The following is a 116,436-nucleotide window of genomic DNA, read 5'->3' on the forward strand; positions in this document are numbered from 1 at the left end:
CGCGCCCCCGGCCCCGGGCTCGAAGCGCGGGGTCTGCGCGCGGCGGGGGCTGCGGAGGAGCCCGAGCGCCCGGCGGTGCGGGGACGTGCGGCGGCGGCGGCGAGACCCAGCCGCGCCGCGTGCGAGGAAAAGCCGTCCTTATACTGACACCAAATGTCTTCGGGGAAAGCTGCAGGCGCGGGACGCTGGAGGGGGGAGGCGCGGAGGCGACAGACAGACTGACAGCGGCGGCAGCTGAGCCCCCTCCCAGAGGGACGGAAGCCCTCAGCCTTGCTGCCACCTCCTTAAAATTCAGGGTTGTGCCTGGGGGAGGGTCCTGACCCCTCAGCATGGGGGCTGCGTCATGCGTAAAATGGGGGTTACCCCAGTACTGACCACCCCCGGGCTCCAGGTGCCTGATCGGCCACATCACACTCCGGATTCTCACTGAGATGCGGGGTCGGGATGTTGCCCCCACTGCCCCAGCTAAGGCCGCCGGCTCTTAAATGGTGCAGCTGAGCTAGAACCCGACTCCAAAGGTCGCTCCACCGCTCAGGCTGCCTCCCACCCCTCATTCACACCCCCTGCTTCTTCCTGCCCTTCGAGACTTGGCTGAAAGGCCACCTCCTCCAGGAAGGCCCCCAGGTGGAACAGATGCCTCTTTCTCCAGCCGCAAAGCCCTGAGCTTCACCACTTGCCCTGGGCAGCCGGGGACACAGGAGCCTGAGAGGTCAGCCTGGAAGCTGGAACCTCTCCTTGTGCTCCTGCAGCACCAGTTCCCCCAATTTCATGCCCCTCAACCCCATCTCCCTCCTTCTCTCCCCCGTGGGCTATGGGTTGAGGGGAGGGTAGTGGCCAAGGTTATAACCCACTTTTATTTGTTCATTTGTATTCAGCCAAACAAATTAAAGGCATCAAGACCCTCCCAAATGCAGGTCAAATTGTTGACTCTCCTGCAACTCAGGAAGCAATTAATGAGCTCCTACTGTGTGGTAGGCGCCTCGTTAAACCTCCTGGAGTTCCACCCTTTTGCCCCCATTTTACTGATGAAGAAACTGAGGTCAAGACTACTCAGCCAGAAAGCAACAGCCCCACGTGTGAGTCTAGCAATCCCCAATCCTGCCCAGGATGTCTTCTCCACACTGGGCCACAAAGCTCAACCCTCCCCACCTCCTGGGAGAATGTTCAGTGGTGGGCACCCCACTGGGCTGGGGTTGGGCTGGAGCTGGGGGGATGCTGAGGCCTGCCCTAGGGCCACCTGTCCTGGTAGACAGACATAGCTTTGGAAGAAGGCGCATTCAAGTTTAATCCGAGCTCTGCCACTTCCTGACTGAAGAGGTGGGCAAGCCCCTTAACATCTCTGAGCCTCAGGTCTCTCATCTGTGAAGTAGGGATAAAAGTTCACACTTTGCAGGATGCACACAGTCTATAAAGGACTTAGCACAGTGCAAGGCACATGGTGCAAACAAATATTCATTGCTTTCTACCTTTTAATCTATCCAGGGAGACAAGACAAACCTTTGTAACCAGTGTGTAATGCGGGGTTGTGTAAGCACACACTAGGCTAGGAGGTGTCTTATGAGTGTGCATGAGCAGGCCAGACAGTGTCCACAGGTGGGACAGACTCGGATCAGAGTGGGCTTCAGATCAGGAGCCTTCAGGGAAGGCCTCATCAAAAGTGAGAGACTTAAATCGGGCTTCGAAGGCTTGTGAAGGATGGAGATGAGGGGGCAGAAATGGCATTGAGGAGGGAGAGGCAGGTAGGCAGGAGCACAGTGGCCCTCCATGCCCTGCCCAGCTTGTGCGCAGCTGGAAAGCCCCAGACCTGGGCAGAACAACTCAGCAGCAAGGTGGGAGAAGACGCCAACCATTGCTTGCTTCCCCCCATTCTCCTCTGGCAACATTTTTGTAAAGTTCAGGGCTCCCTAGGACCTTGGCAAGCCACCAGATGGTAAATTCTCAGGCCTGGGTCCCTTCCTTTAGCTACAGCCTCCTGAAGTGGCTACCCTGCCCCCTGCTTGCATACCTGGGGCAACGCAGATCTCACCACCTTTGGGGGTAGCTCCTTTGCTCTCTGGGCCTCTATGATCATCCAAAGTTCTTTTTTATATTTAAGCAGAAATGTGCTCCCTTCCATGATCTGGGTCCCTTTCCTGTCCTAGCAGGACTATCACTCCCTCCCCAGCCTCCTCAAGAATCCACCCTGGCAGGAAGGCCTGCTTTATATCTAACCTAAAGCTTTATGCTTCAACTAAAGCCTTAGTTGTCCACTCTGGCACTATTCTGCCCAAATCTCCCCCCCCCCCCCACACACCCCAGGATAGAGAGCGGTTCTGTGGACCTGGATGCCAACAGACTAAAGGTCACGACAGAAGTGGGGGTGGGGGAAGACCCTCAGTCCTACTGGGGGATGGGAGTGTGACTCCAAGTCTCAGCAAGAAGCAAAGCTGGGGCAGGCCCTCCCTGAGGCCCTCACTGGCTACAGGAGCTTCATTTATTCATTATTGCTATTTATATTGTGCCTGGTATTTGCAGAAGGCTGCACCAGTCGCACATACTCATTACACCCTGCCAGGCCCCTGCCAGGAGGGAGGTGAGGTGGACCCCGGCCTGGAGCCTCCTAATGCACCCACCTGACAGCTGAGCCAGGCTCCCTATCACCTTCCCAGACCCCACCCACGCCCCACCCTCTCCCATGGACCAGGCCCTTGCTCAATAGTCCAGCAGGCGCTGGGCAGAGCAGCCTGGGCTCACTCCCGCCCTCGAGAAGAACCTTCTTGTGCTTGTAGTGGTTGGATAGGTAGGGTACATCCGTCAATGGGGATAAATAAAAAAGCTGGGGCTGAAGGAAGCTAGGGCAGGTTTCCTGCCCTAGGACACAAAATGAGGCCCCTTCAAGGCCTAAAGATCCTAAGAGCACAGAGACAAAGATTCCAATATCCTTGGAATCCACGCCAATTTATTTCTCAAATACTCACAGGTAATTTTTCTTTGCCAGGCCTGGTTCTAAGCTCTTGACAAATATTAACTCATTTAATCCTTACCACAATCTTAGAAAATTATTGCCACTATTTTACAGATGAGAAGCCATTGGCGCAGAGAGGTTAGGTGACTTGCTCAAGATCACACACCTAATAAATGGCACAGCTGGGATTCCAATTTGGGGTCTGTGTTCTTACCTAGGATTCTGGATTCTAAGACTCGAAAGCTCTAAGAGTCAAGGTTTTCAGGATTCCACACTGACAGAATGGCTCCATCTAATAAAGGGGGGAGAGGCCTGGCCCAAAATACCCTCCCATGGGCCACCCTGTCCCCTGTTAGAGCATGTTCCTCCAAGGCATGGAGAGCGACTGCTCTCAGCAGCCCTGCTCAGGCCCCAGGTCTCCAATCTTACTCCAAGCAGTGCCACACCCTGAGCACCTGAGAACCAGGCCCAGACAGCGGCACTGGTCCTAAAGCAGCCCTGCCCAGGGAGCAGCCCACCATGAAAAGAGCAGTGGCAGAAAGCAATCTTCAACATTCCAAAAGCATTTGCTAAGCTGGGTACCAAGCCTGTGCCAGGGCTGGAGGTTATTACCAGATGGAAAAGTCTGAAAGTGCTGACTGTGAGGGAAACAGGGGGGAGGTTCAGCATGAGGCACAGAGGGAGAGAGGGCCAGACGCTGGGCTTCCCATACGTGATGGGGCAGACTGAACCCCAACACATACAGGCACCTTGATGAGTTCAGAGAGGCCGAAGCAGCCCCAGAGCCCAGTCTAGAGACTAATGGCTGGACTGTTCTGCAGTGTAAAGGGAGGTGTGGAGAGCAGAGTGCAGAGGGAAGGGAGAGGGGAGAAGAGACAGAGGCAGCCAGGGAGGGTCACACGGAAGGGGATGCCCCTGGGGGAGTCCCCCAGAAGAGAACAAAGACTTCAATTTGAAGTTGTTTGCATGGCTGCAGTGTCAATCTTCCTCCCCACAAGTCCCCAGGAAAGTCTTCTAGACACAAAGGGGCCTATGTGAGAGGGGTTTTCAGTGTGTGGATGTCAAGAAAGGAGACGCGTTCCATCAGAGCTGACGTGGGCAAGAACAGCCCCGGGCAAGCCAGCCGTCCCATCCTCCAACTGGACTAAGCCAACAGAAGCAAAAGGTCAAAGCCCGAGGGGCCCAGGAGGACACTGGCCACCCCTCAAGGTTGCCGCAGGCACAGGAATGCTGTCCAGGTGGGAAGGGTGGGGGTGCAGTGGCTTACCTGGCTAAAGAGCAGGGAGCCCCTTGTCCTGGCTGACAGGTGTCCATGTCTCCGTTAGCCCACTTAACCCTCCCAACAGGCCTAGGTGAGAGGTGTCAGGGACCTCCTCTTACAGATAGGAGAACAAGAGTGCAGAGAAATTAAGTAAACTGCCCAGGGTCACATAGCTGATGAGTGGCACAAACAGGATTCTATACCAGAGTGAGCGCGCATGCGTGTGTGTGTGTGTGTGTGTGTGTGTGTGTGTGTGTGTGTGTGTGTGTGTGTGAGAGAGAGAGAGAGAGAGACAGAGAGAGAGAGAAGAGAGATCCTTCTCCCACCAGTCCAGGACAGAGGCTGGAGAGGGGGCAGAGGGCAGATGTGGACGGATCTCAGGAACCTCACATTCCTGCCAGGTGGGAGGTCCCTAACCCTCAGCCAAAAGAGGTAATTGATGCCGTAGAAGCTTCCTGTGTGGGGCTTGAAGAATCCTGCCTGGACGCATCTGCAAAGGACTGCTCAATGCCCCGACAGTCTGCAATTGGCAAGGGGATGGAGGAGTGAGTGTCACAGAGGAGAACCCCAGGGGACAACTGCCTAGACCCCCACGCCAGACAGAAGCACGAGAAGCCCCCCTCACGTCTGACTGGCACTTGACAGTTGACACATCATCCCCTTTGTGCCTTACAACACCCCAGGCTCCAGCATGCAGTCGGTGCTCAATATTTGCTGAGTGCATTTCTTGAATGCCAGCGCCCCATGTCAGTGCTTCCAGGCCCACTCTATTGATAAGGAAATTGAGGTTGAGAGAGGGGATGTGACATGTCAATGGTCACTCCAGGTGGTCACTCAGTGACATTTACTGACCACCTACTATGTGCTTGGAGTTGGATATACAGAGACGAATAAACCCCAGCTTAGTGGGGAGGTGGGAGGAGAGAGGTGAAGGAGAGATGAGGGGAGCCCAGCTCAGGAGTGATGGAGCCGATGGATGGAGCCGGAGGGGAGACAAAGGAAAGAAGAGAAATCACTGCAGGGGGTGCAATCCTCTGCCCCGCTCGCTTTCTTCTCTCTGCCTCTTCTCTAGGTCTCTCGCCTTCTTCCTGTTTCTCTTGCCCGTTGCGCTTCCTCATGGGCTGTTTCTCTGTCTGCTCCTTTCTCACTCTGTCCGTCCCCCTCTGTCTCTGCCTGCCTCTGCCTCTCTGGCTGCCTCCCTGGCTCGTCCTGTCCTCACACACTGTGTGTGCTGTGTGCCTCACGCACGTGTGCTCACTGTCACTCTCTTTCTCTCTGACGCTCCTGCTGCTTGGAGAAAGAATAATAGAGCAGGCAACTCTCCCTTTCATCCTCAGCTGGACAAAGGCTGGTGCCCCAGCAGTCAGGCCTCGGGAAGCCACCTTCAATGTCACCATCAAGGAGAGACGACAGGGCTGTGCAAGTGGGAGCAGACAGGTGGGACTCCCTGCCCCATGGCTGTCATCTGCAAGCTCCAGCTCCTTCCCTGGAGCCTTCTGACCTCTGGTTCTCAGGATGGGTATTTTAGGGAGCAGGCCAGCTTTGCCAGAGGCAGGGTGGGCAGCTTCTCAGCCCCCCAGAGTGCCTGAAATTCCACCATCAGGGCTGCAGTCCTTTTTTTTTTTTTTTTTTTTTTAAAATGATGACCGGTAAGGGGATCTTAACCCTTGACTTGGTGTTGTCAGCACCACGCTCACCTGGTGAGCAAACCGACCATCCCTATATGGGATCCGAACCCGTGGCCTTGGTGTTATCAGCACCACACTCTCCCGAGTGAGCCACGGGCTGGCCCCAGTCCTTTCTTTTAAAGCTTTTGATCTTTGTTAAAAAACTGGAACTTGCCCTCTGGAAAGGATCATTCAGTCCAGTCAGCCAGCTCTGAGGCCAGCTTTGTGCCTCTGACAACTCTGGGTTTTGGAGAATAAACCCTTGCCCTGCCCTCTATTTGGCTATGGTCTTATGAAGGGTAGAAAAGGCCCTCATCAAACATTTCCACCTAGAGAGTGTCTTCACATCCCTCAAGCCCAGCTCAGCAGTCACCCTCTCCAGGACCACACCAGGCAGAATCAGTAGTCCCTCACTCCATCACCCACCCTGTCTTGATGGCCTGCCTCTCTGCCCTGCCCCTGCCAGGCCAAGGGTCCTATGAAGAGGGCCTGTCTGTACAGACCAGAGCTGGGCATAAAGCGAGTACTGGAGGGTTTGCTGAACAAATGAATGAATGAATGAATGAATGAGTGAGCAATGACCATCACACAGGATGGTGTGATAGGGTAGTTTTGTCCCTTTGGCAGCTCCTCCCTGAGCCCCTACTGTGTGCCAGGCAAAGCTGAGGGCCTGGGGGCACAACAGTGAGCAATACAAAGTTCTTGTCTTCGTGGGGCTTATATTTTAGTTGGTTGGGGGAGGGGGAAAGAATCAGAAAATACGTAAGGTAAGGGCCAAGCCTGTGGCGCACTCGGTAGAGTGCTGTGCTGGGAGCGCAGCGACGCTCCCGCCGCGGGTTCGGATCCTATATAGGAATGACCGGTGCACTCACTGGCTGAGTGCCGGTCACGAAAAAACGACAAAAAAAAAAAAAAAAAAAAAAAAAAAGGACAAAAAAAAAAGAAAATACGTAAGGTAAATAAGTAAAATGTACAGTACATCAGATGATGAGGAGCCTATAGGGAAAAATAAAGCAGGGGAGACAGGAGGGGAGTGAAAATGGTAGGGCCTGTCATTTTAAATGAGGTGGTTGGGGACATGATCTGACTCAAATCCTAAGATCACCCTGGCTGCTGTGCAGAGAATAGACTGGGAGGGGCAGTGTCCATCAGTCTCCGCCACTCTAGGGTGAGAGGACTGTGCTTTCTCAGCAGGTTCCTTGGTCCCTACGCAGCTGAAGGCCCTGACGTTTCTCCATTCCTGGTTAGCAGAGCCTGGGGCTCAAGCTGCCCTGTGAACCACTGGGCCTTACCTTGCCCCTCCCATCCATCTCTCATCCTTTGCTTGCTTACACCATCCCCCCTGACACACACACTCTCTTTCGTAAAACCTTTCCAGGAATCCCTTCATCGAGGCCAGACACAGACCAGAGCACACGTGATGTAAGAGGGGCCGGCAGAGGGATCAGAGGAAGCGGGGGGAGGCAGGTGCGCACCCTCAGCAGGGATCTGGGGAGGCTTCCTGCAGGGAGGGGCCTTCCAGATGTGCCTGGAAGGTGCGAGTGGGCATCCACAGATTAAGATGGGGAGGACCCTTCCAGTGAGGGGGATCCAGCCTCCAATTCTGTTTGAAAGTCAGGGTAAATTGTAAATAAGCAGTGGGAGAAGCAGGATGAGCCCATTGAGGCAGAAAAGCAGACTTGACTGAGGGGTCTCAGCGTGTCCCTGGTGACTAGTGTGTCCTCACTACATCCACCTATGCTCCCCACACACCCATGAATTCTCTGACAATCCCCCAGCCCCATGCTGCAGGCTGGAGAGGGGAGCAGGGTCATCATGCTCCTCCAGCAGATGCAAAAGCAGGGACCAGAGAGGCCAGGAGACTGGCCCAAAGTCACACAGCAGAAAGTGGCAGGGCGGGGCCCGAAAGCCAAGCCTGTGTTCACTCCACTCTCCTCAGCCCAGCTAGGTCCAGATGGCCTGGAGCCTGCAACCACACTGCTTCCAGCCTGTAGAGATCTGGGGGTCCCCCTGTACCCTAATCCTCCAGAGAAAAGAGGATGCGGGGTCTCCAATGCTTAACCCAGAGCATTCACTTCCTGGGCACAGAGCTGCCCTCCCCCCAAAGGAGAAGAAACACAGAGACACTGACACACAATCCTCACACTCCCACGTGTGCACACCACACAGACACACAAACTGACACATTCACGCAGACCCACATATGGCACAAACACCCTCACACGTACACCCAAACAGATACCACTTTTATGAAATAAGCTCTCACGCCAAGACACAAATTCACACAGATACGTTCACACTCCCTCTCAAGTACACACAGACACATACACGTTATTATTAAGTTCACACTCACACAAATGCAAGCGCAAATATACCCTTTCCCGAGCACACTTGGGAAGAGGGAAAGACATCAGCAGTGTCAGAGAGACAGAGGGACAAAGAAGAAGGGAAACATCGGGAGAGAGAGAGTGGGTGATGGGGAGAAGCGAGTTGAGAGCATCAAAGAGGAGAGAGATTTGGGGAGAAAGATGGGAAAGGAGAGGGGAAAGATGAAGGAAGAAGATAGGGAGGTGAGGAGGGGACCTAGAATGAAGAAGAGGAGGGAGCGGGGAGCGGGAGCCTGTGATTGGAGCCTAACTTTAGCTGCAGCAGCAGCGATGACTCACACTTGGGGGGAGCATTGAGCCGGCTCCAGGTTTCTGTTTATATACCTCGATGAGCTAAATATACAGGCCAAGGGGTTCTTCTGTTCTGGTCCAGCAGCTCCTCTGCGTTTTTCCTCCCACCCTTGCCTTCCCCGTCCCCCCGCCCGACACACACACACACACACACGCACACACACACACTCTGAGCCTCCGCTTCCTCTCCCTCTCCCGTGCCCACAGGGCCCTGCCTGTGCCCTCCTGCAGCCAACAGCACACAGCCTGCCCTGGCCCACAGCTCTCCCCACCAGGGTACCGCCTGCCAGGAGCTGACCATGGGGTTTGGCTCCAGGCTCAGAAATAACATGGTCCAAACCACCCCTTTCTGAAGCCAGAAGGTCGGGTGGGAGGGGGTCATGCTCGTCCAAGGTCACACAGCATGCACGTGGATGAGCCGGCCCAGAGCATCCTGTGGCTGTCAGATCAGAAACTCCCCCTGGAGACAGGGGTGAGGGCCCGGAGAAGTGGAGCTGAGTACCCAGTGGCAGGCAGGCCGGGGGCTGGAGACAGGAAAGTGGGACGTGGAGGGATAGAGAACAAGAGCCAAGGCTTACAGACCAAAGAAGAAGTGGAATTGTGTGTGTGTGTGTGTGTGTGTGTGTGTGTGTGTGTGTGCGTGCGTGCGTGTGTGCGTGTGCGCGTGTGCGTGTGTGTCAGGGCGGTGGGGGGTACAGAGACCAGGAGACTCAGAAACAAAAGAAAGGATTCCCTTGGCAAATCGTCTCTGAACACAAAGAGTTCCTCCGACATCATCAGCCCCCCGACCTGTCCCAGCCCCCTGCACCCGACCTCCTGAGTCTGCCTTCAGGGCCCTTTGCCAGCCAACCGGCCCGGTTCCGATCCAGCGGAACAGCCTCTCGGGCCAGCCCTGCGCCGTGCCGCTGTCCGTGGTGCTGAATCTCCGCTCCACCCCTGCCCAGCCTGGACGCTGGCGATTCCTGCCCTAACCTCCCCCAGGAGTTCAGAAGGGTTGAGGGAAGAGGCTGTGGCGGGAAGGAAGGGGACAAGAGACAAAGGACAGGGACCGTGAGAAAGGCAGCCCAGCCGGATTTCGTCTTTGACATCGTTTTCAGGTAACCACAGTGACCAAAAGCAAAAATGGCTCACAAGTGCAGGGATCCCAGTGTGCCCGGCTACAAAGCTGGGGGTGCTGACACGCACACACGGGTCCAGGTGACACGCACGCACGGGTCCAGGTGACACGCACGCACGGGTCCAGGCCGGACGGTGGAGACTGGACGGGCTCGGAGTAACATCCTCAGCCAGCTGAACCACAGCACTCCCAGTCTTCCCGTTTTTGTTACCCATCTCGGCAGAAAGGTCGTGCGTTTTCACACTGTCACAGAACAAACAAAGCCGTGACTTCCGTTTCCCCGGGTACCTGGCTGTTTCGCGCACTCCTGACAGCTCCATCACATCGCTGACATTTTCAAAAATTTTGTTTTCCTCAAGGAACATAGAGGAGTGCTAACCCTTCCTCCCATCACACTGGGCTCAGGGGCCTCGTCCCCTGACACACTCCCACCTCCAATTACACTTTCCCCGCCCTTACGCTGTGTCATGCCTCCAGGCCTTTGCACACGCTGTTCCCCCCAATCTGGAGGGCCTTCACCCATTTTCCCTTTGAGGCCCAGCTCCTCTGTCTCTCCCACTGGACAGGAAGCTTCTGGAGGGCAGGAAATACAGTCATCATCTCAGTACCCCCAGCAGCTAGTACATAGCCTGTCACACCCATTCACCGAGTTTCCTTTCCTTCTATATGAGAAAAGGCCTTGGCTAAATAGCCTAGGACAGGGTTGGGGGGGCCACTCGGCTCTTTGAGCCAAGAGGACGTCACAGGTGTTCAAAAAAGAGGTCCAGATTCTTAGATAGAAACTTAGTGCTTAAAGCAACCTTAAAGACATTTAATAGAATCTTCCCTCCTCCTCCCCCCCACCCCATCTGATTTTGCAGATGAGAAAACCGAGGCTGAAAGAGGACTGGCCTTATGCAAGGTTGTCCAGGGGGATAGTGGGTATCACAAAGCTGCTCAAGACTGTGGGAAGAGCATGTCCTTCCGTGTAGGAGGAGGTGGGTTGGGGCCGGCTCTGTCCCAGGCCCCTGGGCCCCAAGCTATGCATACATGCCTGTCAGGAGAGAATCTTTAGGCCCAGGCAGGAAGACAGCCCTGCCTTACCTCCTCCACAGCCCTACCTGCCAGAGGAGCCCAGCCTCCAAATAATAAACGATTCCTAATTTAATTACATCTTTAATTCATCTGGTCTCTGAGGAGCTGTGAGCTGGAGTCTGAGGAAATGCTCAATAGTTCCCAAGAGGGAGGGAGGATTTCCTTTCCTTTTTCAGGGAAGGAAGAGGGAGAGGCCACAGGGTCCCATTTTCTTCCAGGACTGTGTGTACCCACTGCCTCCCTCACAAGGAATCCCTCTGTGGGCCGACCCCGTGGCGCACTAGGGAGAGTGTGGCGCTGGGAGCGCAGCAGTGCTCCCGCCGCGGGTTCGGATCCTATATAAGGATGGCCGGTGCACTCACTGGCTGAGCGCGGTGCAGCCGGTCACAAAAATGACAAAAAAAAAAAAAAAAAACCAAGGAATCCCTCTGTTATACTTGGGCTTTGGGACAAACGGGGTGCTGGGCAGAGAGTAGAGGAGGCAGCTGGTAGAGGAAACAAGGGGCAGAGGGGGAAGCCCGTGTCTGGTATTTCACGAGACACGTGGTTGTGGACCAAAGTGGGCTGGAGCGTCATGATCATTATGGTCATTTCTTGAGGGTCTTCTCTCCACAAGCACTTTGTCTAACTTAACTTTAAACCTCACAGTATGAGTATTATCATCCGCATTTTACAAATGAGGTAACTGAGGCTGAAAGGAGAGGAAGTGACTTGCCCAAGAACGTGGGCTTGCAGCCCCTGCTCACAAGTTCCACCTCCACAGGGGTCTCTCACACCCACCTAAGATGGACTCTCCGACAAGGGATTCCAGGAGACATCTAATCCAAGGACGCTGACACTTCAAGGATGAGCTTTTTTTTTTTTTTTGGCAGCTGATCAGTACAGAGATTGAACCCTGGACCTTGGTGTTATCAGGACCCTGCTCTAACCAACTGAGCTAACTGGCCAGCCCAGGATGAGCATCAACAGGCCCATGAGCCTCCGGGAAGTGTTTGCAAAATTTTGTGCATATGTGCAAATGTCATCAAATAATAATAATAATAGCAAACACCTGTACAGCATTTATTATGCTCCAGGTACTGTTCTAAGCACTTTTCACATATTAACTCTTTTCTTCTTCACAGCAGCCCTGGCAGGTAGGTGCTACTGTCACCATCCCATCATACAGATGAGGAGCCTGAAGCCCGGAGAGGTAGGTCACCTGGCTAACAGTCCCACAGCTGGGAAGCAGTGGGTTCTCAGAACCCAGTAAAGTAAGGCTTATGGTCCTGGTTCTGAAGATCAGAACCCAGGCTCAGAAAGGGGAGGGCATCCCCTGAAGACACACAGAAAATGGCTGAGCTGGAACTCACAGCTGGGTCTGCCTCCCAAGTTCCAGCCTCTCCACTGCATTGAGTGAGTGTGTATTAGGCCTCATGGCCAGCTTAAGGCTACTGGGCTGGGCTGGAAGGAATGCTTCAGAAGCCTATGCCCTAACTGACTAAATGTTATCAGACCACAAGGGCTGTGTCACCTTGCATACCACTGATTTCAAAATTGCCCATTACTCTGCCAGAGCTCTCCCTCAAAGTCTTATAAAACCCCTGCTTTCATTTGGTCAGGGGAGCTGATCTGACTCAGTCTCCCCTCCATGCTGGTGGAATAAAGCTTCTTGGCTGAAGTGGAACCTGGCTTGAGTCTCTCTCTCTTCTCCATCTTGCTGAAACTAACAGTATGGACCTCAATCTTCGCATCTGTCAAATGGGTCTGACACTGTGTCCCACGTTAAGTGTGAGGATGAGACTTTAACTGAGAAAGCACTTTGTAAATGGATGGGCACCAAAAACACAAAAGCTCCGTTCATAAAGCACTTAGAATGTGCTCATTTCATCCTTGCAACAACTTACAGGGTAGATATTACTGTTAAGCACAATTTATAAATGAGTAAATGAAGGCACAGAAATATAAATCATTTGCTGAAAGTCACACAGCCCATAGATGATATAGCCAGGATTTGAACCCAGAGGGCTGGCTGTAGAGTTCTCAACCACCATGCTCTGCTCCCTTCCTTAGGGAATCAACAACCAGGACTGGAAGAACACAAGGAAACAGCCATCTGGCAGAGAAGAAGAGAGGGTGAGGCTGAGGAGGGGATAATTTGGGGACCAGACCTGGGGCAGAGGCACAGCTGAGCCCTCCACCCCCCAGGACCAACCAGTACTGTCAGGCCATCTGTGTGGAAGCCATGGGGCTCCAGCCAAAAATGATTGTTTGGAGGATAGTGTTACCAACACAAGAGAAGGCAGATGAGACAGCTGAGGCCCTGAAGACCGCGTGGGCCACCAACTGGGCAGGTAACAGCTGCCCGCCACTGCCCACTGCCCAAAAGGGCCTCCCAGTAACTCTTGCCCCAGGAGGGGATCTGAAGGGGCCAGCCAGGGGACAGAGGGGAGTCAGTGTCAGGAGATGGGCTGGTGGCCTGGGCTGGGGGTGGAGAGAAGAGAGAGTCTGAAGATCATTTGGAAGGATGAATCGACAGGCTTAGGTGACTCCCTAGATGTAGGGTGGGGGAGAAGGGGAAATGGCACCCCTATTTCTGGCTCAGGTGAAGACAGAGGAGAAGAGAAGCAGGTTGGGAAAGGAGAGTAAGCTCCTTTTGGAACAAGTTGAGGTGAAGAGGTCTGTAGGACACATAGGAGCACACGTCCAGGAGCTGTGGAGACGTGAACCTGGGGACCCAGAGAGAGTTCCGAGCTTGCACAGAAGCCACACAGTCTTGGATGCCTCTGCCAAAGGGGCCATGCATTCCTCAGCCCTCCTAGTACCCATTTCCCAGGAGAGGAGTTGAGTGGAGCTGCTCAGGACCTTCTGGGACATCTCCTGCCAGTGTCCACCATTCAGGGCCCCAGCAAGGAGTGGCTAAGCCAGGATGCCCTCCTGGGCTGAGGCTGCCAAGGTACCATATCCTCAGGCCTCCCCTCTGGGCAATTCCAGAAATTTGACCTCCCCAAGCACAGAACCTGGCAGACACTGTGGGCACCAGGGGCTGACAATCCCAGCTTCAAGGAGATCATCCCAGGTCTTAAGGCCAGCCTGCTTAGGAATAGATTGCCCATGAAAGGGCGATCTCCCCATGACAGGTGACAGCTGCCCGAGTTTATTGACACCATCTGCACCACAAGCCCCCAGGTCTGCTGTCTCTCCTCCACACTGTTGCCCTGGTCTCCTCCCTCGGTTCCTGTCCCAACCTCGCTCATGCTGGATTCCTGCACCTCAGACAGCCCCTGGAACATAATAGGTGCTCAGTGCATTATTTTTTACCTAAACAAATGGTTTGACACTTGTTCATCTATTCAGCAATGGTGCCTGGCACATAGTAGGTGTCATGCGTCTACTGTTGGGGAACTGTCGGGGGCTCTGCTGCCACAGCAGACAGCACAGTCTGGCAGACAAGGAACAAGATTGAGTGAGTGACAACAAGGACAGTGAAGGTGCATGGCGGATGGGGGGTCAATGGCAGTTGAAGGTGCTGCACCTGTGGAGTGACTATGGCCCCTAGGCCAAGCTGAAGGCTTCACACCACCTAACCCTCAAGGCAACACTTTGAGGCAGATGTTACTATTCTTTGTATTTTGTAGATGAGGAAACTGAGGCAGAGGCAGAGTAAGTCTCTGGCACCTGGTCACAGTCAGGATCTGAACACAGTGATGAAAACCCCGATACTACCAGGGGGTGAGGTGTGGGGTGTGTTAGAAGATGCCCAAGCAGGGATGGATGGTTAGTCAGTAGGATAGAGTGCTGCTGTGTAACACTAAGGTCAAGGGTTCAGATCCCCTTACTGGCCAGCCATCAAAAAAAAAAAAAAAAAAGAAAGAAAGAGAAAATGCCCAAGCTGAAACCCTTGTGAGGCTCCCCATGCCCTCGTGCTTGCTTTAATGCCCTGCTGTTGCCATCTTGGAATGTTTAATTATTTTTTAACAAGGGGTCTCACATTGTTATTTTGCAATGGGCTCCACGAATATAATTCATAGCCAGGCCTGCCCTCACGGTGACAGTGCTTTACCTGGTTGGTTCAAGGCCCCAACTGATCCTCCTCTACAGCCTCTCCTAACTTCCTCTGGTGACCTCTCTCCACCAGCCCTTACCACACCAACTCAGGGGTCACTGTCGACGCTGTCTCCTGCACCAGACTCCTTCACAGCAGGACAGTGCGATTCTTCTCTGAGTCTCCAAGGCCCAGCGCGGGCGGGCACAAAGCAGAGACTTGGTGAGTATCTGCTGAGTAGGATGAGATGAGTGGGATGAAAGAACAGGCTCCGTATCGAGGGTCCTTGGTGGAGATTGCTGGTCCGATCTCTAACTCTCCTTCCTCCTCTGAGATCCTGCAATTCCCTCTGGCCATACCCTGACTACTTTCCAGGGCTCCTCACCAAGATGCAGCCCCTCAGGACACACCACAGGCCCAGCCCTTGTCCCCTGCCCTGACAGCTCCACCTGTGTGGACTCACACCTTTTTGCATCTTCTCTGCATTGGCAAAGGGGGCCCAGACAGGGCTGACTCTCTTGGGCTGCCAACAAAGACCTGGCAGGGGCCAGATGAAAGCCCCAGCCCCCGAACCTTGTCCCTGCTTAAGTCGCCTCTCTTAGCCACCTCAGGACCCTCAGATTGCTCCTCTGTGGTTGAGGAAGCCCCCAGGGGCCTGGTTGAAGGCTTAGGAGTTAGGTCTCAACTCCAGTTCCTGGCAAGGGAAGTGGAGAGGCTGAAACGCAGGTTTCTCTGTCCTGTGCAATCTTGAAGGCTGAGCCTTCAGGGGGACTAGAATTTTCACAAAGGACTCTAAAACCATAATAAAGCCTATTCCTCTTTATTCTGCCTCTGTGCCTCTCACACAACAGAGCCCCAGCCTGACCTCCTGAGGGGCTCGAGTGAGACTGTCAGGAAGGGAACTGGGAGGGGTATTAGTCAGGATGTGTTAGGCTATACTGCCATAACAAATAGACCCTGAAGTCTCAGAGATCTAATGCAACAATAATTTATTGCTTACATGCATCACGGTCCAGCTGGGCTGAGCAGCTCCCTGCCATTCACAACACTTGGTCCCAAGGTCACAGAAGCAAGGAAAATGTGCTGCAGTTGCAAGGGATGTTTTTAGGGGCCAGGCCAGGCCTAGGGTAGTGCCATCCCCCTGACTGACATTCCATCAGCCAAGACTCAGTTCCTGGCCCCTCCCAATTGCAGAGGAAGCTGAGGTGATAATAGAGATGTATAAACACTGACTATTGTCCTGCCATGATTGGTAAGGGAGTTAGATGCACATCCTCAGGCCCCTTCTGGGAACTGAGTCCCCATCTTGTTCAATAACAGGCTTCTCAAAGACTTCCCCATTCAGCCCCTCCCTTGTTCTTTCTGGAATGCGTTCTCACCAGCTTAGCATTAAGAACTCAAAATCAATCATCAGACACATTTTATAGCCATCACAGTCCGCCCCACGCCTCCCCTCCTGGCACTTAGTATAATGCCACAATCATGGAGGCTTAAGGGCTGAAAGGTTTGCATAGAATAGCCCATGCCTGCACTCTCTGTCTCTCTCTGTCATAATATATAATTTATAATTTATACTCAGCTATTTCTAAAGTGGATTTCTTAAAAAGTAAAATACAAGATCAGAAATCATTTAGGGAACAGGAGTGAGCTAGATGTACTAGAAAGTTAAAATGAACATTTATTACACTTGAACAATAAATTTTGATCTGAGCTTCCTAGCAGCAGAGGCAAAAAGGAAAACAACCACTTCCTCTATGTATGCATCCTTTCCTGCTTCTTTCACCAGCTCTCTTTTCCCTTCTTAAAGTTCCTTCTCTTTAGCTTCCCTTGTTTTTAGATCCACTGGGAGCAGAAAGAGACCCCTCTCCTGTTTTTTAGGTTTCTGTATCCCCCTTGCAAGGAAAGAACAGCCTGAAGGTAAATGGCTACAGGGTTAGTATGAGGGAAGCTTCAGCCTGAAGACTTAAGCCAATGTAGGCCTTGAAGGCCACCCCACACCATTCTTTGGCTCCTTGTCCACAGATGGAGCAGAAGCTAGAACTCCAGTGCAGCAGATGGCCTTGACATGCTTGGGGTCCAGGTTAAGGCTTATCGAGCATCTGAAACTGCATCTGAAGGGCAGACCCTTTCACCGATGGCTCATACATTTATGCGCTGAATCTCCAGTGTGACCCCGCAAGAGAGGCCTTGTTATCCCCAATTTGAAGATGGGGAAACTGAGGCCAAGAAGGGGAAATGATTTGTGCAAGCTCCCTTTCTTTGAAGACGCAGCCTCAGGGCAGGAGACTCCCAGGCTGAGGGTGAGTTGCTCAGAGTTCTGAGAGGGGGAGCATAGGGGCTTCCAAGTAGGTCCCAGCTTGGTCTGAAAGGACCGGTTCCCTTAGCCCCCCCTCCAGACTCGAGTTGCCATGACAACAGAGCCTCCATTCCGGTAGTTTCTTGAAAATTTGCATTTTAATGGAGACATAATTAGAACTAAAGGGCTGAAGCTGGAAGGGACAAAACCCTCCCCACTCCCACTCCACCCCCTTGAGAGCCAGAACCCCCCACACACCAGAGCCCACTGAGGCCCCAGAACCAACCCACTCCCCACCCTCCCTTCCCAATGCCCTACTGTGACACCTTCTCCACCACAACACTCCTACCCCACCCAGGGGGTAGTGTCTGTCTCCATTGCCCAGATGAGGACACTGAGGCCCAGAGCAGAGAACGGACTTGAAGATCTCACGGTGAGATCAAGTCCCCAGAGTCTGGGCTCTGCCTAAGGACCCCCCACCTGACCTCTGTTTACTGGTAAGTTCTTCAGGTACAAGTTGTTTGCTTGCTGAGCGCCCCCCAAATCCTGCCGAGTCCTTCAAGCTCACCCCTTCTTCACCCTGTAAACTCCCAACATTTCAGTGGCCCTGGGGGCCTGGCAGGGCCAGAGATCTCCACCCCTGAGAGGAGAAGGGATGTGCTCACAGCAACTTGGTGGCAGAGCTGTGTCTTTGGCTGCTCAGGGTGGAGCCACTAAAAAGACTTCACCTTTGACCCCATTGTTCAAAGTTTCCAGCAGCTTCTTCCTGTCTTTATTACATTCTTAAAATCCATCAAGCCAACCATTTCACCTTGTCAAATCACTGAAAAGAAGCCACTATGCCTCTGCCTGGACCCACTGGGGCTGCCATCCCTGGGGCCTGCTGCTGTCTGTGGGTGCCACCTTGAACCCCTCAAATCCTGGGGTCACACACAGGTCTTCACTGGGCAACAGAGGCTCACACTTGCTGAGAGTACAATGCGAGTGTGTGAGCTCGGCCAGGCCCCAGGGAGCAGCGTTCACCCCAAGTGCCCACCTCCCACACATGGCCCTGCTCCTAGTATGTGCTCAGCAAATATTTTTTGAATGAATAGATGATTAAGTGCCAGGCCTGGTGCTGAGCACACTCCACACAACCTCCTGTTGCTCCTTCCAACAGACACCTGAGGGAGGTGCCTCCAGACCCCCCACCCCAGCGCCCCCACAAAGCTCAGAGAGGTGGTGCAATCTCCCCAGGTCACACAGCGGATAAGTGGCAAAGGCCTCACTTGAACACAGACCTGCTGATTGCAGGCTCTCAGGCATTACTCTCTGGGACCTAATCTACCCATGTGCTGATCACAAAATTATGGAGATCCAGCAGCCACATACATGTGTAGGTCACGCCCACATGTCACATGGGCACCCTGCTGGCCCATGTAGCAATCATTTATTTACAAACATATAGCACTTACTCTGTGCCATGTGGTATTTCAAGCACTTTGCACTCAATCCTCCCAGCAACTCTAGGACACAGGGATTATTATTATGTGCAACTTACAAATGAGGAAACTGAGGCACAGAGAGGTTATGTGACTTGCCCAAAGTCACATAGCTCACTTGAGTGGAAAAGCCAGAATTTAAACTTGCACAGCCCCGCTCCCTCCACTCCGCAGGACCCAGGAGCCAGGTGCCCTGAGCCCCTACCGCCTTCAGCCCTGGGAGGGGGGCTGGACAGTACATCCAGAGCCCAATTCTCAGAGGAAAAAACAGACACAGAGAAGGAAGATGATGCGTGTGTAGGATGAGCTGATGCCCAGAGCATCTGTGTCAGCCCCAGACCGCTGGGGGCCCCGGCCCCCAGCACTGCCCATCTCCCAATGTCTCCCATGCTACCCTATGGTCCCCTCCCCCACCCTGGGGGGATGTTGACCCAGGACACTGGGGAGGAGTGATGTCCTGGTGACAGAGTGGTCAAGCATCAGGACACGGGACATGAGCAACATCTTTAGAAAAGAAAGCCCCAGGGGCTGGCCGGTGAGCTCAGTTGGTTAGAGTTCAGTGTTATAACACCAAAGTCAAGGATTCAGATTCCCATACTGGCCAGCCACCCAAAAAAAAGAAGAGAAAAGAAAGTCTGAGACAGATGGAAACCCGAGAGGGTGGAGATGAGACCTGAGGCCGGGAGGCGCCCACTCTCCATCAATTTAGAGCCAGTGCAGAAATGGATTTTCTCTTGCGCTCTCCTATAAACACACTTCAAAGCCACTGGTGGTGGGAGCAAGAGGGAGGGCTCAGCAACAACGCAGGGCCAGGTGGCAGAGAGAGGGGGGACGGCGACACAGGGAGGCTTGAAAAGGCAATTGGGAATTCCATTTCATTTCATTTCGTTTTCAATTTGGAGGTGGCAAGAGGCCAGGAGCTTGGAGACAAGTGTGCCTGTGAAAGAGACAGGAGAGAGGACTCAGAGAGACACAGAGACAGAGAGCAGGAGGGGATGGAGACACCGAGAGACAGGAGTGACAGATGAGGATGAGCAGAGGAGCAGACAGAGACAGAAAGAAAGATGGAGAGAAAAGCAAAGGCAAATTGTGAGACCCCAGCCCACAATTCAACTCACACACACTCTCGTGAGTCCTAGCTCTGGACTTGACTCTGCTCTTGAAGTGCTGTGTGATCTTGCAGAAGACCCTCTCCGAGCCTGGGGGACAGGTGAGATTACTCTGGCTCCACGGAGGCCGGAAAGGGGACAGGGACAGGGGACGGGGGCCGGGGGTCTAGGAGGGTGGCAACCTCACGGTGATGGTTCTGAGTAGGCACGCAGGGGCACCCAGGGAAAGGGCCAGGGGCAGTTGGGGACCCAGTGCAGAAACTGCGGTTCAGAGCAGGAAGGCGGCTGGCTCAGGGCCATGCAGCCAGGATGGGAACCAGCCCTTGAGACCTCATGACCACCCTCTCCCCAGCAGGAGGTAGCTGCCTGCCCCTCCCCCCGCCAGCCTGTCCCATCAGGGGCTCAGGACAAGCCCAGCAGGTCATAGGTGTGCAACTGTGGGCTGTGGAGGTTCCCACATGGGCCACACAGCGGTCCCTCTGCCCACCTTGTTCTTGCCCAGAGTGGGAGGACAAAGAGTGACAGCACAGTGGACATGTCTGTGACGTCGTCTGCAAACAGTATCTGGGCACCGACCCACCCAGGCCCTGTTCTTGGCACTTTATGGAAATAACTTACCGGCTCCTCACAGCCGTCCTTTAAGGGAGCCACTTCCAAGGCCTATTTAACAGAGGAGGAAACTGAGGCACTCTCTATTAGGGGATTGTCCTCTGCCTAGTTGTCATTTGCACACTCTTCAGGAAGGAGAGAGACCTCACCTCCTTTCTGGGCAGCCCAGCCTGGTGGCTCTGCCTCAGTTTCCCCACCCATTCGTCCGGGTCAGGCCGGGGAGGGGTGTCTGGCCTCGGGCACGGAAGGCCGCAAGGCAGGCACAACGGAGAGCCGGGGCCACGCGGTGCTGGCAGAAAAGAGCCAGCCGAGGCCCAGGGGCGGCGACCCCACACTCCCTCCCCCACGCCCCAGGCAGGGCGGCGGCGGACGAGGCTGCCGAGTTGCGCGGCGCGACAAAGCTGTCCTGCGGCGCCCTCTAGCGGCCCAAGCGGCGCCCAGCCCCGCCGGATGCGCCGATGCGTTCGCCCCAGGCTGGCTGGGGGTCCCGCTGAGGGCCTGGCTGAGCTGGGAACAATGCGGGGATCCGTCCAGCCAGCCCGAGGCGCCCCTGCTCCCGGAACCTTGAAATACAGAGAATCCCTCCACCCTGGGACCCTGTGCTGACCAGCCCGGATTGGGACGAGGATAAAACTCGGTCCTTTGCCCTCCTGAGGGGCAGATTTGCACATCCCACGACTTCCTGGACATCTCTATGCAGCTGCCCACTGCGTCCCAAACTCAACCTTCATCCATCCAATTCGTGCGCGTATGGAGCGCTTACTGTATGCCAAGCACTGTTCCCGGCGCTAGGGCTGTAACAATGAACAAAGCAAACGTCCCTACCCCTGTGGAGCTTACAGTGGGTGTTGATGGGGGAAATAGACAATAAACATAATGAAGAAGAAAACAATCTGGCTATTTTGGAGGCAAGAAAAAAGCACGAGTCTGACCTTGCCCCTGGGCTCCAGGGTCCCCCATGGCCCTTAGGTAAAAATCATAGAGTCAGCTCTTGAGACTGTTGGAGTGAGCAGGACTGAAGCTGTGTTGGGACCTAAAGCTGCCTGGGCTGCAGAGGGGGGGAGGATTTTTAAAAGGACAGTTTTTTTCTCTCCACTCTTGCTTCCCAGCCCCTGACTTTCTTATCTCACTCGCTAAGCAGGAAAACAAGGCCAAGAAACTAATTAGTACTTTCCAAAGCTGACAGTTCTTTGTCTGAGATTTGTAGAGTTTTGAGAAATGATCAAGGCCAAACGACTGGAGGCTGACCTTGGGCACTAGCCAAGTGCACTGGTGCAAGTCAAAATTTTGCAGGGTCCTGAGATAACAGCGAAGATGAGAACAGAAACCAGATGAGGACTTGGCGAGACCTTGTACCTGACCCATAGAAATGGACTCCTCGTAACTCACATCTCCGGCTCTCCTGCTCTCCTGCTTTTCACCTCCCACATTCTATTCTCTCAACCCTTCCTTTAAAAACCCCTCAGTAGGGCCGGCCTGTGGCTCACTTGGGAGAGTGTGGTGCTGATACCACCAAGGCCATGGGTTCGGATCCCATATAGGGATGGTGAGCTCACCTGGGAGAGCGTGGTGCTGACAACCAAGTCAAGGTATCCCCTTACTGGTCATCTTTAAAAAAATAAATAAATAAAAATAAAAACCCCTCAGTAAATGTAAATCTTTGAGATGGGAAAGCCTACCATCTCCTTCAGTTGAATACATCTGCTTTTCTAACACCAACCATTTGACTTCTGAATTTTTTTTCTTTCCTTTTCAAAGAGGCCGGCAGCTGGACCCAAGTCCAGTAACAAGACCATCCTGTCCTGCACGGCAAACCTCAACTCTCCTCTGGGCTACTCCTGTGTCACAGGGTGTAGGCTCTCACCAAAACATCCTCCTGCCTGGAACACAGCCCCCTCACTATGCATGATGAGCTCCTCATCCTCTAGAGGCCTATCTGACCCCGTGGCTTGACAGCCCCCACCCACACCACAGCACTGCTCTCCTGCGTGGCTGGGATGGGTCTGCCACACACATGCTCAGTGGTTCAGGCTGTCTGTCTTGATTCCTAGCCCTGACACCAGTTGTGTGACCTCCTCAGGTTCCTTGGCCTCTCTGGGCCTCTGTTTCTTCATCTATAAAATGGTGAAAACAGTTCCTACCTCTTAAGGATGGCAGGTAAATGAGTTAACAGATGTACAACACTTAGAACAGGACCTTGACCCTTGATGTAGTGTTTGCGGTTGTTAATATCTATTAGGTGTCTATCTCCCTCCTGGACTGGCTGATGGAGGTTAGACAGTGAGGTCTATCCAGGAAGGACCAGTTGAGTCATCTCTATGTCCCACACTCCACAGTGTCAGATATACTAAAGGCCCTCAGAACATATCTGCTCAGTGATGTCAGTCGTTTCTTCTCATTCATCATTCATTTATCGTCTCCTCCATGTCAGGTGCTGGGCTAGGAGCTGTAGATGAAGCAGTGAACAGCCGGGGCTCCTTCCCACTGCAAGAAGAGTCATTTCTAGGCCAGAAGTTCTCAAACTTTCTGGTCTGAGCAGCACTTTACACTCTTAAAAATTCAGGATCCTAAAGAACTTTTTCTTTTTATTTTGATTTATTATTATTTTTAAGGCTAGTCAACTGACGCTGTAGGAGTGGAGAAGGAACAAAGAAATCTGTAACTGGTTGTGATCAATTAGTTGTAAACATCACTGCACTTGGACTGCCCAAATGCCTGAAGGAACTTCTGCATGTGGGTAATATCTATTGATACCATATTAGAAACTAAAACTGAAAAAAACCCAGAAACCTAAAACTGAGAAATTTTAAAAATATGTATTAATTTGTTTAAAATAACAATAACAAACCCATTGCTTGGTAGCATAAATGACAAATTTTATGAAAAATAATTGCATTTTTCAAAAAAACATTGCTTTGCATTTTTCCTAATGACTTTTGGCTTAATGGAAGACAGCTGGATTCTCACGACGCCCTCGATCTATGCAATATGTTCCTTTGGTTGAACTTTTCGAAAAAGAATCCAGTCCTACCTTTTTTTTCTCTACGGTGAAAATTAGGAATACCAACCCTCCGCCCCGCCCCCGGCCTCGCCCACCACGAAGAAGCGACACCCGAGAGGATTGACCATCCAGGCTGAGTTAATTGTGGACAGCTTCCGGGAGAGGGCGTGGCCTGCCTCACCAGGTTGGCTACGATTGGACAACAAATGTGTCCTTCTGCGCCTTGGACCCGCCTCCAGTTTCACCCCTTTTTCCGCGCGAGGGTTAACCCTGACGCATGCGTCCTAAGAAAGGTGGGAACTTCCGCCCGCCTCCCCCGGAACCTTCTGTCCCGCTCGGGTTTCCGCAGAGACTACTAGGACGGCCAAGGCGGAAGTAGCGTGAGGCGCGTGGGCGGAGCTAAGCGCTGTCATGTCGGCGGCCTTGCTGCGGCGGGGCCTGGAGCTGCTGGCGGCGTCCGAGGGTGAGGAGCGCCTGCCTGGGGACTCCCGGCGTGGGCAGGAGGGCGGCGGGGGCTGCGGGCCGGAGCCCGAGGGTGGGGAATGATCCACGCTGGGCTTAGCCCCAGTGTAGTGGGAACCCTGCGCGCCTTCCGACTTGGGTCCGTCCCTCTCTGTTTCCCTACAGCCCCCCGGGACGCGCCAGGCCAGACCAAGCCGAGAGGGCTCGGTCCGGTGAAGCGGGCCCGGAAGGCGAAGGCGACCCAGGGCCCCAAATTGCGGAACTCGGCTAAGGGAAAGGTGCCCAAGTCGGCGCTGGGTGAGTTCGGGAAGGGGCTGGACGTGCTGTCCCCGGATTGGGGGCGGTGCTCTGTAGGAGGTGGCGCTTGAGGCGGGGCTTGAAGCGCTCTCCCGGTATTTCTAGAATGCCTACTGTGCTCCGGGCGCGAAGGGGCGTCCTGGGCATGCAAAGGTGAACGAAACACGTCATCCCGGCCTTCAGGGACTGCAGTCTTACTGGTGAGAGAAGCAACAAAGAGTCTCAAAACAAGCATAGAATTGCTAAGTGCATTGAGGCCTATGAAGGAAAAGACTACGGTGCTCTGATGGAAACAGACTTAAAATAAAAGGCCAAATCAGCCTTCCCTGAGGAAGTGACATTTAAGCCGACAGATGAAGGAAGAATGAGTGAGCCAGGTGAAAAGCAGGAGAAGGGTACTCTAAGAAGGATATAGCATGTTCAGAGGTCCTGGGTGAGAAGGGAGCTTGTTGCTTATGAGAATCTGAAAGAAAGAAGGCTGGTAAAGGCGACGTATAGTGAACAAGGGTCAGAGATGGAACATTTAACAGTTGAATACTCCATGTGCCAGGTGCTATTCTAAGCCCTGTACAAATGTTGACTTATTTAATTCTAACCACAACCCTGTGAGGTCGGTACTACTATCACCCCATTTTACAGATGCAGAAACAGGCACCAGCCCAGGAGGTACAGGTAGAAACCAGGCGGTGTATCTCCAGTCCTGTGCTTACCCGCTCCATTCAAGTGGGAAGTGCTGTAGCCTGGGCAGTGGTGATGGTAGCAGAGATAACACGAGAATTGTACAGGTGGAAGATACATTGAGGAAGGAGCATTGATGGGCTTCAGTGGTAAATTGGCTGTGAAGATGGAGCACAGTTTCTAGTAGGGCATCTTGGGGTATGTGGTGCCACTTTATGAGACGTGAAGACTTGGGGAGGAGCAGGAGTGGGCAGCATGGTGATATTTTGATATATGGCAGGACTTGGTGAGCTTCTAGTATGTCTTTGAATCCCTAGGGCATAATGCATAAAATGTGTTCAGGTATTTGTTAAAAGAAGTACAAATTCAATGGCGGAACCTAATCATGAGCAAAGGTGTGAAGGTAGGAAGGTGAGACACGTTGGAGCACCAGTGATACTTGCTGTGAAGCAGGAGTGTAGGATGCCAGCGGTCACTCCCATCCATCCCAGCCCTTGTCTCACCACCCTGTCACACTGGTGTTTACTTACTGCCTCCCCTTTGGACTGGGAGCTCCTCAAGGCACAGGCCTCCCTTGGGCTTGTCTGTGGCCCTGGCATCCAGCACCAGGCTTGGCACATAACAGATGTGTAGTGATAGGAACAGCAAGCCTCAGCAGCCAAGTATTGAAAGAATACTTATGTGGCTGCCACTGTGGTCGAAGCTACATTGTCTTCTGCCTGGGTTTTTGCAAAGGGTTTTTGCAAAAGCCTCCTTACTGGTCTTCCGCCTTCCATACACCCCTCTTCCAGTAATCAGTTCTCAACAGCAGCTGCAGTGGTCTTGTAAAATCGTAAGTCAGACCTTGTTTCTCCTCTGCCTACACTTCCTATGGCTCCCATGGTGCTCAGTAAAAGCCAGAGGTCTTGCACTGCCTGATGAGGCCCTACATGATTTACCCCCATCTCCCCCCTCCAGCCATTTACTGTTCTTCAAACACGTTTGCCACACTTCTGCTTCCGGGCCTTTGCACTGGCTGTTCCCTTCACCTAGACAGGTGCTCTTCCCCCAGATATCCACAACTCTGTCCTTTCAGTCTTTGCCCAAATGTCATTTCAGTCAGACCTTCTTAGACCCTCTTATTTAAAATTGCAACCCTTGGGAGGGGGGAGAGGGAATAGGAGGGAGGTTTCGGTAATTGGCCACAATAATCAACCACATTGTATATTAACAAAATAAAATAAAATATAAATAAATAAATATTTTATTTAATAAAATAAAATAAAATTGCAACCCTCCACCCCTGGCATTCCCCTTTTCCGTTTCCTATTCTCTTTTTCTCCATAAAATGTATCACCCTCTAAAATAAGGTTTACCTTGTTTACCATCTCTCCTCCCACCGGAACGTAAGCTCCATGAGGGCAGGGATTTTTGCCTGCTCTGTTTCCTGCTGTATGCCCAGCATCTAGAAGACTGCCTGACACATAGTAGTGCTCAGGACTTATTTGTTGAGTAAGTGAAGAAGTCACACGAGCAATTAGGAGCCGAGGGAGCTTACAGCAGGATCTGTGTGGAGGTTGGATTTGACAAAGAGCCCAGCCTATTGCAATAATCTCAGGAAGGGAACATGGGCAGGTGCATGGGCCAGGTACCCAGAAGGCTTCCAAGGAGTGAGTCTGAAATGATGCTCCCCACCTGCCATCCACAGCTGAGTATCGAAAGCGAGCATGTCGAGACCACCTCAGAATAAACCTGAAGTTTATGACCAGTGCAAGAAACACATTGGCTGAGTCTGTGACCCAGCAGGTTTGTCAGGGGGATGGACTACGGGAAGGGACCTGGGGGGTGATAGCTGAGGCTGTTCCCCTAAGATCCATGGGGGTCTCAGCCCTGAGCATAGGGTGGAAGTTGGGCCAACCATAAATGGCAGAGTAGGGGGTGGTGGGAGGCTAGTCCAGCCCTGCCCCATGCCATCCATTCTCCCCTGTGTCCTTTGTGGACCTCAGTTTACTCTTCTGTAAATGGAAATAATGTATCCTCATTCCTGCACCCCTCGCAGATTCTGTGTCAGAACCAAGGCCGCAAGGCCTGTGACCAGCCTGCAGCCAAGACTAAGAAGAAGAAGGCGGCCGAGGGCACCGTGTTCACTGAGGAGGACTTCCAGAGGTTCCAGCAGGAATACTTCGGTAGCTAGGCTCCCTGGAGGGCACAGTGGGAGGGGCACTCAGGCCCCACCTCCTGACTTCCCCACCTCTGCTGGCCCCAGGACCCCCGCATGCACCCATGCACTGGCCAGCAATTCCAGAACTGCCTGGCTCAAGGAAACCCCAGAACTGGTGAGCTGGAAACCCTGGGAAGGATTTTTACTCTGACTGGAGCTGACTTCTGCAGGCTTGGGAGTAGCCATTTGCACCTGCCAGAAAGGAACTTTTCTGTTTTGTTTGCCTTTGCTCGGGTAGTGCCTCTGTTATGGAACAAAGCGAGTTACTGGGCCCCCGGTACCACACCTCCAGGAGTAGGAAGGAGGCTGCCAGGTGGGCTTCTGGGTTTTAATAAATGTGGACTCAAGAGTTATATGTGTGTGCTGCTGATCTGACTTATGGGCATCTCCCATCTCCTCTGGCACTGAAGGTTGTGGTCCCCCCCTTCCCTCATCTCCCAACGTGGATCTTGGAGCTCGGGTCTGAAGTCTAGTCCAGCTCCAGTGCAGGTGCCGTCCTGAAAGCTGTTCACCCAGCATCTGCTGACATACCCCAAAGGTGCCTTCCTCCCCTGGGGGTGGCAGCTGCAGCTGAGCCAAAAATAGCAGTCACAGCTGCTAGGGCTTTGTTCCAGGGAAGCAGACCCCAAGGTCTGGGGAGAGTGGGCATAGTACTGCTTCAGCCCTCCGCCCAGGAAGCATGGGGTCTGCCAAGGTCACCAGCAGAGATTTTGACCAAGCCCTCCCCCAGTCCCCCCCCTCACTGTCACCCACGGTTTATGCAGCCAGGTCGGGTCAGATGCCTATGTCACATGGGGTCAGGGATTAGGAGAGTCTCAGGAGGAAACGGGAAGAAACAGTTTCACATTCAGGTCTGCTCCCGAGCAGAAAGGTGGTAGGGAGGGCTACAGCTGCACCACCATGGCAAAGTACAGTGCCAGGGACTGAGGAGGTGAAGGACGGGTGCGTGCTGAATGAATGAATGCACACCAAAGTTGGTCTTCAATGAAGAGTGAAGTCACAGAAGGCTGGGAGTCCTTGCAGTGGAAACAGATGGAGGAGGGAACCCAGAAGCCTTCAGGCAGTTCCATTTGTTTCCTGCATTCACCAGTCTCCTCACACCTCACCCCCAGCCTAAGGATTCTTTAAGTCATGGCAGCTCCCAGGGCTTCAGGTAGAGGGCATCACTTCGTCCTGAGACTGGGTCAGAACCTTGATGGGTTCCCTGATGACACAGTATTAGGGGCTGCCTGCTCTTATCAGTAAGGGAATCCCCTTCACCCACACTTCCCCATGGTCTGTTTCTGCTCTGTGCTCCAGTTTTCTATCCTAAGTAAAAACAGGGGCCACAGAACTTTCTAAAGCAGAGTTGGAGTCAGGGTCCTGTCTCCAGGTGGCCTCTATCTGAGTGACAGGAGGCATGCATGACCTTCCAGCCAGGAGGCCTGGGCAGGCAGGATGTGCTGTGGCTCTAAAGCACAGTATTGACCGAGACCTTCCTTGGATGGGCTGTTCTTGAGGGGAGAGGTGTGGGCTGTTCAAATTCTCCACACTCCTCTTCCCTGCTGCTGAGCTTTAATGACCTCACTGGAGAGAAACAAACTCATATCCTTACAGACTCATTCCCTTCTTTCAAGCAGCTTAGCAAGAAGCCAGATCAGCTACTTGCCCACAGGAGTTTGGACAGGGGAAGAACAGGCTGACATGGGCTCCAAGGCCCCTTCTAACAAGGACACGCCTGTTACATAACCACAGCATGTTCCCTGTCCACTCCCTGGGTGGGTGGGGCGTCATGGGCACCTGGTCCAGCCAAACCCATCAAGGTCTGCTCCTGGGGAAGAATGAAGGCAGGGGTCCTGCTACTTCTCTGGTCGTGAGTATTGCAATAAAATCTTATCTTACATCTATGCCAAGGAGCACTACAGGGTGCAAGTGCAGGCCCCTCTGCATGCTGGATATTGGCGTTCACCCCTGGGATTCTGGTCAGGGACAGGACTCAGAAATCTGTGTTTTAACAGTCACCTGGGCAATTCTGTGCAGGTGTCTGGAAAGCAGCAGGGATCCAGGCACTGGAGAGGCTGTGTATGTAATCGTGTGTTGGGGGAGGTGCTGGCCATGAACACCAGGACCTAGTGACTGACAGGGCCCAAGTAAGAGGATGTTGAGTTGTCACATCCAAGCCAAAGCTCAAAGGACACAGCAGGAGGAGGACTTCCCCAATTAAGACATCTTGGTGGATGTGAAAACACCTGGAAGCATCTCAAGTGGCTTGGAGCAGCTGACAGATTTGGGACCAGCTGAAGAGTTTGAGGAACCCACACCATGACAAAGAGGAGGGCCCCAGCCAAGCTTCCTGTGGTTTCCACAAACAATCCACACACCTTTGTCCTCTTCATGACTGGAAGGGCTGGCCAAGGAGACAGGACTGCCACATGGGACCCCACTATATTCCACCTACCAGGACCACCAGCCCTGCCCAGAGCTTGTGTGGCTAAGGGGCTTAATTCAAGTTCTGGCAGGAGCTGGGAAGCTCCCTGTCAGGTGACTTCCTCCAGCAGAGTAAATCCCTCTAGGACAGGCAGGTGGGACAGTACACTCAGTGTGTGCCCCATTCTTTCCTGCCTGGCTTTCTTGGGGCCTCGTCCCCACCCCAGCTCTCCATACCCCTTGATCTGTGCTGGGCTGATGCTTTGGCCAGCGTCCACCCCAGGCCAGGCTTGCACATGGGGCACTTGTGGCTGGGCCTCAGTTGTGTCAGGGAAGAGTAGAAACATACGCCCCTCCTCCCAGCTCCTAATGAGGATATAAGCTAATCACAGGAAGGCATTTAGGGCCCCAGAGCTCAGTACATATTAACTGCAGTTATCATCATCAGGTGCTGTGGTAAGCCCTGGAAATATGGGCATGACCAAGACAACAAGCTATCGGCTGACATAGAGTTTACTTACATTGTAGTTGGGGGATGGAAAATAGACGATAAATCTGTATACAAATAAGTTCAACTGGAGAAAGGGGTTATATTAAAAAAAAAGGGTAGAGTTTGGGACATTAGCAGGATCACCTCAGAAGGCCTCTCCGAAGTGACATCAGACCTGCATAGGAAGGAGGCAGCTGTGGGAAAATCTCTCAGGCAGAGAGAACAGCAAGTGCAAAGGCCTCAAGGTAGGAAGAGGCGTGGCAGAGGTGCAGGGAGGCCGTTGTGGCTAGAGAACAGTGGAGAGCAGGCCAGGTCAGGGAGAAGGGCAGAGGCCGAATGTGTTCTGTGATCTGAGCCCACAGCTTTGCTGGTGCCTCTGGGCCTGGGGTCAGGCACACTGGCTACAGACCGCCAGCCTGCATTGCACCGCTCAGCATCTCAGCAGACCATCTCCATAGGCCACCCCACTCTAGCACCGGATGACTCGGGTGTGACCCTCAGCAAGCAGGCCAGACCACTTACAGGGCTGCTGTCCCTCGCCCTCCTCTCAACTGTGTCCTCTTCATGCTGCCACCCCACCCATGTCCCACAGGCTGGGCCAGCTGCCCCTCAGCAAAAGTAGGCTACAATGTTGAAAGTGGACAGTGGGAATTCTAGTCACAAAACTGAAGTGATGTATAGAGCAGGGATTAAGAACGGCTCCCCACCCTCCCCCAGCCCCTCATTAAACCATCTGTCAGTGAACTGTTTTCCTTAACTTGAGGGCTCAAGATCCACATTTTTATTGATCTGTAGCACACCCAGCACAAACATGGGCTTCCACTGAACCCCCAGCTTTAAAGGCCCCCTTTCCAACTAGATGGCTGCCTTTGCGCCCTGCCTTAAGAAACCCTGGAGCCCTCACTGATGAAGTGTGCACCCTGGAGTCAGACTACCTAGGTTTGAACCTACTACCTACTAGAGCCTGTTACTTAACCTGCAAGCCTATTTCCTTATTTGCAAAATGCAGATTAAGGGAATGGTTCTTATAAAAAAGCTCTGTATAGATCAGATTTCCTGTCTACACACGTAGTTGAGTTCATGCTGTTTAAGCAGTAAATCCCTTCACTTGGTTGTTAAGTTTAGCTGCTTAGATGGGGTGATCAGTGAAGGCTTCCCTGTGACTTTGGGGAAAAAGATGAAACCAGTTTCCCCGAGATGAGGCAGAGAAAGGATAGCACAGCCATGAGGAAGTCTGGGATTGCAGTAAGACTGTATGGCTTCTAGGAGCTACTTGGCCCTGACATTCCCTGGGAACATCACACCTTTCAGGTGGCTGACAAGGAGCCTTCACATGAGCTCCAACCTGGGAACCTTTGGGGCCAGCACTGGCCTGAGTCCATGGCAGGATGTCACCCTTCCACTCCACTGCATGGGAAAAGTAAATGGAAATACAACCCTCAATTCTTATATCCTGCTATAGCCAAGTACCAAAAGGAGCCACTTTTTTCTGAATGGGTTTTCTTCTGGGAAGAAGCCTCTTACAAAACTGTAAAAGCTTATTAGTGAAACCTAATCGTCTTGTGTGCTAAGCTCAAGGACTGCGTGACCTTACCTGGGTACTTACAGATGTTGGCACAAAGCCACAACCATGAAGGAACAGGTGCAGCCCAGGCTGCTCCTCCCTCCCAGCAACCCACAGACCCTCAAGGCTCAACTCCCAGCTCCTCCCTACCCCCTACCCTACCACGCAGTGCCCAACTCCTCCTGCCCCAACACTCCACTGGAAGCATAAGCTTATCACCAACCCTGGGCAGGTCTGAATAAATCTCACCCCAGGTTCAAATTTTCAGTGTTGAAATCCCCCCTCTGATCTTACAGCAGGTTAAGAATCCAGCCTTTTGGGGGTTGGGGGGTATACTGGGTTTATTTATAAAAGGTGAGAAATAACATACACGGCAAATCTGCATAAGCACTTTCACTACAAAATAATTTATTACAACACACAGCTTTAGCGTGACTCCTATGTACAAGCACACAACAGTGACTACCCTAACTAAGGGACCCTTTTCTTCCCCCTTGCCTTGCGGACCTCTTCTATTAAATCTTTCAGATATTGGATCTCCTTGGCCAGGGAATCTGCCCTCTCTTTCAGAGCCTCGTTCTTCTTTTCTAGCTCCTTACACTCACCAGTGAGGGCCTCCTGCTCCGCCCTCTTCTTCTGGCGGTACCTGGTGGCTGCTGTCTTGTTTTGCTCCATTTTTTTCAGTTTCTTATCCAGTTTCTCACCCTTTACTTTTGCTGCTACCATCTTCTCTCCAGGAGGGTCATAAGGTTTGGGGCGGGTAGAGCCACAAAGGACACCTGGAGATGGTAAGCTCCTATTTGGAGAGGCCCTGGAGGTAGAGGGGCTATGCTGGGGAGAGCCCAGATAGGACTCAGGGCTCATACAGATGCCACTGTCATTATCTGAGGGGGTGTCTTCCTCTTTTACGCACTGAGGGATCATGGTGATGTAAGCAGTAGAGTCTGGCTTCCCATCTCCTTCAGAGATACTGCCTAGCTCTAAACTAAAGGAATGGTCTGGAGTGGAAGACAAAACCCCTGAGGAAAGGGGGAAGGGTTGCAGGAAAGTGAAGGGGGCGACCTGGTCAGTTTTTGTTAATCTTTCTGGAAGATGGCCAATTGGGTTCGCTGTCTGGGGGGGCTCCTTATTACTCTCCTGGACTGGGGGGGCAAATAGATCATCACATGCATCATAAAATGTGGCCAAAAGCTCATCTGGCATGGTTTCCAGGTCATCTACATCCAACAGGGTACCAAACTCTAACTCCTTCAGATCCACTTTCTCCAACATCCAATCTGTCCCGGAAAAGGCATCCTCTGCAAAAGATTTAAAACATAAAGCTCACTGAGTCAAATACATAAGGCAGCAAAGCTGGTAACACCAGACCCCACAGTGAATGAACCCACTCACCCTTGCTGTTGTCTGAGGCATTAACCAACCCATCCACAGCCAGCCATTCGGAGGAGCCCGCCTTAGCCTTGTCGCCGGAGAACCCATGAGGTTTGAAGTGCTCGGCCACCTCCAGGTAGTCATCTAAGAGACCTAGGCTTTCTTCAGCCCCCAAACCCGACTGGTCGAAGGGGGACATTAAGTCCCCCTCCAACACCTTGCTGCTCAGGAAGCTCAATTCGGTCATGTTGAAGGGCTTTGCTGGAATGGAGGAATGTGCTTAATTCGAAGATGTCCTTGTCGGTTACAGCAACGCTGCTGCTGAATGCCGTGAAAAGCCTGAAAAGGGATCAGAAGTCAGGTCCCATTAGAAATTAGCTGGTCTAGGAGTTTCACCTTTTCACCCATACGGTAGGATGGCCACATCAGAAATCTTAGTTGTCGAGGATCGGGGACACGAGGCCCCAAGGCCATTGTGTCAACCTTCCCCGCTTCCGGCTCAGGTTGCACAAAATGGACGCCCAGCGAGGCTGGGCCATTCGTCACTCGGCCACCAAGAAAGCCGCTTGGTCCTCATGCCCAAATACGGCGAAGGCCGCCGCGCCCCGCCCACCCGCGACTCCCGCCCTCGCCGCCTGCCGCCGCCATCTTGGCGCCTGCCACGTCTCGCCGGGCTACGGCCAGGACCCCCGGCGGGACAGGGACCGACAGCGGCGACATCACCGGGGAAGCTCCCGGAAAAGAAACCCCAAGCGCCGGACTGAGCTCTCCCGACCCGGGGGCCCGGCGTCTCGGGGGCACCCAAATAAAAGCCACGCGTCCCGGGCGCTCGTAAAACCGCTTCCTCCTCGGAGACGCCACATAGGCCGCAGGCCGCGCCCAACCAAGACGGCCCCCCGATCCCGATCCCGACCCCGGCCGGCCCGACCCCGGTACCCACGCCATGGCTTAAGCCGCTGAGGGTTGCCGCTGCAGAGCCTGGTGCTGCTGCCGCCGCTGCAAAGGCCAACGCTGCCGCAGGCACTGCTGCCTCTAGTGCGCCATGGCGGCCGCGGGCCCTGCGGGAGGGGAGGAGGGACGGCAGGAGGGACGGCGCGCAGTCGAGGACGACTCTACAACTACAGGCAGCCGTAGCAGAAATGGCCGCCGCGTTCCCTCCGCAGGTCCTTTATAGACTTCGCCGTCGTGGGGACGCTTCACAGCCCGCATCCTTCCGCCGCGGCCACTTTACCCTCGCCTCCCGCCCACGCGTTTTAATCTCCGACGCCCCAACCGTTTCCATCCCACGGCCTTTATGTCCGTGGCATAGCTGTGAAGAGAAAAAGAGTTTACATTCAAGGCCTCACTAAAGATAAAAGGCGCACTACTTTACAAATCTTCTAAGATCAAAGAGTCTCGCTCCTCCCCCTGCCTCCGGGGGCGCGGAGGGATCTTCCCGACAAGCCTCGCTTCCGGCGTTAGTAGAAGGGCGGGGAGAGAAGTCTTTCAGCCCAAGGAAGGTTTTTATTGTGAAGGCCGAGGCCGCCTAGTTGTCACGCGAGATGCTGGCGGGGAGCGTGCGTTGAGCTGATTGGGCCAGATTGGGTGCGTCATATATATCTCGAGCTCCTATTGGCTCAGGGTCCTAGGTGGGCGGGCTGGTTGGTAGGGAGCCCGAGGTCCGCGCGGGAATGGGCGAAGCCTCTAGCCGGGTTCCCGCCGCTGGGCTCTTGCTAATTGTCTGGGAGTGTCCCCGCTGCAGTGGCTTCTTCAGCCCCGTCCGCGTGCTGGCTGGACGCGACCACTTCGGCTCCTGCACCGGGCAGCTCTAACACCGCGCCCCGAATAGTGGCCTCAGGGCTCGGCCCCTCTGGTCCCTTCCTGCCGCCCTCAGGGCAGCTGGCTCTAGCGACCGGTAGCATCCCAGGCCCAGGTTCTTCCGCCTCTCCCACCCTGTGCTCTCCCTTCAGTGCGGATTGGGCTGACTTCCCACCTGGAAGGGCCCTCGGGAGTTACCTGGTCCAAGCCTTCATTTTCCAGGTCGAGCCCACAGCGAGCGGCTGACTTGGTCCCCAGAGCCCCCATTAATAGCGAACACAGCACCGCCCCCAGGAGGCTCGGGGACCATAAGTGGAAGGGGACGCCGGGAGAGCGCTCATCGTGGGCCCTTACTTGGGAAATCGGATCCCTGCCCGTTTGCTATCAAAGGCCAGCTCTGCATCCTTCCTCCGAACTCTGAGGTGAGGAAGATGTGTAGTCCTGTCATCCAACCTGTATTTTTACAATACCCATTCTGCTAAAATACAAGATTGCTATTAAAGTATGCAGTCTATCACAGGGGAACTTCTTTTGGTTTAATTTTGGTTCAGTTCTCCTAAGAACGAGATTTTATTCACACGGCATCTCTCACTCTACTCCCAATTCTGTAACTTCCTGGCAGAACCAACTTCCCAACAAGTCACACTCATAGCCCTGTCGGGAGAGAAGCTTGAGAAGCCGCGTCCACCTGCGGGGGTTGGTGTGTTTGGAGTGCTAGTTCTGGTCTCTGCAGGGGAGCTGTTTTACCAGTGCTGAGAAACCTCTCCACCACCCTCCATTCTCCTCCAGTCAGGCCCTGTAAAGGCAGAAACCTTGAGTTTCAGCCCCCACTCATTGAAGTGGGCCATACGAATATTTCTGTGAGGGCTGTGATATCAAGATTGGGAAAGCACTGTTGCAGAGTAACTACAGACCGTTCATTGGCTTGATTCAGTCCAGCCCAACAATTTCTTTACAAAGGTAAATATGGGATGAGGTGTCTTGCTCAATCACATAGCTCCCACTGAAGGCAGTATAAGGTAGGGACTAGAAGACAGATCTTGGGAGCAAACCCAAAAGAATCCTGGCTCTAGCATTTATTAGCTAGGACACTTTGGCTAAGTGACTTAACCTCTCAGCCTGTTTCCTCATCTGTAAAATGAGGCTAATGGTGAGTATCATTGTTCTAAGAATGAAGTGAGATCATATATGTAAAACACTTAGCACGTTGCCTGGTACATAAGTACTCAAGTGGTTGCTAGTATTACTGTTGGAACTCAGGTCTTCTAACCCTGAACTCCCGCCCTCCTACCCTTACCTCCATTACCTCATCCTGCTTCCTCACAGAACTCTTTACTAATAATAATTTATTGAGAAGAAACCGACAACTATAAAACTGGTATATGCAAGGCACACTAGATGCTGGGATCAGAGTGTTTTTTCTTTCCCCTTTGGGGGAAAATTTGGGAATTGTGAGGGTCGAGTATACAGAAGTTGTCTAGTTTTTCAGCACAAAGGCAGTAAGAATCCCTGAGCCATTATCCCTGTCTTCCAAAGAAGTAACTAAGGACCCACGGGGCATGTCCTCCTTTTGCTAAATTGAGAGACTTGTCAGTGCCTCCTGACAGATAACCATGCAGATGGTTGACAATTAAAGTAAGACTGCCCCAGTTCTGACATTGCAGAGTCATGGAAGAATGACTCCAGTGGCAGCTTGTTCCATCCATTCTATTATGGAAAACTTCAAAGTTTCTTCTAGCTGAAAATGGAGACCCAAAACCACTCCCATAGGAAGATGTTTCATACCACACACAAAAGTCAAAGCTGTTGGAAAGATTTTTATTTTCTTCTTCCCATGCTGTGGAAGGACATTGTGTTCCCCCGTTTTTATTTCTCCCACAAGGAGAAAAAGGATAGCAGTTCTCTGGGTCTCAGGGCTAAGCTGCTCCTATATGAACTTAGCCAAGATAGGACAGAAAGACTGGTGACTGATCCCAAATCTACCAGCTAACACATCAAACACCAGTGAAAGGGCAGGGAAGTGACTGGAAGGCAAGCTGAGGACTTGGCCTCAGGGACCAAGAATTTAGACTATGGGGTTATCAAAATGAAAAGGTAAACATCACCCAGTATGCAGCTGACCACAGAACTCACATCTGTGTTTTAGCCACTTACAATAAGCAGTGTCTAAAAGGGCTACAGCCTCCCAGCCTGGTACAGAGGTCAGCTCTAGTCCTACATGTCAGTTACCGTTCTCCTTGAGCTTCAGGCGAAAGGGCAGAGTTTGAACAAATCCTCAGCCAAGTCATAGTCCCAAGGAAGGTGTACCACGGCAGAGGGCTCTGGACACATGCAGGAATCTGTATATACGGAACCCCCTCAGGGTCTCTCCAGGGCCCTTTGATTCTGAAGCTGATTCCGCATCAAAACCATCTGAGCTCTCAACTTGGAGTACAAAAGAGCAAAATCAGCTAATTTGGAGTATGAAAAGATGGACTACCAGAGGCCAAGACCCAGGAGACTATAGGCCTCCTCAACATAGCTTTTCCAAACATGAGCTTCAACTGTTTTTTATTTAAAAAAAAAAAAAAAAGAAAGAAAAGAAGTCGCAACCAAGCATATAAAAAGTACTGCTGTCCTGAACTCATTTTTTAGGAAGGGGCAACAGGGAAAAACAAAATAAAATTTGTTATTTATTAGGTTTTCAAGGTAATGATGAGTGTATTTTCTAATCATTAGGCTAAGCATGTGGTTTGCTAACCTAGATAGTGGAAAAAATTCTCCAGACAGAGAAGTAGGAACAGATGCTATTATTTCAGGCAAAAGTGGGAGTTACTGAACAGAATGAGTGTTGGAGAAACACTGCTGCTTTCCCCAAAGATTAAGGTGGGTGGGCAGAATGTAACCCTCTTCCACCCAAGAATCTCAAAACACTTGGCTATCTTCCAAATTTTATGATGGGGAATATTGGCAGCAGAGAGAATGGCTTGCCCAGTCAGTCAGTAAACCCTCCAGGACCAGGGCTGAGAATTCCCACTGCTTCTAGTTCTGAGGACTTCTAAGAGGTTCTTGCTTGCAAAATGGCAAAGTTATGGTTCTGTGAAACATACTCTAAAGCCAGAGATGCACTTAGAGAAATGCTCTTTAAAAAAAAGAGATAAACTCATTTCCCTTCCTAAAATCACATTACATTTGGCTTTGATAACTTGAGATTCTTTAACATCTTGGGGGAAGGGTCTTTTGAGCTCTCCTTCCAATGTTATATATGGAATTTGGTCAGAGATGCCAGCTTGAGAAAATTGTAAGTTTTATAATACTGGAAAACCAAATCATTTATCTCGACGAAGAATAATCTATGCTTTTGCAACACTATCAATTTTCTCCTCTCCCTTCCAATGGATACCAGATGGATGAATTGGGACCCTCATATCAGGCTCCACCCCTACTCTCTATACCATTCACTCAGGGTAGTAATACACAGGCATATAGATTTTTTAAAACTCCCATTTGATTCTGATGAGCAGCCAAGATGAAGAATCTCTCAAGGTTCTCAGCTTTATCTTTTCCATTCTCTCTTAATATTATGCAAATGAAACAACTAAACCATCTTAATTAAGAAATCCTTGCATAGATATGGGAGAAAAGGCAGAAAGATTCTCTAAGTATAGTCAAGGTTAACCCTAGTTCTCAATCTAATCTATGACAAAAAGGGAGCAAGAATCTCTACCCTAAATTCAAAGGGTTGCTGAGGTGTCAATGCTATTTAGAGTCATTTTCTGTCAATGTCATTGGGAAGGAATGAGACAGCTGCAGAGAGCTTCACCAGATCTCACTGATGGAGAGGTAGTAAGAACAGAAAAAATAATAAGACTTGATGGGAGAACAAAATACTGGATGGGCAGATCACAAACAATTATCATCAACCTCTTGCCACATACAGGAAAAAAACACAAAACAAGACACACTGATAGTGTATTAAACATTCTTTCCCATCCTCCGGATACATTTACTCTGCAATAAATAGTGCAATTTTAGCAGGAGGAAACAAGAAGGAACATTGGAAGTACCCACCTCCCTCTCAAACACGTTTTATCCGTGTGCTCTCTCTTCCTAGGTAGCACAGATCTCCCCAGTGCTGGGTGAGAGACAGGACAAGGGGGAAGAGGTCTGTGCATGTTCACTTGCCCTTTGGCTTATGGAGTTGCCCGGAGAGCTCAGCAAAAAGCACTCTCACGCTCGTATGGCAGACACTGGGGGAGTAAGGGCTGGCTGTTGGGCCTATTCTTGCTCTAAGGCAACATCCTAGAAAGGCAGGGCCTGGCAGGGGAGAAAACATGGTCACTGAGCCCCAACTGCTGACTGCATTTTCCAGCTGACATCCAGCCTCCTGTCAACCTCCCTTAACCTCTACTGCTAAGGCTGTGTTCTTTTATTGCCTAATTGGCAATAAAGCAAGGAAAAGGATGAAAAACAGCATTTGTGGTGAGGGCTGCCCTTGCAGCCCCCACCCCTTGTCTGTCTGACTCCTGCAGCCGCAGATGAGGTGTAAACACTGGGTACACAGACCCTCCACCAGGCTCTCTTAACCAGCTCTGTCTCCCCCACTCTACATGCTTACTGATGGCCACTAAGAAACACTATCTCCAAATAACTTTGCATCCAATTTATCCTGTGTGAGTCAATAACAATGTTCCCATGAGAGACATTCTCAGCACTTATAAATATGGGTTGGTCAGGAGGTGTGGGGAATAGAAGGCTTCTTCAGGAACCAGGGTCAAAGGCCAGCTCTTCCACTTGCCTCACCCCTAGAAACCTTAAATACTGTCTCAGCACTCAATCTGCAGAGTTCGGCTTGGAAGCATGCAATCATAGCTCTTCAGCGACCTTCAACTAAAAGGCAACATCTTGATTAGGCAGATATGCTCCAGGGACAAGAGCAATACAGATGGTGTGAACAAGAGAAGAAAAGACAAAAAAGACACTGAAAAGGAATAGGCAAAAGGGTGGGGCAGGGCAGACCAGACAGAAGCAGGAAACCTGGGCCAAAGTGCAAAACACCAAGTGGTCTCAACAGCTCAGGCCAGCACTCCACCTTCTCAATTCATTCTCAAAAAATTTGCCTGGTGCAAGGGGATATTAGGCGGCACAGTGTTTGGTAACAAAAATAGAAGGGGTTAGGTAAGAAAACAGGAGACCAAAGAGATGTCATTCTTATCAGCATGAAGTGACCAGGACAATGACCAGCAAGACAGGATGCACCTGGGGACCCTGTGAGGCACCAACTATGTGGTCAAGTGTTTCTAATGGAGAATCCAGGGCCTGACCACCTGACATCTGCTTTGGCCTTCACCTGCCCTATGTCTGCAGCAGCACCTCTGGCTCGGACAATGAGCAATAGAGAGTGTATCCCAATTCGTCTATTTCTTCAGGGGTGAGCTCTGCAAATAAGTTCACCTTGGGGTTTAGGGCACTGGGCAGGACTCCAGCCTCTAAGTAGCTGATGAGTCCCCTCAGAGCCTGCAGGAAACGGTCGGCCAGCATATCTGGAGACCAGTCAGCCTCCTCCTGGGCCAAGTGTAGGATCACATTGGTTAGCTGGCTGGCAGTGAGGTGGCCCAGGGCCGGAGTAGACTTGCATATGGCCTTGAGGATCTTGAGGCACAGAGATCGGCAGCCGGAGTCAGCCTGGTCCAAAGCCCGCAGGCGTGCCGTCTCAGCAGGACGCAGGCTCAGCCGCCACAGGTTGTCATACTGGGCTAGCCGGTGTGGTTTGGCCACCAAGACAGTGTCACCAAGGGTCACTGATGGCAGGAAGTCAATGATGAGATGCTTGTCACGCTCATACTGCACCTCCAGTGTCAAGGCCTCTGGGGGTGGTGCTGGTCGGATCACATAGTCCAAGAGGGACCCTATGGCCGGCCAATTGATAGAGCCAGCCACTACCTTCTGAAATGCATCTGCCACAGTCTTTGGAGAGAGGTAGCCCCCTACTACGCAGCGGTCCCAGTAACTGCTACCACGAGGAAAGTACTCTGGGTTCTCACGACGAACCAGGAAGAAGCCAGGGACATTCATGATGGTGTCCTCGCCAGGGATACATGACCACAGATTCTGCTCCAGCACAAGGGGGACAATGAGTTGGATGTGATCTGCTGTCACTACCTGTCAAGCAGAATTTAAAATGTTTTGAGGGATTTACTCTGCTCAAGAGATGTGCTTCCCCAAAGACAGGTCCCATCTTGCATTCCCCCAAGAACAGAAACTAAGGATTCTTTCATGTCACTGTATCAATCTATATGGAGTGAGAAAATTAGAAAGTAGAGATTTGCACAAGAATATAAGAAGGAGGTGGCTTCTTAAAAGTTGTGAGTATGACTAAAAAATGAGAAAGGGTTAAAGAAGACACAAGAGCAAAAATTAAAAAACATGGATCTCCAAATGCTGCTGCAATTGCACAGGACTCAGAAGCAGTAAGATTGCAATCTTCCTGGCAAGTCTGGGACACTGATTTTCTGTACTAGTAACACTACTGAGAAGCTCCTGGTCAGTACCCAACCCCACTCTTTGTAAGAACCACCTTGTTACCTGCAGGTCATCATAAAGGCTGCCACTCAAGTACATGTCCCGAAGTGGCATGTCAGGCAACTTGGCCCGCAGGAAGCTCCGGAGCTCGGCACATATGTCCACAGCAGCTTGCTTGGCTCGAGCCTGCTCTCCAGCAGGGATGGCTGCCTGGTTCCGGTAGTAAGTAAGAAGTTTCTCCTGCAGGGACATGCGGAGTCGTGACTTCTTCAAGTCTACCTGCCCCTTCCTGGCCAATGGCTTGGGCCGGGGTGGGCAGAATGTATCTGCCAAGGCAAGAGAGAGAAGCACATGAGCTCTTCCCACGCTTGCTCAATCCACAGCTGCCTCAGCCCCAGAAAAGAAAAGGGCTTGGAACAAAGGGCAAGTGCTTGCATGGTGTCTGGCACATATGTGCTCAATGTTTGCTGAACACAGGAGTAGTACTGAAAGTCCAGAGGCAAACCTTAGAGGGCTGACGGCCTTTCTCACCTGTGTCAAAGGAGTTTGTGGGAAGGGTCTGCAGGGAGCGGCTCAGGCCTGTCTTCATGTCCTTGTTCAGCAGTCGGGAGGAGCCCATCCAGTTTGGTTCTTCCCAGCTCCTTTTCCCTGAATGGCTCAGGCGGGTGGGGCTGGTAGGAGCACTGATTGCCCGGTCATACATCTGGAATAGCAGAGAGGACACAGGACATACACCTGCCTTCTTTTCTCTATTTTTAAATAATTTTTATTCTAGATTATGGAATACTTTGTTCAATGCAGAAAATATCGAGAAATACTAAATGATATAAGAAAGAAATAGATTTACCTATGATGTCACAACCCAGAGAAAACTGTTGTTAATATCTGGTATATTTCTTTCCAGAAATATATATTTATGTAATTAGGATCATGCTCTCTATATACTTTTGAAACCCGATCTTTTAACATCATTTTGATCATTTCCTCCTGTCACTAAGAATGCTTGAACATTTTCTGACTACACAACCTTGTACCTTAAGAATATACCAACAAATAGCTATTGAGTGGCTACTACTCATATGTGTCGGGCATTGGTTGAGGTGCTAAGAATAAAGCAGCACACCAAAGAGATCCAAATCCCTGCCCTCATGGAGTTTTCAGTCCACTTGTTTATATATACTGCCTATATATATATATAATATATATATAGGCAGTATATAATAAACAAACTAAATGTGTGGTGGGGTGTTGTAGTTAAGGAAGGATACTTTGGTTATTTACAGTTTTTTACTTGCTAGAATAAACTGCTTTATTTGTATCTCCAATGATTTCTTTAGGGCAGAGTTCTAGAAGTAAACTTACTGAATTATCTTAAGGTCTTGTCTACTAATGCCAAATTACCAAGTTACACTCCCATTGGCAGTGTGAGTCTTGTTCCAGGTGAGCTCCACTTCGTAGATGCTGCCTCACCACAACGCATCACTGCTCCTGGCTGCACACACTTACCCGCTTAACTGCCAGCGTGGCGATGCCCAGCATGGCCGCTCCACCCACCCCCAGCACCAGCCGGGCATTGGAAAGCACAAAGTCAATGGCCGTGCCAATGCCATTGTCATCCTTCTTGCCTTTGCGCTCACCAGCGCCTGCCATTGCTCACCTGAGAATGAAGTTAGAACACAGCCATCAGCACCTGGGACCTCAAGAACTGTCCCCTTTCCCCCACCCGGCCAATCCCCAACAAATTTAGGGTACTCTGTAAGTTCCAGCAACCCAAATCTTCTTGCCTCTAGCACTGCATACTATAGGGTCTAGAGAGAGATACCATGTCCCATGATATTTCTGAATGTAAGGGGGAGAAACTGATCATGCATATTGTGGGAAAACCTTTCCACTAATCTATTAAGATTATAGAAACCATTAAACTCACTATCAGTCCTTTCTCATATTACAGTGAAGTTCCCCACCATGCAATTACAACCCTCTTTCTACGCCTTCACAATGTTATAATGCAGAATGTATTTTGACCCTCTGGCCACTGCTTTGTGAAAGGTGAGATCTGATAATGGCCCTGGGGCTCATCTAATCCTATTACATCACTACACATATAGGGAGGTGACTTACTAGAAGTCCCAGAGAAAAGAAAAGGCACAATTGTCTCCAGAACGCAGGAATCTCAACTCGTTCTATGATGCTTTTTCTGGTGTTTCATGCTTACCATTACCCAAATCAAACTGGCCCTTATTCTATCTACCTTCTGCAAACAAAACACAAAATAACATGGACCAAACACCTATACACTCCCAACCGGGCAAATGCTTTGTTCCTTGGTGAAGTATCCAGGGGGACTATAATAGCTCGGGTGAGGCTGGCATTGAGACTAAAAAAAACACAAAGGACTCTGTATAGTTGGCTGTTAACTGGAAAACAAGGCAAAAAACCCCCATCTGCTCAAATGCGCATGGAAGATGAACTAAAAATGTGGTCACCTAAAGGAGTACATGGGCACAAGACAGAAGAGGCTGGCCTCTTGTACAGTGCTCAAGCAAGGCGAGCACACACATGCTACCTGGCTATAAGCAGTCATCCTCACTCAAGTGGCCCTAGTCCCCAAATAAGCCCATTTCCCATTGAGTTGGAACCCTGGGCCTGACCAGATAAAGGTTGGCAGTGTGGTTCAGATCTCAATACTGCTCTTAATGCTGCTGCTCTCTTCTACTTCCCGTGTCCTTTACACCAGGAATTACATAAGGAAAAACAAAGCTGTATACCATTCAGGGTCCCAGAATAACAGGATACCAAGAGACAGGATCAAGAGGAATATCTTCCAGAAAGAAATAGCATTCTTTTTAATACCGTGTTACAACTAGGTATTGCTAGTTTCACAATTCGTGACCCCGGCCTATACCTCCCTGCCTCCCCAAAAAAGAGATATTTCTGACTCTACTTAATCCAGCAATTGAGTTAACCAAGAGTTGGTCAAGTCCAAAAATATTTTTTCACGACCTTGGTCGCATATCCTTTTGCCCACCTTTTACCGTCAATAGAAGCTTCAGATTTAGGGACATAATGAGAGACTATGTGGCCAAATGAAATCTATTCCTACTTCAAATGCAAGGAGCAAGGAAGACCAAGAACTCTGTATTTACAGGTGGGGTCAGGCAAGACCACTAGTCATCCTCCCTATGGTGGCCACTGAGAGAGATAGGACGTGTCTGAGGCACAGTCATCCAATCAGAAAAAAGTAGAACATTACACATTTCCCCACACTTAACAACGTCTCCTGTTTAATTTTTTAAAAACAAAAGAACCTTTACTGATGTATTTACAATAGGGAGAACCACTGGATACAAGCACCCTCTAAATCATCCTTGAATGTGATGCAGCAGGACTAGAGGGCACCTCCTCCCTCTGAGAACAAGCCAGAAGGGGCATCCCTGGACCATTTAGTCCTTGGTCCTTCTGATGACTGGTAAGAACAAGGTGGTGGTGCAGTATACCAGAAGAGAGCATAGGTTTTAGAGTTGGAAATCCTAAGATTGAATACTTGCCTTAAACCCTGACTTGTTAGCTGAGCGACCTCAAATGAGTTACTTAGTCCCTCAGCTATGAAGAGAGAATAATAATCCCTGCATTGCCCAAAGCATAGGGTTGTAGTGAAGAACAAACAGCTACTGCAATAGTGTATATGAACACTATAAACTGTAAACGTGCACCACAAATGTGGGCTAACATTAAATTTTTTTGTTTTGTTTTTTGGCAGCTGGCTGGTACAAGGATTGACTTCTAGATCCTGGTGTTATCAGCATCACACTCTAACCAATTTAACCAACGGAGCAAGTGGCCAGCCCCTCATTAAGTCTTTTAAGATTTCCATCTACAGGACAAAAGGTAAGTGCGGTGAGCTATCCACCCTGTCCTCTAAGTTACAATTCACCCTCTGGGACTGAGCTAAAATGGCCTGTAACTCACATTGATGCTATCCTGGGCTTGAGATGAAAACTGTTAAGTTGAACAGGCTTGTTAAAGGCTTTTCCTACTCTGGTGCAATACGGTCCCCCACCTCCATCCAAGGACCGGGTGACATAATAGACCTGGGGACCTGGAGGAGAGAGCACCCACAAACTCCAAGAGGGAGACGTAGTCTTTATTCTAAAACTTAATTCAACTTGTTCCAGTTGAAACTGATTCTCCACAGTGTACCTTCCATTCAGATTCTGCTACATTAGCTCGCAGCTTACAAGAACACCAACGGCAAGGAGAGAGGGGCCTGGCTTCTCAGGGCAATAAAAAGAAACACTGTTGTTTAATGGGCATAGGGTTTCAGACTTGTAAGATGAAAGAAGTAGTGGAGATCTGTTACACAACAATGAGAATATACTTAATACTACTGAACTGGACATTTAAAAATGGTTGTGGAGGGCTGGCCCATGGCTCACTTGGGAGAGTGTGGTGCTAATAACACCAAGGCCACAGGTTTGGATCCTATATAGGGATGGCCGGTTAGCTCACTGGTTGAGCTTGGTGCTGACACCAAGCCAAGGGTTAAGATCCCCTTACTGGTCATCTTTAAAAAAAAAAAAAGATAAAAATGGTTGTGGAATATACTAACATTTATAAAGAAAATGTATTTCACAGTGCCTAGTTTCCAAAGCCCTGTAGTTTCAGGTATAACCTAACTTTTTAAAATTACATATAGAAATGTTAAGCTTGCAAAAGACAGGAAACTTTCCCCAGGCTAAAGTCTCTGTTGTAGATAAAGAATTGTAACACAGCAAAATTGTTGGCTCAAGGACAGATGCACTTGGACAGGTTAACCTAAAGTTACTTGATTGTTATATAAACATACTGAGGAAACTGCTGTAGGAAAAGACAGTATTTGCTAAGAACAAGCTTTTGTTGGTGGATCTACTTTACCTTTTGCAAACTGCATTATGGAATGTCACTTTGTTATTTCACTGATGTTACCAGCTTCTATTGTTAAACTATACTTAGCCATAACTCCACCTATGTTCCTTTTCTGTAACTTTTTTTCTGGGCTGGAGAATAAATACTGAGACAGAACCCCAGTTCAGGGTTAATTTTCAGAAGGAGAAATGCCTCTCTCTTGAGAGTTCATGGAAAATTAACCCCTTCGGGGCTTCTCACTGCTCAGAAGAAATGGGCTTTGAGTAATCCCTTGTGTCTCAGTCACCCAGAGGGAAATAAGTGACAAAGAGAGTGCAATAATGGTTAAGATGGTTAAAAAACAGAAACAAAAAAGGAACACCAACCTGGTGGGCAGGGTTGGGGATTAAGAATTTGAGTTCTGGCAACCTCTCAGGCAAATTATTTAACCTGTCTCCCTAGATACAAAAATGGGAACAGAAATACTCATCACCCCAAAAGTAAAGATGACAAACAATGGAGACCCTGCTGCTTCCGAGGATGACCACACTGAACTATGAAAATTCCAACTTACTTTACTTGAAAAAGTCATGTTTTTTCATAAACATGTCTTGCTTGAGTACATATGAGAATAGTTAACATATGTTGAATGTGTATTTTGTGCTAGACATTTTACACATCGTAATTGCCTTAATTCTCACAACAATCCCATGAGATCATTAACTTTGTTATCTTTAATTTACAGATGAAGAAACTGAGGCAGAGATTAAGTAAATGGCCCAAGGTCACCATGGCAGTAAGTTGTGCAGACAGGATTTGAACCAGAGCTCACACTGCTGGGAAGAACTAATCTACAGGGGTCCCAAGTAGCTTGTGACCCCACCTTGTTCACATGTCCTCTCTATTAACCACTAAACCATAAGTTTCTTGGGGACATTTTGGCTCATTTACTGCTACATCCCTAGGGTATACAGTGTCTGACACATAGTAAATATCTGTTGCATGAATGAACTATTAACCCTATGGCATTTTGTTTGTTTTTGGTTTTTTAGAGGGGGTGGTAATAGCAATGTGTAACCCAATTCACAGTTAAAATAGGTTAGGAATACAAAGATTTCAAGTAACTCACTAATTCCCTCCCAGATCTGCTACCCCTCCCTGTGCAGCAGGCCCCCATGGGCATCATCCCAACCCTGGTCCTATACTGCCAAAGGCGGGTCTGCCAATCATAAGTAGCTAAGAACCAAAAGTAGCTAAGAACCACAAGGCTCCTCCTCCTGCTTCTCTCTCTGTTAAAAACACCACCCTCCACACAGCTGGCAAGCCTTACATACCCTTCATACTTCTCTCTCCTCCTGCCTCAGCCAACTGATCACCAAGTCCCACTGTTGTACACGTATTTACGTGTGGCCACCCCCACCACCTCAGTCCCTCAATATCATCTAGCTAGATTCACTGCTCTAGTCTCTCACCAATTTATTCTCCACACTGCCCCTGGCACACTCCAAGACAGAAATGTGGCCATGTTATTCCCCTGCCTACAAAGCTGTGATGGTACCCCCACAATCACCTATTAAAATCTCCTTAACTGGGATTCACCATTCTTCCAGACCTGGCCCAGTCTCAACTCTGGCCACTTGCCTTACAGATGTGCCATTTTAGCCATGCCAGACTCAAGTTTCCAGACTATAAAATGCAGTTTCTGCCTCCAGGCATTTGTTTGTACAAGGGTACTTTAATGTACATTTGAAAAGATTTGTATTATCTTTTTTTTTTTTTTTTTGGCGGCTGGCTGGTACAGGGATCGAACCCTGGACCTTGGTGTTATCAGCACCATGCTCTAACCAACTGAGCTAACTGGCCAACCCCAATTTGTATTATCCTATTCTATTTTTCTATGAACTTTTTGAAGTACCCTCACACTTGCCCCCCTGCCCAGAAAGCTTCTATTTCTCATTTAAGGGAGACCTCAAATGTCTTCATTTGGATTTTTTTTTTTCTTTTTTTTTGATGGCTGACCGGTATGGGGAACCAAACTTGTGACCTTGGGGTTATAAGGCTGTGCTCTAACCAACTGAGCTAACCAGCCAGCCCAAATGTCCTCATTTCTATAGCCACCTGTGATCCCATGCCATCACCCTACCCAAGGCAGAGTTATGTCTTCATCGCTCTTTATGCATAGAGCTCCTTACACTGTAATTACTTCCCATTGACCTTCGCATTAGGCCAAGTTCCTTGATGGACCATAACGTTCATCTCCATCCCCAGAGCCTATCAGAATGCCAGGACCATACAAAGCCCTCTGGGAAATTTGCTAAATTAAATATAATCATGATGTTAAAGTAGGACTTCTTGACACTGGCATTGAGAGTAAATAGAGCTGACATACCACTTGCCAAGTACCATTCCAAGTTCTGTGTGTGCACTGTCTTATTTAATTCCCATAATAACCTAAAAGGCAGGTACTATTATTTTCCTTTCACATATGAGGAAATGGTGCTCTGGAAAGGCTTAGTGACTCACCCTAAATCTCACAACTATTAGTTGCAGTGCCAGGATTTGAAGTCAGGCACTGTAACTGAAGTCTATACACTATGTTTGCTTTACAGAGCTGTAAAAGAATATAGTTATGTTTTGAGGAATGTGATCTGACCCACAGTATAACTGAATCCTCTGAATAATGAGTCGGCTTGGAACTGCTCTAGTGGTTTTAACCAATGTCTTTTCTAACATTTTCATATGTAAAAAGTTCTAAGATAAAATGGTGATAGCAATTCTGTTCTGGTGGGGTTTGAAACTCAGGGTCTACTTTTTCTCAATAAGAGAACCCACTTCTGTTAATATGTCTGTATCTCCTCGACTGATTTCTAATGACTAAAGGAACGACTTTGGTCACCTAAAGGACCCCTTTGCTGGTACCCTGAATCAGAAAAAACAAAACCTATAGGAAATAGGGCCTACCTACCTTAGGCTTCTTAATGCATCTGTGAGGTGGGGATGGGAGAAAGCAGGAGTGTCTACAGAAGGCACCTCTGTCCTCTTTCCTGTGGAATTAGAGTGGGAGGGGACAGGAGAGGGTCTTAAATAATCCCCCCCAGTTTGCTGTGGAGGAAGACCAGGCCCTTCTCCAGCTGTCTCTCCCTAGCCTCAGGATCCTCTAGCTTCTGATTCTTCCGGAATTCACGGCGGATGAAGGCAAGGTAGAAGTCTCGATCGGTGTAGCGAAGCTCTCGGCCCTGGCGCAGCAGAGCCCGGTAGAGACTCAGCACCGCCGCTCGGCTCCAAGGGGCCATGGGGGACTGGCGGGGGCTGGGCGTCACGCTATAAACAGAAGGTAAGACATAGAAGCTTAGTATCAGAATTAATGACAGAATGGCCAGTAGAGACTATGTAAGTCAGGAGTTCTTAATCCAAGTTTCAGAGACCCCCACGGTCACGCTATGACTTAGTGGCAGGGCTAGGACTAAATCCCAGCCTCTTGACTCCCACTCCTGAAAAGTACAGACTGTGGTTCACCAGAGCTCAGAAGCTCGACTGCCTGGGCTTGAATCCTGGCTCTGCTACTCACTTGCTACATGACTTTGGGCAAAGTACTTAACCCTTCTAAGTATCACCTTCTTCACCTGTAAAATGGAGATGATGATATTATGGCAACCGTTCCTATCCATAGGGTTATTCTGGGAGTCGTGCATGTAAAGCACCTGTATTAGAACTTCACAAGGTATGGACTAGAGTGGTTGTACAAAGACTCAGCCATACTTGAATGCTGGTACCACCAATTACAAGCTGCATTACCTTGGGCGAGTTTCCTAACTTTTCTGTACCTGCCTCAGTTCCTCACCTGTAAAATGAGGACAAAAATCTTATTTTGCCCATCTGATTGGTATGAGCATTAAATGAGTCAATGTATGTGAACATGTTTAGAACGGCACTTGGCACATACTAAGTACTCTATCAGGACTGGCTATTATTATTAGTGCTACCTAGCCAGGTTTATAAATGCTCAATAAGTATTACATTTAGTTATACAAAAACTGCCACTGCCTTCCTTCAGTAACAATAAGCCATTATACAACCACAGAGTGTTATCATCGGTAAAGTGCTTTGTCATCCATTGTTACAGTTAAACTAAGAACCTATGAGATGGTCAGGGTTTATAACAATAATAGTGCACACTTATTGAGGGCTTACTACACACCATGCACATTCTAAGCAAGTCCCACACAACTCATCTCCTTCTATCAACAACCCCAGTGTCATCACTACCCTCATTTTAAGTGGAAGAGACTGAACTTCCCAGAGGAAGTAACTTGACTACAGGCGCACAGCTGTAAAAGGGGGTGCTGCACTCCTGATCCCCACGCTGCCTCTTCTGTAATGGAGTCACCGTGTGCTAAGGCCTTACCATGTGTAACGGCACTTCTAGGCGCTCCACCAACTTTCCCAGCACAGTGCCCGGCACATACCAGGGGCTCAAAATTAACACTGAATATAAGAAGGAATCCTCACAACATCCCCATGTGGAAGATATGACCATCCCCGTTTCAGAAATAAAGAAATATGAATGAGTAGGGGACGTATCTGGCCGGAAAAAAGATCTGGACTTTGGCCCCAAAGTCAGCTAGCCATTAGCCTCCGGCCTGGCTAACTTCCTGCGCGAGCTTGAGCAAGCCACCGTCCCTGTCCCGGTTTCCTGCAGAAACGCTCCCTCCGGCCCTAAGGGCCTCCCGCAATGGGAGAGATGCACAAAATCAACCGAAGTGCTTGAGGAGGTAGAGCGCGACTGTCACCGCGAGGGCTGTTACTACAAGGTCGCTCGGCGAGTGGGCGGCTGAGCCCTGACCAGTCCAGTTCCTCCACCGACCTTGGGGGGCCAGGCCGAGCCGGGGTGCGGAGACCCCGCGGCTGGGACAGGCCGGCTTGGGGGGCCTGGGAGGACTCCGGAGGATGGGGCGGGGCGAGCTTTCGAGGGGGCCGTCCAGGGCGGGCTGTGGCGAGCTCCCCAGCGGCAGGCCGGTAGCCTGGGCCCGGGATGGATCGGGGCCGCCGGCAGCAGCCCTGGGGGGAGGTGCGGCGAGCTCCCGGCCGCCAGGCCTCCGCCGCTCCTCACTGCTTCCCTCACTCACCCGCGGGCCGCGCGCTCTACCACTCTTCAGGACTCGCCTCTTGCCCGACACCTGTCTCGGGGGTCACCCATCAACATGGCCCCTTCACTTCCGGGACACGACCTTGCGCACGGAGGCGGGCGGAGGCGGACGGACTTCCGGTCTTCGCCTCCACGCTCTCTTGAGGCGGGGCCAGAAGCCTCTCCGGCCCCGCCCCCCGTTCGGGGCTCCGCCCACAACCCTGAGCCCCACCTCCGTGCATGATGTCACTTAGGAACCGGCCTGCAGAGGCCATCCGCGTCCCACCCCCGGAGGGCGGACGTGCCAGCGCCGGCTGTGGGCACTGAGTGGGCAGAGGGGGGAAGACAGGGGGTGACTTCTGACGAGGCGGCTGCGCCGGGTGGGCCCCCCACCTGCTGTCAGCTCTGTAGCCTGTCGGGGGGCTGACAGCAGGTGTCAGACCCCTGTACTGTCCGCTGATCTCGGGTTGGGGCTGGGGGTCCCTGAGGGAATTTTTTTTTTTTTTTTTTTTTTTTTATAAGATGACCGGTAAGGGGATCTTAACCCTTGACTTGGTGTTGTCAGCACCACGCTCAGCCAGTGAGCGAACCGGCCATCCGTATATGGGATCCGAACCCGGGGCCTTGGCGCTATCAGCACCGCACTCTACCGAGTGAGCCACGGGCCGGCCCCCCTGAGGGAATTTTTAACGCTACTATTCCTTCATGGCTTTCAGAGCTCTTCCAAATCCGTATTCTCAGATTGCCTTCTTTTCAACCCGCCATGCTATTCCCGCTCCCCAGACCCCTTGGCTCCTACCCTTCCTTCAAGGTCTACCTCAAATGTCCCCTCCAGAAGTCTTTGCCAGCCCCTTCCTCGCCCCTCCTCCAACATACTCAACACACCTTCTTTGAGGCCCACAGAAATGTCTGCATACCGCCTCGATTGCTCTTAACCCGTTCAACAACAAGACATTTCTACCGGCGTCTCTTATTTGCCAGGCACTGTTCTTTAATTTATTCGTTTGCTTCTCTTTCACTAGATTTGAGGACAGGGGCAATGTCTCTGTGGAATCTGTGAGCCCCCTCCCCCAAGTGCCTCCCACAGTGCCTGGCTCAGTCAAACCAAGGAAGGAGGAATGCTCTGGAGTCAGGCCAAACTGGCTCCAGTTCTAGCTCCACTACTTAAAGAGAGCTGCCCTTTGGCAAGTTTCCTAACTTCTCTCAACACCGCAGTTGGGAGGATTAAAAGGAATCTAGCAGGAGGAGGGTTGGCACTTCACGGAGTAGTTGCCCATCCATTCATTCATTCCTGTAACATATCCTGGTTGAGGTCCTTTCATGAGCAAGGCACTGCTAGACCCCACGGGGGACAGGGAGACCAAGTGCTTGTCTTCCGGTGGGGGCTGATAAGAGGTGGTAAGAGCCTGACTTCCGTTTCAACGGTATCAGTCTGGCTTGAGAATAACTGAAGGGAAGGAAGGCTGAAGCTGGAAGACCAGTCAAGAGGCTGTTGCAAAACCCCGGGGGAGAGAGGATGGGGCACTGACCAGGGAGGTGAGAGTGGAGGAGGGAGAACTGGTCAGATCCTGGATGTATCTGGAGGTAAAGCCCACAGGATTTGCTAATGTGGGGTGTGAGAGAGAAGGGTCGAGGATGGCTTCTGGTTTCCACCTGAGCAGTTGCCCTGCTGACGACTCCCTGCTCCAACTTATTTAGGAGCATATTGCAGGTTTTCCAAATTGCTAGAAGAAGGCTGCTTTCCCGGGACTGAGTCTCCACTCAGTGGTGATGTGTGTGTGTGTGTGGGGGGGGGGTGTCCTAAGATTTCCTACACATGGGGAGCCCAAGCAGCAGTGGGGAGACTGTGAATCCCTGGAGCCTCTGAGGAAGGGTGGGGCCTGGATAGGGGCCTTAAGGAGGCTTAAGATTTAGGAGCAATAGTGGATGTGGAATCCAGGATCTTAGGAATTGTTCCCCCAGGGCTGGCTTGGCATGGAAAACAAGTTCAGCAATGATCTCCCTCCTACAGTCACCCTGAGACAGCACCAACACCAGAAGCCACCTTTATCATGCACCTACTGTGTGCCAGACATTGGATTCAGTACTTTACAAACGCATTATGTGTAATCCCAGCATCCCTGTTCGGTAGGCATCATTATCCCAACATTATAGATGAGAAAACCAAGGCCAAGAGAGGTTCAGTAATTTCTCCAAGACACTGAGCCAGGCAGCAGAGAAGCTTGCAGGGGAACCCAAGTCTATCTTACTCCAAAATGCCTGTTCTTTCCACACTCTCAGGCTGCCCTACTTTGCTTTTCAAAGAAATAATTTTGTGACCCAAATAAATCTAATTGGTAACATTTTCAGCTGGTAGACCAGGTGACCTTTCATATCCCTCCTGACCTTCCTGTTTGATAGAGTATTATTTTGGGGAGAGAACAAAGGAGGGAGATCCTTTGGCAGGGGTAGCAGATCTGCCATTCAGACCAGCTGTCCCAGACTACTCTTGCTTGTCAGGGTCTTTACTTCCAGACTCACAAGGCCCCTCCCTGCCCCCAATGCTCCCATGGCATCTGGCACCCAAATGTATCCATGATGCCTTCGTAGGGCAGAGAGCTGTGGCAGGGGCACCGACCTGAATCTCAGGGTTCTGCCAGGTTTCATGAGATAAGGGACATTCTGGGACCTCTTGGATTGATACTGCAGGTCTGACATAACCCCCTGGCCTTGCATCTGGATGATGGCAATGACCTCTTATGGGGAGCGGGGCTGGAGGGTGAGTGGGAAGCACTTGTTCACCCAGAGCAATGACTGTCACATAGTAGGCATTTAATTGTTGAATGAATGAATGAATGGATGTTTCCCAGAAAGATAGAGGTCCTGGGAGAGATGGGCCATTTCCCCTGGGTCAGAGTGGTCAAGTCTGTCTAATTCGAAAGGGTCATATGGGTTGGTGGTGAACATAGGGCAAGTGACTTAAGCTTCTTCTGCCTTGATTTCTGCATCTATGAGTTGGAGGTGGTGATATAAGGCTGTTGTTGAAGAGTAAATGAGAGAGGGCATGTAAGGTGTGACAGCACACAGTAAGCATCAGCTAGTATTATTACAAAATGTCATTGTCCTCTTTCATGCATGGATGGGCACATAAGAATATTGGTTCACAAGCAGATATTGGAAACCCAGGACACAAGTTCCAGGGAATAACCTCAGGGTTATCTCAAGCTGTGGTCTCCTGGCCCTGGAAAGCCTTGGTGGTCAAAGGTCTGGACCCCTGAGGACTAAGGCAAGATGCTGGGACAAAAATGAACAAAACATTTTTGGCAAATGACCCATGAGAACCAACACTATTGTTTCTAATGTGTTCATCAAGTAGTCAGTTGTTTCGCATTTACTGAGCACCTAGTATGAACCAGGACTAGAGGCAGGAATGTAGAAATAAAACAGACAATTGCTGTCCTCATGAAGGTCAGGGTCAAGGGGGGAGATAAACAAATACACAGACAAGTGCTGGGAGAGAAGCCTTCACAGGTGCGTGGGAACCTGTGACCCAGCGCAGAAGCAGAGTGTGGGCACCAACTCACTGGAGTGCAGGGCAGGAAGACGAAGAGACAGGAGGCTGGACAGGTGAGCATCCTGGGCTGAGGTTGCCCAGGGAGGAAGTGACAGCCAGCAAGGTGTGCTTCAGCTGTTCCACTTGCACCGCTGGCCTAGAGTCAGTCGTGGGTTTAAATTCTGCCACCTGACAGCCAGGTGACTTCAGCAAGGTTCTCAATGGCTCGGGCCTCAGTTTCCACACCTGTAAATGGGAATTAATTAAAGTACCTAAGAAATCAGACCTTGAAATTGACTCAGTTACTAAGAAATTGACTCCCTTGCTAAGATGGAGGGAGAGATAAGCAGGTCAAGTGGATTGTTTGCAGTGAGAATTATAACTGTTGCTGAGGTCTTAGGAAACTCCCCAGGTGATAGTGCAGGGGCAGGAGAGGTCTAGGCAGAAGACGGGGTTATGTTCTATTGGAGAAGCTCAAAGGACTGGAGCCCAGAGAATTCAGGAAAGAAAGGCCCAAGAGAGACAAGTGAGGAGGCAGGAGTCAGCCATGCAGGGTCCAGCAGACCACAGCTGCGAATTTGGCCCTGATCCTAACAGCAATGGGAAGTCTGTGCTGTGATCAGACTTGCGCCTGGGAAAAATCAGCCCGCCTGCTTTGTGGTTACTAGACTGGCGGACTGAGGCCTACAGGAGATCAGTCCCCAGACCACTGCAGAATCCACTTGAGGGGGGCTCCTCAAGAGTTAACACTTATTAAGCTCTTCCTGTGTACCAGCACTTACACGCGCCAGTTTCCCCAATCCTCAGCACAGATCTGGAAGGATAAGAACAGTCATTGCATCGCCCCAATTACATCCAAGGACATGGGATCTTAAAGGGCCCTAAGTGTCAGGACTAGAATCTGAACCCAGGTCTGGAGCTCTGAACCATCCACGGGACCAGGGTGGAGAAAGATGACTCTTATCAATCGAAATTAAGGCTGTTGAGGCAGAAATAGTTAAGTTTATTGGGAGGCAAATGTGAGGATTGACCCAAGAAACACTATCCGACAGAGTCAGAGAGTGCTCCAAAGTTTATTACAAATAACAAAGGCTCTATGGACAGAAAAGGCTGAAGAAAGCAGAAAAAAAGAACGAAAAGTGAATTGGTCATTTCAAAGTTACTTTCCTTGTAAGGTGGGAAAAGGGAGAGAACAATAGAAAAATAACTGATTAGTTAACATCTGGTTACTTCAGGCTGTCTCTTCTGTGTAAGGATTACAGCAGTGGAAACTTCATTACCATGCCTGTTGAAGATTTAACCTGGCCTGTTGTCAGTCATGGGGGGGACTATTATCTCTTTCTCCTGACTTCTAAGAAGATGGCACTACAACCTAAGTGATATGAGACTTAGCATGGGTGACTCCATTTTTGTTTTCGGTGGCTGGTTGGTAAGGGGATCTGAACCCTTGACCTTGGTGTTATAACATTGTGCCCTGACCAACTGAGCTAATTGGCCAGCTCCCATTTTGGTTTTTTAGTCCTGGGGACAGCAAAATCTAAGGACAAGGAAGCAGAGGACACTTGGGAGGAACCATCAGAAGACAGAGTGTCTGGGAGGCCTGGGAGGGAAGGAGGGTGTGGTTGCAAAGGCCAGGGCCCCTGCAAGTTTGGAATTGTTCTAACCCATTTACCTGGTCTGTGATGGATGGTTCAGCCAGAGGTGGGGGAGAAGCCCAGGGACTGAAAAGTAAACGGGAAATAGAAAGGGAGACAGTGATTTTGATGGAAAGGTAAAGAACAAGATGAAAGGACAGCTGGAGGGGGACAAAAGCCGATTGTATGTGTTGTGTGTGGTTTGGTTTAGTTTGGGGGTTGGATGGCACTTGTTCTAGCCTTGACAGTGGGGAGAGGACTGGGGGGAGCCAGAGAAAGAGAAATTGAAAAAGCCAGAAAGAGGGAGCCCTCAGTGGAGTGATGTCACAGAGGAGGCAGGGGAGAGTGAGGGAGCAGGCCCCGCAGGGATAGCGGTGACTGGCAGCCCAGGCTTCCCAACAGAAGGGCATTCATTCCCTCTACTTTGCCCAGTAGGATGCCTTCTAAAATTGAGACCCTCTATAAATGCCTGTTGCCCTTAATAGGAGGGAAATTGATACTGGATGATGACAAAGCTCAAAGCTCAGTCCAGCCTAACCCTCCTCCCCACCCCACCCCCGCCAAGGTAATGACCCAGGCTGGTGGAGTAATGGAGGTGTTGGCTGTAACTAGTGGAGCTCTGGGATGTGAGCCAGCCAGGGACCAGGAAATCGCTGTCACAGAGAAAGCTGCCTCCCTCCTAATGGGGTTTGCTGTCATCAGATGTCATCAATCCTGTATTCTCAGACTAAAACCTGATATCCCTGGACAGGAATGAGGGTCCTTCACTTGCCCACGAGATCTCTGCTGCCCACATTGTGCCAGGTGGTGTTGAAAAGGGCAAAGGTAACGTGAGCTTATTCACTGAACACCCTCCCTTTGCCACGCAGCAAGAGTTGGGAACCAGAGGCTGGTGGTGGCACAGGCTCTGAGCCCAAATCCCAGCTCCCCCATTTCCCACCTGTGGGACCTCTGGGAGTTTTGGGACTTAAGAGAAGGTGGGGAAGGCTGAGAACAGTGCCTGGCCCAGAGCAGTTACTCAATAAACGGCAGCTGATTTTCCTTTACATACTTTTTTCCCGTTGATCCCTACTACAGTCTTGTGAGGGCTCGGTATCAAGGTACCCATTTTACAGATGAGGCAGTATTACTCGGGCTGATTATAGCCTCTACCTTCTCAAAGGGCAAACTGAAGGCCTACATGCTGGACTGGGCCAAGTGTCCTGCTTGCTCTACAAAGAGCTTTATAAAACCCAGAAGATGACCAAAGACAGCTTTCCAGGTTCACTTAAATGACAGAACAATCTGGCAGCCCTGGGCTCCCCACCTATGCTGAGGAGCAGCTACCAACTTTGACAGAGTGTGAGTTCCCCAGCTCACCTCAACCCCCACCACTCCCTATCGTCTCATCTGTGACCACTCACTCACTCATTTACATCACCCACTGAGCTCCTGAAGTCTGCTGGACTCTGCTCTGCCAAGGCCTTGTTAGGATTTCCTTCCACACTGGAAGGAAAAGGAATCAGAGAGAGGCCTGACTGCCTAGCAGAGTCACGGTGAGTATGCTCTCAGACTTGTCTTCCCAGCTCCAGTCACAAAGCACTGAACCTTAAAATAAGGACTGGCTGAATTGTACTTTAAAAAAAAAAGCCATTTATATCTTTGGTGTATGCACCTGGAATTCACTTTGGTGTAAGGGGTGAGGTAGGGATTATAATTAGTTTTATTTCTTTGGGTTTTTTTTGGCAGCTGGCTGGTCCAGGGATCTGAACTCTTGACCTTAATGTTACAACACCACACTCTTAACCAACTGAGCCAATTGGCCTGCCCCTAATTAGTGTTTTTTCTAAATGGTTATCTGTGGAGAAAATAGGATAATTCAGTCAGGCTCCCTCCACTCAGGTCTGGGTGGGGGTCAAGCAGCACATTTCTTGTAAACAAGTCGTGTATGGGTGGAGTTAGTGCTCACTATTTGCCAATGTATCTTTTTAGTTAATTGCTATTGTGTGTTCTGCAGTTTGTGAAGGAGGCTGGCAGGCAGAGAGCTCCGGTCTAAAAATAGAGCATGTTTACTCTGCTGGCAGCTGTTCAATTTTTCTTTGGACTTTGGGGGTGGCAGTTGAATTTCTGAGTTTCTCTGTGGACTGCTTAGTTCATAGTGTTGTGCGTGCTGAATAAAGACTATTCCTTCTTCAACCAAGACTCCAAGGACTGTTTTGTCTGGTTACCTAGCTCATAGACCTGCCTGTGAAGGGTTTGTGAATGGGCTCAAGGGGTCTGTGAGCTCCAGATGCTAGCCCTAGCTCTACACTATCAGATATTTATAAAATAATCCTTTCCCCCACTGCCATGAATTGCCATCTTTATCATATAATAAATTCCTATATTTATTTGAGACCTGTTTTCAGGAAATTGTGACTACTTCAACTTTGCTAATTCCCAAGTTGCAGCTCTGATAGGGCTGAGTTCATGGATCAGAGCTCCACTCAGGCTGCTCAGGTCAGGTTTGTTCCAAGGACCCACCAGACCCAGACACTGGAGGTTGGTCTCTCTAGTGGCTGCTTCTCTTTGTACCTGTTCCATTTGCCGCCTCTCCAACCAGCTTCCTCTGCTTCCTCCAATTGGCCCAATTCACTTCTTCAAACCGGGCTCCATGTCCTGGGCAGTGCTGCCCCACCTGCAGGTGGCTGACTTTGAGTCAGCTGCCTACTTTGGTCAAAGGCAATGGGACAAGGTAGCATGAGTGGGAAGGAGGGACTCTCTGAAGTTATATCAGGAACTTTGACTTGGTGCTGTATGATGGGAAGCCATAGACATTTTAAAGTTGGAGGTGTGTGATAGGATCATATCTAGAATATACAGGCACGGCCGCTGGGTGTGGTTGTTCATGTTACATACTACAGAAGGACACTACATCCAAGGGACACCTTTCACACCATAGACCTTGTGGAGTTGTACATTTCTTACAATATTTCTTCAGCAGAAGGCAGTGTACACCTAATGTACGCTAATGGAGTCAGTACATTATGGCAATTTTTGAATGGATGGAAATAAAATGTTTTGAGAAAGGGATGCTCTTCCCAATTTGCACAGAGGCCCGTATGGGCTTGTGGCAGCCCTGGGTGGAGGATGGATTAATTGGTCGAGGCTGGAAGGGGGAGAAGGAAAAGCGGGGGATGGCTTCTGTGTTTCCGGGTCAGGATCTCGGGTGGGTGCAACACCAGGGATTAGGATGAGAAATATCCCAGAGGATGAACAGAGCTTGGGCAGACCCCAAGTGTGGTTCAGATGTGATGAGTTGTGATTGGACATGGTCCTGGTTCTTTCCCTGGTTCTTTGAGTCTCAGAACTTGACCCACTGATGCCCTCCTGCTTAGTCGCAGGCAAAACACCCTTTCCTTCCTGGGGTGTCTCGGCAATCCCACAGGCCCAGTGAAGGCTAGAAAATGGCAGGAACCCTGTCCAAATACCATTTGGCTCCACAGTAGGAAAGCCGTTCACACAACCTTCTCACATCAGAAGGTCAGAGCAAGAAAGTCTACCAGGTCGGAAGAGGAGCCAACAGGAAGCAGGCCCGAGGCCCTCTTATCAGATCAGTGAGGCAAAACCCGGAACCATCCCTGGCCTGTGTGCAGGAACTTCTACGGGTGTTGACACCGCCCGGCAAAGCCTCCCATTGACGCATGAGCAGGTGGGCCTCCATCTTTAGTGTGGTGGAGGGGGACAAGCCAACCTGACTAAGGAGGGTGGCTGCCCTGGGTTGGCTAGAGTGCCCAGGTCCTTGGGATCTGACTGCTTGGGGACAAACCTGTAGGGGCAGATATCAACACATACTGTTACTACTTCTAAGAACGCAAGTTAAAGGCTTGGGAGAGACAGGTCGCACAAGGAAGGGTGAGTTATGATGTGCACATCAGGTCAGTACAATTCAGCAAGGATTTTGTGAGCACTCTCAGGTCCTGAGCACAGTGGTGGGGGCACAGAGGTGAGGCAGACATGCCCACCCCCGCCGTGGAGGAAAGAGCTGGATGCTCTAGAGGTGGCCCCCCATTAATGATCATCCTAACATTTGGCCTCCTCTTGTGCAAGTTCTGGAAGCTTCACTTCCTCATCCTCAAAGGGAGAGAAAGCCTCCCATTGACTCATGAGGGTCAATATCCCCTTCCCTCTGCCTTCTTCATTTTGTGTTATTTCCTAGCTTGGTTTTTCCTTTTTTTCTTTTCTTTTCTTTTGTTTTAATGAAAAAAACGTATATTTAGAATTAGCCAGCTGGATTCAGTTCAGATGATCCCAATTTTGTTGGCAATATCCAAAGCATCACAATCAGAAGCCAGTCGAACAGTGCCTTCTTCTCTCTGTCAGGCCTGATCAGGGTGTTTACCTTGCCACACTGACGTTGTAGAGCTTCCTCATAGCCTGTTCAATCTGGCGCTTGTTGGCCTGGGCATGCACAATGAACACAGGTGTGCTGTTGTCTTCAATCTTCTTCACGGCAGACTCCGTGGTCGGGGGGAACTTGATGCTGGCACAGAGGTCAGGCTTGTTTCTCCTGGGGGCGCTCTTCCAAGGATATTTTGGTTGCCTCTGGAGCCACGGTGTCTTGGGCTGCTGGAAGGTGGGTGATGTGCAGATCCTTTTTTTGTAGCTTTAGATACTTTTCAGCCCTGCCTTCGTGGCCTTCAAAGCCTTTGCTTTGCTTTGCTTTGGCTTTGGCAGGGGCAAGAGCTTCCTTCTTCGTCTTCAGTGCCATCATGTGAAAGGCACTTGGTTTTCTTTTATCTGTATAATGTTCCATGATTCTAATTTTCATATATTTGCTTTTCCATTTTGTGCAATATATTTGTGTAAACAGCCTCAACTCCTGTGTGTGGTCGGCCGGCAGGGTGCCGGCTACTGACACGCCTCAGCATCCACTGGGAGGCAGCACAGCACAGCATGACAGTGTTGTAGTCCCCACTCCTAAAGCCCAGTTAGGAGCTGTGTGCCTTTGAGCAACTCATGCCCTTACTCTACCTAAATCCTCAGTTCCCCACCTCCCATCTCACAGGCTGGAAAGTGGAAGGAGCTCCCACCAAATACCACTCAGTTCCACAAGAGAAAAGCTGCTACCTCATAGGATTAAACAAGCTGATCTATGCAAAGTGCCTGGCATGTACACAATAGGTGCTCAACAGTTGTGTGCCCCTTACTCCAGTGGTTCCTAACCTGTGTGATTTTGCACCCCAGAGGATATTTAGCAATGTCTCGAGACGGTTAGTGTTGTCACACTTGCGGGGGGGGTGTTACTGGCATCTAGTGGTCACAAGCCAGGGATGCTGCTAAACACCCTACAAAGTACAAGACAGCCCCACAACAAAGAATGATCTGGCCCACAATGGCAGTACTGCTCAGGTCAATTCTTTTGTCTTGTTCATTTCTGTATCTTCCTTGGGGGCTGTTACACAGTAAGCAGCCAGAGATTGAGTGTAGGGTTGAGTTGAAAGGAGAGTAGTAGCAAAAGGGGTGGCACAAAATGATTGGTGGGAACTGTGGGTGTCAGACCAAAAAGACAGATTGCCAAGAAACAGGGGTCCTGTGCCTAACTGCATTAGTAAGAATGCTTCCTGAGAGCTGGAGCAATTTTCAGAAACAAAACTGCCTCCTAGGCATACTGATGAGATTGTTCTACATGCTAGAGATCAAGCTGACCCTTGAGATTTATATTTATTTGCTTATTTATTGGCAGCTGGCCAGTATGGGGATCTGAACCCTGGACCTTGGTGTTGTCAGCACCGTGCTCTAACCAACTGAGCTAACCAGCAGCCTTGAGGAGCTTTATAAAAGTGAGTGCCCCCTATGGAGCCTTCTGCCCCAGGAAGTGGACATGATAAACTAGAACAGCTGAATTAGAAAATTCTCTGCCTCAGGGCCGGCCCATGGCTCACTCGGGAGAGTGTGGTGCTGATAACACCAAGGCCACGGGTTCAGATCCTATATAGGGATGGCCGGTTTGCTCACTCGCTGAGTGTGGTGCTGACAACACCAAGCCAAGGGTTGAGATCCCCTTACTGGTCATCTTTAAAAAAAAAAAGAAAAGAAAAGAAAATTCTCTGCCTCCTGCGAATCTCAAGAATGTGGTGTCTCCTTCCTCCTACCCCCAACCTGCACCCTAGGCCTTGGCCAACGTTTGTAAAACCAAGTGGTGAAGAGTCTAGAAGGCCCATTACTGGAAGGACAATGGACTGACTGGCAGAGCAGATGCAAGGAATGGAGACAATTGCTATTTTTGAATACCTGTGGACAGTAGTGTGGATGAGGGCCTGGCCTTGTCCTATGTGACCTTCTAGAGGGCCAAGTGCCCTAACTGGGGCCTGGCATAAGGGATGCGAATCTGGACCAGGTTGGGCCGATGACTGAGGAGCAACCAATCCTGTAGGAGAGGCCTTGCAGAGGAGACCTCAGGTGGTAGGAGGTTGCATATGACAGAACCCCAGCCTGAGGGCTGGCAGATTGGACATTCAGGGAACAGAGTATCAGAAAAGCCTAGAGTACTGGACCGCATTGGAGACAGCCCTGGGCTCATGTCCCCACACCTCCAGTTATTAGCGGTGCTCATTTGTTTAGTCTTTCATTCCACAAAGAGCTATCAAGCCGTGCCAGGGACTGTTTGCTCCCAAGGGTGGAGACAAACACAAAAGGAGACAATTATCAGACCATGGGAAAGTGCATTGGAGGCATAACAGGAGCCCAGAGGATCAGCCCCTACCCCAGGTGTGGGGAGGGTTGGGTGGGGCATGTCCAGCAAGGCCTCCTGAGGAACCTGCCACCTGAGCAGAGCTCTGGAGAGTGAGAAATAAGTGCAAAATGGCAGAGGGTTCTGGGCTAAAAGGACGGCACCCACAAATTGATAGAGGAACGGTTTCATTAGATGACCTAGAATGTTGTGTGTTGTAAGTAGCAGAACACCCAACCCAAAGTGTCTTTAACGGAAGGGAATTTATGGGCTCATACAACTTAAAAGTCCTGACAGTGTGGGTTTTACATAAAGCTCCATACAGCACCTGATACTATAAGCTATATATACCCACCTCCCTTTATTTCTCTCCAGTGACAGGGAGCTTTTTATCCATCCTTCTTGGAGAAAAGAGAAGAACTTCTTTTCCAGGAGTTTCCAGAAATTTCTTATCACTAACCTGAATTGGGACACTTGTCCGTCCTGAAGCAATTGCCCTAACCAGGCAGTGGGATGTACCAATTGACTTGGCCATTCAGGGCTACCTCTGGTACTGGGGGTGTGTTTGTGCATGTGTGTGTCAATCCCACCAAAATGTATAATTAAGAAATTCTTGGAGGAAGAGCAACTGCCAGTGTCCACTGCAGCTGGATTTACTGTGTGCTTGCTGGCTCTGGGCTACCTTCCCCAGGCATGCTTCAATACCCACAACAACCAACACTTCGAGGTAGAAATTGTCATCACCACTTTACAAATGCTGATGAAGGCTTAAGTCCAAGGAACACATCCAGGGTTATGTGTTTAGCAAGTGGGAATCTGAGATTTGGACCTTGGGTTGTTATGTCATGACAGTCCCTGGCATACAGTAGGCATCCATACAGTGAGGCAGACATGCCCACCCCCGCTGTGGATGAAAGACAGCTGGATGCTCTAGAGATGGCCCGCCATTAATGATCATCCTAACATTTGGCCTCCTCTTGTGCAAGTTCTGGAAGCTTCACTTCCTCATCCTCAAAGGGAGAGAAAGCCTCCCATTGACGCACGAGGGTCAATATCCCCTTTCCTCTGCCTTCTTCATTTTGTGTTATTTCCTAGGCTTGGTTTTTCCTTTTTTTCTTTTCTTTTCTTTTGTTTTAATGAAAAAAAATGGGAGAGAGTTCTCTCTATTGGGAGAACTCAAGGATGTCTCCCAAATTCCAACTGTTGTGATTGGGTAGTGAGGTGTCATGAATGGGATGGAGAGTACAGAAAAGGGAGAAGAGGCTTGGAGGGGAAACTAAGTTCCATTCTGACCCCTGGTGTTCAAGGTGACCTTAACATCTTGGGAGCTCATTCAACAGGCAGCTGGATCCATGAGCTGGGTGTTCAGGAGAGAGAACTCCCTGGAGAGATTGCACCAGCACCACCTTGGTGAGCATTGCGAACTGCAGACAGAGCAGTGGGCCAAAGACCAAGACCTGGGGAGCCCCTTTTTTGCAGAAGTGCATGGGGAAAAAGGAGCTCAGGAAGGCAACCAGGAAGGAATGTCAGAGAGGGAGGAGGAAGAGGACAGCCATGAGGTAGATGAGTCACAGAGGCTAAGGGAGGAAGGCTCAGGAAGGAATGCATGACCCATCTGTCAAGTGTACCACATCTAAAGAGATGGAGGATGCGGACAGAGTCCTGGTGTGATCACTTACACTCACGATGCTCTTACCATGCCCCAGGCTCTGTTCCCTGCTCTGAGCATCCTTACTACCACCTCTGGGGGTCTGTCCTATGAAGATCCCCCTTTTACAACTGAGGATCCAGGAGAGAGAGTTGACCAAGAAAGTCCTGATGGAGGCAGCTAAGGTTCTGCCAAGGGTGGCATCTGTGCTGGCTGCTTGGCTTGTTCCTGTGTGTGTCATCCCTCCCTTTGTCATCCACCCAACAATACAGATCAGGCCCGAGCAGGCGAGCATGTCCCTGCAGCCACTGTCCACCTGCTGCTGGGTAGAAGAACCATTCAGCTGAGCCCAGCCTAAATTGTAATCTGAGAGCAAATAAAGTGTTCTTTTAATCGACTAAGTTTCAGGGTGGTTTGTTTCACAGCAATAAATGATTGACAGAGTAAACTAAAAAATTTTTTTCTTTTAATTTAAAGGAATTAGTTTCCTGCTATAACTGAGTCTCTGGGAATTCACTAGAACAGGAAGGGAGGGGGCAAGGATGCTGGCCAGAGGGCCACCCCTGAGCAGGGCCTTCCACTCCCTTGAGCTTTAACCAGAGATTCGTGGCTGCTCCATGGTTTGGGGTGCATGGAAGGAAGCATATGGGCCTTCAGGATCTCAGGGTGTTGCCTGCCCACAACTCAAGCTCCAATCTGGAAAGCACCCCTTGGGGTGTTTTAATGGTGGATGTTGGCCATTGTCATCACTGTCACCCTTGTCTCTCATCCGATGGAGCTTTACAGGTTGCAGAACAGTTCCCTTTATTTCATTCCATCCTCTGGGTGCAGTAAAGCTAGAATGGGCCATCTTTATAGGTAGAAGACAGAGTCTGGAAGAGAATACACATCCCCTCCTAGGTCATGGAGCTGACAGTGTCCCCACACCTGCCTGGATGGCCAGTTGAGGAAGACAGTTGTACCTGACACTCACAGACACAGCACAACACCAGTTTCCTGGCTCTGATAACTTTGACCAGCCCTCACCTGACCATTCTGAGCTTGTGCTTACCTGTCTGTGTTCTCGGTTGACTGTGATCCTTCTGAGAGCAGGGACTGTCTTCCCTCATCGCCCCACGGATGCTGATAGAGGGAGTGCAGTTTGGCAGATAAGCGCTCAGCTTCCGGTGTTAGGTGAACTCTGACTCTGCCATTCACTGCCATATTTAAGGTGCCTAAACCTCAATTTCCAGATCTAAATGGGCATAATGGGGAGAGAAATCTTTAAGCCCAGAGTTTGGCACACAATAGGCACTTAATAAGTAATGTCTATAAATGTTTATGATGACGGTGATTCACCCTAGGACATGATTCAAGCTGTAAACTTGATCTTAAATGGCAAGTGGGTCACCGCCATTTGGCTGGGTGGGGTGTCTACATCTCCTCCACTCCCTCAGTCCTGTAGAATTCACCCCCCACCCCACGTACCCACTACAGGCACTTACCTTGGGGGTGTGGCTGAAGTCCAGGCAGTCCCGGCCCTCAGGGGTCAGATTCACGCATGTAAAGTGCTTGGCGCTTTGTGAGTGCTCGGGAGACACTAGCCCCTGCTCTGCCACCAACATTACTGTCCTCCTCCTCCCATCTCTGGGCCTCAGTCTCCCTAACATGGAGACTGCACCCCACAGGGAACCAAGGCAGAGCTCAAAGACTACCTGTTCCCACCATCTCTGAGACTGTCCTTAAGAAACACCCAGGGACCCGCCCCGAGGACAATGCCAGCACCCACTGGCCCAGAGGAATCCTCCAGGAAGCCCCCCACATTCTAATGTCCCAGGTGCTGTCACAGCACAAGTTCAAAGCCAGCTCCATGGGAAGATGATTGCTCCTGAAGAGCTACCCGAGAGGACCTGGCGCTGGGAATCCAGGTCTGGGATCTAAGTGGCTGTGTGACCTGAGCCAAGGCATTTAGAACCCCTGGTAGGGAGGAAACCCACTGAGGCTGGAGTGCTTGTCTCCGTGCCCTGACAGCAGAACTGTGGGGGAACCGCTTCCTCTCCGTACTGGCACCAAAGCCTCCATCCAGATCCCCAAAGGGGTCTCCACCCACCTCAGGAGGATGGGTTCCTCCAGTCCTAGGAGCCAGGCATCGTCTCCTTCCCAACCTGTGTCTACTTGTGGGAGGAGGCACACTCCGCTGGCTGGTGCCTCCCTGCGTGAAGTGCTCGCCACCTCCCCCTTCTCCCCACCGGCTGCCCAGTCCTAGGAAAGGCCTCGCACCCCACTGACCCAGGCGTGGCAGCGAGGGCCTCTTCAGCAAGACCAGAGCCATCTGCTGTCACCCTTCCTGGCCCCAGAGCACCCACAAACTGGCCACACACGCACACCCTTCAGACTTTGTAGGTGTTTTTATTATTAATATTATTTTCTCCTTTAAGCATCCCTTTAAGGGTGAAATGAAATCCAACCATTTACAGAGAAAATGATTTCAGAATGTACATATTGATTTTCCCTTACAAAAAAAATAATCTTATTGTGTCCTTAAATTATACACTTTCCAGGGTCCTGCCTTCTGCACGGGCAAGTCCTGTCTCCCCACCTTGACTCTCACCTTTGTCCCCAACACTCTCCCATAACCAATGTGACCTGTGGTGGACGAGGCCAGCCCATACTCCCTGGACGCTTCGCATGGACAGGACTCCTTGGGTCTAGAGGTCATGGGGCCAGTGGTTCCTAAGGGAAGAGATCTGGATATGGTGATGGGCAGCAGTGTGCTGGCGTTCACAGTTTGGTTCCCTTCATATTGGGGGAGGGGCCCTGGGCTCCTCTGCCCCCCCCCCACTGAAATTCCCAGTATATGCTGTGACTATATCGAAACTCTTCAACCCTACACCCTGGCCACTCACCCCACTGACACTATGCTGTCCACCCAATGCCCGGCCCCACTGGGTCTGAGAGGGAAGGCGGGGCCTGGCAGGTTGAGCCCCCCCACTTTCCTTCCCCTACCTCTGAGCTGGTGAGCTGGAGGCTAGCCTGAGGGGGGCCTCCCCCCAGCAGCTGAGGGGCCAGGGGCGTGGGTGTGAGGAAGCCATCAAGGAGGGAGGCCCAGGGCCAGGGCTCAGGTAAGATTCACGAGCCCCCTGAGACCATCTGTCCATGGGGTGAGCAGAGACAGCTCAGGAGGGTGGCCCCAGCCTGGACTGACCCAGAGCCACAGGGGCACCCTGACTTCTTGCAGAACCAGAGAGGGAGCTCCTGTGACTTCAAAGGAAGGGTTCCATTGGGAGCATCCCCCAGATGGGAGGGAGTGGGGACACAGAGTCCGCTCAGCTCGCTTCATGCTTGCCCACTTAGGCTAACTCCCCACATCACACCCACGTGGGTACTTCCCCCAGACAGAGCTGTGGCAAAGGAGACACCCTCCTCTCCTGGCCCATCAGGAAACTCTAATAAGACATCCAGAAAAAGCCCCGCTGGAGGTGGAAGAGGACGGGCAGAGGATGTGGTTGGGGCCAAGAGGGGCCGGGGCAGTAGTGGGCCCTCAGCTGTACAACCCTCAGGTCGGGAGGATTCTCTTTCCTCAGACTGAAAGACAGACAGACAGACAGATCCTGCATCCCCGTTAGCCTGGTTTCTAGGCTCCCTGAAGGTTTTCTGCCTCAGTCATTTTGGGGAGCTGCAGGAGGTGTGGCCGTAGGCTCCAGGTCCTAGGCTCCCACATCCACACACAAGCATCTATTTACAGGGACACATCAATACAGACATGTACAAAGACACACCAAGCATGCACCCATGCCCATAAATATACACGCGCACGCACAAACATGTACCGTTCCACAGGCAGACTCTGAGTACTGGCATCACTGGGTAAGTGTCTGAGGGGCCCCCGGGAGGGGGTGTTTCACCCTTCCCACACACCTGTGGGCTCTCACGGCACCCCAGCCCTGGGCTGGCATGGTGAGAGCAGCAGGAGCAGATTGTTCCAGAAGCTCTGAACAATGAGAGCAGAACCCTACGACTGAAGCAGTCATTTCCACCCTCCCCCATGCTGCAGATGCTACTCGTCCCTTGTATCCCTTCTCTTCTCCTTCATTAATAAGAGAACTCTTGAGGCCGGGCACATGGCAGCCCAGCTGAAGACTATTTCCCAGTCTCCCTTGCAGTGGCTTGTGGCCATGTGACTAAGTCTTGGCCAATGAGATGCCATCAGAAGTGACCGTGCCATTTCTAGATCATGCCCTTAACGGGAAAGGATTCCCTTTCCCTTACCTTTCTCTACTTCCCCCAGGCTTGGATGCACACTCGATGGTGGGAGCTGGAGCAGCCTCTCTGTACCCAGAACTGGAAAGTGTGTATGAAGGAAAGCAGAGCTGCCCTACTAGCTCTGGACCGTCTCTGTCTCAACAATTTAATTGGAAACAAGCTTCTATCTTGCTTAAACCACTGTACTTCAGGGTCTCCTAAATACAGCAGCTCAGAATGTACTCCAACAAATACATCCCCCACCCCCATAAGGCAAACTAAGAAGAACAAGATGACATACAACTGGCCTTAATGTCCCTTCTTTAGCCCAGGATAGCTGGGCCAGCTCCAAGAAGGGGCATACAGGTGATTCCACCCGAGACGGTGGAGAGCTGGGGCTGCGGGTGCTCATGGGAAGGTGTGATGGGCAGGGAGAGGGCAAACGATGCAGAGGCCTCATGTCAGTCTTCTCCTTCCTCCCGTCCGTCCCCTCCCCATCCCCCAGGTCCCACCTACTACCCTGGCCATTAGTACAGCCTCCAGCTCCCATACCTCCCTGAGAACTGGACTCCTGGCCTCGCAAGGACTGAGCGGGCAGCCCACAAGAGAGCAATGTAAAGTCAGAAGGAATGTCAAGGCCAGGTTTGGAACCAAAAGGAGTACTCCCCCGGGTTGCCCAGGCCCCATGCCTATGTCAGCTCATGAGGGAAAGGGAGGGGGAGCACAGGGACAGACTCAGGTGCCATCCTCCCAGCACAGTGGTGTCCTGGAGGCAGGTGGGTGGAGTTCTCGCCTCCCTCTGGCCCGCCACTTCTGAGGACACTGCAAAGCATTTCTCAGCTGTTCCTCTCAGCTGGATGCTGTTTTTCATCCCCTCCCCCAGGTGTCCCCTCTTTCTCTTGGACCCAAGAGACCTGGGACCTCCTCGCATGCCCCCTTTCCCACCTCAGCTCCAAAGGCCAGCTGGTGGGCTTCTCCCCGGCCACACTGCAGCTCCCAGGTGGCCAACCAGGTGTGTTCCTGCAGGCTCCCTTCCCCCACCCTGCCTCCCCTGCCCTGCCAGCCAGGAGCCATCTGCATTCTCCATTGGCACCTCCTGGCCACAGCACTCTTGGCAGGGCCAAAGGGCTGCGCAGACATCGGGGCCCGCTCCCCTCCCCCGACAGGAAGGATTTTGTTTGCTTGTTTGTTTTTATCTCAAAGGCCTGACCCTGGATTCACGCGGGCTTGAGTCGGGAAGGCCCCCCCCCCCACGCACTCCTGGCCCTCTCCAGAACCCTCCAGAAGGCGGCAGGAAGATAACAGCACAGGAGTAGCCGTCCCCCCACCCCCCGCCGCGGGCCCCACAAGGCCGTGCAGCCTCAGCCGGCCACCGCGTTCAGTCTGCCCCGGGCGGGCGGCCTGCCCTCGGGGCCCCTGTTCCGCCCGCCGCCCTCGGCCGTGCCCTTGGGCTCCTGGTAGGGGTTGTCCAGCAGGTAGCGGAACTGGTCGTAGTTCTTGAGCAGGTACTTGGGGGCGTACATGTGCTCGCTGGGGTCGGCGGGCGGGTACTCCTGCTGGGTGCCGTCAAACCAGCCCCCGGTGCGGATCAGGCTCCGGATGTAATTGAGGTCGCGCTTGTCCTCGTAGTCGCCCCAGCGGGGGAAGTCGCCGTTCTGGGCCGACACGAGCTTGAAGTAGATGCCCTCGGGCGTGAAGCACCAGGAGCAGTGCCAGCCGGCGAAGTGCAGCGGGCTGCCGAGCGACCACTGCACCAGGATGTGGCCGGTGCGGTTCTCGTAGTGGCGGAAGGCGGGCAGCGTGTAGTACTGGCGCCGGCGCAGGCGGATGCCGTCCAGCCCGTACACGGCCCGCAGCATGTCCACCGTGCAGCCCGACACCACCTCCAGGCTGCCCGGCTGCTTCCAGAAGAAGCCGTACAGCGACTTGCGCATGTGGAAGGCGAAGGGCTCGGTCCAGCCGTCGTAGAGCTTGAGGAAGAGCACGCCGTCGCGCGCGGGGATCTCGTCCGCGTCGTCGATGATGAACACGTCGTCGGGCCGCAGGTTGCGCAGCCGCGACACGCCGTCCTGCGTCAGGAAGGTGCGCAGGTAGTCGTCGGCGATCCAGCCGTCCTGGCGGCCGCCGGCCGGGAAGTGGTCGAGGAAGACGTACAGCACCTTGTGGCGGATGTACTCGAACGTGCCGTTGGTCAGCAGCTCGCGGAACTTGAGCGGCCGCGGCTCGCCGTAGGCCGTGAAGTTGGACTCGCACACCACGAAGGCGTCCACCACGTCGCCCAGCTCGTGGAAGCGCACGTCCAGCAGGTCGAACTCGTGGTTGACGTTGATGGCGTTGATGACGCGGCGCGGCACGTCGCGCGGCACCAGGCGCTCCTTGGTGGGCAGGTTGGAGTACTGCACCACGGTGGGCACGCCGCAGCTCGGCCCGTGCCAGCCGGGCAGGCACACGCACTCCACCCACTTGCGCCGCGCGCCCCGGCTGCCCGCGCGCTCCCGGCCGGCGCTCAGCAGCTTCCGCGGGGGCCGCCGGGCCGAGGAGCCATTGGCCGCCTGGGGCTTCTCCTCGGGCCGCCCCGACGGCGGCCTCTCCAGCATCTTGGTTCCAGGTTTGAAGCAGACGCCCCCGGCTTTGGTGCGCACGAAGTACTCGGTGGTGTCCTCGGGCAGCACGAAGTCCACCCGGTGGAGCTCCTCGGTGGCCTTGCTCGGGGACAGCGGCTGGAGCAGGGGCGAGTGGGAGTAGAGCGGGGTACGCAGCAGGTCAGGGCTGCCGGGCTCGGGGCTGGCCTGGGGCGTGACTGGGGCATTGTTCCAGAAGAAGCTGGACACGAGGTTAGGGCTGAGGGAGGCCAGTTCTCGGGGGAAGGTGACATAGGACAGGGTCTTAAAGAAGTGCAGGAAGGAGATGAGGCACAGGCCTGCCATACAGAACATGAGAAAGAGCTTGTAGCGTCTCATCTTCATCCTGCGGGAAAGAGGAAGAGCAGACGGGTCAGGGGCGGCCTGAGGCCCTTCTCCTAGGAAGGGGATCTGGGGAAGCCTTTGCTGCCACCGTGCTTGAGAATGACTTGGCCAGTGCGCGGTGGCCCCACATGGAGTCACCTCCTGACCCCCCAAGAGTCAACTCGCTGTACCAAGTCCCCTAGAAGACCCGGCATCAAGGAAGCCCTCCTGCTCCCACAGCCCTCCCCCTCAGAGGCCACCAGGACCCTCCTCTGGGGCCTGCTCCTCCTCCTGGCCCGCTGCACCCTGACTGTACCAGCTGCGTGGCTAGGCTTTGCCCCTGGGGGGTCACAGGCCCCAAGGGGAAGGGAGAGCAGACTGCAGGCTGCCCATGTGGGGTCCCGTCCCTGCACTGCCCCAGGGTGCGGCTCTTGCCCTTCCTTCCTTCCTTCCTCCTCCTCTCCCTTCCTCTCTTCTTTCCATCTGGACATACTGACAAACCTTTTGGATACTTTTTCACTGAAAAAACCCACAGTTCTCAAGGGAGCACAATTAATTCTAATATATTTAAAGAATAAAATTAAGTACAAGTTCTCCTTCGTTACTCCCTGCCCTAAATTAGACTGATCTCTAGGTGTAGACAATTTGAGGTGTATGGCTGGTTTTATATGCAATTTTTTCTGTACTTGGTTTAATATTTTTCATAAATATTATCATATTGGATACTAAGTCCAGTCAAGTTGTTTTCCTCCATCAATGATAGATTTAAAAGATTTTCATATCAGTAGAAACAAATCTACCATTTCCTTTTAAATCCCACATAATATTCCATAGTTATTTTGAGTGAATCACTCTCTGAGTCACCATTTGCTGTTCATTTATGCAGTTTATCAATTAGTTTATGGCTATGGAATGGAGATGCTTGTATATTCTTTTTTTCCAATTTAAATAAACTTTTAGTTTTAGGATATTTGTAGATTATCAGAAAAGTTGCAAAGATAGTACAGAGAGTCCCTTACGTGCCTCACCCAGTCTCCCTATTGTTACATTTTACGCCTCCATGGTACATTTGTCACAACTAGGCAACTGACATTGGCATGCTACTATTAACCAAACTCCACACTTTATTCAGACATACTATTTATCTTGTGAATGAGCTTGTGCAGCCACAGAGCACCTCTGACTGTAACCATCCAGCTCATTTTATCCTTGAGCCCGGGGGGTGGGGGGAACAGGTGAGCCGGGATGTTACATCCATTCGGCCAATGAGAAAGCTGGCTGGGATCAGTGACTTGCCTGGGAGGACCCCTGAGTCACAGAAGGGGCTGGGACAGAAACCTGGCCTTTGGCATCTGGCACTGTTCTTCTACCTAAATTTTCCTTAAAATGCTCATTTCTATGGCTTCTCTGGGTCATTTGGGTGCCCTCCTGTCATCCTCTCCCCCTTACTTCCTAACTCTGAGGATAGCAGGGTAGAGTGGAAAGATACGCATTTGGCTTCAAACTACTGTGACCTTAAGCAAGGCACCTCATCATTCTGAACCTTAGTTTCTACATCTGTGAATGGGAACAGAGTTCCTGGTGTGCAGCATGAACTTTTCATCCTTTCAATGCTCAAGGCTGGCAGCCTCAACATAATTTCCTCTAAGCTACATGGTCATAAGGTGCAGAATCATGAAATAGTTGATATAGAAAACAAATTTTAAGGACTATCTCCTCCAATCCTTTCATTTTACAGAAGAGGACACCAAGACTTAGAGGGCTTCAGGAACCCGTTCAAAGTTACAAAGCTGGGGTGTGAGCCCAGGTGGCTGGACTCCTGTGCCACATGCCCCTCATGGCCTCCCCTTGCTGAGGAGTCCTGAACAAGCTAGTGAGGAACAGTAGAGCTGCTGATGCCGATGGTCAGAGCAGTACTCGTGCTATTAGATCCGAGATGTCCCACCCCCTCCTGTTTAAATGCCTGCTCCCTGGAGCTGCCCACGGGTGACTGGCATAGTTGACTGCAGGCAGGCAGGACAGTCGGGGGTGGGGGCCTGACCTCTGCTCAATTGTCAGCTGTCCCAGGGCAGAGGTGGGGCTGGTCTCCACTGGCTTTTGGGAGGAGGGGCTACTTGTTGGCAGCATTTCAAAGTGGGTCTTGTGGCTCCTCTATCCACAATGGATTCCAGCCTTGGTCTGGCAAAATGAGACCAGTTAGACCAGGCCAGCAGGGTGAGCGAAAGGGTGAAGGGGTCAGGCCCAATAAAGGCAGGTGGGTAGGACTTCCTGCCGTGGCTGGGTCCAGGCACAAAGCAACACAGCAGACTGAAGTCAGCAGGATGGAAGCCTCCAGAGTGACCCACCTGGGAGGTTTCAGGACCTGGCAAAGCAGCCCTGATCCTTCTGGTTGAATGTTTTTCTCTACTTGGGACCTGCCTCTGTGGGGCACACCCCAATCCCAGCCCTCGTTGGACTGAACTGGCCCACGAGCTGCGGAGGGCAGGGCCTGGGGCTGCCATTCAGACTAAATCCTCTGGCAGCAGTGGACAAAGGCCTTAGTAAGTAAGAGAAACTCAGAGGCAAGTGAGTGTCCTGCTTGGCATAAAGGGGTCTGTGGACCAATCGAGGGACAGACTGACCCAGCTGCCCCTAGGCTCTCCGGCAGGTGGGCTTTCAGGATCTGGTTATGCCAGCCAGCTGTGCCCTTCCGAGGACAGACGGACAAGCGCCTAGGGTCTCCTCTCTAACTGACTGAGACCTTCAGGGCAGGGCCCCTTGCTGCTGAGAATCATGGGACTGAGCATGTTTCCCTCATCACTCAGGCTGCTAGGAGGCTCAGAAGCACACAGTGGGTCAGCCCAGAGGAAGTCAACAGTGGCCCACAGAGCACATCTTCTGGGACTCCTTCATTTGCAGCTGCATATTTTTTGCACCCTTATTCTTCTCAGCCCTGTTCCTTTTTATCTTATCTTCACATATTTTGGCAAGTGCCTCAAATACATGTTTTGATGGAGGCAGCATATAAAGTGGAATAAATAAATAAGCACCGGTACTCAGCATCTCATTTAAATTTCTCTGCCACCCTGGGAAGTCGTTGTAACTGCCCTGTTTTTACAGATGAGGAAACTGATACTCAGAAAGATGATGAATTTCCCCAAAGGACATTAAGAAGGTGGCTGAGTCAATTCTGGATCCCAAGCCGGCACCTCTCTCCCTCATTACTGCTGAGACCCCACATCCCTCCATAGTGTGGGTGGCCCGGCCGTGGGCTAAAGCCATGGAACCAAACTGGGCCCCAGCTGGCCGCATTGCTTTTCCATTATAAAGCTTCAATGAGAAAACTTCAGGCATGACAATAAAACCGACCATCACTGATGCTTACATGCCAGCTACTGTCTTGGGCATGTCACACGCCTGACCTCACTGAATCCTCCCGACATGAAGCAGGTACTCTTGTCATCCCCATTTTACTGATCAGGAAACTGAGGCCAGAAAGATGATGTAATTTGCAGTGTCACACGAGTAGTAGGGGTCATCCTCGACTCTGTAGGGTCAGTAATGGGGTTTCTGCTGTCCTGAGCCCCTTCCATCTGCCAAGTTCAATCCAAGAACTTGCCCCAAGAAGAGTCCACCTGTGACCAGTGAAAACCCAATGATGGAAAAGCCATTGTCACATCTGATCCACACACCACTCCACAGAGAGCTCAGCTATCCTGTATCATTCATTCACTCAGCAACTACTGACAGAGCAGGCCCCAGGAACACAGGGAGACAAGACAGACCCAAATGCCTGTCCTCATGGAGCTTGCCCAGGCTTAGCAGGGTAAGGAGACTGCAGTAAACTAGACATAAGTGAGGCACGTTGCACCGTACGTTAGAAAGAGTCCTGCTCTGGAGAAAAACAGGTGGGGTAAAGGGGGGGTGGGGGAATGGGTTCAGTGAGAAATAGGGTGGTCGGGACAGGCTCACTGGGAGGTGACGTTGCAGCAGAGACTGGAGCTGGCTAGGGCAAGGCAAGGATGTCCCGGGCGGAAGGAACAGCCAGTGCTCGGGCAGGATGCATCTGCCATGAGCGACAGCAGGAGGGGAGGCTGGAGGGTGCGAGGCCTGGGGCTGTGGTTGGAAATGTGACTTTCACTGGAGGATTCTGAGCAGAGGAGGGACGTGGCCTGACTTTGGTTTGAACAGCTCTCTTTGGCTGCTCTGCTGAGAACAGACCATTGGCCTCAAGGGCAGTGCAGGGAGCCAGGAGGAGGCCACTGTGCCATTCAGGTGAGACCTGGTGGGGGCAGGGAGGGTCTTTGACAGCGTGCAGGAAGTGGTCCGGTTCTGCTAGATTGGCTGATGAACTCGATGTGACCAAGGAATCAAATTCGGTGGCCCCAGGCACTGGAAGAATGGAATAGCCTTTGACTGGGCTGGAGAAGGCCACCTCTAAACAGCCTTCATGGACCTGGCAAACAGCAGAGCTGGGGCTTCGGCCAGCACCTGGCTCTGCAGGGTCCTTGCTCTGACCGCTACTTCACTTCCTGCAGACATGAACACCGAGGCTCAGAGTGAAGGATGCGCCAAGGTCACACAGCTGGCTAAAGGCAGACCCTGGGTGTTTACCTTGGTCTCTGGATCCAAATCTCAGGTCCTTTCTGCTGCATGCTCTGTCTAGAAGTTTCACACCATGGATGGGGGTGGGGTGGGGTGGGCGATGCTTTGGGTCTGTGGTTCCCCTGTGGGCTCTGGTAGTAGGAGTTCGGGGGTACATTGTCCAGCCCACAGCCCCACTCCCACTCAACTTCCCATGATGCACTTGGCTTGAGCCCCTCCAAGAACTCAGGACCCCAGGAAGGGCATGGTGGTCAGAACCTGCCTGGAGAAACAAATTTAGCTGAGGATGGACTCCCATGGGGGAGGGCAACGGTTCAGCCAGGCAGCTCTGTGAAGACAGAATCCCTCTCCAGGTCCCTCCTGCTGCTGAGGCTGATTTCAGCAGCTCAGAGGCCATACTTAGCCACCCCCCCCCCCCACCGTTTTTTTTTTAAAGATGATCAGTAAGAGCATCTTAACCCTTGACTTGGTGTTGTCAGCACCACGCTCTCCCAGGTGAGCAACCGGCCATCCCTATACAGGGATCCGAACCCGTGGCCTTGGTGTTATCAGCACCACACTCTCCCGAGTGAGCCACAGGCCGGCCCTCATACTTAGGCCCTTACTCAGTTCAATAAAATTCACTGAGGATTTCTTAGGTGCCTTCTCCGTGCCAAGGTTGCCCTCCCTGAAACCCAAATGCCTCTGCCCCAGTCCAAAGCCCATACTGAGATCTCCCAAGCCTCTCTCAGACTCCTCAGAGAGCACCGAACCGTCACTTTCTGGGTTCTTATGGCCACTATAACCCAGAGCATGTCCCTTGACCTCTCTGAGCCTCAACTCCTCCATCTGTAAAATGGATATAATCATCCCTGCGCTGCCCACTTCAAGTGAGAATTGGAAAGACCTATCCACGGCCCCAGCCCCGACCCCTTTCCCAACATTCACTGCTGGGTCATCTCCCATTGATGTGTTTTCCCCAGAAATGTATACAGCAGGTGCTCAGCAAGACTACTCAGCATTGCCCTGGAGTTCCTCAACGTGCTCACTGTCACTTCCATATGCCCGGATGCCCAGTTCAAGTCCTCTGCCATCTCCTATCTGTGTGACCTTGGGTAGGCTCGTCACCTTCCTGTACCTCTGTTTTCTCATCAATAGAGTGAGGGTTCAGTACAAACCCACATGAAGTGCCCAGCACAGAGTAAGTGCTCAATACATGCCAGCTCATCTTATTCTTATTGTTATTTCCCAGCCTGGCAGAAGCGACAGAAAGCCTTCAGGTGGGGGTACAGCAGAAGCACAGGCCTGGAGGCGAGCCCCTGGCAGGGCCCCAGCCCCAGTGTCCTGTCTCAGAGAAACAAGGACCAGAGTTTGGGGCTCCACAAGCAGAGCCCAGGCTAAACCTGAGCCTGCCAAGGGGAGAGGGCCATGGGTGGGAAGTGGCACATGCTTCCTGGGGCTCCAGGAAAAGGAGGATTTGAGGGTCCCCGAGGGTCGCCCTGGAAGGACGCCCCCCACCCTGCTGCCTGATACTCTGAGTCACACCCAGCCCCAGGGGCCTGGCTCTCCTGTCTGAGCAGGTGAAGGTGGTGGGGAATGGGACAGGTGCTTCCTGGTAGCCAGGTAATCCTGATGCAGGAGGCTGAGGCTGAGGCAGGACTCAAGCCTGTGGTCATGCCCCAGAAGGTTCAAGCTGGCCAGATTTTCTTCTTTCCCTCCCTCTTCGCACTTCTACCTTCTCCTGCTTGTGCCGTTCCCCTGGGCTCTGCCTGGAAGGTTGACGGGGTGAGGGAGGAAAGCTGATGAGCCCAAACCCCATAACCCAGCCATGACCTCAGAGCCAGGGCTCAGATTGAGTACAGATGGGGTCTCCTGGCCAGAGAGAGAGAGGCGCTTCCTGGAGGCCACAGGCTGTGACTGTGGGGCTGGTCAAGCGGGCAGCAGCCTCTGGGTGCAGACACACGCTGACAGCTGTCACTGGGGCGACAGGAGACTCCTGTGGAGCTCTCCGTGGTCCTGAGCTCTCCTGTGCTGACCAGGGTCTTAGCTCCGCCCTGGGGGGGTGCCCTTGGCTGACCTCACCGTGGCCCCTGCCAGTCTCCTCTGTGGTTCAGATGGCTCATGTCCTAATGGCCACTCTCCCTGTCTATGACTCTGTGGTCCCCTTCCCTGCCTGCCTCTTGACACCTGACCTCTGGTGTCCTCAGCTCTGGGACAGCCATCAGGCACTCAACTCCTCCAACTGGGAAAAGGGGCCAGCCACCATCTATGTCCAGCAGAGGACAAGCTCCAACACCCAGTAGGCACTCTTGGAATGCCTGTGAGGGGAATTTTGGAGGCCACCCAGCCCCTCAGTCTCCATTCCTCGGCAGGAACTCCCCCATCTATAGCCCCCAGCCTGGAAACACCTTCAGGGATGGACCCTCACCACCTCTCTAGGTGTTAGTTCATCTCCTTGAAACAGCATCTTGACTTTGATCTGAAGCCCGCCGCCCTTTGCTGAACTTCCACCCCATCCCAGTCCTGCCCCACATGACCCAAGGGCTCTGACTGCACCAAGAGGAAAGCAGGAGGCACATCTTTGCAGCAAACCCTGGGTAGACTGGTGGCTGCAATGGCCAGAACTGAACATTGCCTGTGACCTTCGCAAGATACACCATCTTCCCATGACTCGGTTCCCCCTCTCCATAAAATGGAGGTATACCACTCTCTATCTCACAGGGTTAATGTGAGAATCAAATGAGCTGTTCTATGCAAGGGCTGGAAAACATGCCCAAGCATACAGTAGATGCTAGTGCGTGCTGCCTCCATTGTTACTGGCAGTCTGGAGGATTTGGTTTCAATCCTAGCACTGTGGCTTACTTAGCTCTGTGCCCTTAGGCAAGTTACTTAGCCTCTCTGAGCCTTAGCTTCTCTGCTGTAGAAGGCAGATGTCTTCCTTCGCTCTGCATTCCTGCGCAAAACCTGGATGAGCCATAGCGTCAAAGCATCCTGCATGAAGCCTGGCACTTGGTAGATGCCCTATAAAGGCCTAGTCCTTTCTTTCTTTCCATTTGGGTTTCCTGTCAAATGACCAAATACAGATGACCCCGCTGAACATAACAGGCCCTGCTCCTGGCCAGCTTTGTTACCTTTGACGAAGGTAACAAAGGTAGCTTTGTTAAGGTACAAAGGTAATTGGGCCACTTGGGGGGCTGCTTACCACTGACTAGCAGCCACCACCCTACAGGGCATTTCTCAGGGACTCATCAGGCTTTCAGCATCCGAGTCAAGAACCCAGGAGATGTGGAGCCCCACCGAGGATCCAGACTCCTCTCTTGGGTCCAAAGGGCCTTCAAGCTTTCAGCTTGAACAGCCAGTGCCCCTGCCAAGTGTACATCTGGCCTCTGCTTGTCCAATTCTTAGTGTGGGCCCATTCCAGATCCTTTGGGCTGCTGACCCACATCAGTGTCCCTGGAGCTTCCACTACGAGTTCCAGTTCCTTCTTTGGCTTGGGATGGAGTGGAGCAAGTCAGCATCTCAGGGATCAGAAGACAGAGACCAGGGCCGGCCTGTGGCTCACTTGGGAGAGTGTGGTGCTGATAACACCAAGGCCACGGGTTCGGATCCCTGTATAGGGATGGCTGGTTAGCTCACTTGGGACAGCGTGGTGCCAATGACACCAAGACAAGGGTTAAGAGCCCCTTACAGGTCTTCTTTAAAAAAAAAAAAAAAAGAAGAAGAAGAAGACAGTGACTACCTCCCTGGTCTCTGGGACGAAATGTGTCCTTCCAAATTGAGGTTTCATGATTCCACATGGAGTGACAGGCAGTGTTGATGGCTACAGAACATGACAGATTCTGGAGTTCCAGCAGATTTGAGAAACAACTGACACTGTATTCCTTCAACTCTCATCATTTTATTCATTCTTTTGATTAATATCTATCAGGCAGGGCTCCACAAGGGTCAAGCCTACACACAGTGGTCACTCTACAGCCAGCATGTCAGCCAGGCTCCTGGTGGACATTTACTGCCATGTGCCAAGCACTGCTGCTGCAAGTGTTGGAGGGAAATTAGGGCTGGTTTGTGGGGCCAATCCTGGGAGGTAGGGATGTATGGCTCCATTCTGTAGATGAGGAAATGGAGACCTCATGAGGTTAAGTTACTTGCTCAGCCGCATATGGCTAACGGGAATGAAACAGATGGAAACTAAGACTCCCCAAGCATCCTGCACCTGCTGGCAGGCAGACCTGAGGCCCAGAGGGGCTGCAGATTTGGGGGTCTTGCCCCAGACTAAAAATGAATGGCCTAGCTGAGGGAGGGCCTGGTGTACCATGATGCCCAGCCCCCAGGAATTCTGCTCCCCCCACACCCCCCAAGGGAGGAAGTCTGCTCCTGGCCAAGGACTCCATCCTCCCCAGGTGACCAGAGTCCTTGCAAATCCTGTTCACCAGGGGGCAGGTGGGACAGCTGCCACTGTGCCCATCCATGGATGAAGAAGCCAAGGCCCAGAGAAAAGAGGAAGCTACACTGGGAGCAGTTCTTGGACCAGCCAGGCAATGTTGAGGGAAGACAGGGTGGCCAGGCCACCAGAATACCCAATTTCCTGGACACAAGAATCTGGACTCCACAGAGTCAGCCCCTCTCTGCTGGCTGTGCTCCAGAGCGGGAGCCGAAGCTCTCAGTCCAACACCCACCCCCAAGAGCCATTTCCACGGTAGACCCCACCCCTCCCCTCGCCCACACACCCAGCCTCTGTGCACCCTGGCCCTCTCTCCTCCCTCCAAACCCATCCCTGCTCAGTCTGATCCCAGCCCCCTGCAGGCTGCCTGAGAACTTTCCCACAGAGTGGCTGGCAAGCGTCTGGGAAAGTTGGTTCCCAAGGCTGGGACCTGCCCCCTGCTGTGGGGCTCCACCCCCCACCCCCACCCCACCCCTCACTGGTCATTGGCCCACCCAGCACATCAGCTTCTGGTCCCCAGAGGCCCATGGGCAGCATAGATAGAGAACATTTCTACCCTCCCAGAATGTTCTGTTGGATAGCGCTGGAGGCCAAACAGATTCACCATCCTCAGGCACCAGCCAACAGGTGGCTGTGCTCAGAAGCCTTCAGTGTGGCTCCCACCTTTCAGAAATGCAGTTCATGGCAGTCGAGACCCCTGCCCCTGTGATCTGCCCCTGCCTTGCCTTGTTCATGTTAACAATGATGGTTACTGCTGCTGCTGCCACAGGGCCTTCCTGGGGTCTCGGGGTATGGATCTGGGGACCAACCCCTCCTCCCACAACCAGGCAAGGAGCACGCCAAAAACACTACTTCCATGTGGGTGGCCCACCACAGCCACCACAATAGCCACGGCTGTCACAAAAGCGGCTAGACGTCACAACCACCACGCAGATGGCCCGCCAGCCACCCAAGTGCATTGACACAAGGAGTCACCAGTGGAGACCAAAGAAAAGAAGAGGATGTCTCTCTCCACAAAGCCCATTCCAGAGTGACAGAAGCATCATCTGCTCTATGATAATATTGGGGGACCTCAACACACCTCTCTTAGTGCTGGACAGATCATGTAGGCAATAAATCAGTAGAGTAACCATTACTCTTTCAGAAGGAGAGAAGAAATCTAGGGTTATCAGTGGCGAGAGAGGGGGATGGGGAGAGATTGGACCAGGGGCATAAAGAATAAGTATGATTTATAATAATATATATGCTAATAATATTGATTTGATCAACATGCATCAACGTTGAACCCCCAAAATATGTCTGATCAATTATGATTCAATAAAAAAAACATGATGGTTACCACTCATCACGCTTAATATGTGCCAAGCATGTGCAGGGGGCTTTACGTTACTTTACCCTCACAACCATCCTCAGAGGTAGAAATTATTATCCCCATTTTACAGTTGAGGAAACTGAGGCTAGTCGGGGTAAAGCAACTTGTAGACCATTCCTCTGCTCACCTGCGCAAACCCACTGCTCTCCAGGGCCTGATGCCCACACGGCCTCCACCCCTGTGGGGTGCGGTGGGTGGAGAAGGGGCAGGCCTCAGCCCCAGGCCACTGAGGGTCTGTGCAGAGCAAACCTCTTGAGCCTGTGCCTGAGGATGGCCAATCTGTTTAGCTTTAAGCGCTATCCAACAGCACATTCCTTGCTGCAAATGTTCCAGGCTTGTGCCATCCAATCCAATAGCCACTAGCCATACATGGCCATTAAGCACTTGAAACTGACTGTGGCCATTGAGGAACTAATTTATAATTAATTTTAATATTAATAGGCGCATGTGCTGGCAGCTACTGTATTGGACAGTGTAGGTTTAGATTGAACTGGGGAGAGGGGGCGGCAGGAGGCCAGCTGGGTCTATCGCACCAGCCCCAACACAGTCGTGGGGCCAGTGCAGGAGGAGAAGGTGGGATGACTGGGGGGGAGGACACTCATGGGGACAGCTGTGAGGATGGGGGTGAAGGAGCAGCCAAGGGGTGTCCAGCCTGGGAAACAGGCTGTGCTGAAGAGGAGGGCCGGGGGTGGGATCGTGGTGAGCTGATGACGTGGTCACGGCCCGGAATGGGGCTCATTAAACACTGGGTGACTCTGGGAGGGAGGACACAGCCCTGGGGGCAGCCTGACACTTGGATCCTGGGCGTCACCAGGTGATTGGCGCAGAGAGACCAGGAAAAGCCTGGAGACTGCCTGGAGGCGGCACTCCCAACCTTGGAAAGGGAGGTGGGGCTGAAGGCAGGACCTGGGGAAAGCCAGGAAAGGAGGAAGAGGACAGAGCCGTGCAGAAATGGGTGCCAGGTGGTCAGCAGTGTTCAGTGCACAGTGAGGCAGGGAGAACCCGGGTGGTCTGGGCCCTGGGGAGGGGCTGTGCGTGCAGCTCAGGGTCCTCAGGGTCAGGAGCGGGCAGCGAGGGTGGGGCTGGGGGCCTGGGCCCTCGTTCTGCACAGAGGCAGTGTTCAGGCCCTGCAGCCAGACTGCCAGGGCTTCTCCATTTCCCTGGGCTTCAGTGTTCTCATCAGTCAAGTGAGAATACAATGGTGTCTGTGTCACAGGCCTGTGGGGAGGATTTTGGGTATTTAAAGTGCCTGGAACAGTGCCTGGCAGAGCGGGCACCAGGTGAGTGTGTGTGTAACAGTATCTGGTGGGGGCATGTGGGTGAGCGTTTGTCACAGGAGGGAGACAGGGGCATCTGCTGTGCAGCAGGGACTCCTGGGGGTGGCTTGGGAGGAGGGTAGGACACTTGATGCAGAGACGTGGAAACATCCCCTGGACTTTGTTCTGTGTCACTGAGGACAGTTGTTCCTTGACCAGGTCCCTGGAACTACCCTGAGGTGCCCCTGGGACTAGAGGATGGGGTGGAGTAAACAGGAGAAGGAAACAAAGTCCAGGGACCAACCTCCCAAAAGCACAATCAAGAAGCTGATTGCTCAGCTTTTCAATTTTTTTTTTTAAAAGATGACCGGTAAGGGGATCTTAACCCTTGACTTGGTGTTGTCAGCACCACGCTCACCCAGTGAGCGAACTGGCCATCCCTATATAGGATCCCAACCCGTGGCCTTGGTGTTATCAGCACCACACACTCCCAAGTGAGCCACAGGCCGGCCCTCGCTTTTCAATTTTATACATTGAGTTCCTCATAAGATTTTGTTTAAAGAAAAACTTCTATAGTAAAAAAAGTCTGACAAGCCCTCCTATGAATCCATAGACATGGGGAATGTGGCCCAGAGAAGGGCAGTGACTTGGCCAAGGCCACACAGCAAGCAGACCTGACCTCAGAGAGGCCTGGGGCGCTGGGATGGGTCTCTTCCACCTTGGCTCTTCAGCTCCCAGCCCTTGCCAGGCAGGGAAGGTGGTAGGAACATCAGAGGGCATGACCAGGACAATGCCCACCCCGGGGCAGTGACACATGTGCACGATTCAGAAGGGCCCTCGGGCTCTGACTGCTTCAGAGACACAGACTAGAAAGCAGAGGCGCAGACTTGGCCTGAGGGAACAGCCTGCCGGGCAGAGGGAACCCCCAGGCCAGGAGTGGGGAGTAGCTCCTGCCCATATTCCCTTAGCAACCCAGAGAGGGAACGTGGAGGTGGCTCAGCCCTGAGCAGACATTCAGTGAATGTTTGAGATAAGCCAGGGGAAGGAGTGCTCATGGTGGAGTTTCAGGCACAGAGGCTTTTCACTTCTCTGGGCTATGACTGTTCTTCGTAAGGACGGTCCCCTTCCGCAGGGCACACACAACCGTGGACTTGCCTGACGTAGGAATGGGAGCCCACGGGGGCTGGGCCGGGGTGCAAGGAAGGTGCCTGAGGGCTGTGAGAGGGGCTGGGGGCTGCTGGTGGAGACAGCAGGGAGCAAGAGCTCGGTCCAGCAGAGGGGACGGAGGACAAATGAGAAAGCAGCCAAAGACGATGCCAGGGTCAGGGAGGGCCTCCCAAGGAAAGGACATTTAAGCCAAGACCCCAGGTCACGAAAGAGCCACTATGAAGAGTAGGGGACAGCACTCAGACAGAGCAAGCGGTGGTGCAAGCCTGACACGTCAGGAACCCCCTGAGGCCAGCACGGTGGCAGCACGGCAGGTTGGGAGGTGGCCTGAGTCTGGTGAGGGGTGTGTGGGACCTCAAGACTGTGACCCCACTCACGTCAGACTTCAGGGGCTGCTTGGGCAGAAGTCTGGGCACCCCCACCTCGGTCGTCACCACCACGTGGCTAATCCCAATCACAATCCTAATCAGGGGTGGGCGGCTTTGGGGAGCAGTGGACCCAAAACGTTCCTCCCAGGAGACAGCGCTCTCCCATCCTCCCCACTTCTTCATGGCAGCTGCCACCTCCCAAGTGCCCCCCGGAGCCAGATGCTGTGTGCTATTTGCCTTCATTTATCCTCACAGGCGCAGAGGGCAGAGGAGCCCGCCCGAGACCTGCAGCTGGCAGGTGGCAGCAGCAGGATTCACCGCCACCTGCTGCCTTGGGGCTTCTCATGCAGGATTTGGGGGGCAGGGTCTAGGGGCCCCATCAGGGGCGCAGGGGCCGTTTTCAAGTTTCCCTCACTCTGCAGGTGACCAAATCAGCCACGAGAGCCCTGTGCCGTGGAGAGCTGCACCTGCCTATCCTGTCAACCGCCCAAACCCCCTCTGCCTGAGGCCCCCCTCACCATCCTGTAATGGTGTGAGCCCCCCAGGGTGCACTCAGCAAGGCTGAGTCAAGGGGACCTCAGAGCAGCCCTTCCCACCCCCACTCAACTCCAACAGGAAGAAGTCACCCTGAATAGTGGTCTGGGTGGGGGCCTGTAGCAGCTTGGAGGGGCACTAGTGCTCTAAGAAGTCGGGAAACCTCCAAGGTGAGCCCTGGACCTCAGAGGGCCCTGGGGGGCCCGGCTCCCGCCTGCACTGCACAGTCCTGGCCAGGGCTGCCCCCGGAGCTCGCAGCTTTGCAGGTGATCTGCCCCCTTCCCCACCCTGCCCGGCCCGGCCCCGTCTGTGCTGCCCTCCTCCCCCACACCCTCCCTCCTCAGCTTCTATCCCCCCACTTGGTGTTCTTCCTAGTCCTGACCACTGGGAACTTGGAGATGAGCACAGGAGGGGTCCCACACCAACTGCACCATTGACCCTGGCCTCCAGTTAGCCCGGCGTGGCCAAAGGCCTGGGGATGCCCAAACCTGTGCCCACAGCTTCCCCCCATCAGCCTGTAACCATATAGGGGGTGCTATGGTTTGAATGTGTCCCCCAAAGTTCACATGTTGGAAACTCAACCCCTATGCAACAGTGCTGGGAGGTGGCACCTTTAAGAGGTGACTAGGTCATGGATTAATGGCAACTAAATGGATTAATATGGTAATCGTGTGAGTGGGTTCCTGGTAAAAGCCTGATTCGGGCCCCCGTCCCTCTCTCGCGCATGCTCTTTTGCCCTCGGCCCTTCTGCCACGGGATGATCCAGCAAGGAGGCCCTTGCCAGACACCAGCACCTTGATCTTGGACTTCCCAGCCCCCAGAACTGTGAGAAATTTCTGTTCTTTATGTTACCCAGTCTCAGGTATTGTTATAGCAGACACAGGAAGGAGAGGAGGGCACTTCTGAGACGCACCCCAGAGTCGCCCTCTGATGGGATTGTGCTCAGTGCTTTAGCTCCGCTCTCTAACTTTATCCCGCCATCAGCCTTCCATTGCTATTGTAACGGGTGAGGAAGCTGGGGTCAGAGTCAAAGACGCAAGCTTGGGTACTCCCTGTAAGTGGTGACATGTCCAACCCTCCCTGTGGCCGGCACTCCCCACCACTCCACCCCGCATCACGTCACTTCCTTGTCCTCACCCCCCACCTGCCCTGTACTTGCCTTGGGCCTCCAGGGTGGCACCACCACAGGTGAGGCACAAGGTCTAGTCCCAGCTGCGGAAGTCTGCTCCAACTCTGTGCCTGGCTTTTATGGCCTATGGCAGCTGCTTCCTCCCTAGAGGCTGTCCCCTGCCTCCCCACGCTGAGCGCAGGTGTCAGTTAGGTGACTACACTGGGAGCTGACCTTGGACCAGCCTGGTGCCAACCCTACCCTTCATCTGGGCTGGCTTCCCTGGCCCCACCTCTTCCGAGCTGGGTCGCCTCACCTCCCAGGCCTCAGTCTCCTCATTTGTAAAACAGATAACCACGTAGCAGGAGAGGCAGCCCCACCCTCCAGGGCGCCTCGGTGGTGCCAGGTGCTGGGGGAAGTGGGAGCATCTGTGGGTTTACAGGTGCAGAGCCTATCAGGCCAGGTGCTCAGAAACCACGTGCCCATCTCCTCTTTCAGCCTGGCCCTGATCCCTCTCTAGGCAGAGGGTCCCCATGAACTGTGCCCTGACTCCCAGGGGGCTGCTGGACATTCTCAGGGGGACATGCATGGGAAACCTAGGAGAGTGGTACACACGGAAGACCTTGGAAATAATCTCTCTCTGCATGGTGGGGCCCAGTGTCACAAGCAGATCGGGAATGGGGCCAGGGGCGGGGCCAGGGGACCTAAGCCCATGCTGGCTTCCTGCAAGTGGGCCCTGAGCGCAACAGCCCTGTCGGGTGTCGTGAATTAGGGGCTGTCCACGAGTGGGAGCAGAGGCCAGACTCTGTGTGGTTGGCCACGGATGAGAAATTGGGGGGCCCAAGGAGACCCCCACATAGCTATTGTACTGCTGGCTCCAAGCCCAAGAGCCCAGGCTTAGCAAGACATTCATGCACTCATGTTAAGAATTATTCTCTCCAGGCTCCTCCTAAGACCCTGGCCCAGAAGACAACTGAGCCCAGAGCTTCTGAGCATCCACGCCACTGGGGAGGGGGAAGGCGGCGCTGCACTGGGGGCCTTTGCACATGATGCCCCTCTCCAGGACTCCTTCTACCCCTGCACGCCTCAGCGAAGCCCGGCCTCCCCTGGGGCATGCTCTTCCCATGGACCCCTGGACTTCCCCTCGGCCTGCAGAGGAACTTCCCGTTCCTCGTCTGCCTCGCCCCACAGGCCGGGAGCGCTCGAGTCCTGCTCCCAGTGGGCGGCTCACAGTGAACAATAAACAGCCAGTGAATGAATGAATGAGTGGTGTGTCCGTGGGCAGGTCACCCTGCCCCTCTGTGCCTCGGTGTCTCTATCTGTCAGGTGGGATAGCGCCTAGCTGGTAGGGTTGCCAGGAGGCCCAAGTGGGAAGGAGAGCTGAGAGGACGGCCAGCGTGTGTGTGTTGGGGGGTGCACTGGGCCTGTCATCTCTGCAGAGGGAGGCTGGCTGGGACTGACGGCATGGGGGACAGAAGCGAGTGTCGGGTGCCAGGAGAGAGCAAAGGAAGGAGGAACCAAGAGTGCCAGAGTGTGGCTGAGGCAGTGGGGAGGGGCAGTATGGCCTGTAATTATTAATTGGGCAGTTGATTAATTATTAATAGAGCTTCTGATCAGAGGAAGAAGAATGCAGCTTCTTCCGAGTTGTCAATAGGCTCAGGCTGCCAGTCCTTCAGTGAAAGTGGACTGAGCCAAGCCCCACGCAGGCTCAACACAGAACCCACTGAGGCCAGTGGGGAATGAATCCCCAGAGACCCCTGTGCCTGGGGCTGGAGCTCCCTACCCACTTCCCAATGTTCAGCCTTCCAGACCCAAATATTCTGCCTTGCCCTGTCTGGAGAAGAGAGCAGACAAGTCCAGGGGGCTGGGCCTGAGACCAGTGTTGCCCTGCCTCAGTTTCCCTGTCTGTGGAAGGGAGGTAAGAATGCTCACACCTCCAGGGCTCGCTGTGAGATGTGGTGCCTCCCAGGCAGAGTGGTGGTCAGCATGTTTGGGCTGCTGGTTGGGAGTGGTCTGATGGTGGGGTGGCCATTGCCAGCTTATGAGGGAGACCAAGGAAAACCAAGGCCAGAGAGGCAGGGCTGAGGGCTCTCCACCCCTACGTGAGAGAGGAAGCTCATTCGTTCTCTCCTTCATGGGTCCTTCTGGGCCGGGTGCTGCCCAAGACTCCCTCCATCCCAATCTCTGCTGTGGGGCAGCAGCTTCCTGGAGTCTGGACTCAAAAGGGGCTGGATTCAATCCCTGCCCCTTTTGGATCCCCCATGTGTCTTGGGCAGGTCACTTAATGTCCCTGGGCTTCGCCTCCCCTATCCACTAAGTCCCTGCCACACTCCTGGCCTTTCTGTCCCTTGCACCCCCAGGCTTGGCCCGAGCCCAGGGTCCTCGCACTGCCTGTTTCCTCCCTCTGGAGCACCCATCCCTCACATCCCAGCAGGCTGGCCACCTCCTTGTCTTTCTGATGTCACTGGTCAGAGAGACCTTCCTGCCCAGCCAGCTGAAGCGGCTGTCGCCCTCCCCCACCCCTGCCAAACAAACCATCCCTCCAGTCTCTTCCCCATAGCACCCATCGCTGTGGAAGCTATCCTTTCCTTGTTCATATTTCCTGTTTATGTGTCCCCCACCCCCACCCTGCTCACTCAAAATGTCAACCAAAGGAGAGCAGAGCAGGGTCACCGAGGGCCTCGCTCACCGCAGTTCCCCACCCCCAGGACAAAGCCCGGCCTGGAGCAGGCACTCCATAAACAGCTGGTGAATGACGACAAAATAGTCCAAAGACACAGGAAACCCTCACAAGAACTGATAACACACTGAGTGACAAGCATCGTCTAGTTTGGGGGTGCCTGGGGCGCAGGCCCAGCCAGTGAGTGCTCACACCCGACAGGGTGCTCTCCCCTGCCCCAGCGGCCTAGAGAAGTCCCCCGCTCCCTGCCCTGCTGAGATCAGTGCTGTCCATCCCCAGGCCCTGGCAGCCCCAGTAGTGCCAGCCCCTCCCGCCCAAGCTTGCCATCCTCCCAGGACAACGTACAAAGGGCCACTTCAGTGCGAAACCTCAGCTCCATCTCCAGCCCAGAAGGCCCCAGGCTGGGGGGAGGGCGGGGAGGGCACGCCTTCTCCAGCATTGGGCCAGGGAGGGGGCCGTGAGCAGGGTGGCGAGGCAGAGGTCAGGTTAAAGAGTCCCCAGGCGGTAGGAGTGGGTGGCCCAAGTGTACAGGGCAGCAGGAGACGGGTGCACAGTGTACCCGAGAGGCCCGAGTGCCAGCCGGGGTAGGGGGAGCAAGATGCAGGGCTGGTGGGAATGATACCGGCAGGGCAGCAAGGACGGCATGGGCTTTGGGTCACACAGGGCCGGGCTCCAGTCCTGCCTGGGCAGCTTACTTAGCCTCTATGAGACCCTCCACTGCAAAACAAGGCTCAAAGAACTCTCTCAAATGGTCCTTCTGACAACCTGAACTGATAACCTGTGGCCCAAGCCTTGCACCGAGCGACAAAGCTCCAACAATTTTGGCATTCCCAACGTTCCTCCTCCTGGACCCCGTCAGTAATGTGACCATCCACCCAGCAGCCCATGACGGGAACTTGGGAGCCACCCTAACCCTCCATCTCAATGACCTACCCATCTGTCACCAAGTCTGCCCATTCCATTGTCCCAGGCTGGTTGAACTGCTATCAGCGCTCACCCGGACAACAGCGGCAGCCTCCCCGCGGGGCCAAGCAAAAGGCACATCTTGAGCTGCCCTCCCAGCTTGGAACCACTGCCCTTAGGTTAAAGTCCAAATGCTCTAAGGAGGCTCGGAAGTTTCTGTGTAACCTCACACTCTGCTGTCCCATGCCTGTCCCTGGAGGGTTCGGCTGAGCTGCACTTCCTTCACGCATCCCTGACTCCATCTGCAAAGAGACCCAAGATGAGGCCCCCAGAGCCCCTCACCCCATGCGGGAGCTATGTTGTCCTGCGCTCCTGGGTCCCCTACCCCAAGCACAGAGCTTGACACAAAGAAGGTGCTCAAATTTGGTTTGCTGAATGAATAAATGTTCCTCCCCAAATCCGCACACCTGCGCCTTTCAGTCAGTCAATGCTGCCAGGCTCTCAGGCCTGGTCTGGGGCTCAGGAAAGTGGCCCAGGGTCCTAGTCCTGCCTGCCATGCTACCATGCTCGTCACGCCCCAATGAGGTGGCTCATGTACATGAATTCTAAGGGCCCTTCCAATGGGATGTCAGCGGTGCAGAGGGGAGACACAGGAAATGACTCCAACCTTCAGAGCTCCCAGTGAGCAACGAGGGCCGGGAGGAGTTCCGGGAAGGAGGACTGTGGAAAATAGAGAGGGCTGCAAGTGAGCGGGGATCCTCCCCACCAGCGTCCACACTGCAGCTCACTGCCCAGCACCATGTACTCAATGAGCCGCTGCAGAGTGAAGGAACGGGCCTGAACCCTGGCTCAGCCACGGGGACGATTTGGGGAGGCGATGAGGCGGCACCTGGCCTGCAGCTCCTCCTCCGATCTGGGAACCTGAGCACCACAGTCAGCTCCCTGTAGGAGCACTCTGATGGGACATGTGCACAGCTGCAGGCTCCAGACCTTGGGCACCGGGGGAGCCCACCTGCCAGCCTGCATGAAGTTGGAATCATGCGCCCTTTGTCTTTTCCCTCCCCAATTACTCTACGTCCACTGCTGCCTGCACCTGGTGCATGGTGCATTTGTGCCCTGGTCTATGCCCGGGGGTCCAGCTGGCAGCCAGGCCTGGGTCTAGAAGGGACTGCGGCTCTATCAACCGTAAGCTACCTGAGGGCAGTCTGGAAGGTTTGTTTTGTTTTTCTGGGGGTGGAGGGTGAGGGGCAGAGTGACATTTATGCTCTCTTCTACAGTGGCAGCCCCAAGGATGGGCTCAATAAACCCATCCCAGCTGAATGAATGAATAACTTAGTTAAATCACAGTCTTACCCCTTCAGAGCCTCTGAGGGCAATGGTGAAGGCCTGAGGCAATAGGCTCCCTGTCTCGCTAGTTTCAGGGAGATATTTATGGGCAGTGGGGAGGACTAAGGAGGTGGCCACACTGCAACAGGGAAAAGCTGGACTCTGCATGAGGGGCACAGCTCTCTTGGGTCAGGACCCAACTGTCTCCACCAGGGACACTCAGAAGGCCTGGGGACACCATGCAGGTCTGCAGATACTAGGCCTGCTGCTCCCTAATATCATGGGACCACCAGCGGTCTGTTCTTGCCCCGCTAATTACTTAACTTTCCCACCTGGCAGATCCAGGAAGTGCTATGAAATAGGCACACAAGTGCTCAAACATCCCACTGACATTGGGGAAAGAGAAAACAGCAACAAACAATCACCACAAGGTAAGGAGGATATTCCAGGAACCATATGGCTGGGGCTGGGTTTCAGCAATGCCACTAGCCTCCTGGGTGACCTCAGGCTCCCAAGTGATGAGCACCATCTCATTTCATCCTCACAACCCATTTCACAGATGAGGAAACTGAGCTTGGAGAGTCAGGCATGCAGCAAGCTGTGGGGAGGGCTCTCCCTGCTGGCTGGCCCAGCAGAGACTGCGTGTGCCAGCTGCTGCTCACCCTCTGGGCCTCAGTTTCCCCACTGACCACTGAGGGCCTGGCCAGCATCAGCTTTCCATGTTCTAGAAGACCCATGCTCTAGGTTTGCTACTCCATGTTCCCCTCTAAGTTCAGTGTTCCAGCCTCTCCGTCTGAATCTAGAGATTCTACTTTCCAGGCATCGTATCCTGCAGGTGCTGTGTTCTAGTGGCTGTTCCCCAAGTTCTCCTCTCATGGAAAGGTCTGCATCCTGGGCTGTCTAGCCTGCCAATGAGTCCTGTGTTCTGTGTCCTCCAGACAATTCATTTCCTCTTTGGGGCACTGTATTCTTCTCCCAGCACCCAAGAGTGGGATCCTGCCCACTCCTCCACACTCCAGTCCCAGCACCCTAAAGCACCCCTGAAGGTCAGAGCCTGGCACCAGCTTGATGGGTGCTCAGTAAACACTTGCTGAATGAATTAACCAGGCAAGCCAGGGCTTCCTGCAAGATTACACCTGGGCACAGCCTAAGAGACAATCATTCATATGGCAGAGATGCTCACACTGTGTGCATACACACACGGTGTGCACAAAATGCACACACACATACATGCACACAGTCACACCCTGAAGTCAGCAGATCTGTGCCCCGTCCGCTAGCCCAGCCCCTGGCACACAGTAGGCGTTTGGTGAATAACTGCTGAATGGATGGATGAATAGATGGATGGATAAATGAGTGCTCTGTACGAGGTACAGAGTCAGGAGCCGGGAGGGATACAGAGACTGGGTTCACACCCAGGATCAAGGCTCAGACCCAATTACAAATGACGTTGCCACAAGGTTAAACTTGACCCATGTGTAGGAGGAGAGCCAGAAAGGCCCTTAGAGGCGGGAATCAGTAAGGATGTCAACCAGAAGTGATGATCACACCCAACTGGCATCAGCAATGTAGGCGAAGCAAACAGCCCTGGCCCCTGCCCTGGGGGCCACCTCTGGCTGGGAGGGGCAGGAATGGCTTCCCGAAGAGGGACAGCACTGGTAGCAACTGGGGTGGAGTTGGCAGGCTTTCCAGGCGAAGGCCCAAGCACCAGCAAAGGCCAAGAGGCAGGAAGGAGAGGGCCACACACAGAGAACGGCAATGGCCCCAAGAAGCTGGAGTGTACAGGGCACAGGGCCAGACCGTGGCCATAGGAAGAAGGTCCAAGGTGTTTGAATAAAATTCTTGGTTTTGTTCAAACACCTCTGCCTCTGCAAGCTCCAGGCCTGAACACTCATGACCCAATTGCCAGGAATGAGAGAAGCACAGGCTATTTGCCGCAGATGCACCTGTTCTGAGGGCTGTGCCTGGTGCTGCACGATCCCCACCATGAGGCCACACAGCTGGTCACTCTGAGGCTGCCCACAAGTGTTGGCCCCAGAATCAGACGAAGAGGGAGCTGGGTCTCGGAGCACGTTTTCCCTCCCACCTTTAGAATTTAACTTCATTTTTCTGGTTATAAAGGCTTCTCGTACATTCTAGAAAATCTGGAAAGCACACGAGAAACTGGTCACTACCACCCACCATCCTGCCACCCCCTGCCTGACATTCTGGCCTAAGTTCTCACAGCCTTTCTTTTTCCCCCTGTGCGCCTTTTTGCTGGAATGAACCATCAACACGGAATTCCTGCCAGCTTTGGGGCAACACGTATTTTTCTCTGTCAAGCTTTGTCCTTCTCCACGCCAGAGAACTGGAGCTCAGACCTGAGCCCTGAGGATTCTGCTCCCCTCGGCTCCTCTCATCCACCCCCAAGCCTGACCTGGCTCCTGTCTGAAATGCTCCAGCTTGGGGACAAGGGAAGATGGCAAGGGAGAAATCCCACGTGGCCCTGAGCTCTCCTCCTGCACACCACATAGGGGACCCTCAGCCCCTCTCCCTGGCACTCTGGGCAAGTCCCAATGGCCCGGGCCTCTTTGCAAAATGGACAGGTTCTGCTGGACACGTGAACTCCCTGGGCTGATGTTACAGTCACCTGGGCTCAGCTGCACCTTATAGACACTTTTAGGAGCTGTCCCGGGAGGCACCTTGGTCTTTCCCATAAATCTCTCCCTCTGCCATAAATCTCTCTCCACAAGGACAGCAAAGCCAGTCCCACTGCTGGCCCAAAGACCTCACCCCAAGTACTCCCAGTCCAGTCCTCTCTATTCATTGCTCTGGCATTTCCTACCAGGCCCTGCATTATTATAAGGCCCTCGAGGAACTGTGCTGCCTATGAGGCTCTCACCGTCCCATGGGGGCAGAAGACAGAAGTATCCGGCAATGAGGACCTGCCTGGCCGTCCTTGGGTGGGGTCAGGTATGGCTTCCTGGAGGAGTCTGAAGGAATGAACCAGCACCAGCCAGGAGAAGAACTGGAGCAGGGAGTTCCGACATAGAGACAGAACTTGCAAGGGCCAGGGGAAAACCAGCACCTGCAAGGGCCCGGGGAAAACCAGCACCTGCAAGGGCCCGGAGGGAAAATCGGCACCTGGACTTCTGTGGGGGGGGGTGCGTGTGCTGGTACCATCGCCCTGGGGCACATCACCCCCTCACCACAGGCAAGTGCCTGGAGGCGGGGACTGCAGTTTCCGCCACTTTTCCCCCAGTGGTGAGTGCAGGGCCACAGGCCCATGCTCAAGTGTGGCCCCAAACATTTCTGACAGCAGTGACAAGCCAGGCCCCAGTCCAGCCTCAGGAGACCTGGTCCACGGACACCTCTGGGAAGGGGGTGCTTACCAGGGGCCCTTCGGGGCATGCCTCTGCTGAGGCTCGTCTTCCTGCTGCGTGACCCATTAATGAGCCTAATGCTGGCCATTCTGCACAGCCGGAGCCCACCCTGCCAGGCTCCCCTGACCTCTTCAGAGCTAAGCTGTGGCTGTGCCAGAGAGCTGCACCCTGGGCATGTGTGGTGTGGCCTTGGGCCAGTCACCCACACTCTCTGGCCTCTGCTTCAAGACTGAGGGCTGTCTTGGGATGTTCTGAGGCCCCAGTTAATAAAAAAAATTTCAGATGAGGCCAAGCCATGTACCAGCGTGGCACCAGGGCACCGGTGCAGGCCGGGCTCTGCCCCACCAACCAAGCCAGCTCCCAAACACCCGCTGGGTGCCTGACATGGGCACCAGGGCTTCATTCCCATCTCCTGTGAGCCTGGGCAGAGGCTCTCCTCTCCTCACGTGCCCCCCACAGACACAGTGCACCCCTCAGATGGTTTTCTGGTCCCTGGGTATGGGCACGAATGAAAAAGTAGAGCTGTACCCTCCAAGCCACTGCGAGAATTACATGAGATCCTGTGTGTGAAATGCTTCGTAAACTGTAGAGTGCCACACAGACTCATCCAGCCGCTCGCCTTTTGGGCAGGCTCTGTACTGCAACCTCCTCCTGCCTGTGTGACTCAGTTTCCATACAGTGAAAGGAAGATTATTCTGGCACCACTACCCAGGGTTCCTTAGATATTGAAATGAGATTACACGAGAAAACTCCAGCATCTCGTTCCCATTTGTGCCGTAAATGAGTTGTGACCCTTAGTGTTGGCGGTCCTGGGCGATGGTCGGGAAGGTGCCTTCTCAATTCTTTGCCTAAAGCAGCCAATCTGTGTCGTTTCTGGGGGTGGCCCTCACCTGCCACTCTTGCAATCACCATTCAACAAATATCTAAGAAATACTTATCGAATGCCTTCTACGTACCAGGCATGGTGCCTGGCCCAGGAGCCCAGCACTTCCTGTGTCATCTGCAGTCCCCTCTGTGCCCCCACTCCTGAGGCAGCCACCATCATTCACCCACCATGATTCACCCTGACCACAGGCTGGGCTCCGGACAGCAAGAGGAGGACGGACCACGAGAGATCTGACTGGAGTACTAAGCAAGGTCTGCAGAGCCACGCCCAGCTCCAACCTGCTTCCAGGAAGAGGCAGCAGCAGCAGGTGCTGGGGTAAAAGCGGGGTGTGTGTGTGAGTGAGAAAAGTTGAGGGTGGGGGGACCCGGGAGCAGAGGCTAAGAACACAGGTGAGGGTGGTCACAGGGTTGGGGGTGGGGTCTTGGAGTGTGCAGGCCTCCGAATGCCCAGGGCAGCATTTTAAAAACTGTGGGCTTCCAGACAGCAGGATTCTGACTCAGCAGGGCTGGGTGGGGTCGGGGAAGTAGGTACTTTCCTCAGGCTGCCCGGGTGAGGCTGAGCAGGGCTTCCAGAGTCAGGGCTCCAGGACGGTCGGAAGGAAGGCGGTGGCACGCGGGCCACAGGGAGGGTGGCCTGGAGGCCAGGGGACTGAGGAGGTGCCTGTCTCAGAGAACAGGCCCCTCTGGAAGTCCATGGGGAGGAAAGAGGCAGGTCTGGGTGATCAGGGAGGCGCAGACGGGCAGCCCCGACAGGCTCTGGTTTCCTACAGGCTGGACACAATCCCAGCCCTGCCACTTCCCGGCCGTGAGCCCCCAACTCTGGGCACCCTCAAACTGCCAAATGGAGATAATAATAGTGCCTGCCTCTAGGGAAGTTACGCCACATCGCTGGCATAACGTGCACAAAGTGCTTGGCCCTGTGCCCAGCACATAGTAAGTGCTCGATAAATAGCAGCAAATTATTCTAACTCGGAGGTTGAGGTGGGGAGAACCACCTCAAAAGCCATCCATCGTGGGTCTCTGCCAGCCAGACCTCTGGAACCCGCTCTGGCTGCCCGCCCTCCCTCAGACCCCTCCCTGGCTCTGGGCTGTCCCTTCTGGGAAGTTCCTGGCCTGCCCTGAGAGGGCAGCAGGAGAGCAGGCCCTGAGGAGGCCCCAGTGTCTGCACAAGCTCCGGCCTCCGGTCCTGGCCCTCACCCTCCTGTCCCCGTGGGAATCAAAGTTTTAAGCAAAATAAGCTCTAAGTTCATAAAACAACATAGTGATTAGGTATATGAATGATTTCTATGGTTCCAATTGTATTTTTCTAGAAAAGATGAAAATACGTGAGTCAACAGGGGAATTTCTATTTCAGGCAGTACAAAGGAAAGTATTTTAGGACCCCATTAACTTCTAGGATGGGGGGAAGGCGTTGGGTCCCCTTGTTCAGCCCCATTCTAGACCATGGGAGGGGGTCCCCAGGCTTTCTATCAGGCCTGCTTCCAGCCCAAGGGCATTCTGGGAGGTGGGGACAGTGACCCCTCCCTACCTGAGGCCATCCCCCTGTGGATGGCTACCCTCTGGAGGGCCAGTCCCTCTATCAGGGATAGAGAAGGGGAGTAATGGGCAGGACAGCAAGGCCGCTCACCTGGCCTGGGCTGAGAATCGCTGAACGACTGATTCATTCATCTGCATATTTACTAAGGGCCTCCTTGGTACATCTATCCCTGACAGTCTATCGGGAACACATAAAAATAAACACGCTAAAGAAACAGGCGTGGTGCTCTGCCGGCCTACAGCAAGGAGACCAGCACTCACGTGGGCTTCCCTGAGCCAGTGATGCTCCAGCTAAGATGTACTGGATGGGTCAGCACTAACAAGAATCCGTGGCTCAGTTTCCCCTCTGTAGAAAGGATTATCATGGACCTCTGTCAGGCTACTGTAGGAACACAATACATGTTAGCCATTAATATTTTTATGGACAGGCATGTGTACATCTAAGGGGCTGTATGGCCAGGGGCAACAGCAGAAGGGAAGAAGGGTCTGTCTGATTTGGGGGACAGGGATGGCATTGTGGAGGACAAGGCACACAGGAAAGCTTTTAATGGGTGACAGTTTCAGGGAACAGAGAAAGGGGTGGAATGGAATAGATATTCAAATAGAGGGGAGAGCATATGCAAAGAAGTAGAATTTGAGGTTTGGGACCTGTTTGGACCACAGCTTAGAGCTCTGTTAGGCTAAACTTGGGGTCCAGTTGGGCCATTCTGTGCAGATCCCCAAGGCCAGGCCAAGGTAGAGGGGAGACTTTGGGCGAGGGGCTAAAGTAGGAGTGAGGCAGAGTCAGGGGTGTGGAGGGTCTCAGGAAGGGACAGCACAAGCTTCCTCTCTCCTCCATCCCATGACTGGCAGCCACAGGTGCCTCTTGCCTCCGGCCCTCAGGCCTGTCCAACACCTCCCCTTACAAACCCTTCTCACCCACAGTATCACCGGGCAGCCAACTGGACCCCAAGCGGTTCTAGTGGTAAGGTGTGCATCACCCTCCTTTTAGAGACAAGGAAATTTAGGAACAGACATGCAGAGTACCCAGTCCACAGTCACATAGTAAGAAGTGGCAGGGCCAGGATTGGAACAGGGTCAGCGGATCTGGAATCCCTGCTTTTGGAGCCTCCCCCACCCCCCAGGCAGCCAGCACAGGGAGAGGCAGACCACTGTGCACAGGGTATCTGTTGTCCAACTAGATTCTAATCTGGAGGGTGAGGCCTGTGTCCTCTCTACCTAGCACACTACCCCTCACCTGAGGACATTATGTTTCTTGACCTGAATGTCTGAAGAAACTTCTAGAAAGTAGCCCTGGTCTCCATGTGGAGGGCTAGAGCTGGATGGGAAGCGGCTGGGAGGAGGGAGTGCATGACGCAGAATGGGGAACAAAGGCTTGGGCCATGGGGAGCAGAGCAGGATACCCCGAACACCTTGGCTGGAAGGTGGGTGCCCACAGGGGCGAGAAGATGCTGTGTCTGCAAATCACCCTGCCTCCAGCCACTGCTCACCACTTACCTCATCTCCTCCCTCAGTCCCTCCCGGTCACATCCACCCTCACATGACCCTCACCACGCCTGTCCCATGAAGCTGGCCAGGCTGACAGCTGGCATCGGTGCCCATGCTTTACACTCGGGGGCCCACGAGTCCCGAGTACTTCTCAGGCCCTGGGAACCCCACACGTATCCTCTCATTCAATCTTCCCCATTTGACAGACGGGAAACTGAGGCTCAGAAAGCCAACTTCCTGAGGTAGTCCAGCTAGTACACTAAAAAGAAGTGCCAACGTGCATCAAGCAGCCCTGGCCATATCATGGGCACCTGCAGACCCTGTGAAGGGGGTGGTTGAGCCAAACATGTCACCGCCAGCCCTGACTTGGCTCCTTTTTGTCATCAGGGGCAAGTGCCAGCTCCCTGGTGTGGCCGGGCACCTGGCCTCCACCTCGCCCTCCCTACCCAGCCTGGCCCCTCTCTTCACCTTCTCACTGCGACAGCACAGTGACTGTTGCCCAGACCTCCACCTCTCACAGGCCTCAGGCGCTCACACCTCTGGGCCCTCGTTCCTGCCACTCCTGACACCCCCGCCACCCAGACTATTCCAGCTTCCTGTCTTCCAGTAAGTTCTCTCTCCCTCTTGGGCTGGGAGCCCCTCTTTCAAACTTTCCTAGGACCCTATGCCTATCTCCTTAACATTCCCCACAGAGTCGCCAGCTCCTGGGGGGGCTTTTCTTGCTCTCCCCTCCATCCTCATGCCCCCCACCCCCACCCTGACACACCAGTGCCCACGGCTCCCCCACCGAGGCATATCTGAGTAGCTTTCCCAGAAGTGAAGGGGGGTCACAGAGGAATCCCACCGGCTTAGTGCTCCTGCTCACACCCTTCTGGGGCGTCTTCCGGGGCTGGGAGAGTCATCCGACCTCAGAGAACCAAGGCTGGCTGAGCCCCATCGCTTCTTCTTGCTGCACCCCAGCTCAGGCACCCCCCAACAAACACGCCCAAGCGCGCTCCCCTCCCCACCCCCGGTTCCAGAACTCACTATTTGCAGATATTTATAGCGCCCTCCTCCAGCCAGGTTCCCTCCCCGCCTTGGGCCGTGTAGTGCAAAGAGCGGGACACCCCTCCCCAGAACAAGGCTGGGGACTCTCTCCCCACTGGCCTCTGCCTGGTCCCCACGGGCAGCTACAGCCCCAGCCCCCGCACTCGCCCAGTACCCCGACTGCGCCTGGGCCTCCGCCGCCGCAGCCTGGGGTCGGGGGTGGGGAATGCGGGCGCTGCGGCCTCCCGCCCCCAGCCCCGCGCCGCGCCGGAGGTTGGGGGGCGGCGCAGAGCACAAAGCAGGGCTCCAGCCCCGCGCCTCGGGGACGCCCCCCGCCCAGCCGGAGCGATGAGGCTCTGCCCTCCGGGGCCAGGGAGAGCTCCGCGGAGCCGCCGGGCTGGGGGAGGGGGCGCCCGAGCTGAGGAGCTGCTTCTGCATCCCGCCCCCACCCGGCCCCCCAGCCCGGCGCCTCCGCCCCCGCCCCCAAGGGTCACGCTCCGAGAGGGGGGCCGTGGGAGCGGCGCGGGGGGGCGCAGCCAGCGCCGAGCTGGAGGCGCAGGGCCGGGAGCGCGGGGATGGAGGGGCTGCGGCGCGGGCCCCCCAGGACGCCAGGGTCAACTCACCCATCGCCCGCTGGGTCTCAGCATTGGCGGCAGCAGCGGCGGCGGCGGCTCCGCGGCCCCCGGGGCCCCCGGCGGGGAGATGCTGACGTCCGCCTCAGCCTCTCGCCCCATCCCGGGCTCCGGCGCTGGCGGCTGCGGCGGGCGCCCGGCATCGCAGGCGGCGCGGCCCCGGCCCGGCCTCGATCCCCGCCCCACACCCCCACCTCCACCCCGTCCCGCGGGCCCGGCGCGGCCGCTCGGCTGCACCCCGGGGTGGCGGCCGGGCGCGGGGGAGGGACCCCCGGCAGCGCGCGGCGGGTGCGGAGGCGAGGCCGAGCGCTGCGTGCAGAGGTGCCCGCTCCCGCCGGCTCGGGCGGCTCCGGCCCCCGCCCCGCCCCCAGCGCAGCCCCCTCCCCTCCCCCGCCAGCCGGGCTCCGCTCGCCGCGCCGGGCCGGGCCGGGGGCGCCTCGGACCGCAGACTCGGGCCGCCGCCGCTCCGCGCCTCCCGCGTGTGCTCGGATGGAACGTGTGTGAGTGAGTGAGTGTGTGCGCGCCCCTGCCCGGGACCGTGCGTGCGCCGGCCCACGGCCCGGGGCGTCCTGTGCGGCTGTGTGTGTGCGGTGCAAGCGGGGCGGGTCGGAGAGTGGGGGTCTGCTGCGCGCGTGGGGCTGCGTGTCGGGTTCTGTGTGCGTGTGTGCTGTGCATGTGTGGGTCTGTGTTCTGCAGTGTGCTTGGGGTTCGTGTGAGCCACAGTGTGTACCAGGTCTGTTCCTGTGTGTGCATGACGTGCAGATCTGTGTTCTGGTGTGTACGTGGATCCCGGCGGCTGTGCCTGCGTGTACCTAGACTGTGATTGTGTGTACACATCTGTGACTGTGTGCAGAGAAGCCTCTAGGTCTTGTGCGGCGCGCATGGCCTTGGGCGGCTGTGATTATGTGTACACACATCTGTGGCGGGTGCAGAGGCCTGGCCTTGGGGCGTGTGCATGGTTCGGGGCCATTAAGATGTGTACACAGGTCTGTGTCTGGCTGGGGTGCGGGTGGCCGGTGTATACCAGCCTGTATCCTTCCGACTCCCCCCATCCACGCAAATGCCCAAAGCCACCTGCCCATTCTCTTGGGGTAACTCCAGGGAGTAAACCGCCCCACCCCCACACCCCTCAGCGGCCACCCGAGGCCTAGCTGGCCCTGCCCATCTCTTGAGCCTCCTTTCCTGCCACTTGGCCACCGCAGTTCTCCGAGGGCTCACCATTTCACACCCTGGCTCCTCACGCCATTGCTCTGGGCCATCTCTCTCAGGGCTGGGAGGTGGCGCCAAGTGCTTCCCGCCCTTCCAGCGGTTCCGCTCTGGGGCCTGCGGAGTAGTCACTTCCGCCGTGGGTGCAGCGCACCCCGCGTATACAGCAAGCACTATTCCCGCCACTACGGAAGGTGCACGGCGGAGGGCAAGGAAATGTCTCCAGGTCTAGGTCTGGGCAAATGTGCCCAAGGGTGGTCCCATAGACCTTTGCTGAGCTATAACCGCGGCCTCGGGCTGGTCTTCCTGCTCCAGATGCCCCCATACCCACCATCATCTATCTTTGCCAAGCAGCCAGAGAGAACTTTCTTCAACATTCATCTGAGCGGGTCACTCTCCTGCCTGAAGCCTCTATGGCTCTCACTTGCCCTCAGCTTAAGTTCAGTGCCTGGAGGAGGCACAAGGAGGCCCTTGTCACCTGGCCCTACCCTTTCTCCTGCATTACCCACCACTGCCCTCCTCTTCCTGGAGGTTCACTCCAAGCCAAGAGTAGGCAAACTATTTTCTGTAAAGGCCCAATTGTAAATATTTTAGGATTTGCCAGCCATACAATCTCTGTTGCAACTACTCGACTCTGCCATTGTAGCATAAAATCAGCCAGAGACAGTACGTAAGGGAATGAGCACAGCTGTGTTCCAGTAAAACTTTATTTATGGACACTACGATTTGAATTTCATATCATTTTCACATGTCCTGAAACATTATTCTTTTGATTTTTTTCCTAACCATTTGAAAATGTAAAAACCATTCCTAGTTTGCACTGCTCCGAGTGCATCCCTGAGCCCTTTATAACATCTGCAGGACTCACCTGCTTCAGGTACTCTCACTCCTTCCAAATCCAATTCTATTCTACCCCTCCCACCCCCACCCCGACATGTCAGCCTCCTCTTCTCTCCCACCTGCCTCTGCAGCCACCTGCCTCGGCTCTCCCTGCACCAGCCGTCAGAGACTCCTGCCCGTCTGGAAAGGGCCGTGGCACAGACAGTTTTCTTCCCCAGAGGACTCTGCTCTCCCTCCCCTGGCATCCTGCAGTGATCTTGGGCTCCCCGCAGCCCACGGGAGAAGCACTGTGTCAAGTCTGGCTTCTCCGTTGGACTTGTTCTGGGCGTTGAGCAAACGTCAACGCTGGCCCCCATCCCCCACCCCCCGCCAAGTGCCAACACGGTCACAAAATATCACACCCACTGCTCCCAGCAGAGGGGAGGAGGTAAAGTGATGTGCCAAGTGCCAAGGTAACAGACTGGGAAGCCCTGGAGGCGCACTGGGACGCAGGTTTTGGGGCTTTCTGTTCCTCGCTTCCTTCGCCAGGATGCTCACATTGGGCAGTCACACTCATCTGTCACCTCGTGTGTACTCTCTCTCCCCGTGACCAGCTCTGCTCCCCCAAGACTATGAGCCCCGCAGGTCTGGAACAAGGCCTGAGCCACAAATGTGCTTTTTGTTCTTTAATTTTTTTAAGTGAATTTAGAATTGACTAGAAGCCCACATTCAAGGGAAAACAAAAAGAAAAAAAGTATAGCTGCACACAGTGCAAATTTGAAAATTACCAAAGGGTGTCCAAGGAAAGTACGCCCAGGCCATGGCCTCAGCACCCAGTTTCCCTTAAGTCAGTATCTTAACCTCATGACATTTTTCTTGATGCAGCTCTTTTTATGTGAAGCCATTTTGTTGTGACCTAATAACCAATCTAATACACTTACAGCTTAACTCTCTCGTTTTTTTTTAATAAGAAGAAAACAGACATGCTTGCCTGTCCCTGAGCCCCCAGCCCCTGCCCATGGGCAGAGTGAGGTAAGCGCCCCCGCAGTCGCAGTCGTGTGGAGGAACGAGAGTGGGACAGCCAGGGCCGGCGGGGCTCAGGCGTCCTGGGCCTGCTCTCCCTCCTCCCCCACGCGGTCTTTATTCTCTGACCTTTCCAGATTCCCAAGCTTCTTGAGAAGCTGCAGGGGAGTCAAAGTCCGCCTCTGTTTCCTCATGTGGCTCTCACAGTGTATTGAGGGCCGTGTGGCAAGTCCACGCCCTCCCAGCTCTTCAGAGGTGACAAATGACTTGCTCAGCCACACACACCGACCCCTGGAGGAGCCGGGCACCCGAGGCCCTCCCTCTCCCAGCTGAGGCCCAGTGGCCCCAGGAGCCCCTGCAGAGAGAGCTGGCAAAAGGGGCAACAGCCACTCCTTCCTCCGGCGCGTCCCCTCTCAGTCTCTTGTCCTGAGCATTTATACGGGCCTAGCACACAGTAGGTGCTCAGCAGGTGGAGAAGCTGAATACCAGGGTGATTAAGACCTGGGTTCTAATCCAGCTCCACCACAGTCATTTCAGTGCCCAAAGCCTCAGAGTCATCACTGTCCTGACATCACGTTGATATCAGTGCAATCTGGACCGCACCATCCTCTTCCTCCCCCCTGCTCACTTCCTGTCCCACCTCCCAGCCATCCACAGGAACATGGGGGAGCACGGAAGCTTGGTAGGTGGTCCTCCTGCCCCACCCCCTCCTCTGCGGGCCAGGCTGCATGACAGGGAGGCTGTGGGAACGGAGCTGGGAGAAGCCCAGATACAAGATTAGCAAGCCTCAGGCGGTGTCGCCTTACAGCCCTGCCATCCCCTTTCACCTGGAGCTGATTTGGCTCCAGGAACAATTGCTAGGTCTGTTATCCCTTCGGCAGCTGCTGCCTGGCCCACAGAGCCGCATTCCACCCTTCCTGGGTCATCTCACTCCAGGCCCTGGGTCTCCAGGTGGGGAGTCTCCTGATTCATGCCATGAGGGCCAAGCACCAGCCCCGCCAAGGCTCTGGGTGGGCAGGGAACGTGGCGGTGCAGTGGGCCGGGTGAGCTGGCTCCAGTCCGGAGCCCTACTAGCGGGGCCAGGGCTCTGCGCTCAAAGCCTTGGCTTCGTCATCTGCAGAATGGGAATGCAGGTGGCTGCCTACCAGCCTGTGGGGAGGACAGGGAGGTAGAATGTGTGAAAGGGCAGCACTGGGCAGGCTCCATGGGTATTCAGTAAATGTTCTGTTCCCTTCCTTCCCCATCACCTGCTAGGTGAAGTCATCAGACCTCATCACACGTACTCCACGCACCCGTCCATTCATTCATTGCTGAGCCCTCTCAAGGGCACACAGCAGGCAGCCCTCTGAGACGCTTGCTGTTGCTCCAGCTTTTCTCATCTCTGCACCTGGCATTTATAAGCCCTACCCAGACAGCCCTTCTGGAAAAACTCTTACTCACCCTTCAAGACCTAGACCAGATGTCCCCTCCCCCGAAGGCCCTTGAAGGGACTTTGGTTTCCAGGGTTCCCACCTCAAGGCCTTTATTGCTACTAGACTGCCTACAATGCCCTTCCCAACCCTGTCTCTGGGTGTTTATTCCACCCATCCCAGCCTCCAGGGCACAGCTCAGATGCCACCTCTCCACAGAATCAGAATCCCTTCTCAGGCCGGCCCGTGGCTCACTCGGTAGAGTGTGGTGCTGATAACACCAAGGCCACGGGTTCGGATCCTGTATAGGGATGGCCGGTTTGCTCACTGGCTGAGCGTGGTGCTGACAACACCAAGCCAAGGGTTGAGATCCCCTTACCGGTCATCTTTTAAAAAAAAAAAAGAATCCCTTCTCAATTCCCCTCATCTGAATTTCATCTTCTCAGCCCACCACAGGTGGTCTGATGCTCTCTTAGGACCTGATCACTTCCTGTCTGGTATCCTGGGTTCCCTGCCTGGCCTTGCTGTGAGCTCTTTGGGTACTAGGATGAAAAGGGTTTCCCCAGGCACCCAGCTGGTGCTGGGGGACAGAGGACCCTAAGGGAGGGGCCCCTGTTGCTCCAGGTTGAGTGTCTGGGCCAAGTCCTGCTGATTAGGCTCTCTCTGCCTAGATGACCTTGAACAAGTCCCTTCCTCTCTGCAAGCCTCAGTTCCCACACTTGTTAAGTAGGGGCAATGGATTAGACAGGGATCTGTTACTTGGAAGATCAGGGAGTCCAGAAATCTCCTAAAATTCCCCATAGCATGCCGTGTGTGTTTGTGAACATGTGTGCGCGTGGATGCTCAGGTGTGGACATGGGTTGAATGTATGCCTGTGGCTGTGTGAGCGTGTACATGCCTGTGTGAACATGGGTGTGTGTATATATGTGCAGAGGTGTGATGCGTGTGTGCACCTGTCTGTGTATGTGCGAGTGCACGCATATGTGCACATTTTTCTGGGGGAGGGTCCGTGGCTATTAATCAAGGTCTCAAAGAAGTCAGGAGCCAGATGAGGAATCCTGGGCTCTCCAGTGCTTCCGGGACCCCTCCTGCTGGAAGGAATCCTGTGGGCCCCAGGAGCGCCGGCTCATCTCGCCCCTCCACTGCCCTCACCTGCATTCTTGCAGCAGCTACCCCACTGGTGTTCCTGCCCCCGCCCCACAGAAAGCGGAAGTCAGCTCACCTCCCTCCTCTGCTCAAACCCTGATGTGGCTTCCTTCCGGAGAGAGGCCACAGTCCTTCTGGTACCTGCAAGACTCTGCCTGGTCTGGCCCTGGTCCCTCCCTGGCCTCCTCTGTCCCCAGGTGCTGGCTGTTCACCCAGCCGGGATGCTCTTCCCCTGGGTACCGGTGGTCCCTTGGAGCGCAGCCCCCGATCCCTCTGCTTACTCTCCTTCTTCCCTCCATAGCGCACTTCACTTTGCGGCATGCTAGACGATTTACCCCCTAAGTTTCTTGTTTTGCCTGTCTCCCCCTCTAGAACACGAACGTGAGGAGGGCAGGGATCATTGCCCACTGCTGTATCCCAGCACTGAGTCCAGTCTGGCACACAGTAGGTGCTCAGTAAATATTGCTGCATAGGAAGGAAGCCTCAGACAACCCTTCCCTGTCCTCTACGTGTGTGCTTGGGGACACCTGTCATCTGTGAGTGTCTGCTGCTGAGGACATGAGGGCTGGTGAGAGCTAGAGAAAGGAGGGCCAGCCCTCCAGGCCAGGGAAGACCCCTGCCCTGCAAAAGTCCCCCTGTTAGGACCAGGGTTGCTGGGTGGCACAAGTGGATGTGACTCAGCATGCAAATCACCTTTTGTACCATAAACTGCACACTTAGCCGGGCTCTGGCCACTGCTCCTAGGAAACTCAGGAGCTGGCTCTCTCTCCAACCCCCACCATGTTGCCCCCACACACCTCACATACTGGGTCCGCAGGTGAGGAAACTGAGACACAGCAAGAAGAGATTGAGCCCACTCAATGACCGAATGGCAGAGCCAAGACTCAGACCCAGGTCTGGGACTCCAAAGCCAGCACTCTGGCCACTGGGGGAGTGTTGGCCCCTCCCAGCTCCCCACCCAGCAGGTCCTCTCTCCCACAGTGGCCGGCCCCACAGAGAGAGAGAGAAAGGTGAGCACACGGGGCTGATGTGGATCTATTCATTTATTGAGCCTCTACTGCATGCCAGGCTCAGGCTCCAGGCTATCATGGAGGTGGAGGTGAGTTAGACATGTCCCTGCCTCCAGGAGAGCCTGGGACACTGGGGGGGCAGGGAAGAGACAGAAGACAGAAGACAGCAAGAGGCACAGTTCACTTGTGGAGCCAAGGAGGGTGGGGTAGCATCTCAGGCCTCAAGATTGGGGCAGATTTGGAAACATAGCACAGTGGGGGTACATGCACGGTGCATTTAGGACAGGGGGCTAGTCATGGAAAGTGTGTAGGGCATCCAGAGGGAGGTAATCCAGGCCGAGAACCCTGGCAAGTTTCAAGGATGCCCCAGACACTGAGAGTTGGACTGAGTCACTGGGTGGAAGCTGAGCAAACGACACCCCCCGCAGCCCGTGGTCAGCCTAGAGGGTGGCCTGCTGGAGTGAAGCTTGGAGACTGGATGCCTGCGGGGAACAGGCTGAATCACACCAGCGGCCCCAACTGGTTTTGTCTTGCCTCGGCACCGTTGGAGAAAAGTAGACACCCCCAACCCGTGTGCACATGCCTGGCACACGAGGCCCCAGGCCCTCAGCGCACACGCACAGAACAAGCCCCCATCTGCCCGCATATGCACCCACTGGGAGGCTCCCCATCCCAGTGTCACAAACACATGCACTCTCTCTCACACTCACACAACCTTGCACACACAGACACACCCCATGTGCACACACAGGGCACACGCCTGAGCCCACATAGCCCTGCTGGGCACTCCCCACAAACTCACATGACAACATTCCATAGGGTTACCGAAGGGAGGGCAGGGCTGATAATGGTGAAGTCCAGACAGGTGGTGACAGCAACCCAGAGCCTCTCTCCAGTCTCCCGACCCCTGCTCTCACCACACCCTCCCACACCCCAGCACCTGCTCTGGGGAAGGTGCCTCGAAACGTGGAGGGGGCCAGCGAGGCTGACTCCTGGCCGTCCATCTTCCAGCAGCCTCAGCTCCGCGGCGGTCAGTGAACTTCAGGTTCTGTCCTCACCCGGCGGCTGTGCGGCCACAGGGAGGTGGGCAGAGGCCAGACCTAAAGAGCAGCCTTAGGAACATCCAGTCTGCACTTGCCTGACCCTGAAAAGCACAGGCCAAGAGGTGACCTGCTAGGGTCAGCAGGTTCTCTAGTCCTTTCGATGACCAGAAACTTGTATAAACCAGGGCACCGCTGGGGGCCCTACTTAGGGGTCCGGGCTGTCCACCAGAGGCCAGGCAAGTGGGAAGAACTGGAGGAAGGGAGAAATTCATCCACAAAATCTAAGGTCGGCCACAGAGAAAGGCCACAGGGCCAACTCTCCACCTGGAGGCCTGAGCTGGCAGCAGGAAGCTCAGCCACTGACCTTGAACCCATGCACACTTTGAGGCTGTTGAGCTGTCCAAATGCGGCTCGGCTGGGCCTTACACCTGCAAACTTGTGGCGGGGAGGGGCCCAAGGTCATCTCGGAGCTCCCCCCATCTCATGCCTCTGTGCTCAAAGGCTCCTATGACATGACACTCACTCTGCCAGACAACAACTCCTTCTTGTGGGCTGTTTGGGACATTAGGAGTCCCAGAACTCACCACTTAGAACTGGTCAGAGCAAGTCGGTTTCTTCACCTGCACCGTGGTCCTTCAGAAATTTGGCAAGTCCTTCACCTTCTTCTCCCAGGGCCTTTAGTGGTTCCTCCTATGACATGGTTTCCAGACCTTTCCCTCCCAGCCACTCCCTAGACACGGCCTGACCAGCACAGACACACGGGGAGGGCCGCGCCCCTCCCCTGACCGGCCTGTTCTTCAGTCTGCCGGCTTTTGTCTGTCGCCGCTGCGGCCCCCTGCGAGCTGCTTCGTGAAGAATGGGGTTGGCACTTGGAAAGGCTCAGGTGCTCAGAAAACATTCTGGTTTAAAAAAGCCTCAGCCACATGATGGTATAGAATTGTGGGTAGAACATGGATTAGGAAGGCAGCGTTCAAATTCTGCTGTCGTTGTGGCTATGGGCCAGTCGTTGAACCTTTGTGTGCCACGGTTTCCTCGTCTGTAACATGGGAATAAGAATCCAATCTGCTTCACAGGTGTGTTAGGATGAAATAAATGCGCACATGTTAAGCGCTTAGAGCGTAGTGAGTGCTGTTATGACTACTCTCCATAGGCGGTTGTTGTCCAGAAACTCTGGCTGCTCAGAGTCCCCCCTCCTTCTGGGAGTTTACGGTCATGAAATCTCCTAGTTGGGAGGGTCTTTGACAGCCATTGAGTTCCAGCCTACCCCCCATTACACCAGTGAGGAAGCGGGGCTCAGAGAGAGGCTGGGGCCTGCCCAGGGCCATAGGAAGCTGCTAGATGAGACTCCAGAGCCACAACCTTCAACCCATGGCCCCCAGGCCCAGATCTCTCCTCCTGGCCGTACGTTGACATGCTTCAGGATGCTTGACCCCCAGCCCCAATCAGGACGGGAGCTATGGACGCTGAGGCTCCACCAGGACCGGGGCCTGAGCAGAAGAGACACCCTGCTTCTGACAACTTTGCTTAGAGTATAGAGCACCACCCTCAGCCCGGGGCCAGGGGCTCTGATGAGTCTGGACTTTCTGGGGCCTGCTGGCTTGTGCCTTCTTGGAGGAGGCCAGTGGCCCAGGCAGGAGTGGAGAGAGCCAGGAGCTGGGTTCTAGAAAGGCCCACCCCTCTTGACTCCCTGAGAGCCTGGCCTTGGGAATTCCTCAAGGGAGCTTGGCCTCTCCCAGTTCACAAAACTGGCTCTCAGGACTTGTTCCCACCATGGGCGTCAGCCCAGCAGGGGAGGAGGTAACTAAGGCCCGGGCAAGGCAGGGCTGGGTGGCGGGGGCTGTGCAGCAGGGCGGGGTGGGGCTGGGCTGAGCAGGGAATTCCTGCCCCAGGGTCTGACTGAGACCCCCACGCTGGCCTCTCTTACTCCCTCTGCCCTGGGGGCTGCCTGGCCCGGCAGAGCAGGGTTAGGGAAGGTCAGAGCCAAGGGACTGTGCCAAGGGCTCAGAGTCCATGGGTGGGACGTTGGCCGGATAGGATCTGTGGTGTCTGCCAGCACCACCAGCGCCCTGCCCTGCCTGCCCCTCAGCCCTTCACTCAGGAGCTGTTTGACCACGATCCCCAACGATCCCCAGGGATTGGAGTCAGACTGGGGTGCAAGAAGGAATCAGGAACCTCGTGCATTGCAGATGGGCATGTAAACGGTGCAGCTGCTGTGGAAAAAATTAAACATAGAATTTCCATATGACCCAGCAATTCCATTTCTGGGTATATACCCAAAAGACATGAAAGCAGACTCTCGAAGAGCTATTTGCACACCCATGTTCATAGCAGCATTCGTCACAATTGCCAAAAGATGGAAGCAGCCCAAGTGTAAATGAACAGGTGCGGATAAACACAACACAGGGTCTACACACTCAGTGGAACATTATTCAGCTTGAAAAAGGAAGGGAGCTCTGATGAACCTCGAGGTCATTATGTGAAGTGAAATGAGCCAGACACAGAAAGACAGATAGTATGTGAGTTCAGTTGTCCGAGGCGTACGAGAGGCCAAGTGCACAGAGACAGAGTGGAGTGGTGGTTTCCAGGGCTGGGGGAAGGGGACAATGGGAGACGCTATTTAATGAGCATGTAGTTTCATTTTTGAGGTGATAAAAAAGTTCTGGAGATGGGTGGTGGTGACGATTGCACGACAAGGTGAAGGCACCTGATGCCAGTGAACTGTACGCCTAAAAGTGGTAAAAATGGTAAATTTTATGTTATGTATGTTTTACCATAATTAAAAAAAGAGGAGTTAGGAGAAGGGGAGCAGGCATGGGGGAAGAGATGGAGGATGCGTCCGAGTGATGGTGACAGGGATCGTCGCAGCAGCGCACGCAGCGCCGACCACGGGCCTGGCAGCGTCTGCACAGATGCACCAGCTAACAGGGCAGACTCAGGCTACCTGCGCCTACATCCCGATTCACCAACCGTGTGACCTCAGGCAGGTTACTTGACCTCTCTGTGGCTTTGTTTTCTCATTTGTAAAGTGAGGAATATTCTGTAATCATAGAACCCACCTCGTAGGGCTGTTGGGAGGATTAAATGAGTTCTGGATGTTAAGTGCCCTTCTGGGTCAGGGCCTGGCCCAGAGTGATCACGTTTGACCTTCCTTTCTTCCCATTTCTCGGATGAAACTGAGGCATGAAGCTGTTAAGTAAGTTTCCCAAGATCGTACAGCAAATGAGTGGCAGAGCCGGGGTTCAACTACACTGCCTGTGCTGGGTGGGCGGCCACCGTGCAGGTTCTGAGGCCTCTTAGGGGTGCAGGAGGGAAAGGACACACCCTGGTCTCCTCCCCTCAGTCAATATCATTACCTGGGGACATTTTCTTAGAACCTGAGAGGCTCGGTGGGGCCAGGAAGGAGCTACTGCCCGGAAGTTAGCAAAGCCTAGGAGGGGCCCATAGTGTGTTGTCACCAGCAGGAAGAACAGGCCTGGCCTCATTCCCTACTGGGGACTGGCAATCCACCCCTGTGGGGTTAGGGTGCACAGGGCTGAGCTAGGGAAGGAAAGGTCCAGAGGCTTGAGGAGAAAGGGCTCTGGGGCCTTGGTCCTCCTGGGCCTGGCCACAGCCAGCTTATCCTTCTAGTCCCACTGCCTCTTGGGCCCTCCCTCCTCCCCCTCAGCTCTCCCACCCTGTTTCACGGAGAGGTGGGCTCTGAGGGCAGGGATCCTGGGGCACAGAACTGTCTGCCAAGATGGCTACAGCAATTCCACCCCTCCCTAGGCCAGGGGCCACACGGCCCATCATCCCCCTCCCCTGGAATCTGGGCTGGGCTGTGACTTGCTTTGATCAATAGGATGAGGTGGAAGTCACTGGAAATTTCCAGGCCTAGGCCTTGAGAGCCCTTGCATTGCCCATTTTCTCCAGCTTGGAAGCCAGAGGCCATGGAAGGAAATCCGATTACCTGCTGCTGCAGAGAGAGGCCACGAGGAAAGAGAAGCCCTGGAGACCATGAGCGGAGGAGAGAGGCCCGGCCAGCCCCTGCTGTGCCAGCCTGCCCCGCAGTGGGGTGGTGGACCTGTGAGGGAGGCCAGTGGGCCACCCCAGCTGACCCTATGTACAGCAGGGACGATGGCGTGACAGACAGATACAACCCCTGCTTCCGCAGGGTGGCCTGGGCAACTCCCATAACCCCTCTGCAACTTGGTTTCCCCCACAACAGGGATAACAACAGCACCGGCATGGCTTGGGGTACAGAGAAGGGGTGCAGAGTATGTGAGTGGGGTGAGTGGAGCTCGGGCTGGCCCAGAGGTTGTGTTCAAGAAACATGAGCCGTTTTTATTATTATTAGAGGTCTGGAGACTCAGCCGCTCTCAGATCCCTGTAGGTTCATTCTTTCCCCCCTCTCAAGGAGGTCACTAGGCTCCTGGACTCTGGGCCTTTGGAGTTAAAAAGTTCTCCGGGACTGAATCAGACAGGCTCTCCCCAGCTGGACAAAGTCTCCAGGAACCTGGAGACACCAGGATGCTTTTTTTTTTTTTAAATTTAAAAAGATGACCAGTAAGGGGATCTTAACCCTTGACTTGGTGTTGTCAGCACCGCACTCTCCCAAGTGAGCCACGGGCCGGCCCGACACCAGGATTCTAACAAGAGCTACTACTGCTGCAGGGACACGTACCATGCGCCATGTCTGAGCACCAGTGACCTCACTTCTGAGCCTCCCAACCATGTCATGAGGCGTGTGAATGTGGACCCCACTCATGGAGCTGGGTGGCAGAGGGGCTGTTTCTAAATCAGGTTGGGGTGAGAGTCGCTCCTCCCTTCCTGGGCCACCCCCTCCAGCCTCCCAGGAGGATTCGGGGCCCCACTGATTCCCACAGTGTTCCCACCCACCAAGTCTGAGCTCATCCTACAGGTAGATAAGCCAAGGCTCAGAACTGGAAAGTGACACGCCCCAGATCATGCAGCCATGTTGTGCAATGTGATGGCCAAGTGGAGTCAGAGACCTGGTCCAAGTCCCAGGCCCCTACCCCTACCCCAAGTTGTGTGACTTCGGGCAAGCCGACCCTTCCTGAGCCTCCCTTTCCCCATGTGGAGAATTTGGTGGAGCTAGAGACCACACCAAGTCCATGATTTCTTCACTAGCTGGGGATTTCTTCACTAGCAGGTGCAGACTCACAGCAGATCTGGACCAGGCCCGAGGGCACAGAGATGTCACAATCTGCCCCCCGCCCCCCACTCTTTTCCTCCCGGTGCTTGCAGTCATATGACACATTTACCGTTTCCTTGTGGTCTCTCTTCCTTCTTGGGCAGGGCCTTAATTTTGTTCCTAATGAGTGCTGGGCACGTACTAGAGACCAGTTGAGGCTTGGGATGTAGCGGGGAGGTGACAGGGATTGGGGCTGGGACTGAGGTGGGGCTGAGGTGGGGCTGGAGACAGGAGATGAGCCCAACCGGACTTGGTGCTGTAGGGGATATGTGTGGGGCAGGGGGGAGTTGTGGGGCTGACTCCCAGGGATCTGATGGGGAAGGCTGCCCCTAGGCCACCCACCCCTGACAGCCAGGCTCAGAGGCTGGGTTCCAGGTGTGATATCCCCAGGTAGAGCTGGGGTGACCTCAACACCCCCTGGGCCAGGGCTGGTGCCCATCCTCACCCCATCTCCTGCTCCCATTTCCGGGCCCAGGATGCAGGAGCCTCCCCCGGAAGGCTTCCCTGACTCCCCTGCTCCCCGCCCCACAGTGAATTCCTCCTTGCTCTACGCTTGCGTTTATTCATCCACACACCACTTAATCACTCACTCACTCAGAAAACATTTCTGCGACTGGCCCTGAATGCTGGCCCCATGGGGACACAGAGATGACAGTGCTTCAAGGGAGACAGACCCAGAAGCCAAACCACAGCATTACACAAAACCAAGCAATGCTCGAATGCTCTTTCAGAGAAAAAATTTCTTGTAGATCCTGGGGTTGTCTTCAGTGATTTTTATTATAGCGTTTCTTAAATATGCACAGATGCTGAGCCAGGTATAATCCTTTTGTGCTTATGTTTGCCTCCAACATTAGAACCAAAGCAAATTTACAAAACGAACATAAAGAATATCGCAGAACCAATAAAAATTCAAATTGACAACAGGAAGGGACTGTGCAGGCTCTGGCCACAGACAGGGCGGTCAGCAGTCAAGTTGTCTAAGGAGGGGCTGGTGCTCTAGGGCCGGGCAGCCTTGACCACCAAGTGGGGGCCAAGTGAGGCCATTCATCTCCCTGTATCCCCTGTTCACCCCCACCCACCTGCAAGGCCCCGGCTGGGGCAGCGCCTGACAGCTCGCGGCCGTCCAGGCACAGGGCCTCAGCTGGGCTGTTTCCCCACATCTTTTCTCATTAGCCACTAGGACTATAAAGTCTCATCGCCCTGGTCAACACAAACCCAAACACACCGGGAGCAGGACTTTTCTTTTTCATTGTGGTAAAATGTACATAAAATAAAATTTACCATTTTAACCACTTTTAAGTGTACAGTGCAGTGGCATTAGGACCGTTCACACTGGTGTGCTACCATCTCCACCGTCCACCCCCAGAACTCTTTTTATCTTGCAAAACTGAAATTCTCTACCCATTAAACAATTAACTGCCCATGCCCCCCTCCCCCAACCCCTGCCACCTGCCATTCTCCTGTCTCTATGAATGTGACTACTCCAGGTATTTCATATAAGTTGAACCATGCACCATTTGTCTTTTGTGACTGGCTTACTTCACTTGGCATAGGTCCTCGCGGTTCATCCGTGGTGCAGCATGTGTCAGAATTATCTACCATATGACCCAGCTATTCCACAGCTGGGAATATACCCAGAGGAACGGAAATCATCATGTCAAAGGGATACCTGCACTCCAGTGTTTACTGCAGCTCTATTTACAATAGCCAAGAGTTGGAACCAGCCCAAATGTCCTTCATCAGATGAGTGGATAAATAAAATGTGGTACATCTATGCAATGGAGTACTACTCTGCTATAAAAACGAATGAAATACTGCCATTCACAGCAACATGGATGGACTAAGAAAAAATATTATATTAAGTGAAATAAGTCAGGCACAGAAAGAGACATACCACATGTTCTCACTTATTTGTGGGAGCTAAAAATAAATAAATAAATAAATAAACAAATGGTGTGGGGGGGAGAAGACACAACAATCACAACAATTACTTGAACTTTTTACGACAACTGAACAGATATGATGTAGCAGGGAGGGGAGAGAGCGGGGGAAGAGGATCAGGTAAGGGTCATGAAAATCAACTACAATGTATATTGAAGAGTTAAAAAACTGAATAAAATATATAAAGCCATAAAAAAAAAGACAAGTGGGGGCCGGCCCGTGGCTCACTCAGGAGAGTGCAGTGTTGATAACACCAAGGCCATGGGTTCGGATCCCATATACGGATGGCCGGTTAGCTCACTAGCTGAGCGTGGTGCTGACAACACCAAGACAAGGGTTGAGATCCCCTTACCGGTCATCTTTAAAAAAAAAAAAAAGACAAGTGAACAGATATGATGTTGATGGGGGGAGAGGGAGGGGGAAAGAGGAATTGGTAAAGGGACATGAAAATCAACTACATTATATATTGATAAATTTTTTTTTTGGAGTTTTATTTTTATTAAATTTTATTTTGTCAATATACAATGTGGTTGATTATTGTGGCCCATTAACGAAACCTCCCTCCCTCCTCACTCTCCTCCCTCCCACCCAACAGTGTCCTTTCTGTTTGCTTGTTGTATCAACTTCAAGTAATTGTAGTTGTTATGTCTCCCCCGTTTTTTTTGTGTGTGTGTGTTTGTGTGTGTGTGTGTGTGTGTGTGAATTTATTTATTTATTTTTAGCTCCCACCAATAAGTGAGAACATGTGGTATTTCTCTTTCTGTGCCTGACTTGTTTCACTTAATATAATTCTCTCAAGGTCCATCCATGTTGTTGCAAATAGCAGTATTTCATTTGTTTTTATAGCTGAGTAGTATTCCATTGTGTAGATGTACCACAATGTCCGTATCCACTCATCTGATGATGGACATTTGGGCTGGTTCCAACTCTTGGCTATTGTAAAGAGTGCTGCGATGAACATTGGGGAACAGGTATACCTTTGACTTGATGATTTCCATTCCTCTGGGTATATTCCCAGCAGTGGGATAGCTGGATCATATGGCAGATCTATCTGCAATTGTTTGAGGAACCTCCATACCATTTTCCATAGAGCCTGCACCATTTTGCAGTCCCACCAACAATGTATGAGAGTTCCTTTTTCTCTGCAACCACGCCAGCATTTATTGTTCAGAGTCTCTTGGATTTTAGCCATCCTAACTAGGGTGAGATGGTATCTCAGTGTAGTTTTGATTTGCATTTCCTGGATGCTGAGTGATGTTGAGCATTTTTTCATATGTCTGTTGGCCATTTGTAT

The 116,436-nt window shown here is 53.1% G+C and overlaps 5 protein-coding genes and 1 pseudogene across 6 annotated transcripts; 1 reads left to right on the forward strand and 5 right to left on the reverse strand.

Moving 5' to 3' along the window:
- The first annotated feature begins 23,623 nt into the window (after positions 1-23,623).
- Positions 23,624-27,251, forward strand: RPS19BP1 (ribosomal protein S19 binding protein 1). Its single transcript, XM_063076048.1, has 4 exons — positions 23,624-23,724; positions 23,889-24,020; positions 26,386-26,483; positions 26,737-27,251. Exons 1-4 carry the CDS (start codon positions 23,673-23,675, stop codon positions 26,869-26,871), a joined length of 417 nt encoding a protein of 138 aa, XP_062932118.1. The 5' UTR covers positions 23,624-23,672; the 3' UTR covers positions 26,872-27,251.
- Positions 27,252-31,746: 4,495 nt separating this feature from the next.
- Positions 31,747-33,875, reverse strand: ATF4 (activating transcription factor 4). Its single transcript, XM_063075104.1, has 3 exons — positions 33,670-33,875; positions 32,751-33,068; positions 31,747-32,656 (listed from the first exon to the last, which is right to left on the reverse strand). Exons 2-3 carry the CDS (start codon positions 32,974-32,976, stop codon positions 31,830-31,832), a joined length of 1,053 nt encoding a protein of 350 aa, XP_062931174.1. The 5' UTR covers positions 32,977-33,068; positions 33,670-33,875; the 3' UTR covers positions 31,747-31,829.
- Positions 33,876-36,363: 2,488 nt separating this feature from the next.
- MIEF1 (mitochondrial elongation factor 1) lies at positions 36,364-48,962 on the reverse strand. Of its 2 annotated transcripts, XM_063075863.1 has the most exons (5): positions 48,877-48,962; positions 42,534-42,684; positions 41,559-41,730; positions 41,091-41,353; positions 36,364-40,667 (listed from the first exon to the last, which is right to left on the reverse strand). In XM_063075863.1, the coding sequence occupies exons 2-5, from the start codon at positions 42,675-42,677 to the stop codon at positions 39,861-39,863; spliced, it is 1,386 nt and encodes a 461-aa protein (XP_062931933.1). In that variant the 5' UTR covers positions 42,678-42,684; positions 48,877-48,962; the 3' UTR covers positions 36,364-39,860. The 2 variants fall into 2 exon arrangements, with proteins under 2 accessions (XP_062931933.1, XP_062931934.1); XM_063075864.1 differs by lacking the exon at positions 42,534-42,684 and having other exon boundaries at positions 48,877-48,934.
- Positions 48,963-48,975: 13 nt separating this feature from the next.
- On the reverse strand, positions 48,976-51,126 carry LOC134360993 (mitochondrial ribosome and complex I assembly factor AltMIEF1). The gene is made up of 2 exons (XM_063075865.1): positions 51,038-51,126; positions 48,976-49,232 (listed from the first exon to the last, which is right to left on the reverse strand). The coding sequence occupies exon 2, from the start codon at positions 49,202-49,204 to the stop codon at positions 48,992-48,994; it is 213 nt and encodes a 70-aa protein (XP_062931935.1). The 5' UTR covers positions 49,205-49,232; positions 51,038-51,126; the 3' UTR covers positions 48,976-48,991.
- A 9,335-nt stretch (positions 51,127-60,461) lies between these two features.
- Positions 60,462-60,931, reverse strand: LOC134360521 (large ribosomal subunit protein uL23-like; annotated as a pseudogene).
- Positions 60,932-70,123: 9,192 nt separating this feature from the next.
- Positions 70,124-71,728, reverse strand: MGAT3 (beta-1,4-mannosyl-glycoprotein 4-beta-N-acetylglucosaminyltransferase). Its single transcript, XM_063076363.1, has one exon. It carries the CDS (start codon positions 71,726-71,728, stop codon positions 70,124-70,126), a length of 1,605 nt encoding a protein of 534 aa, XP_062932433.1.
- Between the last annotated feature and the right edge of the window lie 44,708 nt (positions 71,729-116,436).

This window comes from Cynocephalus volans, chromosome 12 (genome assembly GCF_027409185.1).
Source record: "Cynocephalus volans isolate mCynVol1 chromosome 12, mCynVol1.pri, whole genome shotgun sequence".
NCBI lineage: Eukaryota > Metazoa > Chordata > Mammalia > Dermoptera > Cynocephalidae > Cynocephalus > Cynocephalus volans.

What these genes read in the sequence shown, in the direction of transcription:
- RPS19BP1 (XM_063076048.1), top strand. Translation starts at nt 23,673, where the DNA reads ATGTCGGCGGCCTTGCTGCGGCGGGGCCTGGAGCTGCTGGCGGCGTCC. An exon ending in GCTGCTGGCGGCGTCCGAGG is followed by an intron (nt 23,725 to 23,888) that starts GTGAGGAGCGCC and finishes GTTTCCCTACAG; the next exon opens with CCCCCCGGGACGCGCCAGGC. An exon ending in CTGAGTCTGTGACCCAGCAG is followed by an intron (nt 26,484 to 26,736) that starts GTTTGTCAGGGG and finishes CACCCCTCGCAG; the next exon opens with ATTCTGTGTCAGAACCAAGG.
- ATF4 (XM_063075104.1), bottom strand. Translation starts at nt 32,976, where the DNA reads ATGACCGAATTGAGCTTCCTGAGCAGCAAGGTGTTGGAGGGGGACTTA. An exon ending in TGCCTCAGACAACAGCAAGG is followed by an intron (nt 32,657 to 32,750) that starts GTGAGTGGGTTC and finishes AATCTTTTGCAG; the next exon opens with AGGATGCCTTTTCCGGGACA.
- MIEF1 (XM_063075863.1), bottom strand. Translation starts at nt 42,677, where the DNA reads ATGGCAGGCGCTGGTGAGCGCAAAGGCAAGAAGGATGACAATGGCATT. An exon ending in CCACGCTGGCAGTTAAGCGG is followed by an intron (nt 41,731 to 42,533) that starts GTAAGTGTGTGC and finishes CTGCTATTCCAG; the next exon opens with ATGTATGACCGGGCAATCAG. An exon ending in CACAAACTCCTTTGACACAG is followed by an intron (nt 41,354 to 41,558) that starts GTGAGAAAGGCC and finishes TTGCCTTGGCAG; the next exon opens with ATACATTCTGCCCACCCCGG.
- LOC134360993 (XM_063075865.1), bottom strand. Translation starts at nt 49,204, where the DNA reads ATGGCCCCTTGGAGCCGAGCGGCGGTGCTGAGTCTCTACCGGGCTCTG.
- MGAT3 (XM_063076363.1), bottom strand. Translation starts at nt 71,728, where the DNA reads ATGAAGATGAGACGCTACAAGCTCTTTCTCATGTTCTGTATGGCAGGC.